This window comes from Sarcophilus harrisii, chromosome X (assembly GCF_902635505.1).
Source record: "Sarcophilus harrisii chromosome X, mSarHar1.11, whole genome shotgun sequence".
Classification (NCBI taxonomy): domain Eukaryota; kingdom Metazoa; phylum Chordata; class Mammalia; order Dasyuromorphia; family Dasyuridae; genus Sarcophilus; species Sarcophilus harrisii.
This window is the reverse complement of record NC_045432.1, coordinates 58,543,428-58,682,166: the sequence shown is the minus strand read 5'-3', so window position 1 is coordinate 58,682,166 and position 138,739 is coordinate 58,543,428. Positions and strand designations below refer to the sequence as shown.

The 138,739-nt window shown below is 43.2% G+C and overlaps 2 protein-coding genes across 2 annotated transcripts; both read right to left on the bottom strand.

Moving 5' to 3' along the window:
• Window positions 1-25,724: 25,724 nt before the first annotated feature.
• On the bottom strand, window positions 25,725-33,582 carry LOC100927462 (protein CXorf21 homolog). The gene is made up of 2 exons (XM_012553329.3): window positions 33,331-33,582; window positions 25,725-28,846 (listed from the first exon to the last, which is right to left on the bottom strand). The coding sequence occupies exon 2, from the start codon at window positions 28,802-28,804 to the stop codon at window positions 27,890-27,892; it is 915 nt and encodes a 304-aa protein (XP_012408783.1). The 5' UTR covers window positions 28,805-28,846; window positions 33,331-33,582; the 3' UTR covers window positions 25,725-27,889.
• A 7,986-nt stretch (window positions 33,583-41,568) lies between these two features.
• SH3BGRL (SH3 domain binding glutamate rich protein like) lies at window positions 41,569-129,033 on the bottom strand. Its single transcript, XM_031944629.1, has 4 exons — window positions 128,702-129,033; window positions 55,620-55,805; window positions 51,723-51,803; window positions 41,569-44,636 (listed from the first exon to the last, which is right to left on the bottom strand). The coding sequence occupies exons 1-4, from the start codon at window positions 128,744-128,746 to the stop codon at window positions 44,604-44,606; spliced, it is 345 nt and encodes a 114-aa protein (XP_031800489.1). The 5' UTR covers window positions 128,747-129,033; the 3' UTR covers window positions 41,569-44,603.
• Between the last annotated feature and the right edge of the window lie 9,706 nt (window positions 129,034-138,739).

Sequence of the window (138,739 nt, the reverse complement as noted above, 5' to 3'; positions counted from 1 at the left end):
CAGATGGGGTGTGCAACTGGAAACCAGGGAGAGAGAGTATAGTCAACCATCAAAAAATGACAAAAAGTCCAGACTCTATTCCCATGCTTTTCTTCCCTGGTTCTGCCTTGTCACACGACCTATCCAGAGGCCACATCTGGGCACCTAGAGACAAAAGAAGTCTAGGGTGAATGTATGGGATTTTTAAAACTGAAATTTTCTCCCCCCCCCCATTTTAAAACACCATTTTCTCCCCTTATTTCAGAGATTTATCTTTTTATCTTCTGAAATGATACATACTAAACTGAATAGTATTTATCAAGGGAAAACATTAATATTACATATAACTTCTAGAAGAGCTTTCATGCAAGGTAGCCCATGAAGACTTGGGGATGTGGGGGGATATGGCTTAGAAAGATTGTGATAGAAACAACTAACTATGAGGCCAAGAAAAGTTATACTGTTTCTTCGTGCAGATACCACAGACAGTAAAAATAAAGGGAAAAAAGTTATCCTGGAAATAACTTGATTCCATTTCTTAATTCCAACTTAACTGCTTTGTCAGGAGAGAGATAGGCCAGGAGGAAGGAAAAAAAGCAGACGGGGAGGAGAGGAGGGAGGGGGGAGACAAGAACAAGGATTTCACATAGCAGGATGTCCCGAACATTAGCAACATGACTGACTAATCACAGAGAACATGGGTAATTAAAACATGGAGGCCCAAGGCTATTAGATAAATCCATAACCCATTTTTCCTTAGCTGTCCAAACACCATCCAACCAACCACTAATGACAAATCAATGACCCATTTTTCAGCAAATTGGGACTAGTTTGGAGATGCAGAATCACCAATGCATGGGCCTTTCATTTGTCAACAACAAGTCTGTCCTAAAAAGAAATTAAATGAAAAAGCAAGGCATTAGCTGAAAAGCACAAGGAAAAGTTTCAAGTTGGATTTTCATATAACCTTTGGACTGTTGCCTTCTCCATCTACTTTTTGGTTTCCCAGTATCTTCTACTGGGCATTTAACTATTTTGCTTTCAGCAAGTGCTAATTGAACTCTATAAACTTCAGTCAGGCCACAGAATTCTGGAAATTAATTTTTAAATATTCAGCATTCATATAAATGATGAAATTATCAAAGGAAGAAATCAATGCACCAATGCAAATATATAAAGTTGTTAAACTGCATTGCTAGAACCATATCCCCAAAATGTCATAAAAGGGAAATACTCGTATTCCCATTCAAAGTTTATATCAATAGCTGCTCAATTTGTAAGAGCAAGAAACTGGAAACAACATATATGTCCAACAATTGGAGAATGACTGAATCAATTGTGGTCTAGTAATGGAATATGTTAATGCTGTTTTTAAAAAAATATATAACTATGACGCATATAAAAAATAGAGAAATCAGCAGAATCAGAGCTGGACTTACACTGTCTACAGTTGTATTCTTTAAAAAAAAAAAGAAAAGAAAAGAAAAGAAAAGAGGGAGGGAGGGAGGGAGGAAGGAAGAAAAGAAGGGGGAGGGAGGGAAAAAGAGAGGGAGGGAAGGAAGGAGACAGAGAAGGAGGGAAGGAGAGGAGAAAGGGAGGGAAGAAAGAAAACCAAGACAGTAGGTAGGATTTCTAACTGGCCTGAAGGACCCAGAACGAAAGCATCCCATTCACTCCTTCACTCTTTGCCATTCTTTTGGTTTCCACGCTAGATTGGGAGTCACAAAGACATGAATTCCAAACCTATCTCCTTAAACCTTTGTTCAATGTTTCTCTGTCAACATGTCGTTGATTGAGATTGTTACTGTTTTTGTTACTATTATCCTGAAGAGACAGGAAAGGGAGATAGATAGAAGACAACATTCCATTCTTCTCTGTCTAGTCTCTGAGTCTTTGCCCTATGTGTCCTGCAGGCACTAATGGCCTTTTTACACTGCCAGGCCTACCCCAGACAACTCCTACTTTACATCACAGCTTGAGTTCTGCCTCCTCCAGAAGTCTTCCTGGCTTAGCACAGCCCAGCCTCCAACCCATCAAACGATTCGGTCGAGTCTTTTTTGCCTCCACAACCTTTACATCCCAATACATCTGGTAGGGTCAGAGGAGATGGACTGTGGTTTCTCTTCAAATATATGCATCATCCCCTTTGGGCTGCAGCACTGAAATAATGAGAGTCTGCCAAAGTTCCAGCAAGCCCTTGATCAGACTTAACACAGAAATGTGAGGCCTAGCAGTCTCTCTCTCTGAAAGGTTGATGGACCGTCATGTTTGGAAGCTCCAGACTTAGAGTCAGGAAGGTCTGATTTCAAATTCTACAGGAGAGACTGACTAGCTGTGAGACCCTGGTCAAGTCATTTCAACTCCCAGAGCTTCAGCTTCCCTGTCTGTAAAATTAGAATGGTAACCATACATACTGTTGTTAGTAAGAGTCAAATAATATAATGTACACCTTGTGCTTTGCAAACCTTGAGTGATAAGAAAACATGAGCTATTATTACAAAAAAGGTGAACTGATGTAAAGTTTTTAAAACACCGAAAGTACTGTAATCATAGCTAAGTTATGGCATGTGGGATCCTGACGATGGGCAGTGAATTAGGCTCCAGGGTAAACAAAAGGGGAGAGGCTTAATCCCATTTGGAAAACTGTCCAAGATGTTCAATAACCTCAAGGCATTGTGGCAAAAGCCCAATCTGTGAACATCATATTCTCCCAGGGATGCCTCTTGGCTGTGAACCACGGAAAACCATGGCCCTGGAAGAATAAGAACCAGGGATGAGACATGGGGAAATATAGAAGAGATGAACAGAGGGAGGCTGCACCACACTGCCATTGATGACTTGTGCATCCAAACGAGGGAAAAGATATCTGAAAAATGGGTACTTAGCACGGGGTGGGGGGGCGGGATTCTGAAGGAATCCTCAGATGAGAGGATTCAGGAGAGTGGAAATGGAACTATCCAATTGTGCTAGAGATCAGAAATAGAAAACCATAGAACTATAAAAAGAGAGAGAAAGAGTGAGTTATAGTTTCACAGGTCAACACAACTCTGAGTGAGCAAGGTTAGCAAGGACAGAGCAGGGAAAGACATTCAAAAACTCAGGTCACCTAAGCCAGTCTTCAAAATGAAAATAAGCTTCAATTCAACTAATAAAAATGGACAGATTTTTTTTCTGTTTGCTGCCCTCTGGTGCTGCAAAAAAGAAATGCTCCATATACTTAAGGGAAAGCAATAACATCACACCTAAAATGGGGAAATTCTAAATAATGATATTTATGGGAGCAAGAAGATCACAGAAGCATAGAATTAGACCTAGAAGTGACCTTAGAGTCATTTGGTCCAACTCTCTCATATGTAGAAGGGGAAAATGAGGCCCAGAAAGGAGTGGTGGTGACTTAGCCAGGGTGACACGGGTAGTAACACTCTTGCCATTACCCTGTATCATGCTGTTTCACTGCAGGTCCAGCAAAGGAATCATGTAGTTTTAGTAATGGCAGGTAACAAAATCCCCAGTATCAGTCCTGGATGGCTCCTTCCCATATGGCTCTGTTGGCTTCATCAGCATACTCAGACACCAAAGGGATTGTATATTTGTGTATGTGTATGTGGGAAGTAGGGTTTTCACGGGGAATTATGGTCTACCTCTCAGTCAAGTGGGGCCCAGACCCCAAACCTCCCTGATTGCTAGGTTACCCTGCAGACAAAAATCACCTCCATTTCCTGTTCCCCCATCCACCAAGAATCACCTATCCTGCCCTCTTAACTTGGTTTTCATTCTTCCACCCATTGCTGCCAAATGTGAAGCAAGCTCCTCAGGTCTTAGAAGAACCGATACATCCATCTGCTGGGAAGCGGAACCTCAAAGACAGACTTTCAACTGGCTAATCTTATGCTTCCTTCAATGGATTTTTTATTGTCTGCTGATATTCTGCCTGGACTCATTGCTCAAAAGTTAATATATTCCTATCCCCTTATACTTGCCACCAGTGATCAAAAGCCTCTGGCGACTGATACACAAACCCTATTCGCCATCTTCAACTGAATGCTGTCTCAGGCTCTACCTCAACCTTATACTGAAATGTGCCACTCTAGATCTACCTTCCTTGTGCCCTCTGGAAGTTTAATTCTATAATTAACAAACTCACTTGCATCTTAAACTGCTTTCTTTCTCTCCCCTTCACTTTTAGGTCTCAATGAGACAAGACTTCTTCCCAATTACATCCTTTCCCTCATACCTCTCAACTCACTATGGTACAGAAATTAGAGAACTCCTTGCTCTTCATTGCCATTTCTTAACTCTTTCCTGACCACTTTCACTAAGCAACCTCTCATCCTCCAAGATTGACTCTATCCATATATCACCCAATCCAAATCCTGGTGGCTGTATCATCAGTAGATTCCCAGTTCATTCTCCTTACCTCCTCAATGAGTTCAGCTCCTGACTCAGTCTTTCTCTCCTCTCCATCTCCTGCTCTCATACTATGAGACTTCAATATACTCCCTCAAATACTGTAACGTCACAATCCTGCAATCTGCTCAATTCCCATGACTTTTTCATTCCACTTCAGCTACACAACCTTTGGCTCTTGCCATCACCCACAAGTGTTCCGCTTCAATGATCCTGAACTCTGAAATTCCCTTATCTGATCCATTCCCTCTAAGGCTCAGTTATTTGCAGGCCATCACCCCACAGGCTATACTCTCTTTTCTTCCCTATCCCTTTTTGGTACAGCAGGTCAACTCCCCACCATCCTCTCAATTTGGGTCACTTTCCCTGTTATGCCATTGTTGACAAGACCTTGTCAAACCCTAGCCCTTACCATTTGCCTCCTTTGTTCTTAGAGCTGGAAGAAATCATGATACTATGTTGACTGGGCATACAAACAGATGTTATCTATTCTTAAGTAGGCCTCACCCTCCCACTCTCCATGGTGGTTGCTCCAAACTTTCTATGTCCTCAAGCCTCCCACAGTACCCTTCCCCTACCTTCTCTTCTCAAGACCTTTGGCCACACTTCCTTTTAAAAATTGAGGCCATTTGCCAAGAAAACTCTGTCTTCTCCTCCTGCTTCTCTCCCACATTCTCAGGCTATTTCTTGCTCTCTCCTTCACTCTGAATTTGGATCCATAGGTGTCCTTTTCCTTGCCTAAGGAACCTCCTCCACATGCACCCCGGCTCTAATTCCCGCTTAACTTCTCCATCAAATTAACACTACTCTCATGCCTATTTTCTGCCTTCTCTTCAATCAGTTAGTCAATAAGCATTTATAAAGTTCTTACTATTAACGAGGTACTGTGCTAAGCACATCTCCATCCACCTTTTGAACAACTCACTTTAAATTAAGGCACTTTGAATGTTAGTGTCCAAAACAGAACTCAACTTTCTCTTCCCCTGACCCTCTCCACTTCTGAACTTCCCTATTAATGACAAGAACACTACCATCCTCCCATTCACCCAGACTCCGAACTTGAGTGCTAACCTTGTTCCAATCCCTAAACCCAATCTATTGCCAAATCTTGTCATTTCTACCTTCGGAACACCTCTCATACATGTCTCCCCTCTACTCACACAACCACAACCCTGGCTCGGGCCCTTATCGCCACTTCTCTGAAATATTCCAACTAAGCTTCCTGGTTGAGTCTCTCTCCATTCCGTGTCCTTCCCTGACTCTGCCACCAAAGTGATTTTCTTAAAGTGCAGGTCTAAGCATGGCACTTCCCCTTCCATCACCACCCCCTCACCTTCAAGAGAAAATATAAACTCCTCTGCTATTTAAAGTTCTTTCACAACTCTGCCAGCATACACCCTAAGTTCCAGTACCATTAGCCCATTTGCACTCCCTCCCACAAAACCCTCCACATCTCATTTCTGTGTCTTTGTGCCAGCTGTCCCCCATGCTTGGAATGCTCTGCCCCTCATCTTGGCCTCTTAGAATTCTTGCCTTCCTTCAAGACTCAGATCACATTCCACTTCTTCCAAGAGACTTCCCCAGCCTTGGCAGTTGCTAATGCCTTCCTCTTTTAGATCACCTTCCTCCATTCTGTACATGTACATGTACAATATGTACATTCTGTACATATACCCTGTATATATGCATAGCTATTTACATGTTGCCTCTTCCATTAGACTCTGAACTCCTGGACAGCAGGCACTGTGATGGGGGGTAAAGGGAGAGGTGACCTCTCTTTACATCCCCAGCACTTAATAAATAGTAGCAGCTTAATAAATGCTTGCTTACTGACTGACAAAAGATAGCAAGGTACTCTGTATATTATCTCATTTGATCTTGACCAGAGCCCCGCAAGGTAGGGAGGCTGTTTTACAAATGAGGAAACAGACTCAACAAGATTGACTCATCCAAGATCCTATAGATGTTTATAGACAGAGTTAGGACTAGAAGGGAAGCCTCTGAGCTCCCACTCCACTATCTTATCCCAAACTAAGGTCCCTTTGGGAAGAACTGAGTTACCACACCAAGGCAGGTCAGAGCCAGGAAACAAACAAAGACGCAGGAAAGAAAGAGGTTTGGGGGAAACAGATTAAGAAAGACAAGAGCTCCTTGACACCGTGGCATCTTGTCTCCTGATCCAGGACAGAATTCCCTCCTGGCATTTCTACTCACAGACTTAAAATTTTGGGAACTGGAAAGGACCTCCAAGCTCATCTGGTCTAACATATACTTTAACAGAAAACCTCTTATGACACTCCCAAAATGTTAATCTCCATTTGATATTCTCTAAAGAGGGGGAGCTTTATTCCTTCTGAAGTAATCATTCCTGCAACTCATTTCTTTCTGATGCCCTCTATTATTTTAGCTCTCCAAAAAACCCCTGGTACTAACTTAATCTAACCTTGGTCTATTAAACTTAGATCTCAATTCAGAAATCCTTCCATTTCCCCTGAAAATGAATTGTCTTAATCACCTATACATGTTGTCCCCACCTCCAGGACATCACCAACTGCTTCCCTGAATAACCAAGAGCACAAGGGAATTTTTTAGTTACCAAGAAAAGACAAATATCCACAACTGTTAAACTTTATATGTTGTCTTCTTCCTTAGAATATAAGCTCCCTGAGGGCAAGAAATGGTTTTCTGCTTGTATTTGTATTCCCCATTGATATGACTTAAATCAGTCACTTTAATTTTAAATAAGATAGTCACCGCTTGAGGGATTCCCAGGGTGCCCTCCCTTCCAAAAAGAAAAATTCATGGCCTTTGTGAAAAAGAAAAATCTTTTTTTAATCTTTTTTAATCTTTTTAAATAACATGGGTGTCTCTCTCTGTCTCTCTCTCTCTCACACACACACACAGCAAAAATAGTGTCAGACTCATAAGGCCATTCCAGGTCATGGTCCCTCGACTTGTAATCACAGTCTGCCAAGAGGGAAGAGCTCAAAAGACATGGTAAAGGATGCAGACTTTGGGACAGACACAGATTCTGTAATGCCGGAGAAACTGAGGCAAGATAGAGATTAGAGAGTTTTTAATATTTTATTTGGATTTCTAAGAGGGAGAGATTGTGCTAGGGGCATGTTGCCTCCAGGGCTGATGTCCAAAGCATCCAGCAACCATGTGAGTTCTTTTTTTTAATTATTTACAGTTATTTTATTTTTTTAAATAATTATAACTTTTTATTGACAGCACATATGCATGGGTAATTTTTTTTTACAACATTATCCCTTGTACTCACTTCTGTTCTGACTTTTCCCTTCCCTCCCTCCACTCCCTCCCCTAGATGGCAAGCAGTCTTATACATGTTAAATATGTTACAGTATATCCTAGATACAATCTCTGTGTGCAGAACCGAACAGTTCTCTTGTTGCACAGGAAGAATTGGATTCAGGAGGTAAAAATAACCTGGAAAGAAAAACAAAAATGCAAACAGTTTACACTCATTTCCCAGTGTTTCTTCTCTGGCTGTAGCTGCTTCTGTCCATCATTGAGCAATTGGAACTGAATTAGATCTTCTCTTTGTGGAAGATACCCACTTCCATCAGAATACATCTTCCTACAGTATTGTTGTTGAAGTGTACAATGATCTCCCGGTTCTGCTCATTTCACTCAGCATCAAATCATGTAAGTCTCGCCAATCTTCTCTGTATTCATCCTGCTAGTCATTTCTTACAGAACAATAATATTCCATAACATTCATATACCACAATTTACCCAACAGTTCTCCACTTGATGGGCATCCATTCATTTTCCAGTTTCTGGCCACTACAAACAGGGCTGCCACAAACATTTTGGCACATACAGGTCCCTTTTCCTTCATAGTTCTAGACTGCTCTCCAGAATGATTGGATTCATTCACAACTCTACCAACAATGCATCAGTGTCCCAGTTTTCCTGCATCCCTTCCAACATTCATCATTTTTTCCCTGTCATCTTTCCAACATACTTTTAAATTTAGTCTGCATTAGTGATATTTTTTCGTCACTTTCTTAAGCCTAATCAGCAAAAAAATAAATCAAGCCCGGAAGTGTAAATGCTTACTCTGAAAATGGAACAATAATTAGCTCTTGCTAGCCGGTTTGAGCTGGCTCCAACCACCCTTGCAACCAATTAAGGGAATGCAAAAAACACAACATAGAAGGAAAGGCTAGACTATTCTAAGAGCCTTCCAAAGGATCTCCCTGCCTCTAGTCCCTCCTTCCTCCAATCCATCCTTCACACAGTTGCCAAAATCACCTTCCTAATGAAGAGGTCTGATCCTGCATAAAAATATTCAGTGGCTTCCTACTGCCAATAGTATTGTTATGCCAAAGTTCCCTTTTAATGGGGTGACCAGTTCCTCCAATTGTCCTATTTCGTAATTCTGCCTTAGGTTATGACCGTCCCCTCTTAATGGTTGAGATAAAGGGTTTATAGACGGTCCTTAATGTCATTAGAATATCAGTAACCTCCTTCTATGAGGTTATCCCCACCTAGGTCCCTCCATTGTTGTTATTCCATAAAAGGCTCCCTGCCCAGAGACTTGGGGCTAGACTCTTTGACATGATAGTCTCCTCTAGCCCTGGGATCAACATGAATCCCAGTATTTCTCTCCACTTAATAAATTATTGGATTGGTCTCTAATCTCTGTCTTGCTCAATTTCTTTGGCATTACAGTATAAGATATAATTGTTTACCCTCTATTTAAGGCCTTTTCTGCCTGGATGCATATCAGACCCCTCTCCTGGTCCTACATTCTCTCCTTGTCAGAATCTTTCTAATCTTTCAAGGATCAACACAGGTACTACCTCCAACATGAATTTTCTCTCCAATCAAATTCCCTCTCCCCTCCCCTATCCCATCCCAGGGTGCAGAGGTCCTCTGAATCCTCAAATTTTCTTAGCTCTCTCCTTGAGTCCCATCATATGCTAATTCATTTTACACTTATTTGGATTCTGGTATTCCCCCAAAGGAATTCTAAGATCCTCTCCAGTTGAGTTCAAAAGACAGGTCAAAATGACGGGCTGTATTTGGATCTGAAGTAAGAGGACATGGCTTCAAATCCTGCCCTGCCACTTACTACCTAGGAGGGTACTTCACGTCCTAATCTACAAGTTGAAGAGTTTGGATTTAATGACCTCTGAAATCTTCCAGCTCTAGATCTAAGGAGCTAACTAAATTCATGACTTATGATCCCCAAGAACAAAAAGAAGAGGAGCTATTTTGTTTCTTGTTCCATTTCGGAACCTTATTTCAATTTGCTTTTTAAATGATCTTGTCCAATCCCCTGTGATAAAGTCTTCTTCCTGGCTCACCTTCCTTTCAACTTCCTTTCTTTCATGAACCACAGTCTGATCCAGCTCCTACTCATCCAACCTGCAAAGATCAGTCAGCCTCTAACGCTTCTTCCTACTGAGGAGAAAAGATCCAGCACAGCCTTTACTTCCTCTTTTCCCAGCAGAATAAAACCACGCCCTAACCCTCAGCAAAGTTGTAAGACCCATTATTCAGACTCCAGTGTTCCAGGACCATGTATCAGCACAGTGCTCCTACAAAGTACAAGGTCTAAGACTTCACACCATATACCAAGGGTGACATCATAAACAAATTAGAGAAAAAAGGAAGGATATTTCTGTCAGATCTATGGCTAAGGGAAGAATTCATGACCAAACAAGAGATAAAGAGGAACAGAAGAGAGAAACTGGACCCTTTTGATCACACAAAATTTTAAAGTTTTTGAACAAACAAATCCAATGTGACTGATTAGAAGGGAAACAGCTGTTTGTGTGATAAAAGTCTTATATCTCAAAAATAAAAGGAACACTTATCAAACTGACAAAGTTGACCCAAAAAAGGCAAAAAGCAACAAATGTTGGAAGTACATTGGTGCAATGCTGGTGGACCGGCAAATTGGACTAGCCATTCTGGAAAGTAATTTGGAACAATGCCCCAAAATTCAAGATATACATACCTTTTGACCCCAATGATACCACCATGAGGATTATACCCAAAGAACTCAAAAAAAAAAGGAAAAAGACCATATGAACAACACTATTTATAGTAGCTCTTGCTGTAGAGGCAAAGAACCAGAAACTACTGTCATTGGAGAATGTATACAATACTATTGTACTATAAGAAATGGCAAAGAGACAGTTTCAGACAAACCTGGAAAACCTTATATGAACTGATAGAGTCAAGCAGTACCAAAAGAAAAATGTACCTCACAACAATAACACTAGGAAAATGAACAATTTTGAAACACTTAAGTACAATCACTGCAACACCCAACCATGATTCCAGAGATCCAATGAGATGACATGTTACCCAGCTCCTGACGAAGAGGTAATAGATTTAAGATGCAGAATGAGACAAAAATCTTTATATGTGGCCAATGTGGGCACTTGTCTTGCTTGATTATGCATATTTGTTATGAGAATTGTTTTTTCTTTTTTTTCCAGAGGAAGGATAGGAAGAGAGAGAAAACAATAAATATCTGATAATTGAAAAAAGTAATTTTTTTTTAAAAACCAAAGGGTATGGCTTCCACTTGTCTGTTGTCTTTAAAAAGAGAATAAAGTTAAAGGAACTGAAATAAATTTAAAGAAGAGAAAGCTAAGAAGTAAAGGCACTGTTGTATTCAAGCATCTGAAGGATAGTTATGAATGGAACAAGAGGAAAGAACTTAAATGAAAACAGGAGACTTTGGTATTTAAAGGTTTTCACACCAACTCCAGCTTTCATTTCTACTCCGATTTCATATTCTTCCCTGTCAGGACCTCGATGCTCACCAAAGTAGCTGACTTACTATTTCTTATGCACTACATGCCATCTCCCATCTCCACCCTCTTGCATAGCTGTCCCCCAGCCCTAGAATGCTCTCCCTCCCCAATCTTCCCCTTGGAATCCCTACTCCCTTCAGGGTTCAGTCGAGTTGCCACTTCCTACATAAGATTTTTTCTGATCCCCCAAGATGTTGGTGCCCTCCAAAAAGTTATAATGCATTAATTTTGTATATATTGTACATGAATTTATCTGTGTAAATTTGTATCCCACCCAGTAGAACTAATATTATATAAACTTCTTGAAAGTAAGGCCTTTTCATTCTGGTGTTTGTACCCCAGCCCTTAGAACAGTTGCTTTTTTGTTGGTGGAGTTGTGAACGAATCCAACCATTCTGGAGAGTAGTTTGGAACTATGCTCAAAAAGTTATCAAACTGTGCATACCCTTTGATCCAGCAGTGTTACTACTGGGCTTATATCCCAAAGAGATTATAAAGAAGGGAAAGGAACCTGTATGTGCACGAATGTTTGTGGCAGCCCTCTTTGTAGTGGCTAGAAACTGGAAACTGAGTGGATGCCCATCAGTTGGAGAATGGCTGAATAAATTGTGGTATATGAATATTATGGAATATTATTGTTCTGTAAGAAATGACCAACAGGAGGATTTCAGAAAGGCCTGGAGAGACTTACACGAACTGATGCTGAGTGAAATGAGCAGGACCAGGAAATCATTATATACTTCAACAACAATACTATATGATGACCAGTTCTGATGGACCTGGCCATCCTCAGCAACGAGATCAACCAAATCATTTCTAATGGAGCAGTAATGAACTGAACTAGCTATACCCAGAAAAAGAACTCTGGGAGATGACTAAAAACCATTACATTGAATTCCCAATCCCTATATTTATGCACACCTGCATTTTTGATTTCCTTCACAAGCTAATTGTACAATATTTCAGAGTCTGATTCTTTTTGTACAGAAATAACGGTTTGGTCATGTATACTTATTGTGTATCTAATTTATATTTTAATATATTTAACATCTACTGGTCATCCTGCCATCGGGGGGAGGGGGGAGGGGGTAAGAGGTGAAAAATTGGAACAAGAGGTTTGGCAATTGTTAATGCTATAAAGTTACCCATGCATATAACCTATAAATAAAAGGCTATTAAATAAATTTTTAAAAAATAAAATAAAAATAAAAAAAACAGTTGCTTTTGTCATTGTTGTTCACCCTTCATTTTTGAAGAGGATCAATGATATCACAATGTGATGTCTTAGCTTGCATATGAATTGGAGGCAGAGCACAAAGCCATCTCCTAAGTGATGGAAGTCCAGTGGCAGACAAAAGTCGAGACCGACCACTGGTGATGGCCCAGCACACGCTGGGTGATCTTTGTGCCTCAATGTCTGACCAAGCTTCAGGCACCCCATAACGTCTGCTTCAGCCACCTCCACAGCCACTGTTTTTATCCAGCCATTCTGCCAGAGGAAGTCTATCCATGATTTGGGTAGATACTTCCCTTCTTAGCACAATACCAGCACATGGTAGGCACTTGATAAATTTTTTGATTAAAGCAAACACTGAAATGAAGGACTACAAGAAGTTGTAGAGTATTTCTCTTATTGGATTTATTTATGAATGCATGAATGAGTGAAAAATTATTTATTAAGTGCCTACTATATCAGTATGCTGAGTACAAAGGATATAAATAGAAAAGAGAGCCAGTCCTTGCTCACGAGGAGTTCACATCCTAATAGGAAACAACACATATTGGAGATTTCAGCTGTCAGTCAGCTGGAGAGGCCCAATGGTCCTTAGGGAGCAATGAGCAGTCAGATGGTAATGGAGTTTCTTTAATGATAAAAAATCCCTTGTGCTAGTGAGTCCTTTGGCAGATCCAAAGATTTTGGTGTCAAACACTTTCTTTTTTTGGGTCTTGAGGAGCTCAGCCTTAACTACTCACACCTTTGAGAGTTTGCTACCCCCTGTCTGCTATGTGTTCAGGGATTTATTTCTTGGAGCTTCCTTACAAAAGGGAAAGGCCAAAGTGCTGTTTGGCTCATGGGGCCTTGTGGAATATGTGCTCTGAGACTGAGTTTTGCTGATCCTGGACTTTAGTTCATCACCAGCAGGATGATTCTGGATGACAGGGCAGCTTGGGCAGGATCAGTGGCAGAGAAAAGTCAGCCTGGGAAAGAGGAAGCAGATGCACAAGCTCATTTTCACTTCCTTCTCGGCTTCAAGGATTTGTGATTATATTATATGGGTAGAGAAGATGGCAATTAGAAGATCATGGACTTAGAGCTGAGAGAAGCCTCAGTCAGATGTTACCTAGGCTAGGGATGTCAAATTCAAATAGAAAGGGATTCTAGTGGGCCACATAATGACTTAGAAAATCACATATTAAGACTATCTATATTGGGTTCTATTTTTATTTATTTCATTAAACATTTTTCAATTATATTTTAATCTGGGACATAAGTTTATTATCTCTTATCTAGGATATTCCACTCGATTTCAAGAGGAAGAGGAGATGGAAGCTTGGAGAAGGGAAGAGCTTCAGCCAAAGTCACGCAGGATTCCATCCCCCATCCTTTGCTTCCTGACTCTCAACTCTAACCTTCCCAACTCTTTCCATGGCTCTACCATGACATGCCTTCCATGCCTTCCATACCTTCTCTGACAGTCTTTGGGAGATGATGTATGTAGCCAGACACTCTATCCCCTGCTGGGTGGCCTTCGGTGTCAACACTGTGCACTTAACTAGGCTAACCCTTCACATACCACCCAATCTGCCTTCAATCTCATATTCATCCATTTTCCAGCTCCACAGGATCTGTCAGAGCCTACGTGCCATGGGCACACCCTTGTGTAACTATGAGGTGGCGTCAGAGGAGGAAAAGAGCAAAGGCCCATATTTAAAGAAAGAACTGAAAAACATCAGCTTTCTTGATAGCTCTGAGGTCACTGAGCTGAGGTCAAACACTGATGGTGACCGTTAACATTGAATTCTGCTGGCACATATTTCTTTTATTCATTAATATTGTATTGAGGAATTCTACTTATTTAAACGAAGAGCTCAGATGTTTGTATTAAATAAACATACCCCTCCGACTTACTATTGTTTGTGTGATGACATGGAGTCACAGAGGACCTGACAAGGTCATTGGCTTCAGTTCCCAGCCCTCAAACCAAAGCCAAGTGCCAGAGGGTGACAAAAGAAGTGGTACCTGTCAGGTAAGTCAAATGATCACCTGAACCGCCACCTCCCTCATACCTGGATGGAAACAGCTTCTGTATCTTCTCAGTCTCTTTTGCCACATCATTCATGCCTACTAATGGCAAGTATCCCCCAAGGCTCTGTCCTTAGCTTCTTCTCCCATCTTAGCTGGAGATCTCCTCAGCTCCCATGGATTTAATTATCATCTCTTTACAGGTGCTTTCCAGATCTCTTTATCTAGCCCTAACCTCTCTCCTGATCTCTGATCTTACATCTTCAACTGCCAATTAAACATCTCCAATTGAACAGCCCATAATGTTATTATTGTTCAGTTGTTTTCAGTCGTGTCCGATTCTTTTTGTGACCCCACTTGGGGTTTTCTTGGCAGAGATATTAACTGGAATGCGTTGTCATTTCCTTTTCCAACTCATTTTACAGATGAGGAAACTGAGGCATAAATGGTTAAGTGAATTGCCCAGGGTAACACACCTAGTATACATCTGAGGTCAAATTTGAACTTACTAGAATGTGTCTTCCTGACTCCAGGCCTGGCACTCTGGCAGCTGCATCACCTAGTTGCCCTACCAGTACCTGCCTAACACATAGTGATCAGTAAAAGTTTTTTTTGATTCTCTAGGCCTATTGCTTCATCTGTGAAAAGAGGAATTCTGACTAGCTGGTCTCTAAAATCCCTTTTAGCCCTAGAAATTGTAGATTATTATAGTAAATATGATAGGAAAAATGTTGTCAGTCACTGGAAGTAGTCAATTTCAGACCCAAACTCTGGGCCTGGTTTGGCCTCTTTATGATGAATTTATTAGGCAAGTTGGCACATTATACTTGTTGGTGTTTGGATCTCATCTCGCAGTAGACTGTAAATTCTATGACAGGAGAGGCCAGGTCCCGTCTAAACTCTGTGTAACTAGGGGTTTAAGGCTGGGGCATTTGCATAAGACTCTCCCCACTGATGGAAAGGGAGAAGAGTTGGTAATTGATTGGTGTAATAGTTTAGGAGGAGAGAGACTTTCTTCTTTTTTTCTTGCTCCAAAAGAAGATACACATTCCAGACCCTCTGGGTGAATCCAAAAAGAAAAAGAACAGACTTTGGAAACAGACAAGTAGGAGAAAGCCAGTTTCCCAGGTGTGTGTTGGTAAATGTTTAGCAATTGGCTCCCGGAAAAGGAGGCCATACTTTTAAGTTGGATCAGCCCTGTGAACATTTTCTCCCTTACTTTAAGTCTAGACAACCAACAAAACAATAAATCAAGCCCTGCTTTCCAGCAATTGCCAAATTCCAAAGTGTAAATGCTCTCCTAGGTAATTTAACAATTGGCTCTCGTGAGCCGATTTAAGCTGGCACCGGCACATCCTTACATCTCCCATAATGTGTCCAATTTCCATAATCTGTTTTCTTCCTTTGTGAATTCTTCCCAGAGAGGATCTGGGACCATGTGTACTCCCCTGAAGCAGGAAGGAAGTCCCTCTCTTCCAGAGGAGGTATGCAACAGTGAGTCCTTACCAGTGAAAAAAGTCACACATACAATCCAGGCTTGAACTCCAGGTTGCATTTGTTTATCCTCCATAACCAATGTAAGGCGGTAACCAGTGTGTGTGTGGGGGGGGGGGGGGGGGGGGGGAGGGGAATAGCAACAAAGTTTGAATGGATGGATGGAAAATGAATGAATGATTCCCTTGCTGTATTGTAACAGACCTTTAAGACATAAGAGAGTTGGCCTTAGGTAGGAGAACAGGGCCTATTTGAGTCCTGGCTCTACAACTAACTTGAAATGTGACCTTGGACAAGACAAGGTCATGCTTTATGTGCCTCAGTGTCTAGAAAGAGGAGGGGAGTGCATTAGGTGGGACCTAGGTCCTCTCTAGGCTCTTCTGTAATGCTCAGTCACTCCACCTTTCTATGGCTTACCACCCATATGGAAAAGTATGTTAATGTTGTCATTGTTCAGAGCTTCTTTCGATCCACCATCTCACAGTCTCAAAACAACCATGAGAGGTAAGTGCTCCAGGTATCACTGTTCCCATTTTACAGAGGAAGAAGCTAAGACAGAGAGAGATTAGATGATGTGACCATAATGCCACAGCTATTATCAGAGGCAGGAGGTGAGGCTGGTCTTAACTCTAAGCCAAACCCCCTGCGCACTCTCTGAAAACAACAGAGAAATCTTAGTACTGAACTGAGTCTTACAGAGTGCACATTCCAGACCTCCCTTATCTTACTTCCCTCCCCCACCCAAATTTCTTCAATAAAAACCAGAGTCTTCAGTAGTAGGTTCTCTTTCCTTCATCTCCAAGAGAGATGCCATTAGTCTGGCCACATCTTAACTGTCACAAAGCTGACTGGACCGGCTCGATGGCCTTCTTGGCTCTAGGAGCCAATGTTTGGCCTCGGCACTTGAAGCGAAGTCACACACACCCACGACTAATTCCTTTGAAATCTAATGGAACAAAATGCATTGAAAGGGTTGGGAAGGTTACAAAGGTTGAAGTGGAGGCCTATGGGTCTAGCATCAAGTGCTTTACAAACCTTACCCTTTGAGGTAAGTATTACATACACCACAGATGAGGTTCAGAGTGAGGATGGGACATACTCACTATCCCAGTATCAGAAATGGAATACAAACTCAGTTTGTCTTCAATGACTTCAGCACAATCTATCCCCCATCTCCCCATTCAAGTATTAGAGGGATGAAGGAATGAACGAATGACCAACACTTACTGAGTGTTAAACACTGTGCTAAATGCTGGAGATACAAGTACTAGTAGCAGACAGTCCTTGTCTTTGAGGTGCTTAGTGGGAATATAACACACAAAGGGGAGTGGTAGCCAGGAAGAGGCAGTTTGATCAGAAAATCACAAAAATGGCCAGTGGGACCACGGGAGCAGATTGACACACAGGATCCAAGAATAATAGTAGAATGGTTTGGTCATGGTTCAGAGTTCAAGAGCTGGGTTTGCGTGAACTGGGAGGGAGGCAAGTTTCTCGAAAACTTGGTAGCTGGCATGGCTAACAGGAGATGGCAGTGAACTGATGTATGGCAAAACAAAGAGGTAGAACATCCTTTAACTTTCTGCGCTATATCAAGAGATGGGAAGGTCATTCCTTCTTTACTACTTCAAGTCATGCCCCTTCTATTTTATATTTATACACATACACACACTACCCAAGCTAGCAACCACCCTCCTTCTTCCATAACTACCACAAGCTCTTCATCTTTTACCCAAGTCAAAAATTATCCATACAAGGTTGCCCAAGATATTACAACATAACAAAGACATCTTTGCAACACATTCAAGAATCTTGCCACATTGATTGAGAAACAGCTGACTAGGAGACTTTCCCTTTGCCAGGATCCCTCTCCAGTGGACCTCAGTCTCATCATCCTGATCCAATTCCACTCTGGAGACTTCATTATCAATCATATGATCTCCCTTCCATCTGATTCTCAGGAGTTGCCCTACTCCATGGGAGAATCTAGTAGAGTACTTTCCCAAAACTCATGAGCTCATCTCAACCTGGAGGGAGGAGAGAGCAGCTGCTTAGTAAGGATCATGCTTAGTCCCAGCCTATGATTAGTGTTTCCTGGGCCAGGTCTCTTGTGTGTGGTAATTTGGGAGATGCCAGACTCTGCTCCTTTTGAAGTTACCTGGGCCCTAAGTCTCCCAGACTGGCTTTTAGACACTTAGAACGTTCTTCCTTACATTTAGTGGAAACCTGCCCTGTGGCTTCCTAGGTTTCCCCTTCCCAGAATAAATCTACTCCTTTCCCCATGAGACTTAGATAGGTTTGTGGACCCAAGAAAACATCCACATAGATGTTCTTTCCACCTGGTACAGATGGCCACTCAGTCATGCCTTCTTATTCTCTACAACCCTATCCTTCTCAAGGTTTGGGAATATCATCTCCAATCATGGATGCCTTCAAAGATGTCTTCTGTCACATGAAAATTCTTCATGTACTGAAAGGCAGCTCATAAGAGAACTAGTCAATTTCAGAAGTCTCCTGAAAAAAATTATACCTTCTGACCTTTTAGCATTCCCAGCAGGGCCAGAACCAATCATTCCAGAGCCTGTAGCAGTCAAGAAGTATGCTGCAGGATAAGTAGCAAAATCCAATTTTTAAGAGGAGGGGGAGGTAAGAGACCCTGTACCTCGAGACATAATGGTTTGGGAGGGTAGGGGTTAGAGTGGGGAACAACAGTACAGTTAATAGTTTCCTATTTAAACTAATTTTGTATGCTAACCAGGGTTTCAAGCTTATTTGTTTCTACCTGCTGAAGGAGTTCAAGAGCTATCAATACTCTCTAAATTTCAGCACCTTGGGCAATACTCCATTATCCCACCTTAGTTATGACTCTGATTCCCAGACTAGCCTGAGTATTCATTTCCATTAATTAGTCACACATGTTTCCCCCAATCATTTAAGGAAGTAAAAAGCAGAACTGTATCAACATTCTATAGAGCTGCATACTTATCTGCCTTAAAAAAAGAAACAGGATAGCATTTCAAAAGTCACCACAGCAATGATTCAGTAGAAACAAAGCTAAGGTGTACATTCTCCTAGCTTGATCGCATCACATCCATCAAGACCAGGATCCTACACACATTCTTCAATAAGATACAAAACCTGTTGTTTAGCTGGCAAAGGGAACGCCTGGATGTGCAAAGTTCCTCCCTTATGACAGGGTAGCACCTTCTAGATAACTTAGAGTCTTAGAAAGTTGCCTAGATCAGGGTTTCTTAAACTTTTCCCACTCTTGACCCCTTTTCACTTGAGAAATCGTACGTGATCATGAATACAGTGGCATATAAAATAGGTATACAAATCAAATAATAACTGATAATGAATCATTAAGAAATTTATTTTAAAACAGTTCTTTAGCATACATATAATTTGACCATTTATTAAAGATGAAAGCAAATTTGCATACTGAGATGGATATGCTTATTTCTTATTTTTACATAGAGAATTAAATCTTGGTAGAGTATTTGATACCTTTTATTGTTGTCAATTTTTTTGCGAACCCTAGATAAAGTCACATGATGTCATGAGGGAATGTGCTTGATTCATAAACCTATTTTATATGGGGGGGGGGGAAGGAAGGGGGAAGGGACGAGCAAAATTTCCAGTGTGGAGAGGGGTCAAGGGTAAAAAAAAGTTTAAGAGGCCCTGGTCTAGTTCATTGAGGTTAAATGACAGTGAGTCAGAGCCAGGCCTGCCCACCTCCACAACCTATCCTCTGTCCATTATGTTGCATGTCACAGGGAAAACGGCTCTGGGCTTTGGAAGACCTGAGTTCAAATCTCCCCTCCAACACTTAATGGATAAGTCATTTCATCTTAGACTCGGTTTCTTCTTCAAAATGGGTATAAGAGCATTTGTGACACTGAAATGAGAAATGATTTGTTGTATACATTTTTCAATATCCCAACTAAAGCAATTCCATTGTATCTGCAGCTGTCTATGCAACCATATCATAACAAAGTCTTTAGAGGGATTTAATAATGACATTTGGAAAAGTTCTCAAAGATCTCAGAATGTACTATACTAAGCAGAGGCCCAGGCCACCTCTAATGATCTCATCTGTTAGCCCATTGGAGAGCAGATGTCCCTACGGGCCTCCCACCTTCTTCATGTATCCTGCTTTGTTCCCAGGATTATCATGAAAAGGCCCAGAGGACGACTTTGAATGCGCACATCAGAGAAATGGGTCTTCTATGAAGGAGGGAGAGGTAGACAGGCTCTGTAATACCAAAGGAAATGGCCACTGTAATGGCATGATAGAGCCACTAATTCATGGGAGTCTTGGTACAATCCAAACCCTATTTAATGATTAAGTGCTTGATTATTATCCATAACAATAACAGCTATATGTGTTCGGTGCTAGGAATACAAAAGCAAAGTGGATCTTCTGTGAGATAGGATACATTACCCAAGGAAGCAAATACAATGTAAATAGAAAGAATTGCAAAGTAATTTTAAGAAGGAAGGAAGGAAACAAACATTTACTAAGCACCTACTATGTATCCCACACTATGCTAACCCCCCTTTTATCTTTCCATTAGGACTGGGAGAATTGAATCAGAAAAGAAGCCTTGAAATACCATTGAGTTTCATAAAACTCCAGGTCCCTTATCTCAATCCTTGCTGGGATAATCTCCCCTCCTTTTGAGTTACTGTCCCTCACCTCGCTGTCTCCTGTCCTCGACCTTCTTGTCTTGACCTTTACCCTCTCAGGACTAAGTTATGATCCTTTCCTGGAAGTAGGGCTTGTCCACTTACACAGTGTCCTCACCCCCACATCTGCCTTTGTTTCTCCTAAAAAATTGTATTCTCGGGTTATTTTGTTTGCAAACCCTAGTTAGCTATAAAAGTTCCCTGTTTTCAGTTCCTCAGTGTCAAACGATTTTTAAACATGAGTTCCATTTGGCCAGCTAGCCTCAAAAAACTCTCCACATTAAAAAGATAAAAAAACTAATCTCTGTCTTGCCTCAGTTTCTCTGGCATTACATTATATATCACCTCTTTCTCTATGAGAAAGTGTTAAGAAGTGAGGTGAATGGGGGGGGGAGAAGGAGTGGGTAGCCAGCTGCCCAGTTTGACTCGGCCCCTGAGAACACACCCAATGAATTGGCTAATTTGACATGTTAGTGACTGTGCACTGCTACATGATCTTACTTTTGATTTTCATTTAAGAAATATATGGATTTGAGTTATGTGGATTGCTTTGAAATTGAATTCTAGCTTTGAGCCATTTACCTTTTTGTTATTCTATTTCCTACTTATATTACCCCTTCCTTCCTAGTAACCCTGAATTTGCCAATAGTTATCTTCTAAAGAGGAAAAAATAGGGACTCTTTCTAGAAAACGATGCATATAAGGGCATCATTTTGCTTTGAAGTCCCATCACAAGGCAAATATCCCAAAAGATCACTGCCCTGGAATTTTCTTGGCCACCAACCAATGTGACTCCAACCCAGATCAGGAGGGGAAGACCAAAGAGCTCTAATCCTCTCCAAATAACTTCAGGAAAGTATTGTTCTTGATATCAAGGACCCCTGGGGGGCAGCTTGTCTATAAGCCCAATACATAAACCAAGCTTTCCACCATAAGCCAAGCTTGCACTTTCCCAGGCCAACCACTTCCCAACACCTGAGCCTTGGGTCTGTCCACCAGATTGTCATTGGGCCAATGCAGATCTAAGGGTCGGATGCCCTATGAGGAGCTAGGATAGGATTCTCAATCAGACTCAGGTTTGAATCTCATCTCTAATGTTTGTGACCCAATTTACTGCACATCTTTGGGCAACTGCTTCTGTTTCTTCATCTATCAAATGAAGCCCAGGCGGTCTCTGAGGTCCCTTCCAGATCTAGATTTTTGGTTGTTATGGTTCTTCTGTGTGTTCAATGCAATATGAGGGTGAGTAGAGGACACCAAAGGATAATGGAGGCTTAGGGGTACAGTAAAAATCGTACAGGCTCTGGACTAAGAGATCTCAGGTTCAAATCCTGCTCTCATGCTTCTACAAGCTCATACAAGCCTTGTCAAGTCACTTAACTTCCAGTTTTTTTTATTGTTTTGTTTTTTTGTGAGGCAATTGGGGTCAAGTGACCTGCCCAGGGACACACAGCTAGGAAGTGTCAAATGTCCGAGACCAGATTTGAACTCAGGTCCTTTTGACTTCAGGGCTGGTGCTCTATCTACTGTACTACCTAGCTGCCCCTAACCTTCAGTTTCTTAAATGTGGGTTATGACGCCATATCAGGTCTCATAACTGAATATGAAGGTCATAAAATTATGATTTATTATCAACATTTGATTGGATATCTATTTCATATATATATATATATATATAGTCACGTAAAAATTTCTTGGGCAAAAAGAGGGCACGAGTGGGAAAAGTTTAAGAAGCCCTGACTTAACTTACCTAGGCCTTAGTTTCCTTGCCTGTAAAATGAAGAGGTTGGGGCAGCTAGGTAGCGCAGTGTATAGAGCACCAACCCTGAAGTCAGGAGCACCTGAGTTCAAATCTGGTCTCGGACATTTGACACTTCCTAGCTGTGTGACCTAGGCAGGTCACTTGAGCCCAATTGCCTCAACAACAAAAAAAATAAAATATATGTGATACTGGGCAAATCACTTCATGTCCCTAGGTCTTTTAGTTCCCTTATCTTGATATGGACTAGTCTTAGTCTGGACTAGTCCAGGTGGAAAACTATAGAGGGCAGAACTTTGGAGAAGTATACTTGAAACAAGGTGTTAACTTAGTAGAATTGATAAGATGATGGTTCTCTAGTTCACATATGTACTTAGCAACCTCTGCAAAAGCACAAGGAGCAGGGACAGTGAGATGGCACAGTAGATACAGCACCAGACTTGGAGTCATGAAGACCTGAGTACAAACCCATTCTCAGATACGTGACACATACCGGCTGTGCAAACTTGGGCAGATCACTTACCTTAACTCCACTTGCCTCGCAAAACAAAAAAAAACAAAAACATATGGATTCCTTACTGATTATGGGTTAAATGATTGTAAGGGAACCACATAGACTGGGCAAGATAGCAACCTAACAAAGAAAACAGAATCATCTATGACAAAACATGTTGTCCCTAATCCAAAACGCAGAGACATATCCATGTAATTCAAGTCCAGAAGTCCTCAGAAGTGACCCATCATGACTGCAAAAGACACCAGGCTCATCATCTTCCCTTTCAGCAGTCCACTGCCTATTCCACTTGCAGCAGAACCAAATGTCTGGCACAGAGTGCTAGTCTCGGAGGTGTGACCTGAGGTAAACTGCTTCTCTTCTCCAAACCTCATCCCTCACAAGGTTGGTTCTAAGACTAAATGCAATTATAGATATAAAAGATTAGGGAAATCTTAGCCTTTCAGGGTTCAACTGAAGGGTGACCTACACTAGGCTTGGCCTGCTCAGTTCTACCCATTCTCACCTTACACTCACAAGCTACTTTGGATTAATTTTATACAGTTAAGATGTTACATGCTGTCCCTCCTCCAACTCCCTCAGAGGTGGCTTTATGAGGACAGGCACCAGCTTTTCAGGGTTTTTTTGTTTGTTTTTCTATGCCCAGAACTTAGCATAGTATCTGGAACAGAAGAAGTTCTTGTTCTTCTTGTGCTTGAGAAATATTTATTTGAGTGAATGGCTTATTTCTAGGATTATTTAGAGAGAACAAAGGAACAATTAATTAGATGGGGTCAGCACTTGAGGGTAACCTAACATACATTTTTAATTAGGGAGTAGGTTAAAAACAGTAGTATCTTGTTCAAATCTTGGCATATTCCAGGTTGCTAAGACCATCACTTGTTTAACTTGTTAAAAGTTAGCCTACTGGAGAGCAGTTTGGAACTATGCTCAAAAAGTTATCAAACTGTGCATACCTTTTGATCCAGCAATGTTACTACTGGGCTTATACCCCAAAGAGATACTAAAGAAGGGAAAGGGACTTGTATGTGCAAAAATGTTTGTGGCAGCCCTGTTTGTAGTGGCCAGAAACTGGAAACTGAGTGGATACCCCTCAATTGGAGAATGGCTGAATACATTGTGGCATATGAATATTATGGAATATTATTGTTCTGTAAGAAATGACCAGCAGGATGATTTCAGAGAGGCCTGGAGAGACTTACATGAACTGATGCTGAGTGAAATGAGCAGGACCAGGAGATCATTATATAGGTCAACAACAATATTATATGATGATCAATTCTGATGGATGTGGCCATCTCCAGCAATGAGATGAACCAAAGCAATTCTAATAGAGCAGTAATGAATTGAACCAGCTACACCCAGCAAAAAAACTCTGGGAAATGAATGTGAACCACTACATAGAATTTCCAATCCGTCTATTTTTGTCCGCCTGCATTTTTGATTTCCTTCACAGGCTAATAGTACACTATTTCAAAGTCCGATTCTTTTTGTACAGCAAAATAACTATTAGGACATGTATACTTATATTGTATTTAATTTATACTTTAACACACTTAACATGTATTGGTCAACCTGCCATCAGGGGGGAGGGGATGGGGGAAGGAGGGGAAAAATTGGAACAAAAGGTTTGGCAATTGTCAGTGCTGTAAAATTACCCATGCATATAACTTGTGAATAAAAATCTATAATAAAAAAAAAAGTTACCCTAAACAATAAGTGTCTGAAAAAAAAATTGTCCACACTAGTGATACTGGCCAATTAATCTTTATTTACATCAACAAAGTTGATATATTTGAAGTATTAACTAATTTTACCATTGTGATGACTTTGCCATTAAAAACAAACTTTAACAGAAACAGAAAAAACAAATATCTGCTTGTCAGTATCTTCAATTCATTCAGTTTTTCCAAAACCTTGACCCTGGGACTCTTCTAGGAGTGTCCAGAATCCAAGTCTGCCAGCAATTGGATGACAAGGCCAATTTTCCCTTATCAAGACACTCCACAATCAGAACTCTTATCACAGAAAATCAAAGTGCTTTTAAAACATCTCATCTTTTTAGTCTTCACGGCCCTTCTTTAAGGTAATTGCTATTATCCTATTTTACAGAAGAGTAGACTGAGGCAGAGACACCAAGTGAATGGCAATGGTTTCACGGTCCATTGAGGAAAGTCTTTTTCTCTTCACTAGCCTGTCCATGTGTGCCAAAAAAGAAAATGGAAAATTGAAGGGATATCCATCAAGTGGGGAATGACTGAACAAGTTGTGGTATACGAATGTAATGGAATACTATTGCAATATAAGAAATGATGAGCAGAAGGAGTTCAGAAAAATCCAGGAAGACATCTTATATGGACTGATACAGAGTAAAGTGAGCAGAACCAGCAGAACACTGTACACAATAACAGAGTATACGATGATCACCTGTGACAGACTGCTCTTCCCAACAATGCAATGATCTAAGACAATTCCAAAAGGCTCATGATGGAAAATCATATCCATGGCAAGAGGAAGAGCTATGGAGTCTGAATGCAGATCCAATAATGCTATTTTCACTTTTCTTTTGTTTCTTTTTTCTTTCTTGGGATTTTTCCCTTTGGTCCTGGGTCTTCCTTTAACACATGATTAATGTGGAATTATGTTTAACATGATTATATGTGTTAAAAAAAAGAAAGAAAGGGGGTAGCTAGGCAGAGCAGTGGATAGAGCGCCGGCCCAAAAGTCAGGAGGATCTGAGTTCAAATCTGGTCTAGGACATTTAACACTTCCTAGCTGTGTAACCCTGGGCAGGACCCTTGACCCCAATTGCCTCAGCAAAAAAAAAAAAAAAAAAAAAAAAAAAAAAAAAAAAGAATTGTGTGCCAAGAACAGAAGATCTGGCACAAACAAGCATGGGGCCCAGCAAGATGGGGGAGGCATCTGCCTCTTTGGGGAATATTTTGCAAGCCACCTGCCCTCTCTGGGTGCAGTTTCCTCTTTTATAAAAGAAGGCAGTTATATGAGCAGATCGCTCAGGTCCCCCATGGCTCTAACAGTCTATGTATCAAGGCCATGAAAAACTACTGCTAATGGCTATCTCCAAACAGTGCAGAATGATCAAGTTTCAACACCAAATCACTGTTCCCTGCAGCTCCCTCTTACTCTCTCCATGCCAATGGAGCCCAATAGAAGCACTGACTTTGGAGTCAGAGGGCCTAGGTTCAAATCAAATCAAATCTCCTATTAAGGATTAGCTGTGTGACTCTGGACAAATCAACTCACAACTCTGGTCCTCACCGTCTTCATCCACGAGTGGGATGTGAAAGGGGAGTGAGAGATATTCTGGAAGGTCAGTTCCAACTTTAGGTCTTAGGATAGAAGGAATTGAGCCACCCAAGTCCTCTTCCAATGCCCCACTAAGGGCACAAAGGTGACCCTCGGCTTTCCAGAGTTATGCTAGCAAAGTCTAAGTGAGGTCAAGTTCTATCTGGCTGGAAAGAACTGAAGGACAAGCTGGCAAAGAACCACTGTGGGTTATCTATGGGCTCCTATTATGGGAGATACCGTTTCACCAATAGCCTTTGGGGCAATCACATGTTAATGTTTCAACCACAGTAGCTCTCTAAGACCCTGTCCTAAATAAGAGATGAACAGAGCCCTGCCTCAATGGACAGGGTCCTGCTGGTAAAAGACCTGTTCTGTGAAGTACTGCTCCTGTGGCCCACTCTCAAGAGTAAATGTCATCTCATCCCTCGGCATCCTTCAGTGCAGGATTGCTAAGGGGGTGTGCTGACCCTGGTTCAGTCTCTGCCTATCTGAACTGTTCAAGCTCCCCTGACTACAGTATAAAACAAAGCTGCCAAAGGGAAGGCAGAGGGCAAGGGGGAAGTCAGGGAATAAATGAAACAGGCATCCCTTTGAATCAAAAAGCAATTGAGCATCTCCAATGTACCTGTCACAAAATACAGGAACTCACCATTTGAGGGAGGTTCAGAACATGTTGTAGTGGATAAAACCATCCAGCCATCTTGTAGTCAGAAAACTTGGCATTGAGTCTCAGCTCTGTTAGATCCTTGAAAAGTTACCCCAGAAGTTACCTAAACTGTCATAGGCCTCAGTCTCCTCATGATACTTTAACCTCAAATTGACCTCAAATGAGGCTAATGGCACTTGCTCTCCATAGCCAGGACCAGAGACTAAGAGCTTGAAGGGACCTTCAAGGCTATCAAATCCAAACTTTGACAGGATAGATTGGGAAACTGAGGGCCAAAGAGGAAAAGCAACTTTACAGAATGACAGACTCTCAGGATCTCTGAGTTGGAAGGCATTTCAGTGACCATTTAATCCAATCTATATCTGAAAAGAGAAACATACAACATACACACAAGAGGCCTTGAGTCTCTGCCATACAAGAATCAATTAAAGGAAACAGAAACATTTAGTTTGTTGAAGAAGAGGGTAGGGGGAATGTGATTGCTATCTTCAAGTAATCAAAGGACTGTCATTAGGAAAAGAGATTGGACTTATTCAGTTTGGCCCGAGAAAGCCAAACTAGAAGTATCGGACACAAATCGCAAAGCAAATTCAAGTCTGATGGAATGAAAGGCTTCCATAAGTTCAATGGGCTGCCTCAGGAATAAGGAGTTGCTGCCTTTCTGGAGGATTTCACGTAGATGCTGAATGTTCCTTTGTTGGGTGTGGTATAGTAAGGATTATTGTTTTGCTTGTGCATTGGACTACATACTTCAAAGATCATTTCCAGCTTAATAATTCTGCAATTTGGTATTCCTGTCACCATGGTAGTAAGCAATGGTAGTGCCACAATTTGACAGTGGGTCCAAAAAAGATGAATTCAGCACCTTCCCAATGCCTGATGGTCAAAGTGAGAAATGCACTTGTCAGCTCTGAGCTCTCCAGAAATGTTTCCCCACATGCAAAGATGCCTCTTCCCCCCACCCCCAAATTGAAAAGGCTACTGGGGCAGTCTTCTGACACAGCAGCAGCAGCCCAAAGGGTATTGCCTACAACTTCGGCAACTTCTCCCACTTTGTCTGACTAGAGATCTGCAGGTTGGGAGTGCTGAGCTCTGAGCTGTTTCCTTTGGAAGCATAGTACAGGCTGCGCAAGGCCATAGACTGCAAGAGGGCCTCTCGAGCTCGGGACACCTCAATGTTTTGTTCTTGTGAGATCTGAAGGCTGATGTGATTCAAGTTGTTCATTAGTAGATTGGAAGCCACGAGACTGGTCACAGAGCGGCATCGGGTCAAGTTCTCTTCAAAAACCTGCTTGTAGAGCTCATCCACCTTCTTTTCCACATAGCTGTTAAGCAAGGAGTCAGAGAGGGGCTGTTTGTGCAAGAGGATGCTTCGTTCTCGAACCTCATCTCCAGGCAGGAATTTGTATGCCATGGGAGGCTGCCTGCTGGGGATGGGAGAACGGCCCAGTAGGATGTCCTCTGAGAGAAGCAGGGGTCCTGTGAAAGTCTCATCATGGGCATGGTCCATGAAACAACCAGAATCATAAGCATGCCCCACACGATTTCCCCCAATATGGAGATCAGGATAATTCTGGCAGATGCTAGCGCAGGACCACGAGCGATACAGATCCAGCTCGCTTTCTTCCGGTGGGGCTCTTTGGGGGATCTGCAACGCTGCTGACGCGTTACCCTGGAGGGCTGTACTCTGTTGGCCCTGCATTGCCACCCCATCTGCCGATCTCTGCTGGCACATATCCTTACTGTACTCTGGGCAGCTTGCAGGTGGCCCACTGTCCAGCCCCTTCGTTTCAGTGGAGGGAAGCTTCATATCTTCACTCTCCAAAAGCTGGTCTGTCCAAGGTTCCTTCTCCTTTTTGGGGTTCTGCTTACATGTGTGTGCTTGGTATGACTTAATGTGCTCTTGGTACAGGATCCCAGGTAAGAAAGCTTCTGCTAGCATTTTGTCAGAACAACCTGCTAACCAGCAGAGTGCAGTATAATCCTAAAAATGAAGAGTTCAGATAAGGAATACTGTGAAAATGGTTGGGGATAGAATTCTATAGACCACTGTTCTGCAGATTTTTTTTTTTGATTGGGTGCTCCTATCAGTAAGAAAAGAAAAATTGAGCACGTACCCCCCCCCCCAGTTAACACCTATTTTCTTATCTAGAAATTACACACACACACACAGACATACACACACTGCCCCCTGTCTATTTCTGGACTATCTTCTCATCAACCTGCCCCTACTTCAGCCATCATCCTCATCTCCACCCCCCCATAACCTTGGAATCTGCCCGCCTGTTGTCCCCCCCCAAGAAGTGAACTTGTCCCCTTCCCTTGCCCAGGCCTTCACCCCACTTGCTCATCTCCCTAGTATATCCTATTCCTTTTCAATTCTCCTTGACATGATGTCTTCCCCCATTAGAATGGAAGCAGGGATTGGCTTGCTTGCCTAGCACAGTGCCCAGCACAAAGTGCTCATCTATCTATCAATCTACGTGCATTATCAAGTTTCCACCAAAACAGCCATCAAAAAAGGATAAGATCAAACATTTAATAATTTACTAAAAAGCTAATCATTTATTAAGTGCCTCCTATGTGTGCCAAAAGCTGTGCCAGGTAAACTTAAGTACTAAGAATCCTTCCTCTCAAGAAGCTTCCATTCTAACAGGGGCAGAAAATAAAGGATATATAAAAATATACCGGAGACAAATGTAAAGCGAATAGCCTGACTGAACAAATAAGAAATAAAAAGAAGTGAAACTCAAGGCAGCTATGAAGGTGGCATAAGCAGTTCTGTGAGAGCAGGATAGACTTTGTGCAGAAGGTGGTGCTTGAGCTCCATCTTAAAGAGAAGGTCTGCAAAGGAAAGGTGAGGAGAGACCACATCCCAGGGATGGGGGGCACAGGGCCCACAAGGAGAAGGGAGCTGAAGAAAGAGAAGGCCAGCTGGGTCCAGGATGGCCGAGTGAATGAGGAATCATAAAGAAAGGCCAGAAAGATAGGCTGAGGCCAGGTTGGGTAGGGATTTACAAGTTAAACAGAGGGAGTCTGGTTTGGTTTTCATAATTCTGAAGAACCTACTAGAATTGGGTCAGTAGGAGAGTTATAGGATTAGCTTTGTACTTCAGGAAGATCAATTTGCATCTGTGTAGAGAATGGACTGGAGTGAGGAGAGGCTGGAGGCAGGGAGACCAAGCGGGAGGCTACTGCAGTCATTTCAGTGAGAGGAGATAAGGTAACTAGGGGAACAGAAAAGGTAGCAACAGCAAGATCTGGCAACTGATCAGACTAGAAGAATGAGGGAGAGGGAGGAACTAGAGGATGTGGACCTGGGTAAAGAGATAAATGGTAATACTTCTGACAGAAATAAGGAAGGAGGGAATGGTTTGAGGGAAAACATGATGGGTTCAGTTTTAGATATATTGAGTCCATTATGGTTGTGGGAGATCTGTTTGAAAATGCTTACTAAGCACCCCACCTAAAAGGAAGTGGGGTGGAAAGGCCTGGAATTAAGGTATAGTGAGAGACCGGGGCAAAATATGGAAATCTGGAAGTCATCCACATAGACATGGAGAGTTAAAGCCATGGGGTTCAGAGGGATCACCGAGACAGTACAGAAGTGGGGGAAAAAAGACACAGCCACATTAGGGGCCAGGATTGTGGATGATAAGTCAACAAGAGAAATGAGAACAAGTAGTGAGCCAGATAGGAGACAAACCAGGAGAGAACAGTATCAAAAAACCAGAGAGATGGGAAAGTATTCAGGAGAAGATGGTCAGCAACATAAGGCTTTGCAAATAGATCAATCTGAGCAGACTGAAAAAAGATCATCAGATTGGATCATTAAGAGATAGATGGTGATTTTGGAGGCTGTGGCTTCAGTCAAGTGATAAGGTTAAAAGTCAGACTACAAAAGGACTGGGGAGTTAGAGAGGAGAGGAGATAGAGGCAGGTGAACACTGTTTAATAGAAACAGTTCATAACAGGAGAAAAAATATAGAGGATTGGTGAGGGTCTAGCAAAGGGGCTTTTTAAAGTCAAGAGATTCACATTTGAAGGCAGCAGGGAAGCAACTCAGATGACAGGAAGAGGTTGACAACTAGAGGTGGACGGGATGACTGAAGGGGCAATATGGGAGGACAAGAGATTGACCAAGAGCAGTACTACCTCTTTGTCAAAAAACTAGGGGAAAGGAGGAGAGGATGAGATGGTAGAGAATGAGAGAAGAAGGAGCACAAATTTTTTTTTCAGTATAATAAGAGTCAAGGTCCTCAGCAGAGAAAGAGTGGGGGGGGGGGGGGAGGGGCTTCAAGAATGAAGAACAGATGTAGAATACCTTCTGCAGGAGTGAGATAGGGAATCAATTAGGAACTAATAAAAGAACTGCCCTGCTTCAGTAAGGGCCCAGCTTCTGTTGGAAAGTCAGCATGCTTGGACATTTCCTCAAGCTTTATTCAGCATCTTTTAAGTAGGAATGAAGGAGACAGATGTTGATGAAATAATATTTGATTCCAGAGTTAATGGAGAGACACTGGAATTTATTGAGTAGGGGGGTGACATGTTCAGACCTGTGCTTTAAAAGAGATCATTTTTGTAGCTATGGGGATGCTAGATTGGAAGGTGGGGTGGGAAGGCCTGAGGCAGGGAGGCCAAAGAGGACGCTACAGAAAGGACATATGAAGAACGGAACTAAGGTGGTGGTCATAAGAGTTGAGAGAAGGGGATGCAGGCAAGAGACATACAAAAGGTAGAAAAGGCAAGAGCTGGCAACTGGTTAGATATGAGAGCCATGAGAGTGAGGACATAGCCGAGTGAGAGGCAAGGAAGCTGGGAGAGTGGAAGAATGATGACACCCTCAAAATAAACAAATTTGAAAGGGAAGTATCATTGAAGGGAAAGTTCAGGGAGTGAGATTGCTGATGAAGATCACAATGCAATGATGCTATCCCATCCTGTGTGATTCACTTTACTCCCTCCCAAAATAAAAAGGGGGAAGGAGGGCCTTTACTCATTCACTGGTGCTCAGGGTGCCTAGTCAAGTCATTTAGGAACAGAAGTGTGGAAACATTCAAGTGTCAAGGTTTAGGTAGATGGGGTCAGGTTAGAAGCCTCGGAAGGGTCAATGCTACCTGTGCAGCCCCAGAGGAGGGATGGGAAGGGCTGGAGGGGAGCATCCTCGTGTGAGAATGAGAGAAGGGATCGATGTCGGAGAACACAGCTACAGACAAGTGCCTTTAGGGAAGCAATATTTTACAGAGAAATGAAAACTGGTTTAAGATTACAAGCATTAGCCCATTCATCTTTTCCTAATCAATAATCTCCTGCCTCTGAGCCTTTGCACAGGCTGCTTTCCCATTCCTGCAATGCAGTCTCTTGGCTCCACTGCCACTCTCTTCAAATATCTCTTCCTTTAAGGCTTAACTCAAGAGCCAGTTCTTCTGCACAAGGTCCCCTTCCTTTTAAAGTCCTTCACACACTGGTCCTAACCAGCTTTTCCAGACTTATTACATATTATTACCTCTCACTTGTGCCTTCACAGACTTTCCCATCTCTCACCTCCTTGCTTTTGGAATACACTTCTCCCTTCTCACCTTCACTTCATAGGGTCCCCGAAGGCTCTGAATATGCAACTCAAGTGCCACCTCCTACAATCACCTAACCACTATCAGCTGCTGGGACCTCTCCCTCCCCACCAATTACTTCCTCTTTAATTTATCTGTATCCCCTGGGTATTTATGTGGGCACAGTATCTGCTCCAATCAAAAAAAAGAGCCCCATAAAGGTGGGGCCCTTTCATGTCTGTCACACAGAAGGCACTTCTTAAAAATAAATGTTTGTTGAATGAATAGCTAAAAAAAAAAATTCCATTGAAACACAAAGCTACAAAATCATGAAAATAAGTCACATGGTTCATAAATGTTTTCACACATATTAATGTCCCCAAGGCAGTACTAGAATTCACTAGAATCTAGTAGAGGAGGTTTCCACTACACTTCAGGGACTGGCTCCAAACTTTTATTGGTAAGAAGGAAATGCTCCATGACAGGTGGATGCTGTGGCCGGGCACCGGCTCACCTCAACTTAGGCTGGAGAGTTGCCTGGTGCATTGAGGGCTTCAGCAACTCGCCCAGGGCCCCTTGGCCAGCACGGGGCCGAGGCAGGCCCGTTTTTCCCAGACAGCCTTCTCTCCTCACTGCCTGGTACCGTACCACCCCACAGAGCCCACCTGGTCACGGTTTACTTTTTTTGAGCCCTGCACTCTAGGCAAGTGGGGGTAGCTCAGAGTGGGGAGTTCGTTGTCCTTAACCCTAAGGGGCCGCTTCGTTCTGGGACCCCACTTGCCAACATGGCCGTTCCCTCTCGAGGTGGGTGGCTTCCGGGGGCTTCCGAAATCGCACGTCCCCGGTGTGGGCCGAGGAGCCCCTTCCCTGGAGCTTCCCCGCACTCAAGGCCTGCTGGGGCATTTCACACAGCACTTACCTGTCCCTCCGCTCTCGGTGCCAGTCCCGGGCTGGGATCTCTAAGCGTTGCTCCAGGGCAAACTCTTCGGGCCGGGGTGGAGGAGCGGAGGCTAAGCTCCCTCCGAGGTCCCCAGCAGTCCCAAGGCCACTCGGGACTGGTCGGTCGCCTTTTCTTGGCCCGTGCCCGAGATAGCCCCGACCACAGACAAGCCCTTCCTCTTTGATGGCCAACCCAGAGGGAGAGTCGCGTGGGCTGGTCACGAGGGTGGGAATGTCAGGGCGTCGAAAGAGGAAGTGGGGAAGCGCAGCCCCTGCCCGGGCCCAGGGTTTTCCCGGGAAGGGGAAATGGTCCCACCGAGGCCTGCCCCTCCCCCTCCGCCTGGGGGACTCACTTCCGGCCTCAGGGGGCAGCCTGGGCCCCACCCCACCCCCCAAGTGTAGCCCGGGTACAGGCCCCGACCCCTCGCTACCTCAGGCAGTCGCCGTCTGGGGCGGGGGGGGGGGGGGGGGGGGGGGGGGGGGGGGGGGGGGGGGAGTGGGGGGAGTGGTGAGGAGGACAGCCCTTTCACCCCCCTCATAATTCTTCACACAATGATGGGGGCGGGAGGTGTGGTAAAGGAAAACGAGCCTTAGAGAAGGCAGGGCTCCAAGTTGGCCCTAGGCTTTCGACAAGACAGGAAACTGAGGCTCAGAGGGCTAACGGACTCGCCCAGGACCCTCTGGCCAGCGAGTGCCACGAAGGGCAACACCCAGCTGGGGGAGGGGAAAGGAAGAGGGAAGGGCGTGGATCGTCCCGCGCTTTAAATTTCCCCACAGCTGATTGGCTCCCGTGACCGACCCGAGCCGCCCGGAACTCTGCGAGGGCGAAGGGGAGGGGAGTTAGAAAATGTGTGTGCGCCTGCGCAGACAGCGGAGCGGGCGGGTGCCGCCCATCCTACGCAGAGCCGGCCGGGTCCGGCCCAACCTGGGCCAAACCGCTACTCAAATAACCAGTTTTGTACGTATGACCCCGCCCTGTCTCCTGCTCTCTACTTCCTTCTTTGTCGTACTCTTTTTTTTTTTTAGCTAGGGAGGGGAGCCGGGTATGGCTTCTGAGGACTGCATTCCAGTCCTGCTCGCCGTCTTGGTGACCTTGGACAAGTCGTTCAAGTCTCTCAGTTTCTCCCTCTGGAAAATGAGAAGGAAGGGGGTGGCCCACATGCGCCCTCAGAACCCTTCCATCTCCACATCTATGAGCCTCTGATGTCTGAGGCGCCGTAAGGATTCTGGGTCCTCCCTGAAGTTAGCACCTTGCTGAGAGGAAGGAGTGGGGGTGGGAGGGATCTAGTAAACAGTTCCGAGAATACGCAGCGACGTCCTGCTAGCAAGCAAGCAAGCAAGCAAGCGGGGCTCCGACTCCCAGGTCCGCAGACGCTCGGGGATCCGAGGCCGGACTCGCCCCCGTATTCCAGCGGCTACGGTGCGCGGGCCCCTTAAAGCCACTAAAGTGCCCGGATTGTTCTTCCCTCCTCCTCCCCTTCCCCCTCGCCTCTGGGCCGCTTGTTGGGTCCGTGGCCGGGACTCCCTGATGGCCGGTGGGAGGGGGAAGAGGAGAAAAGAACAGGAAGCTAGAAATTGGCCGAGAGAGAGAGAGGGGCACGAGGAAGAAGAGGGGAAAGAAAGGGAGGAGCAGGGCGGCCCAGCCCACCGGCTCGGCTTATTAAGTGAGAACGCCTGCCCTCCGGGACCCGTAGATAGTGACAACTGAAAACAGAAGCCCCTTGCCCATTGGTGACCTCGGAAGGGGATCCCGACGATTTCCCATAGCAACTGGACACGGAGCTGAGGGAGGGCCCGGGTCCCAAACAACCCTTCAGCGTCACAGACCTTCTCTAGCTCTTTATTCAAGTGTATCGCCCCCATCAGTCTCAGTCCTTGGAGAAAAGTGGGACAGAAGAAAAAAAGAAAGGAGAGGAGGAAGGAGGGAATTATCCCTCCCTAGGAGTCAGTCACTTCACCTGTAAAATGGGAAAGCACAGTTTCCCCTGTAGCTTAGAAATGTGTTCCTGCAAGGTAAGCATAACCCCCCAGGCCAGGATCCTGGCCACAGTAGCTTTCCCAGAGGGCCCGGTCTCGTTTAGGTCATCCCCGATGGAAATAAGAACAGGACAATGTGAGGAAGGTTTAGCCCCAGAGCTGCCACATAAACTGGGATATTTGGCTACAAGAAAATATCTGTCAGCCCCAAGAACTGAGGCAGAAGGGGGTAGAAGTAATAACTAGCTTCTTCTCCATCTAGCACTCACACACCTTTGTTAGTCTGCTCCAGGCTGGAAGAAATTTTTAAAGTGCACCACCCTTCAAAGCGTCTACAGACAACAAAAAAAAATGACATGCATACGGAAAAAATAAAGGGTCTGGAATAGAAACCCAGGTCTTAAGCCTGGGGATTACCTACATTTGCCAAAGTGGAACAATTCCAAGAACTGGTTTCAAAGGGGCTGGTTTTCTTTTTATTTATTTCACTAGCCTTTTTCCAGTAGGTGTGAGCAGGTTTTTGGTTTATTTTCGAAACAGCTTGTAGAGCAGTATATATTTTTAGTTTGTCAGGGGCAATATGGTATACTGGAAACCATACTAAATTTGGAGACTGAAGGTCTGGGTCTGAATCACAGCTGAAGCACTTCCAATCTGTGTGACCGAGGTCAGGTCACTTCCATGCCTCGATTTTAAGGAAATGTTTTGGATCGGAAGTATCAAACATACAGCCTTTATGGGACTGCTCCGACGCTCCCTAGTGCTCCTGGAACTGTTTGAAACTGTAATTGGGAAATATGAAATAAGTCAAATACAATGGAATGTAAATAATGTTAATATGTGGTTTTCTAAATCAACTTGGGCCTAGGAGTCTGTGTACAGTTTAGTGGCCCTGGTTTTATATGACTTTGACAGCACTGAATGAGATGATCTCCCAGATCCCTTCCAGTTCATCATCTTATAATACTAGGAAAAAGCTCCCAAGGAGGAAGGAGGCCAGTACTCACAGCCAAACTTCTGACTCAGCATGGACTCCCTAAAGTATTCTTTTCTTCCCCACAGCATGGGGCAGCACCCCAGCAGTTCTGAGGACAGAGGTCCTGCTCTATAACCTTTCCGCCCATCTTAGCCCTGTGTCACTGCCCTTCTGTCTGGAGTCCCCAGTTCCTCAAGCTGAAGTTGATGGTTAGATATTCATTGGGAATTGGAATTAATCTGTAAAAGAAAATGCTTTGAGATGAGGAAGTCAAGCCTGGAATGACTGGGTAGGAGGGGAGGGGAGCTGCAATCACCCAAAAGACATCTCTGCTGTGGGTTCCTCTTTGAAGTCAGTACAAATTATTGTGGCGTAACACACTCCAAAGAAGAAAACACCACGGTTGGCAATTTCGGGAAACTCTCAGCTGTCCCACTGAAATGTGTAGGCTTTTCTAAATATGAGTGGTTAAGCGGGATCATAGTCATCCTTCCCATGAGTCAAGGCCAGCCATAAGCAAAAAGCCTGACAACGATCCCTGGGCAAAAACAGCATCAAGTCAGAAAGGATGCCACAGAACAGTGATTCTGGAGGCAGAGCTCCAAGGGGACCTCGATTCGAAGCCCAGATCTTTTCAACTGGACTGATCTAGGGTAATAGCGATAATAATCTCCAGTGTTTATAGATTGCTTTAAGGCTGACAAAATACTGTATGGATGGGATCAAATGAGAATTTGATCCTCACCATGGCCTTTAGGAAGTAGATATGACTATTCTCTCTTTTGACAGAAAAAAGAAACTGAGTCTGAGTGATGTTAAGCAACACATACAGTCCCACAAGCGGGAAGTATCGGAGGCAGATCTGATCCAAGTCTCCCTGGGCCCAGTTCTAGCGCTCCATCCACTGTACCATCTAGGTACCTCGGGTCACAACCTCTGCAAGCTTCACTTTTCACATCTGTAAAAGGTGTGTGCCAACACTGCCAACCCCTGCCTCTGGGAACGATGCTCCTTAAACTTTGAGGCAGGAGGGAAATCAATGATTTCCCTAGAATCCTAGCACCTCCAAGTTGGAAGGGACCTCAGAGGCTCCCAACAATAAAGCTCATTCACCTGCAAGATTAAATGGAGTCTCTGTAAGTTGCTCTGGGCCCAGATCAGGAAACCTGAACCTGGAAATCCCCCAACTTCCTCTAAAAGGAACTGTTCACAGCCTCCTTTCCATAAACTGATTTTACCGAGGTCATTGGGAAGGGGGAAAACATTAAAGCTTTCATTCTGTTCCTCATCTCTTTTATTTTTCCAGGTGAGGCAAAGATGATCTGCTTTTTAGCTAGCAGCCACATGAAATATGAGTTAATAGACATATCAATCAATAATAAATCCTTCAAAAAACGAGGACAAGGACTGGTAATCCTAAGGCTCAGCATCAACCCCCCCCCCCATATTCAACAGAGGTGACTAGTGCAGAATAAGAATAAAACCAGATGCTCTTTGCTTTTCCTTGTGAGATCATAGAAAGCAGGGGGAAATACCACATTTCTAAGGTTTTGAGGACCAAGAGCAGGGCTCCCCATCTTGTGAGAAGGGATAGGTATTGCTCTAGGACAAGGGCAGTCTGTAGAGGGTGACAGCTGCTCCCCAACCATCCTGATGCTTCCTTGTGGTACGGGATGTTCTGCCATGGACACAATCCCAGTTAAGTGGGACCCAGCTGCAGAGGATTTGTCTATATGTATGCACACACGTATGTATGTGTTTGAAGAACTGTCTGCCCAGCAAAAAGCAGCCCAGATAATTCTAGGAAAACTAAACACCAGGAGATGAAAGCTTAGGTCACGGGCAGTCTAGGAGATAAAGGACAATTTGCACACCAATATGTAATAACCGTGATGCCCCTTGGTCTTTTTTAGTTATTAGATTTTTTTAAAATGGAAGCCATTTGGATGGGGGAAAGAAAGGAAACTTGGGAGGAACGTGTAGGAGATTTGCAAAAACTCCAAGCTCTGTCTGTTGCAAAAGCTCTTTCGTCATCTTTTTGTGTTGCTTAGAAATAGGATCCTGTAACATATGTATTCTAGGGAAACTCCGCGATAATAAAGAGAACCATATTTTGTGAACATTTAGGTAGTAAGTTAATTTGGGAGTTTATCAAGACACCTCGCCTCACTGAGTATAACAATTCTATTTTAATTGCTTCCAGGACTTGGAAATGTTTATTGATGCAAATCAGCAAAGAAAGATCTATGAATTCCTACGGCTGTCAGCAGTGAAATACCGAAGAAATGGAAATTTTCAGACAGGGCTGCTTACCCTTCCCTAATTCATTGCTCTGTATCGCAATCCTGTATTTTTCCTGTTGAAATTGTGAGATACACTGTGTTGTGGGGACTCTAACCTATGCCATTCTAGCATTTCCATTTTCTAGGAAAACGAGAGGCAATAAGGCATGGTGCAAAGAGGGTCGGCCTTGGAATCAAGAAGCCCTGAGTTCAAGTCCTGACCCTGACATATACTGGCAGTGGGAAGGAGAGCACATCATTTAACCTCTTGGTGATCCGGGCAACTCTTTGAGACTATAATTAGCAGACAAGATTCTGATCTGAAGGTAAAGGGAATCTCCACCCTGGGAGGCCCTTACACTGATAAACTCACAGACCCTACCCCAATAAAAGGATTCTTCAAACTGTCATTGAGGCAGCACCCTGTTGGCTCTGAAGTCATCACTATCACCAAGTTCTGAAAGGATTTTTTACACAGGGGAGACTAAATTGTGTTTTAATATAGTCTTTGAGGGCTACCTACAGAGAAGCAAGAATATCAGCTTTAGGACATCTGAAGATTTTCCAATCCGATTTTAGTTGATTGTTTTTTAAGTCTGAGTCTGTACCTGTGTCTGTGTCTCTCTGGGCTTCCTACACCTGTCTCTTCTCTTTCTCCATCTTTGTCTTTCTCCACCTCTCTCTGCTTTGTCTCATTCTCTGCTCTGTCCATCTCTCTCTTCTTTCTTATCTGTATATGTGTGCAAAGGTTTTTCCATGTCTGTCTCTGTCCATCTCTCTTCTTTCTCCACCTGTGTCTCTTTTCATCTCTCTCCATCTTCAGTTTCTCTCTGCTCTCGATATAGATAGCTCATTCTCTATTTCTAGGTTCTCTCTGTGTGTTTCTACCTCTGCTCTTCCACCCTCTCTCTGCTTTCTCTACCTTTCTCTTCATCTCTTGCTCCCCTTCCCTCTCATTCTCTGCTCTCAAGCTCTGCTTTCTCCACTTCTGTCTCTATCTCTGTATATGTGATACATATCTTTCCATGTCTGTCTCTTCTCTTTCTCCATCTTTCTCTTTCCCCATCGCCGTTTCTTTCGACTTTCTCCATCTCTCTTTCCATCTCTGTCTGTGTCTCCTAAACTTCATCCACTAAAGTCTTCCTCTGCCTCTGAGTCCCTCTCCTTTGCAGCTTGGAATGCTGAAGGTGGCACACAAAATGGGCCTATCTGCTAGTATTGACAAATGGCTTGCTCAAATGCCTTGTCTGCTGGTAGTGAATAAAGCATTGGCTTTGGGATCCCTAGAGCTCAGTGATGCGCTTGGCATAGAGTAAGTGCTTAATAAATGGAGAGTTGGGTTCAAATCCTAGCCTGGCCGCTTCCAGTGTGCGTCACTGACCTTGGATACCGAGCTTTCTCCCCTGGATTTCCTCCTCCAGAAAATGAAGGGGTTGGACGAGATCTGAGGGATCATCTTCCACCTGGAGCAGTACTTTAGTCTGAATAAATGCCTGTCTCGGAAACTTTCCGCAGGACTTTGAAGGAAAGGACAGCCTGGGGAGAGAGGAAGGCAGCTCCTTGGGGGAGAGAGGAAGGCAGCTCCTTGGGCCCTACTTGGGGAAAGTCCACCAGCCGAGCAGCCAGTGCCCCATTTAGCTGTTTTGCTCCATTCCTAGAAAGGCTAACTGATCCTTTAGTCAGTCATTGGGTTTAACAGACAGGATCTCGCTAATAGGGTTTTGGTTTTCCTAAATTACTCATTTAATTTGTTGCTTCACAGCTCCATCTCAACATGCCTAGAGACTTTAATTCAAGTTAAGAAATGCAGATTTATTCAAGTATTCTCCATCCTGAGTGTATAAAAAAATTTTTTTTTAAAGCCAAGAAATGTACCCCTTGATAGTAAGGCAACTCAGCATATAGGATGGTCTTATTTAGAGAATTTCCACAAGCAATGCATATACTGTGCTTCTTAGATTGGCACAAGGGAATTGTGAATTTCTGCTGCCATGGCAACAGCAGCATTCAGGGCCCCAGGCTCTCATTTACAAATTCAAGTCAACGAGAAGAAAAGGTTTGACATCTTGAATTTTTCCTTACAGCCAACTTTTCAAGAACACATTTTATATATGGAAGGATACTTGGAGCAAGGGGCTGAAAAGGTGGGGGTGGGGGGAGGAGAGAAAAGGAAATAGATTTTTTTTTCCCATCAGCTCTAACCCCACCCCCAGCCACTCACTTGTCTGCCACTGTGGGCTTTAAGCATGGCAGAAAGGAGAGGAAGGGGAAGAGGCAAACAAGGGGGGAAGCTTAGGGGAGGAGTAAACAGATGAAAAATGAAAGAAAAGCAAACATAGGTGGGCTGGGTTCAGAAGGAGGGGGAGGAATTGAAGGGATTGAAAGAGGTTAAAAAAAAAAAAAACCTTGCTACCCTTCCATTCCACCGCCCCATCTCCCACCCCTTTCACAAACCACCGGAGCCATACAGCAAAGTGGCCCAGAAGACAGCGGGCCTTTGAGAAGCTCAGTGCTCTCCCCATTTTGATAAATAAATTTTGGCAGAGGGTGGTCAAGGTGTAAAATCACTGCATTTAAGGAATCAGGCATCCCCCCGAGATTTACATTTTAATAGGAACTCGGTAAAGAGGGGCATAATTGTAAAGGGCACGTTCATTACTTGGCACTTTGGGAGCATATTTCCAAATATCTTGGTTTAGCCACATCAGTCTCCACATACACAAGACCACTGGTTCTAACAGAATTTTTTATATACATATATATGTATACGTGCCTCTCTGTGTGTGTATGTATGCATTTAAATTATTTCTGAAACAAAAAATAAGGACAGTTCTAAGTTACATGGAGTACTATCATCTTAGGAATGCTATTTTCTAATGGAGGAATCCATATTTTCATTTGTGAAAAAGAAGGGGTGGAGGAGTATGTTTCTGTTCACATTTAGGGCCAGAACAAAGAGACCAGACAATCCTAACATCTAAAATGTGAAAGCATCTTAAAGAGTTTTATTGGAATGGTAAATCATTGTTTCAAAGCAAAGCTATTTATTTCTATTTAAGCTAAAGAAAAAATGATGGGGGAAAGAGGGAACAATACCAATCCTTCCCGAATCTTAAGCGTTCATAATTGAATCAGAAGCACAACACAATCAAGCAGTGGCTTTTTCCTTGCCTCTCCTTCCTCTGGATTCCCCCCCCCCCCCCCCCCCCCCCGAGAACCACTGGGGCTCCAGCACTCGATTCCCAGCTTTCAGCTCTTCAGAAGCAAGTCGCTTCTGTTCCCTCTGGCATGAGTGGTTCTTAACCTGGGGACAGTGGATTCCCAAGGGATGCATGGGTCGATTTCAGGGACCCCGTGAATTTGGGTGGGAAAAAGGCATCTTTTCATTACTCTCATTAAAATTGAACATTTCCTCTAATGATGAATTTGTAAAGAATCATTCCAAGAAGGGGTCTATAAGCTTCAGCAGAGTACCTGCAAGGTCCGTGACATCCAAAGGTTAAAAACTCCCTCCCCTAAAGCCTGAGCCGGATCTGGAGAGAAGAAGCTAATATCCCCCCCCCCCCCCCCCCGCTTTTTTCCAACCCGGTAGAATAAATCTGTTTCAGAAAAAAAAATCGGCTCAAACACCTGAAATCCATCTCTTTGGATTGATGGTTCAACCAACAGATCTGATCCCCCAAAAAGTAATATGCTGTCAACTCCCCTAAAATTTTGTCACCAGAGGACAGGTTTTCTAGGGAAATCTGATTTTCTTTTCTCATCAGAACTATTGACATTCTGCTTTTCACTCTCTCATCTACTTTATTGGACCTAGCTATAGGGGACACAGCCAAGGAAATAAAGAACTCCCCTTTAGCATGAAACTCAACTGGGCAGGGCAGACAGTTGTATTTTTTTTCTGTGTGGATGAATGTGTCACTTTATCAGTCGTGAACCACTCGACTGGAGGCTAGCCACTCAATAGAATCCCTGCTCCGGCTAGCTGCTTTCCCCTTGAGAACAGAACCCAGATGGCAGTACCCTCTCCTCTGCGTGAGAGAGAAGGCCCGAGATAGGAGGAGCACACCTTTGATTTCACTGGTATCTGGAAGGTGTTAAAAGTCCTACCAATGCAGGTTGCCGTCTTCTCCATGACTTAAGAGTCTCAGAGAGTTGCCCAGAACCAAGAGTTTAGTTGATTTGTCCAGAGTCACACGGTCAGGATAGGTCAGAAGAGCTTAACTCAGGTCTTCCTGGCTTTGAGGCCAGCTCTCTAGCCACTAAAATCCATTGACCTCTCCTACAAGGAAGCGGAGCAAACTCATTTTCGGCCCAAATGTTTCCCGTGTTAGAATCTGGTCCAGATACCTCGTGTCCCCCAGTATTAACGATGCCGTTATTCACACACAGATCAGCTGAACATTTGTTCTCGAAACGTTTTTGCCGACGGCAACTTCATAACCCAGAACAAGTCTGCCGAGCAAACTCGGGAATATTTAAACAGTTTTCTTTCCACTGTTCCCGTTCTCCTCCCTCCCCTTCAGAAGAAACCACATACTATTCATTTGGCATTACTCCTATTCATTTCAGATCCCCAGCAGTCTGTAATTTCTGTTTCTAAAAATGTTGATCTCACTTTAAAGCACTGTGCCCGTGTTGAACCTCCGTAAACAATGCCATATATTCATTACATGTTGATTTTGGCAAATGACACAGCAATGCATACAGCGCAGGGTAATGGAAAGTCACTTAAAGGAAAATGGGGGTGCCCATGGGGTGTTTTTAGTAACAAAGGCTAAGTAGAATTGCTCCATGGTAAGAAAACTGCTCCCTGCGTAAGTGATGGAGGCCATATTGCTCTTTGCCCTTTTATCAGCCTTCGGGGTTATGATTTTAAATTGGTCCCTTGCTTGGATGGATACTCTGACTGAATGTTTGCTATTATTGAAGTGGAGAAAAGATAAATCCATCTAAACTTAATGTACTCATGAAAAAATAAGCTTCACATGCTAAGAAAATGCATTTGCACAGCTGAGTTTCTGATTCCTATTTGCCAATTTCAGGAGCTTAGTGCTATGGTGATGTGTCATTTGAAAACTGAAGGGAGAAACACAACCACCTAGCAAGGCACAGCCCCAACTATCACCTGGGGAATGTTTGCTCCACAACCCCTCCCATGGAGACTTGGGCTCCTTGCACGAAGACTTTCTGCCCATTTTCAGCCATGTAATTGAAGGGTTCCGCGACACCCATGTTGACTAAAAGCCTAAGGGCCGAGTGCTCCGCCACAGAGCAGTCTTTGCATACCCTGAAAGACAACATTAAACCTGAGCTGGGTAGTAATGCACGGGACCTGTCACCTGAATGCTTTTATGACTTCTCAGAGCAAAGGGGTATCTGCGGATCACCAAAATGAGAAACACAGGGCTATGCCGAGGAGCCCCGAGAGCATGACAGTTTCCATCTACAAAAGATTCGGAGTAAAGGAATGGCCATAAGTCATCATGACAAGTGCCAAATGATAAACGGTGCTTATGGCTTCTTTAAAAATCACAACAGAAACACATCAAAATGGTGCACAAGTACTTGCTTGGAAAAATCTAGGAGGATATCGAGGCAGCAAATGAATTAGACGGATTCTCCTCCCCTCCTGTTTTATTTTGGATTCTCATATGCTTAACAACAGGAGCTCTGGAAATATTTAAGCTGCAGTAATAACAAAAATAATAATATAAGAGAGAGGTTTTTGCATTACGATTACAAAAAAAGGGGGGGGCACGAATGCCCAGAAAGATCACAAGACCACTCCATCACATCTACTTGTAATTTTACAATAATCACCTCCCATAAGCTCTAACCATAAAACATTCACATTTTAATCATGTATTTCATTGGCTATCGTTTGGACATTGAGCACACCAAGCAACAAATTGATGCCGTAGACATGAAGCCGATTGTTTTCTGGAAGCCAGGATAATTTTGCTATTTTAGAAAAGCGATGGCGGTGGCGACTCTCTCGACAGGAAGCAGAAGGGTTCACTCTTGCTGCTTTGCCAGTGCTTGGGCTTCCTAAAAGACAAAGACCGAGTCAATTAAAATGCCCCCAAACAGTTGCCTGGAGTTACAAAACTGGACAAAACTGCACTGGTACCAAAAACTATGAAGTTCCCCTACATTCTCTACAGTACCAGTTGCTCAGAAAATAATTGTAGTTGAACCTCCCGGTAATCATTCGTAACTTCAGAAGGATGCGATGCTTTCTAGTTTAAAAAGTTAACAAACTTTTCAGTTTAGGAGCTTTACAACCCTGTAAGCTAAGAAGAGTGATAACGGTTTCTTAAGTCCACTATCCCATTACTCAAACTAAGGGTCAGAGAAGTAGAGTCATCTGCCCGAGATCATACAGGGAACTAAGTAGCAAAATCAAGCCAAAGCCAGACCTTCTGACCCAAAGTCTGCTGCCCAAATGTATATGAGCAATCAACAGCCTTTTACGTGGCAGCTTCCGATTTGAAGATCCCTTTCCCACAACTCCAGACCTCCTCTGATGCTTTCTGAAGGCCAAAGGTGGCTCTGGAATACTGAAGATTATAGCAGTGGAAACCTCAAAGCCTGAGGAGATGGCGTCTGGGTTGGTCACGGCAGTACCAAGCTGTGGCAAAGAAGGCATGGAGCTGCTTAGAGCGAATGGCTGCAGGGACAGACCTTCTACTCGATGGCCCAGATGTCTGCTTCCACTGGGCTCTCGCCATGTCCCATGCAGATACTCCAGCAAGGAAATATATAACGTTAAAGACGGCCTAGCTCTGCACCAAGCCACCAATGAGCCTGGCCCTGGCGACTCAGGCATCTGGAATGAGCTGTTGGCCTCTTGGGTAATAAAGAACAAAGCCCCTGTGGTTGAAAAGATGGCTGGCACACATGTAAGTGCAAGCGCGTGTGCTGGCAGCGAGCTTTCCATCTACTGATGGCATGCTGCATCTTGGCAGAGCTTCGTGACCTTTCATGAGGCCAAAATGCACAAACTTCCTTCTCTAGGTCCTTTTCTATCTTGAGGGGAAGTGGGGATAGAGTGAGACGGGGCAGGTAAAGCACCCCACGAGCCAGAGGTGAGAACGTTCATTGTCTATCCAGAAGGGACTTGGCAACTTTGAGAGTAACTCACAGCTTTATGTTTGAAGCCTGATTCTGCCTCTTATTACCTGTGAGATCTTGCCCCTTCCCCTCTGGGGCCTCAGTTTCTTCATCTAGAAAATGAGGGGGCTGGACTAGATGGTCTCTGAGGTCCTTTCCAGCCCCACCTCTGTCAGTCCCTCATCACATGAGCAAAAAAGAACCAGATTAAGTCTATCCAAAATCTCTGGTAAAAGGCTACACCCATGTTCCGCGTCCCAGATCAGACAGAAAAGCAGAAACTCAACCCTAATTGAACGGTAACTTAAAGAAGGGAAAAAAAAATAGAAGGATGTGACCAGAATGGGCTAGACACATGTCTTCCTCAGCAGGCTGGCTGCTGAAAAGTAGAAACTTGGATGTGCAAATACTGGGACAGAAGTTCTGTTTGAGGTGGGCAGAGAGTCAGCTCCAAAGGTGAGCTGGTCTGGAGAGGCCGCATGGACCATCTTGGCGATCAAGTTAGAAAGCCAGCAGATTCCAAGGGCCAAGAGAATGGGACCCAAGGGGTCATTCTGACATATCACTGGAGTCCCCCGTTGCCCATTCCAGGAAAGGTGTGATTTTCTGAACCTTGGTGTGTCTCCAGAATGGAGAGCTTGCTCTGAATAAATCAAAGGAAGGTCAAGCCAATGCCAATGGAGGCAGAGAAGCCGATCTGGAATCCTGTAGAGGGTCACAGTCAGTGGGGAAACTCTGGGTGAGGTATAAGACCCTTCAGCCCAGAGGGAACCTGCTGACAGTGTCTGGTTCAGGTCCCCATTTCCCCTAGGGGCTCTCGGCCTTTCTGAGAAGTCAGGGGACAGTGACAGCCTGCACTGGCATTGAGGCAGAGTGATAGCAGGCGGAAGAGTGAAACCAGGTGGCAAACTCGGTACAGTAGCAACTTGTCTCTGTGGTCCCACATGCTGGGTGTTGTTTTGGTCACATTATAAAAAGGGAAATAAACGGAATTCATTTTTCCACCCTCCTCAGGAGTCCTGCCTCATCACTTGTCCACTAGGAAGGTATATCTTAATCACCCCAACTTGGGGGCTCTAGAAAGCAGGACAATGCTTAAGATCTGGTGAGGACATAAGGGTAGCCAGATGGTACAGTACACAGACCAACGACTCTTAAGTCAGGAGGCCCGAGTTCAAATCCAACCTCAGACACTTAATACGTCCTAACTTTATGAACCTGGGCAAATCACTTAAGCCCGATTGCCTCAGCAACAACAACAGCAATAAAAAGCAAGCAAACAAAAAAGATCTAGTGAACACAGAAAAGTCATTTTGTCTTGAGAAGCCTCAGTTTCTCCATCTGTGAAATGAGGCTGTTACAACTTTTTCTACCTTCCTCACAGGGTTGTAAGGAAAGCAATTTCTAAAGCTTCCACTGCCATGAAAATGTGAGTTATTCGCTATCAGGAATTTTGGTCTATGTCCCAATCAGTGAGGGGTGGCATGGAAAATGTCAGTAATCAAGAGTATTCAAAATGAAATAAATTCTAACCCCAAAGAACAGGAAAATGGCCATTACTCAGCAAGGGCAGCTTTCCTTGATATGAGATGCACTTGCTGAATGACGTCCATTTTCCCGCTGCTTTCCACTTAAGAGGGGAGGGGCGCAAGGGAGAGACTGCAATTGTGCCTTAAAGCTATTGCTGGTTATGTCTGTAAAGCTGACTTACCTAAGACTGGATGGCAAAGTCCCATCTGCTTCGGGAGCCCCGGATCACCTTAGTGCCAATTGAAACCTGGTTGCAGGAGCAGCGAGCTTTGTAAAGGTGCCACCTGCCTAAGGCAGCCCAAGGAAGGTCTTGCCTCAGCATCTGGGCCTTGATTAACCAGAATGCTCAGGGAAATGGGGCTTGTGGTTAAATATAAGTTTCTGGGTAGGCAAGTTGGCCTAAAATTTCCGTTTCGATTCTGGTAAACGACGCTTCTAAGCAGCATTAATGAGAAAACCCAAGGGAGGTCAGGGTTGATTTTTGTCTTTGAGGAGCAAAGATTGGCGCACGTGGCCAATCTGTCACCAGGGGCCAGATCTTTTTGAAATGTGAGGATTTACAGCTCAGAGATGAGCAAATGCTCCAGACTGAGGCTGGATTTGTTGTTCTGGTGCCTTTTTACGTAGAAGAGACGGATAAAATGGCAACATTGCACATTAAACTTAAAAATGTATCCTGTGCCCATGTTTTCTTTTCTTTGGTTTTCCTGGTTGTTGACCAGTTAGGAGCCCACTCATCCCTACTGTATCACTTCCTCTCTACTCCCAGATGTGCACGCCCCAATTCCAGGTCCTTCTCACCTCTCACCACATGACTGCACTGGGCTTCGAAGTGGTCTCCATGGCTTAAGTCTCTCTCTTCTGCCAAGGCCATTTTCCTAAAGCTTAGGTCTGACCACGTCATCTTCCTTCATGAACTCTAGTGGCTCCCTATTACTTCTAGGAGCAGATAAAAACTCCCCTGTTTGCTACTGAAAGCTCTTTTATATCACGGGTCTTATATTTCACTCCCCTCTACACATTCTATGATCCGGTTATACTGGTTTGCCTGCAAGTGCCCAAAGGTGACCCTCCGTTCTCTACCTCCATGCTTTTGCACTGGCTGCCTCCATGCCTGCAGTGTTCTGCCCCCTCACCTCAACATCTTAGTTTCCTTGAAATCAAGTGTAAATTCAAACCCCACTTTCTAGAGAAAGTCTTTCCTTCTCCCCTCACCCACCCCCAGTGTCTTTCCTGTTGAGACCACCTTCCATTTGTGCTGCATGTGCCTCATCTGTATCTGGTAGATATGTGGTTACTACCGAGCCATTTCCTGCACTGGAATGGGATTCCTTGAGAACAGAGATGATTTGTCCTTTTTGGTATCCTCAGTCTGACAGCACACACTTAGTGACTTACCGAGCAACCCCAAGTGTACCCCAGAAGCAGCTTTTCTTAAATAAATCCATACAGTCAACACATTTCTGTGTGTTTTTTCCCCCTCCCTTCAGTTCTGACCATTCTGGTCGCAATCACCTCCCAGCTGACCTCTGGTGTCCCTTACCCATCTACTGGAAAACCGAGGCCCAAATAAGCATACCAAGCCCCGGTCTGACCTGTTGCTGCCTGCTCGACAATCTGCAGGGGCTGCAAACTCCTCAACTTGCCACTTAAAGCACTTGATAACGAGCCTCCAATCTCCGTCTCCAAGCTTATTTCAAAATACTCTCTTTCCTCCAAATTACTGTGTACCTACTGTGCACCCCTTTATCTGGGAGCAAGAATGATGACATCATTGACGAGCTGAAGCCCGGATTCCTAAGCATAGATGAAATAGGATCTTCAAGAAAAACAAGACTGGAATCCCTTGTGGGTCATACTTCTTAGCTACTAAGCTGTAACCGAGGCCCAAGAAAGGCCCCTCCAGTGGAGGGCCGGGACACCAAAGGGTCCCCACCTTGTTCCAAACTTACCTGTGATTTTAGAGAGCAGCCTTCCAAAAAGTGTTTCATAAAATACAATGGATTCCATAACCAATTAAGGTTCCTCAAAATCTGAGCACACACGGTTCTTGTATCAGTTAAATAGGAAAACAAAGGGAGAGAGAGAAAAAGGAAGGAAGGGAAGAAGGGAGAGAGAGAAGGAAGGAGGCAGAAAACAAGGAAGGAAGGGAAGAAAAAAAAGGAAAAGGGAAGGGACAATGGAAAGGAAGGAAGGGAGGAAGGGAGGGAGGGAGGGAGGAAGGAAGGAAGGAAGGGAGGGAGGGAGGGAGGGAGGAACCAAACAAGCATTTATTAAGTGCCTACTACATGTTAGGTACTATGATAAGCCCTTTTTAGAACATTACCTCATGTGATTCTCACAACAATTCTGGGGATAAGTGGTATTATTATACCACTTTACAATCGAAGAAAATTAGACAGAGGTTGACTTGACCATGGTTACACAGCTAATAAGTGTCTGAGGCCAAATTTGAACTCACTTTTTGTTCCCTCCAAGCCCAGCCCTTTTACCCCTCTGACTCCTAGCTGGCCATTAAGAGACAGAACATTTGATCTAGAATTACATGAGCTTAGTTGGAGTCCCTTCTCTCCATCCCCAGGACTATCCATCTCCCACCTCCATACCTTTGCATTGGTTATGTCACCATGACTAGAAGGGTTTATGCTTTAGCCTCTGCCTCCCAGCTCCCTTCTCTCTTCCACAACAGGCCTTTCTCCATTTCTCCCTGTGACGGCACCTCTCCCTCTGAGACTACATCTGTGTCATCTGCACACTTGGCCTATGTATGTGTCATCTGCCTGTTGTCATTTTCCCAATTGGAAGGTGAGCTGCTGAGGGCAAGTTCTGTACTTCTGCCTTTATTTGCATAACGTGTTTGACACAGTGTTTGCCATATAGTGCACCCACAATAAATATCTGTTGACTGGCTGATTGCTCTGCTCCTCAGTTTCCTCTTCTGTAAAATGCAGGTGATGACTCGGGTCCTTTCCAATTCTAGAATCTACTATTTTAGTCAGGAGAAATAGCAAATGCACCTGAGGAAAGAGCTTTCTGGAAGCAACACAGATGAGAGAAATCCTCAAATCATAGGCTACTGAAAGGAGGCTGAGGAAGTCCCCTGAATATCTAAAGTCTCATAGATATGGAAGGTTAATTAGTTCAGGAGGAATCAAGTAAGCTGAGTTCAAGTCCCAGGGCAAGTCTCTTAAGCTCTCTCAGAGCCTGGTCACCCAACTATAAAACAGAGACAGTGGTGCCTTCAATGCCCAGACTCACAGGGTCATTCCGAAGCTCAAACAAGACAGTGTTTGTAAAGTACCTTGTTGGGCTTAAAACATTAAGTAAATGTCACCTAGAATTCCTGAACCAATTTGAAATTAGGAAAGTGAGCCAGCAGATCTGAATAACAGAACAGCAGTAGCAATAACAGGAGTGAGAGGAGGAGGAAGAAAGTAGTAGGAGGAGAAAGAGGAGGAGGAAGAATTGCAGCAGCAGCAGCAATAGTAGTAGTAGTAGTAGCAGTAGTAGTGGCAGTGGTGGGAGTGGGAATGCTAGTAGTAGTAGGTGTAGTAGTACTAGTAGAGGCAGCAGAGATAGTAATGATGAGAACTGACATTTTGAAAGTAGTTTAAAGGTTGTCCCACTCGACCCTCATAGCGGCACCATCTAACTCACCAAAAAGCTGTCTACTGATGCCCCTACTTGGCTTGGGTATCACTAATACATTTACACAGAAAAACCTCTGAAGACTTAAAATTAGAGCTTAAAACAGGACATTTTGTCCACGAGAAAAGCCAGTTTGACAGAGAGTCAACTTGGGAAGGTGACTGATCAACACGCTATAGTCTCCAGTGAAAGCAGTAAGCCTATCAACCCAGCCTCTCTACATTGGGGGCAGAGTTCCTGTTATCTGTGCTCCCAACCCAGAAAGAGAGAGAAGTGATCAACGGGCCATTCATTCAGGTCTTTGGCTTTGGCTTTGGTTTTTCGATTCAGGTTCTCCTGGGATAATACAGTTGAAAAGGAATCTGCCTTAGGCAAAGAAAAGGTCCCAGAGTCGGTCAGCAGTTCGCTGTCCAGTTTTTGAACCCCAGGGCTCCTCAGGATCACCAATGGATCCCTCTGTAGCATTTCTCCTCACATTCTGCCAGGAAAATGACCACAGTCTGGGCCACATGTTGTGATTGAGAAAGAGACACGACAGCTCTAATAATGAAGTCTTTAACATTCTCGGTGAGCTGACCAATAGGAAACTGGCCGCCTCAGGGAGCTTGTTGGCATGTCTCGCTGCTCCCTGTCTTAGCCTGGGAATGCCACGGGTCACGTCTGGCTTTCTGATCGGAGTCTATCTGAATCAGGATGGAAGATGATCTCCAGGACTGCCTTGCATTGGGGAGATGGAGGGATTGCCACTTTGGGAGAGCTTACACTGCACCCAGCTTCTCTCATAGGAATGTTATGACATCAGAAATCATTACCTGTCAACTAGAAAGCAGAAGGAGCACCTACCTTTGACCCAGGCGGGGCTGTCAAGCCCAAGAAGGCATACACCGCATTATTTTCTCTGGCTTCAAAGAAGGCATCATAATCCTAAGTGAAAAAGAAGACGGAGAGAATCAGGAGTGCTGAAGAACATGAAGGAAACAAATATGGCAGAGGGGAAGACTGGGCCAATTTGGTGCCCCTGGGCAAGACTGAGATACTCTGTCCTTGCTGTAGAGCCAAGCTTCTTAAATTGTGGGTCACGAACCCATATGGGATCCCTTAACTGAATGTAAGGGTGGCAAAAAATTTGGCAATGGTAAAAGATATCAAACATTCCACCAAAATTTAATTCTTTATGTAAAATAAACAAGCACATCCATCTCATTAGCATGCAAATTTGCTTTCATCTTTAATAACTGGGAAAATTATATGTATGCCAAAGAATTGTTTTTAAAATGAATTTCTTTCTGATTTATTATCACTAAATGTTTGATTTGTATACCCATTTTATACATCTATATTCTCAGGGTCACATAAAAATTTCTCAGGCAAAAAGGGGTCGAGAGTGGAAAAAACTGAAGAAGTTCTCTGTAAAGGAATCTCAATGCTAAAGTGCTAAACTACCAGGAAATACAGCAAAGGGGCAAAGCTCAGGCCCACAGCAGTCCCGGAGGCTTTGGAGGCAAAGCAACTCATAAATGCCTTCCTCCAGCCCATGTTTAATTTCCAGCCAGTTTGGAACCAGCAGCTCAGTTGCATCTTGGGAGTTACAACAATCTCTTAGTGAGCAACAGTTCCCTCTCCCCTAAGCTTACTCTTCCTCCAGGCTGCTTTTTTCCCATTATCCCTCAGCGAAGAAATGTTCACCAGCACCCCAACTACTCTGACCTTCCAAGAAGGCCCTTGGGCAGAGGATGGATCCGGTGGGTGTTGAGTTTGGATCCCAATGGGAGACATCCGGGGACCCGAGCAACAGCAATTAAATGTCTGAGAAGTTAGAAGGCAGGCTAAACGAGGGCCTGGAACACCGAGGATGGCTGAAGATGTGGTTATAATCATCGTTATCCTGCCAGCCCAAAGACCTTCTCCTAAGTGACTGAAATAGTCACCCAAACAAAGCTGTAGGACATAACCCAAATTGAGTCAACCCAGTAAACAAGTGGCATTTTCAGATCTCGCCTGTAATTTTAAAAACTACAGCAAAGCAAGCCTGCCGTTCTGCTTGATTTATTAGAAGCGACAAAGCAGCCCTGATGTGTTTGCTTCTCCAAGATGACCTCTCTCACAGCTTGCCAAGTAGGCCCGCAGCTCCCGCCACACATAATCCAGCCAGTGTTTAGGGCCCCCTGAGGCTAGAGGTGCCTCACCCCAAGAAGAAGCCCAAGTACTCATTACTCTCTTATTCTTGGCTCCTTTCAACAAGGAGGGGCTCGCTTTTGCCACATCCAAAGTTTTCTCAAGAAATCAAGGCATCCATTTATAAGCAATGTATTTCTTCAAAGGCACCCAACCGCCATCAACGCCATCAGTCTTTGTGGGAGGGAGGGAGGGACGCCTCCAGATGTAAAGCTAACTGACTCCTGCCATCAATGGCTCAGAAACAACTCGAGACAAATTGTGGAATTTTATAGGCAGCCGGTCCAACTCATACCCAAAAAGGAATCTGTAAGTAGGCATTCAGTCTCTGCTTGAAGACCTCAAGATAAGGGGTGGGGTTAACCCATTACCTCACCTCCCCAAGCATGATTTGAGATAGCTCAAAAGATGAGGAAAGGCTCCCTTATATCAAGCCTTAGTTTGCCTCTTTGCAACTTGTACCCATTGTCCTTTGAGGTTTAACAGATTAAATCTAATCCCTCTTCTACCTAGAATACCTGACTTGAGAGTAACCTGTACCATTTAAAAAAAAAAAAAAAGGCTTCTCCAGATACTTTGGCCCAGAAGTCAGTTTTTGGTTGACAGTCTCCAAAAGAGCCAACAGACACCACACCTTGGTCTCCAGTAACAACTGTGAAAATAGGCGATTTTCAAGAGAGCTTATTATGTGATCAAACCCTAATCGGGGCTCCTGCTATAGCCTGAGGATCTGGGTAAGAGCCCTTTGTCAGATGCTGGCTACTAAGGGTCACAAATCTAGGGGGACTTGAACCATCCCCCTTCCGATTCTAAGCTTCAGTAGCATTTGAGACATGAGAGAATCAAGGTTTGCTCAAAGAAAAAAAAAAACCTTTTTTGTTTTTCCCACCTGAAAAGGAAGCTGGTGAGCTTTGGATTCCACTAGCACAAGACAGATGGGATCCCCAGGCCTTTCCTAATAACTGACAGACTCTCTTGTGGAAAAAGCCCGGTTATGCCAGCTTGGGCTCGGGCTCTTTCCTGGCACTTCTTCCCCAGTTGCTGCTGCGGGTTGGCAGAGGGGAGAACAAGAACTGCCCTAACCTCACCTCCCCAATAAAGACTGGTGGCAAAGAAGGGTGAGGTTAATGGATGTGAAAACATCCATCTGGGCATACGAACCGGACAGAGCGAGGAAATGAGTCAGCGTGCGAGCTAGTAAGGTGTCCCTTTGTCTCAAGGCCAACGGAGCTTACCTGTGATTTCTCTGCACAGAGGGGCCACTTAACAAATAGCTGTTGAACTAAATGATGTTCTGGCCGCTTCAGAATTATTTTAGGTGTTTAAGTAGTGCCTGTTGACTTGGCTCATGCTCTAGATGGTTCACATATGTCCCTTTTGTGTCTCCGATTAGACTGTAAGCGCCTCACGGGCGGGGCCCATGTTTCAACCTCATCTTATCTCTACCTGCTAGAGTTCAACATGATACCAGGCAGGCACATAGAAGGGTTTAATAATCTCCTAACAATAAAGGGATGTCTGAATGTGAACATGAATAAATGAAATGAGTGAAAGGGGGCAGGGGGAATATCCTAACTTCTAACAGTCCTTTCAATTCTTTATAATGTCACAGGCAAGTAAATATTTGTTGAACTGAACCGAGCAAATTCTTTTAAGCAGCCAATTTAAAAGATCAGTTAAAACAAGAGTGCCATATGGGCCGACTCGGGCCCATGTGCATCACATGCAAAGAACCCAGCAAGACAAAAGAGGAAGATGAACCAACAGAGAGCAAAGGTTTACTGACCAAAATGAACCTGCCTAATCACTAGCTGGGATTAAAACGCAGATCTGTGGAGGCCACAAAACTTTCTCTGGCAATGACAGAGCTGACCTCCATTAAACGATACTGTACCGAGCGGACTCTCTGACCGTGAAGTGGCTCCAGGGGCTCCTGGAGCACTATTTGAAAACTGCCTCCCCCAGATCTTCCAAAAAGGCCTCACTTCAAAGGAGTTTACTACCAGATCACAAACTGTTAGTGAGGCTTCCACAAGAGCAGGTCAGACTCGACTACCCTCATTTTATTTTTGGATGGGGTCACCAGACTGTTGACTGAGAGGAAAAAGGACTTGGTGTCTCACACATCAGCCCATCAAAACCAGTACGTACAAAGAAATGAAAGTCTGATGGCCGACTCAAAGACGAAAAAGATCTCAAAAATCTCTGTAAAAACAACTGTGGATTGTGAGGAAAAATGAGATGGACTTGGAATTGGTTTGGTTTTTTTTGTTTTTTACTTACTTAGAGTAATGAGAAGAGCTGAATCCTTTCCAGGGGCTTCTGCTGTAGACATACCACAAATACAACATCTAGTTGTTCTGACTGGAAGAAATCGGGATGAAGGCTAATAAAGGAAATCTGAGATCAAATCCCTGTCCGATGGCACTCCATTTTCCATGGAGGATTAATGCGTCTGACAGCAGACAGGCCAAAGAAGAATCCGGCCTTCTGAGAGAACAAATAAAGGAGGGGAAAGGAAAAGTACTAGGTAGGAAATGTGCAGAATTCCTGAATTGTCCTTACCCCACGGTATTGGCACTCATTGAAGATCTGAGGGGGAAGTGGGTTCCCTGTGGCTGGACGACTTCCTTCAGGCACGTTTTCACGCATCCATTTCCGATTCTCTTCATTGGCTGCAATATCCTTCTCTTCGAACCCTATCTTGTTCGCTTCCAAGAACCCCAAGACATCTTGCTGTTTCTTCTTGATCTAGAACATAAAGGCCATCCCCCCCCACAAAAAAAATATTACCAATGAACAGACTTGACTTTAGACATGTTGATTTCAAGCCACGTGACAATAGACTAAAAGAATCAGAATGGAGAAGGGAGAGCCAATATAGCCACCCTCCTAGCAGAGAGCCTGCTTCCCTTCTCACATCTACTGACAGAAGGCCTTGAAAACAGGCCCCCAAAGCTTTTTATGAGCCCCAAACTGTTTCACTCTCTTCACACGGCTGACAACCATGAACTGCCTTAAGGAATGGACCTACTACTTGATGAGACAGTCAGACTGCTCAGTTTATTTACAATACAGAATATCTTCAATATAAATGATCCTTGCCCAGCTCTTATACATGCAGCCACATGTTTAGGGTGGTGTGGCCTGCCAAGCGGGCATCATGTGATGCTAATCTTCTCATTCCCTTGTGGGGCTTAAACTGAAGGGACTGCACTGAACAGATGTGACTGAAAACCATACACTCCAGGCACAATTCGGGGTGAAAATTACACAGATTCTTTAACAACTGAAATGTGTATCTCCTACAGGAAAAAAAGACTTTGGGATCACTGCCATCCTCTTTTGGATATGGATGCAATCTGCAAGCGGATGGAAGACTCACCCAGGAATATAAGTCAATCTTTTGGAAGCCCCCCTCCCCCACCGACCCCCGACCCCCAGAACACTAAGCCACTTCTGGCCATGTGTCAGAAGTCTGAGATTTAAGGTACCTTTCCTCCGTGCCCCAGCACAGGGCAGAGCGAGGCAACAATTGCTGCCTGGAGGGAACAGCTGTTTCCCAGCAAGCTACACTAAGCCTCACGTCTGTCGTGCCAAGGGTCAAGTTTCTTTGAAAGAATGGAAACTCACACTGGCTCGAGAATGACTGACAAGGCTTCGGCTTTAGAAAAAAACCAGTGTGAGCGTTCAGAATGCTAAGGGAAGAACAAAACCTTGCCCCCGATGCTGTGGATGACAAATTCAGAGCTACTTTAATGAAAGCGAACGTCAACCAACCACAGAATGGTTCAGGCCCGGGGGGTGACCTCATTTTATAATTGTGCCATTATGTTTTTACAATGAACACCTTAATAAGTCCTGAAAGAGACCGAATGCCGAGAGACAAATGTCTAGAAGCGACTGACAGCAACCACTTTTTGTTACTGTTTGATAGTAGGATATGGTAGAAAGAAAGACTGCAGTATTCATTTAGGGGCATTATTATTGAATGCCTACTATGTGTAAGGTGCTGGCCAAGGTACCAGAAAGCAAAAAGGAAACCTATTACCACAGTCCCTTGCTCTCAAGGAGCTTACAATCTAGATGGACAGACAAGATACTAATATTAGCTAATAAGATAAGGTAATGACGAGGCGCGGCCTGCTGTGGTGACAGATTTAAGTCCTGCCTTTTTCCCAGACAAGCCGGGTGAACGCAGACAAATCACATCCCCTTTAAAGACAGAACATTAAAATATCATTCTCTCAAAAAATATTAATTCCCCCTCTACTGCGCACATTAAAACTCAAAGGAACCTTGTTAATAATCTAAAGCAGGGGTCAAACCCTTAGGTCAGCCTCGACAGAAACTTTCCTTCTCCTCCAAATGGTACTGATTCTTTTCAAATGCCACTTTAGGAAAGTCCACTCCACTTCCAGCAGAGAGGTAGGGTAGAGGAAAAGCATAGCTGTATACTGAGCCGGCTCTTTAAAATTTACCGGGCACAATACGAGCTGGCATTTCATCTCAACAAACACTGGTGGAGGCAAAGTCTAATGTGAAAGCCCTGCCCCCAGCCCCTGGTCTGCTGGCCTGATCCTCAGACTGTTTTAATGAATGTCAGCATGGGACCTTAACTCCCCGGCTTCTTCTTGCTCAACCCAGTCACCATAGCAAGACACAGTTGTTTCCAGCTGTTCATTTTGTGATGTTTTCAAGGGCTAGGTCATAGGCAGCCAGACCCAAACTCTTTCTTCATATCTTCTCCTTATTCTAGCCAAGAGGCCAGAATGAAGATGGCCACAGACCCAGATCCTTTCTTGTCCCCTTGGGATCACTGGACCGCTCCCTCAAAAGGTCCCAAACATCTTCCTGCCACCGAAGAGACCACCTCAAATGCCCCGCTGGCCTTTGTCCCTTATTCTTTTGACAAGGTGTATCTGCAGGGTTTTAGAGTGAGAAAGGATAAAGATCACTTCGTATCGGGATATTATTTGACACAAGAGGAAATGGTGACCCAGAAAGGAGAAATAACTTTCTCAAAGTCATACAGGAAATAAGTTGTTATATACAAACCCCCACATAAGTAGGTGGGATCAAGTGAGGAGGAAAGTTAGTGGGCCCTGATCCTACACACACTGACGCTGGGGAAAGAATGAGAACAGCTGCTTGGAAGAGAATTAGGCTCCAGGAAGCCCGGGCAGCTCCCCAGCCACCCCTAGATTTTGCTTTGGTCTTCAGCTATGCTTCTTCCTAAGTTTGTGTCGTCTGCTCCAGCAACTGGTTTTCCTCTTTTCACAGTGCACTTACATCTCTGCCTAGCTCCCAAGTCGGCCTGCCTTCCCGGTTTTGAGAGGCCTACTTCGTGGTTGAGGCTCCACCCCCTCACCTCCCAGGCAGGGGGAGCCAACCACCATCCACATCCCAACGGGTCCCAAAGGCCGCAGCCATGGTACCCAGCTGAGATACGTGACCCCAAATGCCTCAACTCCCGGTCCTGAAATCTTTCCACCATCACCCACCTGTTTGAGCACACGCTGTTTTCCATTTTCCCATTTAAAAAAATAGAATTCTCTTCAGAACCTAGCAAGGCATAATTAAAGAACATTTGATTCCTAAAATGATACTTAATTAGATTCAGATTGGAAGAAATACATCCCCAAGAACAGTTTGGTATCTCTCACTTTCTTTATAAAGAGCCGCTAAGACCCATGGTGGTTGCAAAATGAAGATCTGCCCATGACATTCCTGGTCCTGATCAGCTCAGTACCGAGGTGACGGTCGCTTTCCCAGAGATCCCTTATGGCTCAAGTGCTCAGGTGGCCAAGACATCCCAAACAGCACGTCGTGAATCAGCCGTGTCCAATCAGTCTCTTGGCCACATGACTGTGCATAGTTGTTTGTGTGCCGTTTCCCCGATTAGATGACTCCTTAAGGGCCGGAACCCCTTTTTTTTGCCTTTCTTTAGATCTCCAATGCCTGGGGCATAGTAGGTCCTCAATAGATTCTTGTTGACTTCACAACCTGACTGTGAGGGAGCTCTCTTGGTACCTTTCCACTATGGTCAGGACCAGCCAGCTTTAGGTGAAGATCCACATAGTACTTGTGGGAGGGACTCCTTCTTGCCTCCAGATCTCTCCTTCACTGATCCTGTAGATTTCTCCTCAAATGATTCATTTCTACAGCTTAATCGCTGCCCTCATCCCCACCTCCCATGGGGACTCACTGAAAATGATCCAGGTAGGAAGAGGGAGAAATCCTGAAGCTTCATAGGTTATGGCCAGAAGGGATCTTGAGAGGGAACCGATCTTGAGAGGCAACCGAGGCCCAGGAAGTCACACTAAAAGTCGCACAGGGAGTGGCAGTAAGAAACAAATCTAAGACTCAAACCCAACTACTTTGACTCCTTCTACCTGACACCTCGGCTGCTGCAGTTTGGCCCGACACGCAACACAGTTGCCAACATGCATTCTGAGGGAAGGAGGCTGGAGAGGACTTCCTGTGTCTGGAGCCCAGGTACTGCCCAAACCTGTGCTTGGTGCCATGAAGTAGGAGGCACAGTCCTAGCCTATGAGAAGGTTCCTATCTCCCTGGGGATATGGGCCACACATCCACCCACAAGAGAGGCAATGACAGGGCCTCTGTCACATGGCCTGACAGCAAAATGAGGGTTCACACAGTCAACTTTCTGGACACAGATCAAACGAGTAGACGGTGTTGATTTCCCTGGGACTCAGACAGCTTGGATTATACTTCTCTCTGATCTAGTCTCCCTTATTTCCTGTTGGTTTTTTCCTTGGTGAGGCAATTGGAATAAAGTGACTTGTCTAGGGTCACACAGCTTAAGTGTCTGAGGCTGGATTTGAATTTAGGTCCTTCTGCCTTCGATGCAGGTGGTGCACTCCACATCCCCCTCCTTTCTGACAGATCTGGTCTGACTCCATGAAAGACTTGGAGCCCTCAATATGCTCGGACTTCAAGCAAGGCTCAAATGAATACAGGAAAGCCCGGAGGGTACAATTTCCTCACAAGTTCGACTGTGAAAATCATCTCTCTCAACTGATGCTGTGGAATTATAATGACGACCAAGTTTGGTATTCAAGGACAGATATGAAAAGGTACCTTCCTCCCTCCTCTGCCGAGGCGGGGGGCTATGCGTAGGAAACACTGCATACGCTATCAGAGTCAGTTGATGGTTCTGCTGCATTCCCCTCAGCCTCCGTTTCTTTTTTTGATCTTTGTTACGAGGGAAACTTACTGAGTAGAGGAGGGGAGAGGAATCTATCTAGAAATGAAGATGATCTAAAAACATAAGAAATCAATAAACATTTTCTTTCAAAAAAGAAAAATGTATCTTTTGTTTTCCCTTGTTGAGAACCCAGGCCGGCCTAGACCAGGGGAAGCCAGGGTTCTGTGCAAGGACTCCAGTCACATTCGCCGTTCTTATTTCAATGTGATAATGACAACAGTAACCCCCATTTAGAAAGCCCTTTGACACTCTAGCGTGCCAGCTGAGCACAATGCCGCTTATTCTTCCAAATAAGCTAGGGAGGGATGGCAACCACCACCTGATGTTGGTCCTAGCCACATAGGAAAGGCACCAGAGTGCTCCCTGATGGGCAAAGATGGCAGCAATGGTCCCATGTGCCATCCACAGAAGTAACCCCTCAAGGGCACAGTACCCAGAAGATGGGCAAGGCTTTGGGCATCAGCTGGGGGCCATGTGATTGCTACAGGTGCAGAGAGGGGGTTGGACTGGTATTCCTGTCAACGTTCTAGAAAAGTAGGGAGTTGGCCAGCAAACATCTACACAGTTTGGATTCAACTGAATGGAGGGGACAAAATGGCTACTAAGTGATTTTCATTGAAGTGTAGAGATATCAGGGGTCCCTAGAACTCCAGAAGTACGTAAGGAAAAGTCCTAACAAAGAATATGGCACCTGCATGCATCTGACGCTACTGTGGATGGGGGAGGATGAATGGCCACTTAAACTATTTTCACATATCTGACAAGTGAATTGGGGGAAAGGGAAATCACCAGATGTTCTCATAACAATTTCAATGATTTGTCCCAAGTAAGGGCTATACAAAATGAACACTTCCCAGTGATTTCTCCTCTTGTAGTCTAGGTTTTCTTATCTGTAAAGTGGGGATAACAGTATCTGTAATGCCCACCTAGATTTATGGACTATCAGGACTACGGTAGGTCTTGTATCATATTACAACACGACACATGATCATGATCCACAACCAAGACGCTCTACCCCAGCAACTCTCCAAGATTCTACATTACAAATTACTGGTATTGGGAGAGGACATTTCCTCAGTGGAGATCTTCAACAGAAATGAAATCACAGGTCTAGGCAAAATCTATACCGGGCTTTGAAGATCACTTCTAATCCAACCTCTTCAGCACCCAGCATCTCACAGAGAACAGCAGTAAGGAGTGGCCACTTGGCCAAGGTCCCACGACTGAGCAATAGCAGACGTGGGGTTGAAATCGAGGTTTCTTTGTGCCCAATCTAGAGCTCTGTCTGTTTTAGTGGGCACCCATCCTCGCCAGGAAGTGGAAGGAAGAGTGGGCCATCATGGTCATTGGAGCCAACATTGGTAACAGGTACCAACGTACACAATCGAACCCTGTGACTAAATCTTGTGGCTTTATGGAGGCCAAGTGGCAAAGTGAAAAGCATGTGACCTACAGGTAAGAATCGTGACTCCACGATTTAGCAGGTATATGGCTCACTGGGAGTTGCTTCCCTCAGTTTCCTCATATGGCAACCTTTCCAGTTCCTTCCTCACTGGGTTGGTAGGGAAAGAAGACAATCAACTCTAAAGCACTACAGCAATATGAGTCAGGCTCCTAAAGTGGCAGGAAGTTATATATGGTAATTCACCCCAGCCTCTGAATCCTCACCTTAGAGCAACATATTTCTGTCTCTGTTAGACTTTGCCCCAAGAAAATTGGAATGTTCTCCAATCTGCCCCCTTCTCCTCCCATCAGCTGAGACAGGGGCCAACCTGAATGGGACAGGACCAAAAAAAGCAGCACTGAAGACAACTGCTGGGCTCCTACTTCTGGTCCCCTTGATTACCCAGAAAGCCTTGCCATATTTAGACAAGGCAAAAAAAAAAAAAAAAAAAAAAAAAAAAACCCACACGAATACTCCAACAGACTGATGTGAAGTCATTGGACAAGCAGATAAGCACCAAATATGGTAGCTAAGCTCTCCTGCTTGCAACAGACACTGAGAAAGAACATTGTAACCCCAACCTCAAGCTAGTACTGCTTAAACCACAAGCTGACTAGTAAGCAATCAATCGAAGGGCATTAGTGTTAACAACCCACATCCAGGGCCCAGCCCATCTGCCCAGCTCTACAGCCACTTGGCTTGTTTCTTTTCCCAGGAGGCGGCTGTGCAGGAGCCAAGACGATGCAATGGAAAGAGCTCTGGGATGAGTGTCAGGACACCTGGTTTCCAGCCCCAACCCCTAGCACAAACTTGGAAGGGATGTCGGGCATTTGGGCATAGCCCAAATGGCAGGGGGCTACGGGGTGGGTCAGGCCAGATGGTTTAAGGATCCTTCTAATGACACACCTCTGAGACTAGAAGCCCTCACTCTCACCCTGGGGAAACTCCGGAGGAGCCCGAGACCTCTTCTGGAAGCAAAGGTATAAAAGGTTCCACAAGGACATTAGGTCATTTCCATCAACATGGACACCCTCCCATAAACGTGGCTTGGGGCTCTGCCCCACCTCCATAGAGAGTAGTCATGAGTTGTGGCAACCAAATGCATCTTACAGAGTAGAAAACTGAAGTTTTTCCTTACATCAAGCCAGAATCTGCTGCTTTGCCACTTGGACCAAATGATGCCCTGTGAAGGCCTGTCCTGAGGAAACCTTGGCTCCCAGTACTTGAAGAGGCCTATCATATTCCCCTTACAACTTCTCTTCTCCAGGAAAAAGCTGCCTAATCCCTTCCTCTGGACTTCACAAGGCCCAGTCTCAACCTTACTGGCTAGGCTCCCTCAGATGTTCTCCAACATATCAACGTCTTCCCCAGAATGTGCTTTTCAAAACTGAACACAATGTATTAGATGCGGTCCAACAGCCAGAACCGCAGACCACCACGATGACTTGCTTATTGCAGCCCAAGATCACAGGAGCATTTTGGGCTCCCTCCCACCATATACTGCTGACTTCCGTTGAGCTTATGGTCCACTGAAACCCCAGATCTTCAGCGACAGAACTACTGTCAGGCACTATCTCCCCCACCTCATACTCATGAGAGTATGGCACTTTACATTTGTCCCCATTAAATATCTCGGTGGCCTCGGCACAGATTGTGACATACATTTTTGGAAAGGCCATTTGCAAGATTCTGATTTTCTTGACTATAAGTGTTTGTTTTTTTCAACCGTGAGGGGAGAGAAGAGAAAATCTACTTTTGTTCATTGAAAAAATAAAATTAAAATTTTGAAAATTTCATTTGAAGAGATTTGGCCCGGGATTCTAGCCTGCTGAGATCGTTTTTGGATCCAGACTCTGTGGCTCCAGATGGTAGCTATCCCCCTCTCCCTGGGTTTCTATCATTTAGGAAGCTGATAAGCGTGCCAGCAATGCCTTTATCCAAGTCACTAATAAAAAGGTTAAATAGCATAGGATGGGGCACAGAACTCTTGGGCACTTCACTAGAGTCAAGCGACCATTAAGAATTTCTTTGCTTCTGGCCATTCAACTAACTGAATTGCCCTAAATCTCCTTTTGCCTAGCTCACACCTTTTCATCTTTAAGAGAGAACATGGGGAACAATAACATCTGTCAAAGGCTTTGCTAGAATCTGTAACATTCTTCTCATCTACTAGTCCAGTAATACGGTTAAAAAGGAAAAAGAGGGGAGGCTTATATGACCCATTTCTGAGGAAGTCCTGACGACTATGATCACTGCTTCCTCCCCTACTCTGCCCTCCCCTCCCCTTCCCTTGCCTCCTTCTTCTCCTCCCCTTGTTCCTCCTTTGCCCTTATCTCCTTATGTCACTTCAAGCAGGAAGTGCAGCAGCCACTCATGGGTCCAATCCCACCGCTGATCAGCATGGAAGCTTTGACCTAGACCATTTTCCCAACCAGAGCCTGTGGGTCCTCCTTAGAAAGTCTGACAGCCCTCTACTTATGCATTCAGTGTCTTGGTGCCAGATTTAGAGCAGAAATGAAATTCATTTTAGTACCACTAACTCTGAACTCCAAACCTCATATAATCCACCAGTCTCAGCCTCAGAAGCAGCAGGGATCGTAAATGGACACCATCGTACCTGGCTCTGCTTCTTTTTCTAGATCCAAACTCAACATCTCTTCAATAAGATCCTAAAACCTTACTAATCATCCTAGTCAAGACTGGAGACCTGATTTGCAAACTCGATTTTCTTCCCCTTGAGGCAAATCAGGACTTTTGGTCTTCTTCAGGGCTCCAGTATTTCTATGATCCTCCATGATCTTCACACCCACTGGTTCTTTCTGTACTTGGGGGCCGTTCAATGACTACACTTGAGCTTGCTGAAATGACATCACGGGGCAGGTGAAAGTTCTCTCATTCTCTCCTCCTTTACTAACCTCAGGAATCAACTCCCTGTTGGCTATCTTGGCTCCCTTCTACCCACTCCAAAGATTATTCTCTTTGGCAGAGAAAACAGAAGCAAAATAATAATGGGACAGCCCAGTTTCCTCTCTGGAATCAATTCTTATTATCCTATAAATGCTAAGCAACACACTTAACCATACTCTGATCCTCATCTTTTCCTCAACACAATTTTGAATACCCACTCTTGGTTGTCTTTGGCTTTCCTTTGCAGTTTCAACTCACTCTGAGCTCTGGAGGTGACACTATTCTTACTGGACCAGGCCACTTTTTTGTATTCATCTTTCATTAACTGCTCCTATTTCCACCTTCTGTTCAAGTCTTTTAAAAATCTAAGCTTCTTAATGAGTACCCTATGTATCCACATTGGTTCCTTTAGACACCACCTCCCTTTTCTTACATAGCAACTGCTTCTCCTTGGGTCTTCAGAATTTCATTCTTGAGTGCTTTCTACCCAGCTGTCTTTACCTATAGAATTTTTGTACAAAGGTTCCCAAACTATCCTATGTCCAAAGCCTTTGAAATGTGCTATTCTACAATCGCAGTGGTTCTCAAATTTTTGTTTTCAGTATCTTTATTCTATTAAAAATGATTGAGGATCTCTCCAAAGCATTTTTGTTTATCTGGGTTATATTTATAGACATTTACCATATTGGAAATAAAAACTATTTTTGAATTTGTAGACCCTCTAAAAGGGTTTCAGGGATCCCCAGGATTCTCTAGACCATACTTTGAGAACCACTGTTCTAGAGTCTAAAGGGAATTTACCACTCCCTTATCTCACGCAATTTCATTTCCCCCAAGGCTCCTATTGTTTCCACCCCAGTTACCAGTTCCTCTGAGAATCAGATCCAGAATATGAGTTCTTCTACCTTTTGAAAGGTGGAATTATCATTCAAGAGAAGCCTTAGATGTTCTACTTTTGACCAAATAGCTGAAGTCTTCCATCACTAAGACGTCATTACCTACGTGCGTGGCTTCTAAGAGGGAGTATGCATAGAAAATTAAGTTCTGGGCATGGAGTCAGATAGTTCTGAGTTCAAATTCTGCTCCAAAAATTGACTATTTTTGCGATCCCTCAAGTCACTAACCTTTGGTTTCCTCACTGCAAAGAAAGGATAATAGAAAATCTCAGAGGGTTTTACTGAGGATCAGATCAGACAACGATAGATACAAAGTAGTCTCTAAACCCGAAAACATTATATGAAAGTGAGTAGTTGTTATTCTTCTCTGTTTCATCAAATTTTCCTCTAAACTTTGCTATCCACCCAGAAGCTGAGCTCTCATGGAACGGGAACTTCCTTTTTCTAGTTGTATTCCCTATCCTTAGCACAGTGCTTGGCACAGTAAACACTTTCTCATTCCTCCATTCGCTCAGTCCCGGTGGCTTGTGGTATATTCCAGTGACGATACCGCTTGTTTCTGTTTGCATCGATCGGTAGCCAAATGCTGTCCACCATGTTTCCCCTATCTTGTTCCTGGATTTCTGTCACATGAGTATACCTTGTTAATATGGAATTCAATTCCAATTCCCACCCTGCCCCATCCCCCAGCCCTTTTCCCTAACTGGTTCCTTCTGACTCAAGGGAAGGTCCTTACTTCCAGCTCTCTTTCTACTGCACTAAGTCCCAGGCCTACCTCACAAACTCTCAGTAATGCTCACTCCTTTTGCATTAGGAGCTGGAGTTCACCTTGCTCTTACCTATACTCCGTCACGTTTGGATGCCTAAGGCAATGACTATTATTGTTGGCATCTTTCTTGAATTTTAGACATTTCTAAGGCTATTCTGCCTAGACCGTAGGTTAGACTACTCTCTGTGGTACCTAGCACATTTTCTAGCAGCCCAAGTAACAGAGCTTAATGTGTTTGTGAAAGTAACAGAGAGTCGATAATGTATTTGTAGAAGCTATTTGCAAATGTATGGGGCCTGTTCATTTTGGCAGAGATAGAGCATTCGGCAGATGCACATGATTTTCTGGTTCTATATCCAGATCAAGGAAGTCCCCTATCACTACTTTATCATGGTTCAGTGTGTGCCAGGCTTGTGATTGAGAGACTTCTACATTTCACCCAGGCTTCTGCATTAGCACAGGAAAATTTCCATTCTGTAAAAATATAAACATGACCTCCCCTAGTCAAAAGCCTTAAAATCCAAGTCGATTCAGTAAGCATGTGCTCAGTGTCTAGTAAATGCTTATAGCGCACAGGGGTAAAAGCGAGTTTGGTTTTTTCTTCTCAGCCCCCAGACATTCAAGCTTTGAAGTGGGCTTTGCAACTCATGCATAAAATGGCTTCCACCTAAACGGAAACACCGAGATTAGTATAACTTCGTTTCACTGTTGTTCTTTCCTGGACCAAATATTCTTTATTAAATTAAGTAGCTACACCGATTAGACAATTCTCCTCAAAACAAAAAAGGGTTTTTTTTAAAACCAAGGCTAGAGAATGGACAACAATTCATACATCTTTTTCAGAACATTCATTTCAACTCACCAGATGTTTATTATGCATCTGCTCTGTGCATGCAGATAATTACCTGCTCCGACACTTCCCACATCAAGCCCATAACAGCTTATTTACAGAGGCAGCTAGGTGGCTTACTGGATAGAGCACTGGAATTGCTAGACTAGAGTCGGGAAGACCTCAGACATTTACTAGCTGTGTGACCCTAGGCAAGTCACTTCACCCCTGTTTGTATCATTTTCCCCAACCTTGCAAAGTTGTCACGAGGAACAAATGAGGTAATCTTTGGAAAGTGCTTAGCGCAGTGCCTGGCACATAGTAGGTGCTAGATAAATGCTTATTCCTCTGATATCACCTTCCTGATCTCCTTACAATAATCCTGTAAAATAAGTATAATCAGCCTCTATTTTTTAACAAGAAGAAACCGGGGCCCAAAATAAGAACCAAAGTGATGCCACAGTTTTATAAATCTTCAGTGGAAAGGATTATCGAAAGCCCAAACTCCTCTTTTTACTGAAGTAGAAGCTGAGGTCCAGGGAGACCGAGGGACTTGGCCAAAGTCATACAGCAAATAAGTGGTTCAATCAGGATCGAAATTCAGTTCTTCCATTTCTAAGTTCAATATTTCTTCCATAACACCATTCAACTGCCTATTTGCCCCCGAAACCAGGGGAAGTCCAAGGAAATCATGAAATCGGCCAGATTAAGGAAGTCATTGAGGAATGTACCAAAAGTCCCTCACATCATTCTAAGAAGGCTCGCTTGTGAACACACATACACCTACACACACACACACACGCACAGGCACACACCGCAGATGAGCTAGTTCCCAAATGACTGAAGTTGAAAACATTTTCTTTCCTATTCTTTGTTCCAAGTGAAAACCACTCTGTGTTCCAGTCAAACTGGCCTCTCTGTTGTTCCTCACTCACAACATTCAATCTACTATCTCTATGCTTTTGCACTTGGCTGTTCCCCGTATCTAGAATCTACTCCTGCCCTCACTGCTCCGTCCTTAGGACCCCCAGCTCCCTTCAAAGCTCAGTTCACAGGCTACTGGAAATTCATCCTGATTTCCACCCCTAGCCCCTATCCGACTGCTAGCACCTCTCTTTGTATTTCTATTTGCTTCATACATATTTCATATTTACTTACATGTTTATATGGTATCCATAGCCCCCCATTACTCACCCCAAAAAAGAAGATTTAACTCCTTAACAACAAGGTTTGTTTCACGCCTAGCACAATGCCTGGTATATAGCAGGTGCTTAATGCTAAAAACATGATGACTTACTGAAGGGAATAGACTTGATTTTTTTTTTTCCATTTTCAAACTCAGTCAGTTAAAAGCCCTTTTATGGGGATGGGGGGCAAAATTGCTGTATTTTTTCAAAATCACCTTTTCAGTTAGACTTTTTAACTAGATATTAATGTTGCTATTCACCCCATTAGCCTTAACAGAAGCAGAAATGGGATTATGGAAAGAGAAGTGGAAGCAGGTATTTTTCAGATTAAAGTAATTCAGCCCAATTTAGGCCTGTTGCTAATGGAGAGCACAAAGCAGGGCCTCCAACCTTATACCACAAAGTGAAGGGGTCTTCACTGACCATAGAGGAAAACAAGTTAGATCTGCAGTCCCAGACCTGAAGGATACATTCATTCTCTAAAATGGTACCAAGTTCCCCAAGCTGCTCAAGGTTTCACTTCAATTTATTCCAAAGTCTGGACATTTGCCTATTAAAACCACTGATGACCGATACCTTGCATCAATGGAAGGATTACACACACCAATGAAATGAACAGATCCTGAAAGAAATGGCTATGCGATAAACACTCAGCCACTGTCCACACCTCTCACCTGAGTGATTCAGAAGCCTGTCGAGTTTGGGGAGACCAAGAACAGTTGGCGTTCCTGTGACCCTTGGAGATTCATGAAATCGCTTTGTATCCATGATCTCATTTAATCCCAAGGGGTGGGTGCTACAGATATTAGTATTCCCCCATCGTACACATGAGGAACCAGGGTCATACAGCTAGTGAGTGTCTATGAGAGGACCACAGGGTCAGAGGCTGAATGACATATGGCAAAGCCAGAAATTCATCATTAAGTGATTGCCAGGGGGTAGCATCTTAAGCCATTGAAAAAGGTTCAAAAAAGTTCTTACTTTGCTCAAATAGATCCAGGACCCTTTAAAACTTTTAGCTGGCCATAAGGGAGTCACGATGAGCCTTTCCAAAAACTTCTTTGTAATTAAATCCTCCTGTAGTTCTACTCTGACATATCTCCCCTGTGTCCAGTATGTGGTTCTAAACATAGCAGGTGCTTAATAACTGTCTGTTACTGCTCCCATTGCCATCATCCGAGGACCAGACTACCCAAGAAGTGGAGAGGCCCATCACCACAAAGATTGCCATAGAGGATATGTTCTTGCGCTATAGTTAGACTAAGGCACAGATGGGTTAATATGAAAGGGTTGCTATCTGCTCCTGTGGAGGGTACAGCTCCTTTAAGCACTAAGCAAGTAACTATCTAGCCGAGATTCTTCCATGTCGATATATCTTTTTAATTGTCTGAGAGATACTAATGAGGCCAAAGTCGTGGGTTTTGTTCCAGATACTTTCACACAAAGAGAAATGCTATTCACAACTCCAGAATACACCCTGAACCCCGAGAGCACCTTGGTCACAGACAACTCTGTAGTACTCCTGAAAAACTGCCACAAAGCCCACCCCATCTGGACAGAGGTTGAAAGGAGACTGTCCTCACCAGTCAAAGGGGTCCCCAAAAATCAATGTGAATTTGCATACCCTAAAAGTAAAAATGGGAAAAGTGATGCTCTTATGAAACCACCCCATCCCTACCTCCAGCAGTCTTGTTCAGCTGCAGTTGAGATGGTGATATTTCATTACAAAAGAAACAAAAGGGTTTTTTCCCCTTTTGGGGGGAGCACCAGGGACCCAATGCAAATCTCTAGGCCCTAAGAAAGGGTCAGCTGCCCAAGGGTTTTAAGTGGGCACATTGCAGACCGACACTCCAGATGGACTCCCTGGCTCCAGCCAGGAAGGCATGTGCCAAAACATCCCACTGGAGACAACCAATACTTCCTGCATATCAGGCCAGGTAGCTAACAATCCATGCAATTTACCTAAGCCAGTCAAACCAGCTCAGTGAAAAGAGGGGAACCCCCAGTTCACATTTGAGAGAGGGTGGCCTTGTCGGTAACTCTAAGGTTTGCCTGCAACCATAATGGGGGGCCACAACTGCCGACGGCATTGAAAGCCCCCCCGTGGCTGCTTTCCACAACCTCTGCCAGCATTCCCAGGGCAAAACGCTAGTCTTGTATCTGAAACTCATCTGATCATAAAGGCAGGGTTGGGTGATGAAAGCCTGCCATTTCATCACAAACCTGTTGGAGTCAGGTAATATGCTAATGCAATTAAAGAAAATGTGCCCAGAATCCTGAAGGATGCATCTCCCCCTTCTCTCCCACTTGCTTTCGGGAATCCCCTCTCTACACAGAATCATTTCCGCAAATAATCTCCGTTTTGCATTTCTAGCTTCTACCACTGTAAAATTCCAGGTGTGCATTTGCACCAAAGGCCTGTGATGAAAAAGAATGATGTCACTGGAAGATCCTGGACCAGCTGGAAGGAAACAATTTCCTTCTATAAACATGACGGTGTGTTGTAAGCATTTCTGAAAGTTGGTCTTGATTTAGAAAACGACTTATTTGGAGCCACACAAATTAGGGCTCCCCTGAAAAATACCTCTTTCTAGACCGGGGCAGTTCCTCTCCAGAGGGCCTTATTTCTAGGAAGCTCCATCTCATTTGTAATGATTTGGGGATCTTTTACTCAGGTATTATACAGTGAAACTTCTAATATCTGGTGTCCCTATTCAAAAGGCAGAGCAAGTAAAAGTGCTTTGATTTTCTCAATTATAAGGATTAATTTAACAATTACTAAAAGAAAATGGAACCAATGAGATGAGAGAGGAGTAAGAAATCACAAATGCCAACCCTAACCCTAAATGGCAGTAGAATCTCAGCAGTAGAAAGGTTGAGCAGCTGCTAAGAAAGCCTATACCTGAACAAGGGGCCCCTCTACAATATACCAGACAAGTAGCTGCCCAATCTTCACATGAATAACTTTGGGAATGGGAGAATCATAACCTCCTCTTATATTTCTGAATGGTTCTCGTTATAATCTTCCTTAGATTGAGTCAACATTTGTCTCTGATTCATCTTAGCTCTGCCTTCTGGAGCCAAGAAGACCAAATCTGATACCTCTTCCGCATAATGACGTTTCCATGTGACATCGCACTTGGACGTGACTATCATGTCCTCCGACCCCAGTTTCTTCAATCAAGTCTCCTGTCCAATCCACGGGAGTACAAAGAAAGCAAAAACACAGTCTCTGCCATTAAGGAGCTCATATTCAAATAGAGGAGTCAACATGAAAACAACTATACATTCTGAAAGTGTCTGATCAGATCTGTGCTCCGGGAAGATCATTTTGGCAGCTGAATGGAGGATGGACAATTGGTGTATGAGGAAACCTGAGGAAGGGATACCAAACAGAAGGCTATTTAAATAGTCCAGATGAGAGGTAATGGGTAGCAGCTGTGTGAAAGGAAAGGGAGGCACAAGAGAGATGTTGCGAAAGACTAAATGATGAGATTTGGCCACAGATTAGATATGTGGATTGAGTGCAAGTGGGGAAGAGAGGATACCACCTAGATTGTGGACCTGTGAGAATGGTGGTGCCCTAGACAGTAACGGGGATGCTGAGAACAACAGAGGGTGGGGGAGAGATGAGTTACTTTTGCAACATGTTTAGTTCTCACTGTCTATGGGAGATCCCATTTGAGGTATGCAAGAGAGAGGTAGAGATGCATAAATGTAGTTTAAAAGACAGAAACTAGGGATGACTATGGAGAGTTGAAAAACATCTTAATGGAGATACTGACTGAACACACGGTGGCTGATGAACTCACTGGTGCCTTTAGAGAAAGAAATTTAAGTTGGATAATGGGTAAGAAGAAAGATTAACAGAGGTTTAGAGAGGTATCAAACTTACCTCTTACCCTTACCCACAAAACTTCCTAGTGCAGCTTGAACCAGATCAAAATGTTAAGTGGAAAAAGTTTTTAAAAATTAATACAAGTACAAAGCAATAGAGATAATGTAAATTTGTGGTTTTCTAAGTCAATATGAAGCCAGGAAGGATCCATTTCTATGTAAGTTTGAAATTTTTGGTTTAAAAGACCATGAGAGAAAAGAAAGTGGTGTAGCCATTAAAGAGAGGAAAGATAGAGGATCATCACAAACTGGGATGGGAGGATGAAGTGAGAGTTTTAAAGGCAAGAGAATGGTTTACACTGGTAAGGAAAAAAGACCACCTTTTCTTGGAACACAGAAGTGAAGGAACATATCTGAGTGATATGAAATGAGAAGGAAAAAAGGGCTCTCATCAAATAGTCCATTTTTTCCCACTAAAATGAAGCAAGGTCCTCAAGTGAGAGGGACCGGGATCTCTGTCCAATGAGATTTGAGGAATGATGAAGCCATTTGGGAAAAATCACTATCGCAAGGAGGACATGTATCACCTAGGTGAAAATGGATCAATTGTTTTGCTGCAGTTAAGATTATGTACCTTAGATTTGTCAAGGATCTAGTCAGAACAGCTTCATGATTTTTTTTTTTCTGTCTCCATTCAGTAGCATGTGAATAGAAGCAAAGGAGCCCCTTGGTGGGAAGTATTTCAAGACTGAGATTTGGCAGTGTTGATAGGATAAGTGGGTAAGGGGTTAGACTGTAGAGTATGGTGTTGAATTGAACTGGGTGCACAGAAGAAAGGAAAACATAGGGAGCATTGAGGTGTTAGCCTGGGAAAGAGCTGAGGACTTCAGGGATGGGAATTCACAGAGGTCCTAAGGAGGAAAGGAGGAGAAGAGAGGGAGGGAGGAAGGGAGAGAAAAAGGAAGACAGACAGAGCTGATAAAAAAAAAAGATTATTAGAAAAGGAACTTCAGAATTTGTGAGCATGGAAGTGAAACACTTGTGGGCGACTGGCAAGATCCCCTTGGATGACCATCTCTATGTGTAGCTGAGGTCATGGGAACTGAGCAGAATGAGGAAGTGAAAAATCTGGGTGTTGAGAGAATATCAATATATACGGTGAATTCCTTTAGTATGAGGATAGGACTTGGGATGGAGAAAGCCTATAAGCTAAGCAATGAACTCTCACTGAGAAAAGGAGAATGTCCTGGCAGTCAGACGATAATAGCTATTAGAATCTTGATTGGGTGATAAATTTGGATTGAATCAACGTGAAAGGAGGAGGGATCGTTGAGTGACGGTGGGGAAAGTCTGGAAGTAGGAGTGGAAAAAGAAAATAAGGTCAGTCTGCTATGGCCTGTTCTTGATGAAATTATGCTGGCTCTTTGTGATCATGACTTTCTTATCCAGACATTTATAAACCTTCCCTTATACCATCTAGAATTCTACAAGGAATTCAATTCAAACTCATTGACCCATAGTTTCCAGACTCCATTCTGTTCCTTTTTTTTTTAAAGCGACATTGGCCCTTCTCTATTTCTGTAATACTTCCTATGATTTTTCAAAGATCATTAACAAGAGCTCAACAATCACAGTTGACAATTCTTTCAGTGCCATTCACTTGCTGGGGTACTTGAGTTCCTCAAGGGCAGGGAGGTCCACACTTAAGTCCCTGCTTATCTTGGATTAAAAACTGCATATGCTTGTCCCTGTATATATTGGTTTCCCCCAAAAGAGCATAAGCTCCTGGAAAGTTGTCTTCCTCTCCCCAGTGCCTGACACAGAGCAGGTGCTTAAGAAATATTCATCAGCTTAACGCCCTATTGACCATTTTCCTTCTATCCTTTTTAGCCCAAAGATCACTCTTCTTGGCAGAGAAAAAAGAAACAAAATGAAAAATGAGTAGTGCCATCATTTAACTTCTTCAACTTTCCAAAGTGCTAAACCGGATGCTGGTACATCTGTTGTGGGAGCCAACATTTCAACCTGGAGGCCAATTTCTGTCCTGAAAGACAGGAGCTAGCTCGATTCTAGGCTAGGTCCCATGATAAACTAGTGGGTGTTAACACGCATAGTGTGACTCAAGAGTGAAAAGAAATTTTCCACCTAAGGTATGACCCAATGACCTGAAAGTTGACTAATTTGTTGAAAAATGCCTAGGTGCCCTAAGCAATTTTATTTACATGACACAGGTAAAGATTTTATTCCAGAAGACAATATTCTACCCCCCTGACTTAGCAAAGAATCAAAGGCAACCCAGCGGGGCCAAAGATGACCTTTCTGAAGCGTGGGCATGCTTGTTAGCAGTATCCTATAGGCAGTCTACCCAAGAAGTCAAATGATGCCTCTGTTGGCTTCCTGGGAGACAAAGAGTTTCCTGGCAGATTTTTGCAATTTTTAAACAACTCCGTGCCAAACAGCATTTAAAGTTTCTTTATTACAGAACTCCAAAACATTTTACCTACAACTCAGTGACCTGACCTGTGAGGGAAGATAGAAATAGAGAGGCCTCCTTATTCCTCTAAAAAAATAAATGTGCCTTTATTGAAATCTGGGACAAGGACAGCAATATAAAATAATTAAAAAGTGAGCTCCCGTTCATTATTGAAAATAAGAAATGGCGAAAAGAGGACAAAATATCTACCTCCCCCAAAGGTTAATGCTACATGTGTCAGCAATCTACCCACTTCATGAAGTGCTCGGCACTGTTGGGAACAGAAAAACGGAACATGCTGCCCAACCCTTCGGGAGCTTCCAACTTACCTGGTCCCTCCAAGTTCACTGTGTCAGACTCACTTGCCAGCTCCAAGGAACCATGATTTCACTGATCTTGGTACTCTTTCCCACTACAACCTAGCTAACAGTCTTCATGAGTTTAGATGACCCATGATGTCACCACCAACCCCTTCGATGTGCTGATGAGCCATTCTGGACGTAGTAGGGCCTGTCTTCAAATGATAGATGTCTAAGTTCAACGTCAAGTCCATAGGCTAGACCTTCTTAACTTGGTATGACTTCAACAATCACCTCCACACCATGATGAGTAGAACATATTCTTCTCTCACACACCACTGGGCATATGTACATACTTGTGAGCTGCAAGTGAACTTTTTGGATATCTACATGTCGCTAGAGGGAGGGATTCGGAGCTCTGACTTCCTAGATACAGTCAGCTCCCAGGGTGGCAAACTTCCTTCACCAGTGCAGATCAACAGGTCTTGACCTACAAATTATATGCTCAAAGTGTTGCTTAGTTCATTGAGAGATTAAGAAATGTGCCCACAGTCGTAAAATGAGGAGGCAGCAGAGGTAAGAAGATCAGCCACTAGATCATGCTGCCTGCCATAGTTACCAATAAAACTTTAGGACAGATTATTTCCTTCTCATTCATCCTAGAAACATGTATTCAGTACCTATTGTGTGGGGAGCACAGTTGTTTAGTGCTAGGGGATATACTAAGGTTTACATGGAGTTTATGATGTGCTAGAGGAAGAAGACAAAATAAGACACATTCAAATAGCTGTCGTGCACAATATTAAATTGGGTTTTTTTTTTCAATTTTTAGCTCATTGCGTGATTGAGTCACTTTTCAAGAGGCATATGCACCAGAAGTTACAATTCTGAGTTATATTTCAAAAGGTTTGTGCAGCAGGATCTATGGCCTTTATCTGCGAAAAGCAAAAACTCTAAAGTACTGTGGTGAAAATCCCTTTCATCTAAGCTCCAAGAACACAGTTTGAGTGGTTCTTTTCATTTGAAATATATATTTGTTCCCAATGCTCAAGCCTTTTTTTTTTATCCTTCAGCAAAAATTGACTGAAAGAAGCATTCATGTCTCTTACGTTTCCATTCCAGGATGGAATTCAGCTTTATAAAAGAAAATGGATTTTTAAAAAGACTAGAATCAAGTTCATTGAAAAGTAACTAAAGTGTTTTTACCAAATTGTTTAGCAGGCTCGGATATTTTTGTTTGCTTTTATCACTGATTTGATATGGAGAGAATAAAAAGGAATTTTTTAAAAGAAGAATGCAACTAAGAGACCTAATCATTGTACGGCTTCTCAATGCCCCCCACGTATTAGTTTCAGTTGAGTAAGTAAGTGGTATACTTCAAAACCTATATATCTCTGTCAATGGCAATGATGTGGGCTAAGTGATGGTAACCCTCTCTAGATGTTGAGGTGTGGGCTGGACAATAGAACGGATCCTCTCCTTAGAAAGATGCGAGTTCCATCAAGCAGATTGAGAACTGACTGAGTAATTACATCCAAAGAATATTCAGTAATAAGGCCCTCTCAATCAGAAGGGCAGCCTCAAGCACTAGGCCTCAGGCGTGGTTGTTTGGTATTGTATTTTTTAAACATTTTTATCAGTGTCTTGAATAAACATCCTCCATATCAAAGAGGTAATGATACAAAGCATAGCTTACCACTGGGAGATGGAAAGGAAATGCCCAAATATCTCTACCAGTTGCAACATTGTGCTGAACCTACTAAGATAAAAGCTCACAAGAAGTGGATTTTGGAAAGGCTTACACTCGGGTTCAAAAAAATCCACTCCCCAATATCATACACAAAACACATACACGAGGCTAGGCTGGATGGCCTAATGGGAAAAGAGCTGGGCTTGGTGTCACCAAGATCCAGATTCAAATCCTAGGTCAGATACTTCCTAGCTGTGGAATCCCAAGCAATCTCTTCCTCATTTGTAACAACAACAATAGTAATTAATAACAGCTGGCATGTGTGTGTGTGTGTGTGTGTGTGTGTGTATCTGTAAAAACAGGATAATAACAGCACTTATCTCAAAGGATAGTCATTGGGAAGATCAAGTGAACTAATGTGTGTAAAGTACTTAGTAATCCTTAAAGAACTGTTCAGATGTGAGTTATGATTATTATGATGCAGCAGCTCATCTGATCAGAGAGGGGTTTAGCAGGCCACAATGTGAGTCAACCGTATAACATGTCCAATGGAACAAATATGACCTGAATGAAGCAGCATTCAGCAAGTTAGCATGTCCAATCCTAGAGAGGCAATAATCAGTCCCTTTACCTCATGTCTTATACTAAACCATCTATTCAGGTCTGGGCAATACCTTTTAGGAAGAGTAGTGGGGTGGGGACAGGGCCTTGAGATAGTACTGTAAGAGACTTGGTTGAGGGAAGTAAGTTCTTTTTAGCCTGGGAGAAAAATGTGATTATCATAGACTTAGAACTGTAAGAGATATGGGGCACGAGAAGCTGTCTTTCAGTAGCTGGAAGAGGGATGCCTTTGTTCTGCTTGGCCTCAGAGGGCAAAACTAGAAAGAATGAGCAGACTTGCAAAGAGACAATCCGGCTAACTGTAAAGAAAAACTTTTTAACCATCAAAACTGTCCTGAAGTGAGAGAGATGGACTCACTTTGTAGGAAGGTAGTGAGTTCTCCTTTTTCTGAGGTCAGAAAGCAGAAGCTTGAGGACCACTTGTCGGACATGTTATAGAGGAAGGTCTTGTTCACAGACAGGTTATTTAGACCAGATGGCCTCCGAGGTGCACTGGGGAGAGTTCTATTGAGTCTTTAAAAAGACGATGCTTTAAACTAGAAATGGGGGACTTTTTTCTGCTGAGAGCCATTTGGATATTTATAACATCATTCACAGACTGTACAAAATTATCAACTTATAGAACTCAAGCAGTGGGAGGTGGTTGTTGCCTAAAGTTGCCTTGGCAGGACCAGACCGAATGATTTCACGGGTCTTATACAGCCCACAAGCTGGACGTTCCCCTTCTCTGCTTTAAGTGCTGCTTTAGATGATGCTTTAAATTTTGCAAAGTACTTGCCTCAGATCATCTCATATGTATTTACTAGGATACCCCAAAAGATTTTTGATTGGACTGCCATGGAAACTGTTTTCCCCAAACCAGTCTACAATCCCTCTATACCTTAGTATGAGATTGCAAGGTCAGTAATGGCCTTGTTCTCCATTTGGTTGCTGTTTGAAGAGAAAGCCCCATCTGTCACTGGGTTAGCACTGGAAACTTTTCCATCCTAACTGGGCCTGCCTGAGCCTGCCCTCCACTGTCACAAGCTATAAGACTCTCAAGACCACCTTCACACACTCATAAGACAGCAGATGAACACATTGCTTGGAATAAACCATTTTTTCTTTCTTTCTTTCTTTTTAGCAACAGGAACACCGAACTGGGGCTTAGGCATAATTGGAGCTCTACTTTCTTATCTTCTGAATCAACTCATATCTCACAGTACTGAATACACCTCATTTTCCATTTCTCACTGAGGTTGTGCTAAGACACATACAGCAGAAAGGTGCTTCAAAGAATCAGTCTGAGCATCACTTAAGGTCCAAAGCATCGGCCTAATTAGATCACACTGAGCTGGACAGAAGCCAGAATTCCCGATCCCTTTGATTCCCCCACTGTACAAATGATTGGACCGAGAGTTATGACTGGGACCATTCTCAGAACCACCATGTCAATGAGTATGCAACAACAGGCAAAGTTTATCTTTTCTACATAACACTTTTTATTTTATAGGACAACTCCATCTTTAACTGGCTCTTACCAGATCCCGATTTGTGGGGGCCACTTTCCTATGCTATTTAAGATTTTTCTAGCTCTTTCTTTCGGACAAAGAGGTCATCTCTTTGGAATGATCAACAGGCTGAAGAAAAACAGTCCAGAGTACACTTCCACAGCAAGACATCTCCCTACTTAGAGAAATTCTGTCCTATATGTAGGGCCTTCCATGTAGAGGGAGCAGCCCGAGCCAGCTCTCTAGACTGACCACATATTGGACTATCCAAATCACTCTGATCTTAATCAATTTAAAGACTTAGCCACAGTAACAAAAAACCTTCTTGCTGGTAAATTACATTTACTTAGGAAAAAAGACTTCTAAATCCTTGAGTTCTCCAAGCCTCCACTATTGTTGAATTTAGGTGTTTCTGGATGATCTTATGTCATTTGCCCATTAGTTACATCACTAAAGTGAGAGATTTTTAAAGATTAATAGGCAAATATAATTAAATGGGGTATAAAAGTGGGAGATATTGAATGAAAATTAAGGAAAACTAATAAAATAAGAAAGAGAGGGGGGGGAGGGGCAGGCTAAAGACTAACTTCTGTAGCTACAGATCTCCTGAAAATGAAAAACTTGTCCTTCAGTTCATGGGAGCAGAATGTGGTCCTAGAATTCTTCTTTTCAAAGGAGAAGGACAGGGATAGGGGGAAGAGGTAGAGTAACTGATTTTTAAAAAATGTACAACTTACATTACCATATATAAACCAATAGTACACTTCCACATCAGTTCCACTCAAGAATTTGTGAAAAGCAGAACCGGGATTATACGTAAGTCTGAGATGGGAAAGGGAACTAATTATTCGTCATTACAGCTGGGACATTTCCCACAGAGAAAGAACCTGAACCTGTAATTCTCCATTATAGGAACCAGATGAACTGACAAGAAAAAAGAAATACAACGGTTAAGACCTTCATTAGCTTTTATGAGTAAGCTTTGTGTTCACCCAAAGCATACATCTCTGTTGAAATGAGTTAAGTGGCAACCTACTCTGTCCCCTCTAAAAGTCAATGCTTCAATGTACAATGAGAACTAGAAAGGAATTCATCCCCTTTGACCTGGTGATCTCACTGCTGAGACCATATTCTAAGAATGTTACTGAAATAATAAGACTCAGCTAAACAAAAATAGTATTAGATTTGGAGCTAGAAGTAGTCTTCAAGGCCAACTAATACAACCCTGCTATTTTACAAAGAAGGCAACCAAGGACCAGTGAAGGAAAGTGACTTGTCCAAGTTCACAAAAGAAATAAATAGCTGAGTCTAGGATCCACTAACCACAAATCCAGTGGTCTTATCTCCTGTATCCTGCTGGTTCACTCTGATCACAGCAGCTTTATAATAATTAGTAATAACTAGACAATGAGAACAATGTATATTTCCAGCAACTTGGGAATGGCTGACTCAACTACTATGGATGAATGCCATGGAACATTATTTCATCAAAAGAAGTGACAAATAGGGAGAACAAAAGAATATGGAAAGCCTCTTATGGGGTGAGACAGTATGAAGAAAGCCAACTCAAACACACTGATTCCAACCATGGGATTCTTCTGACCAAGGTGAGTGACTTTTTTTAGCTGAGGCAATTGGGGTTAAATGACTTGCCCGAGGTCACACAGCTAAGCGTCCAAGGCCAATCTGAACTCGTCCTCCTGAGTCAAGGGCTAGTACTCTATACGCTACACCAACCATGGAAACATCAGTGGAAACTCGATGGAAACATCAGCCACGGTTGGTGGATGTGGAAGGAGGGGAGATGAAGTTCAGAAAAGGCCGCAGAAATAAATAGGAAATTTTTGTTCACAGGTACTTTTTGAAAAGTCCAAATAAAAGCACAGTTTCATGTATGATTAGTCTTTCCTTTGTGTTTGTGTAGCTGAATATGTGTTGGTTGCTTCTAAGTTTAGAATAAATACATCAAAACCTGAAAGCTTTCTTTCTCCTTCATCCCATATAGATAATATGTGTGTGTGTGTGTGTGTGTGTGTGTGTGTGTGTGTGTGTATACACTAAGAGAACAAGCATTGATGAGTGCACAGTACCAGGTTTACAAAAGGCAGTATTGGTTCAATGGAAAGAGAAATGGATTTAGAGTCAGAGGACAAGGATTCAAATTCATCACCTATGGGACCTTAGATGAGTCACTTTACACATCTAGGTGGCATAGTGGTTAGAGTGCTGGACTTGGAACTGGAAAAACTTGAGTTCACATCCTGACTCAGACATTAGCTAGGACCTTAAGTTCACCTCTCTCAGCCTCAGCTTCCTTATCTGTAAAATAGGCATAATTATAATAACACCTCTCTTCCAGTGTTGTTGTGAGGATCAAACTGAGATGAAGCTCTAGAGAAAAGAACTAAAAAAGAAAATAATTAGTTAAGAAGTGAACATGGTAAGCTCTGCCCTAGAAAGAAAAAAATCCGAAAACTAGACAGATCAAACAATGATTCTGGAAGACATTAAGAAATATTAGGACAAAATCAAGATTGAAAACACAGGAGAGAGATGTAAGATGTCACACATCAAAGACAGATCTGGAAAATAGTTCAGGCAAGAGAATTTAAATCACTGGATTTCCTAAAAACCCTAACCCAACCCACCCCCCCAAAAAAGTCTAGACACAATATTTCAAGAAATCATAACAGAAAACTGCCCAATCTATTAGAACCAGAGGGCAAAGAGATGATAGAAATAATCTCCCCCTTACTTCCTGAAAGGGATTTCAAAAGAAAAACCCAGGAGTGCCATAGCCAGAATCCAGAGCTCTGACATCAAAATAAAAATGCTGCAAGCAGCCACAAAGATTCAAGGGTCAAGTTCTTGGTTCACATACCAAGGAACCAAAGTCAGGGTATCTCACAAGACTTGGTGGCTTCACCTATAAATGACGGGAAATCTTGGTGTGAAATATTCCAAAAGGCAAAAGCTATAAGTTTATGTTCAAGAATAAATTACCCTGCACAACTGAATATAATCAAACTGGGGAAGGGGCGAGAATGGAACCTCTCCAGAACCTTTCAAGCATCTCCAATGAAACAAGCTGAATGAAGTAGGAACTTTGAAATGCAAACACAAAAGTTCAGAGAAATCTACAAGGGTAAATTTACTGGATGAAGTGGAGGGGGGCTATATGACAATGGACATTTTATTAGGGGAGAGAAGAAACAAGTGTCTCTTTGGAACTTTTATTTCTTCAAAGGGGATCAAGGAGTGAATATGAAAACCAGGGAAGATGGGAGTGCTTTGGTTCTATTTGGCGGGCATTAAGAGAGAAAAGAGGAAAGGGGACCACAAAAGACTATTTCTTATCATTAAGATACGTGGGGATTGGAGAGGAAGGGAGCAGGCATTAAACAAATCTCACTCATATCCAAACTGGACAATGACAGGCTGAACACATAAACACGTGGAGAGACAAGAGACAGAGAAATATCGAGAAACAGAATCAGAGACAGAAAATTTGGTGAGAAATGGGCAGAAACACAGAGAGGGGTTAAGAAAAAGGATGATAGCGGGGGGAGGGTCGGCGGCGGCGGGGTTTAGCCAAGCGCAAATCCAACTTCCTGATCTTACAAGGATTAGTAAGAGGAACAAAAAGAAATATGAAAAACTAGCATCCAAGAGTGATGTCTCATTTGGAGACGAGCAGAACAAAGTGTGGCCTATGACTGTAATGGAATGTTATTGTTCTGTTTTTTTTTTTAAATGATGAAATAGATAATTTCTGAGAATACTGGATACTGGGAACAGGAGTGAGTGGAAGAAGACTTTATACAAGGTCAACAACATCATAAAGAAAAACAACTTATGAATTCTGACCGATGCAGTGACCAACTCCGTTTCCAGAAGGACCAAAAGGAAGCGTGGTACTCATGTCCTTCCAGGGGATGGACAAAATGTGCAGAAAGGCACACGGCCACTATGTGGACTCATTTTCCTGCTTTTTTGTTACAAGTGCTTTTTTTCTCACTCCATTTTTAGTTTGGAAGTAGGGTGGTGGGAAACTTAGCAACTTAGCAACAATGATGTCCAAAAAGGAGATCACTGAAACTTTTTAAATGCCCAGCAAAAATTAGAAAAAGCAAAGCAAGAAGGACATTTTTTGAAAGTAACATTGCATGAAATAGATTCAATCTCATGTATGATCATCTTTTTGTGTTCTGCTGTATATGCGGAAATGCTTTTTTGGGGTCTTTTGAATTCCAAATAGAAAAATTTTTTAAAGAAAGCAAGATATACACATAGGCAGGCATATACATAGGATATGAAGGAATGTAAGGTAATAGGCAATGAATAATAGCTTCTACATACTATTGGAATTCTTAAAAGGGAATGACTATCGTGAGATCGATTGCTAAGGGATAAGGCCATGGCCAAACCCTGTAAGCCACAGGGAACAGAGAGCATCTCTCTCTTCCCATTACTTCAGCATTTTTTGCCCTCTTGGATCTCCTCCTTCTTCCTAGCATCTAGATCTCTAGTCTTTTGTAGAGTACTGAGGCAGAACTTGACCCGAGAAGCCTGGCCTCTTACTACTGACTGTTTCTCCACTTAATAACAAATCAAAGAGTATTTTTTTTACTGTCAATTTAAAACTCTGAACATGAGCCACTTATAGACCTGTTCAGAACCAGTTGAACAGCCAAGATGATTACATGCACACCCCCAATTTATCTTCCCTACTCTCATCTTGTCTGAGCCCTAAAAAAAATAAAAGGATGGGAAAAGCCAACTCGAGGCAAAGAACATGATGATGCTTGTGCAAGTAGACATAACCAGAGAGTGCTCCTCAAAAGAAGGCAGCTGAAGTTTTCCAAAAAAATACAAATCGGTAGCTGATATTTTGACTCAGACACCGATGTCCAGCTGAGTGGCGACACTCCGGCTGCTTCCTAAAGCACTGCCTTGTTCTACATCTGAAATGTCTTCTTCTTTCAATAAGACCACATATGCCCCAATTCACATGTTAAAGACATTCCAGTCTTCACACACATCACAACAAAAGCAAACCTTATTCTTCTCCTACCATGAAATCCTCCAAACATGAACACCATGACAAAAGACGCTTTCCAAGTTTCACGTCCATTTTTTCTTGCTTTCTCCTAAATGGTAGGCCTCAGACTGAGCCCTTAGCTTGGCACTGTCTCAAGTTCTAGAGAGAGGCCAGAATTCAGACCACCTTATTGCAGTTTATTTAATGTTTGATTTCAATGCTCATAGGTGAGAGGTGAACGGCCTTCCCAGGAGCTCTGCTACTTTCCTGAATAATATGGGCCTCATCTGACCGCATCCTCAGGATTCTCTTGAGGAGTATTTTGCTCTCATTTTTCCCAGTGCTTCTGGATCATTTAAAAAAATGTCTGAAGAAAGTTCTGAAATTAGGCTCTTTTTGAACGTCCTTCCAGGAGACCAATAATTACATCATCTCAAGAAGTTCTATATGTTCGTCCCATTGTGCTCAAAACATCTTTTGTCTTATTTGTTGCATTTCTGAATTTCTGTGTCTTGTTTTTGCCATGCTATCATCATATACCTCTTTTGTCCTTTGTAACTAAATTCTAGCTTTTGGGGACACCCCTCTCTCCTGGTTCTCCTCCTAGCTCTCTGACCTCTCCTTCTGCCTCATTTGCTGGATCCTCTTCCAGATCACAGCCTCTAACTGTAGACATCCCTCAAGTTTCTGTTCTGGGCTCTCTTGTCTTCTGCCTCTCTGCTACTTTACTTGGTGATCTCATGGGCTCCCTTGAACTTAATTACCGTCTCTATGCCAATGACTCTCCAATGTAGCTATCCTGCCTCAAACTCTCTTCTGACCTCCAAATTCACAAGAAACTTCAAATTCACAAGATGTCCAGTAGACATCTTAAACTCAACCCGTCTAAAACAGAACTCTCGCCCAAGCCCTCCCTGCCTCCTACCTTCCCTATAGAAGGCAACACCATTCTCCCAGTCCCTCAGGCTCCCAAGCCAGGGGTTATTTTGAATTCCTCACTCTTTCTCACTACCGCCTCCACATCCAATTTGTTGTCAAGGCCTGTCAATTTCACCTTCACATCTCTCAAATACATGACCTGCTCTCTTCTGCCACTGCCAATAGTCTGGTGTGGGCTCTCATCACCTCATGCCTGCTCTATTATAATAATCCTCAAGTCTCTCCCCACTCCAATCTATCCATTCTCCATTCAGTCACAACAATGATTTTCCTAAAGTCTGGGTCTAATACTTTATCTGTTAGACACACACACACACACACACACACACACACACACCCCTACCTCAATAAACTGCCTGTTACCTCAAGAATCAAATATAAAATCCTCTGCTTGGCACTGAAAGTCCTTCCCAACCCACTCTTTTTTTTTCCTAACCCACCTTTCCAGTCTTCTTCCACTTTATTCCCCAAAACATATTCTTCAATCTAATAACACTGGCTCCTAGCTCTTTCATGAACAAGACTTTCCATCTCTGGCCATTCTCTCTGGCTGGTCCTCATGCCTGAAGCACTCTCTCTCTCCTAATCTGTCTATTGACCTCCCTGGATTTCTTTAAGTTCCAACTAAAATCCTTTCTTTTATTGGAAGCTTTACTCATTCCCTCAATTCTAGTTATGATTACTTTCTATTTCTTATTCTCTCTTAGAACTACTTTCTATTTATCGCGTATACAGGCATACCTTATTTTATTGCACTTCATTTTATTGTATTGTACTTTGAAGGTATTGCATTTTTTGTTTACAAATTCAAAGTTTGTGGCAACCTCGTGTCGAGCAAGTATATCCGTATCATTCTCCCAACAGCACATGCTCACATCACGTCTCTGTCACAATTTGCAAATTCTCACAATATTTCAAAAATTTTAACTATTTTTACACCTGTTATGGTAATCTGTGATCTGAGATGTTACTACTGTAATTGTTTTGGGGCACCACAAACCCACCCATGAAGACAGAAAACTTGATGGATAAATGTTGTGTGTGTTCTGATTACTCCACCAATAGCTTTCCCCCATCTCTCTTCCTCACCTTGGGCCTCCCTATTCTCTGAGACACAATAAGGAGATTAGGCCAATTAATAACCCTACAAAGGCTTCTAAGTATTCAAGTGAAAGGAAGAGTCAGTGGGGCAAACTTCATGGTTATCTTATTTTAAGAAATTGCCACAGTCACAGACATTTATTAAGTGTTAACTATGTGCCAGCTACCATGCCAAGCAGTACAGCAAAGGAGGTTTCCCACACCCAGCACCACCACCAAAGAGTTCACATTCTAATGGGAAAAACAACATGCAAATCACTCTATACAGAACAGAAAATAAACGATATAAAAAGGGTAATGTCAGACAGAAAGTAGTAGTCATATGGGGAACTGGGAAAGGTTGCCTGCAGGGGTGGGATTTGAGCTGAATCTTCAGGGAAGCCAGGAGGTAGAGAGAAAGCAGGCTAGACATGGGGGACATCCAGTACAGAGACATGGAGATGGGAAAGAAAGTGGTATGTCTGAGGAAGAGCAAAGTCTCAAAATGCACAAAGGGAGCGAGATGAACTACTGGAAAGGTAGGAACCGGTTGGTTTGGGAAGGACTTTAGATGCCAAATGGATTCTTTTTATTTGATCCTGGAGACAGTAAGGAGCCACTGAGGTTTACTGAATAGGAAGGTAACATGGCTAGATCCTCACTTGTGGAAAAGCACTTAAGATAGGTGAGTGGAAAATGGACTAAGGAAGGCCAGACTGGAGTGAGGGACACCAGCCAGAAGGCTCACAATGGTCTGAGAGTGAGACAATGAGAGTTATATATCATGATGATGTCTGTGTGAATGGTAAGAAGAGGACTTTTATAAGACATGCTGTGAAGCTGAAACAGAAACACACAACATCCCTAACTTTAAGCGGCCTGCATTCTAATGAGGGACGGCAACACATAAAAGGGAGTTGCAAAGAGGGAGGAACAACACGAAGGTACCCAGTTCAGGCATTGTGGGTTAAGTCCTATGGTCGGGAGCAGAACCTGGAGAGGAATGAAGACATGGTTGACCAGGATCGCCTCCTTAAAATGAAGATGCTAAAAGCAACCAACCAATTAGAGGGAGAAGACACAGGAAACAGAAGGAAAGGCCACATCAAGGATGTCAAAGACCATATTGAAGTTGCAGGCCTAGATGAGAGCACAATGGTGCCCTTAATGGTAATAAGAAAGGTAGGAAGAAGGGAGGATCTAGGAGGAAGAAAGGATGCATTCTGTTTTGGACACGTTTAGTTTGAGATGCCTTTGAGATACCAAATTTGAGATATCCAAAAAGCAGTTGATGATGCAAGACTGCAGGTCAGAAAAAACATTAGGGGTGGATATAGAGACCTGGGAATCATCTACATGGAGATTACTGAACCTATGGGAGCCTATGAAATCTCCAAGTAAGACAGTAAAGAGGGAGAAGAGAAGGAGGCCCGGACCAAAGTTTTGATGAGTAGGGCACCCAGTTAGCGAGAGTGACTTGGAGGAAAATCTACCAAAGGAGACTGAGAAAAAGAGTCAGTCAAGTAGGAAGAGAACCAGTAAAGAGTAGTGTCACAAAAAAAAGAGAAGAGGGCATCCTAAAGAAAAGCATAACCGACGACGTTAAAGGCTGCATAGAGGTAAGAAAAGCTCAGAATTGAGAAAAGGCCATTTGATCTGACAATTAAGGAATCACTGATAACTTTGGAAAGAGAAATTTCTCTTGGATGATGAGGTCAGAAGCAAAACAGAAGAAAGTTTAGAAAAGAATGACAGGAGAGAAAGGAGAGGCACAGATTATAGATGACTTTTTCATGGAGCTTAGCCGGGTTGGGCATGAGAAATACAGGGCAACTGCTAGCAGGGACAGTAGGAAGGAGGGAGGACGTGGGCAGCAGAGACAGAGCCAGCATTTTGGGAAAGAATGAAGATATGAGAGTGAGGGCAATCTGCTGGAGAAGAAGGGATAGGATCAAAGATGCACGTGAAGAGTTTTTGCATTGCCAGAATCCCTCTTCCCGGGAGATGGGAGCAAAGGAAGAGAGGGGGAGAAATACTTTGAGTGATTTGAGATGAGAAGGGGGAAAGGGAGTTCTTGGCAAGAAAGCCTCAAGTTTTGCAGAGAGGTACAAAGCCAGCATCTCAGCTGAAAGGGCATGTGGAGAAGGCATCATGGGAGGTTGGAGGAGGGAGGAAAAGGTTTAGAAGAGCTGCTGTGATGAGTGGGAGAGTGAATTATTAGGGAGGTGTAAGAGGATTGCCAGACTGCAGTGAAGGCAGAGTTGAGATTGAATAACACAAATTTGTAGCAAACCCAGCCAGCAGTTTCCCAAATTTTCTCCATCTCTTCATCAGCCCATGAATAAGAGCAAAGGAGGCTAATGGTAGGTGTGATCCAAGGTAAAGCTTTGGCAAAGCACGATCAGAGATGAGACAAGAGACTGGAACGTAGAGGATGACACAGAGCTAAACTAATTCCCCAAGAGATTAAGAGGGTTAAGAAAGAGAGTTTAGCCCAGACGGGGGCGATAGCCTGTGAAATAACTGAGCAATAGGGAGATTGGAGATCATACAGAAGACCAAGGGCTGTGTTCACTTGTGGCTATAAGGCATTTGAGAACACAGGAGAAGAAACGGGGAGAGCTGGAATAAGACCCTGAAGGGGAGGGTCCAGGGGTTTGAGAGAAAGGCCAATTGGCAGTGGGCAATAGACTTCGGTGGTTGGGGGGACAAAAACACAAGGATGGGATGAATATGAGGGGGATACGAGTATGTTAAGCATTAAGAAATTTATCCAGACAGATTATCAGTGGTTGGAGGTCTAAAAGTTGGAGGGATATAGCTAATTACACCATCCAAGATCCTGCCCTGAGAATCAATCTTGTGGCAGATGGTGATTTTATGTCCTATAATATACTCAAGAGGGCCTCCCAGTGGGCAGGAACAGGCAAAGGTGTGGCTGAGGGGAGTTAGGTCAGGAAGCAAGAAGAGGCAGCAGTAGGTAAGTCGGCTTGGGAAATATCCACTGAAGGCCTGGGGATGATTTGGGGGCACAGACAAAGGCCAGGGGTGGGTTGCCAGAATCCAGTGCTATCAGATATCTTCCTGGGAAGAACCAGGCCAAAAAAAAGAGGCTGGAGGCAGGTCATTAGGACCGGAGCCTTAGCCTCAGCCTCTCTCCTGAGGTCTAGTTCTTCAGTATCAAATGCCTAAAGGATGATCTGAACAGTAGATCTTGTAGAGTTACCACATTCCAAAGTGAAGCCATTGTCTCTCCCCCAAAGCTCTTTCTTCTTTCAAACTTCTCTATTTCTGTTGAGGAGATCACCACCCTTTCAATCCCTCAGGGTCACGTCACTATCTTGGCAGCATCTCTGAGATGAAGCCTTTCCTGATTCTCATCCCTCAGCTGCCCAGCTCATCTCCCAAATCGCTCTGTAGCTACATCTAGTTTGGATATACCTATATATGTATGTGTTTCCTCCACTGGCTAGACTGCAAGAAGCTCCTTGAGATTAGGTCGAGGTTCACTTGTCTTCAAATCCTCCACATAGGACAGTATCTAGCACATAGTGAGGGCTTCATAAATTTGTCTAGCTATATAACCTTACACAAGTCACTTAAGCCACCTGGACCTCAGTTTCTTTGTCTGAAAAAGAAGTGAAGAGCAAGACTTTTTTCATAGTCTTTGGGGGGGGGGAACGACCTGTGATTTCATGGAGCTAGGTCCCCATTGTGAACTACACAATGTGAAGTTCCCACTTCCCATCGTGAAACTTCCTTTGTGAAAACTCTCTACCAGTACAGAATAGTAACTCTTGTCTGACACTTACTGAGTGATTTGCTAAAGATATAAGGGCAGTGTGGATCAGAGAAAGAATTTGAACCCAACTGCAAACCTGGCTCTCCATCTTAGACCCCTAATAAATAGGTTAAAAGCAAATTTGAATTCAAGGTGGGGAATTGGTGATGTTAGATTATCTTAAAGATTTCTTTCAAGCTTATGACCCCTATAATCAGTGCGAGAGGACCAGACAGCTGTACCGTGGAACTGGGGAGATCCATGGGGAAATATCAGGGAATGCAGGGTACAGGCCCCATCCAGAATCCTTGGCACAGGAGCCTTTAGCCTGGAGACACTGACTCTAGGGAGTTACCTAGATCACTGGAGCTGATGGGTTATTCATTTCAGCCTTCCCCTTCTTTTTTGTTTTCCTCCTTCTAACAGCACCAGATTCTAGAGCATCATGAATTGCTTTGCTCCCAAGTAGGGAGCTGGTCTCAGAATCCAGAGCCCCTGTGGTAAGCATCCCAGTGTTTTCTGACTGGGTACCACAAGCCAGGATAATATAGGGCAACAATCCAAGAGTGGCCCTGGCTCTCTGTACTATCCCAGCATCATGGAAAGAGAACTAGCCATAGTCTGATGAACCTTTGTCTCAGGTAAATTAAAAGGAGTTGTAGAAAACCAACTTGATCGATGCTCTCCAAAAACCAGAAGTGGGCATGTTGGTGGAAATTAGAAACATTGAAAGTATTTCAATTACTGACTAACTTTTCTACATGAGGCGCATACCCAAGGCCACCTGAAGAATTTAGGAGGAGCTGAGCTCCGAGCTATCTCTGCTCCATTTTTGGTTACCTACCAGAATTCTGCCTGAACAAAGAAAGTAATTTGGCACGTGTAGGAGAAGTGTGGGAGGTTGAGTTAATCATTAATGTCAAACTGAATCAAAGATGAAATCATCTTTTGAACGATAGCCTAGAAACAGCACAAAGTTTCTCAACAGGATATGCAACAACAACAAGAACCGAAAAAACACCCCAGAAGCAATTAAGATTGGCCCACCGAATGAGGAAGCAGAAAAACAAACAGCTGCCATCTCTGACTATGCCAAGTTTATCAGAGGCCACATTCATTTTTCAAACCAGAGAACAGTAGCATTCTCCTGCACGAACTGTTACCAGAATAAAGATAACCAGAGAACTTTTGGGGCTGGGAAAAAGTAACATCCACCAGATTTTTCCTGGGATTCCCTCGTTGCTCCAGCCCTGCTAGAGTTCTCCAAATCAGACCCATTTCTTCAAGGCCCAGTTCAGGTAACTTGTGTCTGAGAAATATGTTTCCCTTCCTCCCAACTCCACTCTAGGAAACCTCACACAAAGAAGCATTTTACAATGGGAAAAGCACGGCATGGGGAGGTAGAAAATCTGGTTTCAAATTCTAGGTCTGCTGCTACGTGTTGCGTGATCTTGGGGAATTATGTTAACTTCTGTTCTATTGTCATATTTGACCCTTTGTGACCCCATTTGGGGTCTTCTTGTCAGAGATACTGGAGTGCTTTGCCATTTCCTTCTCCAGCTCATCTTACAGATGAGGAAACTGAGGCAAACAGGGTTAAGTGACTTGCTCAGGGTCACACAGCCGGGAAGTGGCTGAAACCAGACTGGCACTCAGGAAAGTCTTCCTAACTCCAGACCCAGTGCTCCATCCACTGCAGCGCCCTCTAGCTGCCCTCTCTTAACCTCACTAAGTCTCAGTTTCCTGAAGATCTCTGAGGTCCCATACAAGTCTTAATTGAAAAAGTACACTCACACAAAGATGTCTCCTTTATCAGAATTCCTCCATCACTTCTAGTTCTGTGCATCCAATTAGATGCATTCCTCTCCGATTGCTTTATGAGTAGGTAAACTCTTGTGCCAACTACAATATAAGCTCCTTGAGGTCAAAGACTGAGTCTAGAGTGAGAACAATGTACATTAAAATGGTCTGCCCATTATCTAGCACAGGGAGGGGCCCAAGAATGTGTTGGTTGACTGATGCACATCTGGACAATTTGGATTCTGCTTTCTTCCCTATTGTTTTTTTTTTCCTGAACCCGGACTGGAATCCCAGGCTCCGCCATAAAAGAGCTACAATCTGTTTGACCCTGAATGAATCATCCATCTTTCCTGGAACTCAGTTTCTTTATCAATAAAATGAAGAAGAAGATTGGAAAAGATTCATGAAGTTCTTTCCCACTCCAACATTTTGAAAGGGTAGGGTTCCCAATCCCTCTATTTTTGTCCGCCTGCATTTCTGATTTCCTTCAGAGGCTAATTGTACGCTATTTCAGAGTCCAACTCTTTTTCTACAGCAAAATAACTGTATGGACATGTAGACATATATTGTTTAACTTCTACTTAAACATATTTAACATGTATGGGTCAACCTGCCATCTGGGGGAGGGGGTGGGGGAAGGAGGGGAAAAATTGGAACAAAAGGTTCTGCAATTGTCAATGCTGAAAAATTACCCATGCAGATAACTTGTAAATAAAAAGCTATAATAAAAAAATTCCAAAAAAATAAGTCTGCTGAGATTGGTTGGGGATTCCAGTCACCCCCTCTGAACCTTTTAAAGACCCAGGAAGCTCGTTTGGAATCAGGGATTCAAGAATCTAGCAGCTTAGTAAGTGGAAGCTTCCAGTCAAACCCCGGAACAGTTATCATGTGAGGCAGAAGGAATGAGAATGCCTCACCCTCTGTATCTTCCTCTCCTTCCACCGATTCCCCTGAACCCTCTTCTCATGAACTTCAGGGGCCCAGAGGATTTGGGCTTTTCATTGATGTTCTAGATGTATCCCCAGGACGGTAGATATTGACAGCAGAGCCTACATCGGGAGCCAAAAACAGGCTGGATATGATGAGAAAAACAGATTCAAGGCTCTACAGAAAGTTACAATATGCTTAAGGGAAAGTTCATAAATATCCCCACAAAGAGGAAAAAAGGACTTCCAGCAACCAAAAGCTGGTTAGCCCTCTAAGCTTTAGTCCACTTTTCCTGGGACTCTATGTACTTTGGGAGAGTTTGTCATAGACTTGAGGGGGAGGGGAAGTAGTGGAGACATATAACTGGTAAATACATAATTTCTAAAATTAATTAAGTCTGCCCAACTAATTGGTATCAACTTATAGCTTTGGGGGTGAAGCGCACCGGTGGGGGTTCATGAGCTATAGCATCAAAGAGACGTTCTCAACCCCTCTTAGATAGCCCTGTACTCTGAAGGGAGAACTAGCAGCCATATTCTGGAAACCTGGAATGATAGGGAAAGGACTGGGAGAGTAAATCCAGAGCATTTTCTCCATTTTAAGTTTCTGTCTCTCATGGGGTAGAAAGTATGGCAAAAAAGGTTTGAGGTATAGTAGAACATACACTGAATTTGGCCTCAGAGGACCTGTATTCAAATATTGGATCTACTTATAAGATATCTGACCCTGACAATTTAAGTAATTTGTGGGAGCCTCAATTTCCTCCTCTGTAAAACAATGGGATTGGAATACATGTGCTCTAAGGTCCCTTTGGGCTCATATTCTACGGTCCTGTGCTCTGCTTTCGGATCTTGGGCTACAAAACATTCCAATATACTATACTGATCAAACAGAAAGGGAGCTTCGGTCTAAACCTAACATTAAATGTGTATAGACACTTAGGCCAATGAAGAATGAAAGAGCTACCTTGGTGGAACAGTCCCCAGTCTCCCCGCTTTTGAAATGCCATTCACCATGGTTTGCTTCACAAGGAATATGACACAATTCTTTTGAGTAGATGATTTTCTTAGTTCTGGCAGAGGGCCAGCCTCTCATGGGGCTCGCACACATGGATGTGCATCCTCCCACTCACAAGTGAAACGCATCTTATGCCGACATGATTCTCTTTCCATCATTATTCCACAATAAGGCATTCACTAACAGAATGATGGTCCAGGAGGAGTTTAAATCCAAGGTTAAGCATTTTGACTTCTTGGTCACTTTTCTTCAATCTGTCACCTTCATTTCTTTTCTCTTCCATTTAACTGTCTGTATGTGTCAAAGAAGGCCAAATACAAGGACATAGGATACTAGTTTATGGATTTTGAGCTAAATGGAAATTGAGCAATCTGGTCCAATCCAGTCATCTCACAGTAGAGGAAACCAGAGTCCAGACGAGGGAAAGGACTGGCCCAAATCAGAGAAAGTGGTGAGAGTGGGATTTGAATCCAGATCCTTTTGAATCTCAGTGCAAAGCTTTTTCTATTATTTCTATTTCTCTTCTAGATATTCTAGAATATTTATCTATATCTAGATAGATAGATAGATAGATAGCTAGATGAGATGAATGTAGGAGGGTTAGTGTCATTCATAAGACTGCCTCCAACTGGAAAAGAAGAGAGTATGAGCAGAGTAACTGAGAAAGGAAGACAAAAAACAAAAGAAGATGCCCCTTCACTCTGAAAAAACCCAACTGATGTCTGAGCAGCACAGAGCTAGGTGAGCCACAGCCAACTGACGGATGGATTCCCTTAGAGGAGAGGTAGCAAATGGCAGGTGGGACAGGCCTGTGTAGCTACAACATAATTCTACTGAGCAAAATAAACAAACAATAAAGCGTGGCTAATATTACATTTTCAAACTAAGCCACTGTGCAACCTCAGGGAGCCTTGTCTTCTGTGCAGATTAGTGCCCTCCTTGTGTTTTTAAGTTTGACACCACTGCCTCAGAAGAAGAAAGTCAGAAAAAGGTTTACCCAGAAGCCTCGCTATCTTCAGTTCCAGCTCACAAATGAATCCAACAAAACAGCTCAGATGGGTAGAGGATGGGTCAGGGAGCAACCATTCGGCTATTCCAGCAGAAATCCCCTGAAGATAGAGAGCTCTATGGGGGTCAGGCTTTGTCTCCATTAGTCCCACCTTCAAACTCAAGCCCACTAATGGAAGGAAGGAGTTGAGAAAAGGGGTGATAGTACTAGATAACAGACTCACAAAAAAAGATTCCATGAGGAAATAGGACACCATGTATGACTAAAGAAGGAAAAAAAAGGAATCAGCTGACAACCCAATAGTAGCATTACTTTAAAACCACAGCTGGGTCTTCAAAGACCAGATAGTCCCGTGGCTTGTGTCTTTCCCAAAAGGAGAGCATCTTTAGTGTCCATACGGCAATGGGGTCTCACAAGAGGGGGCAACAGAGGCAAGATCACATTTACTCTGAACACATTTATGAAGATTCTGTTGTGTGGAAGGTCCTAGGCAAAACACTCAAGTCTGACTCAGCTCCTGGCTTCACGGAGCAATGTGAAGAATTGGTGTGACTATAAACATGTTTAATATGAGGTAGGCTGTGATTAGGGAGAAGGAGAGCCAGACCATGTGCTCTAGGACAATTTGAGGCCAGAAGGCAGCTCACATTCACCTGGGGTTGGGGATCAGGTTAGGGGAGTCATTTGAAGAGTCTGTCATTAAAGGACCTTCAGAAAAATGGACAAAAAAGTGGCCCAATTAGAGTACAATACAATCTATTCATTAATAGGGAAGGGAGAGGTTAGTTCCATAAAAAGCCCTACAATCACTTCTTTTTAGGCTGCCCGGTTTGGTTTCCTAGAGGGATGGAGCATGTGTTGATGTGACGGGCAGGCTGGAACTTGCCCATCTTAAGAGCTTGGAGCAGCTTGGCACACAGTTTTTAAACTTGAGCTCTGATACGGGAACCCTCCAATGCATTTCTATCGAACTCTCCTGGATATTCCACCTCCAAAATCCCTGGGAGCCAGGCCATGGCTGGGAACATACAATTAAATAACATTCTTGAAATTTGATCCTATTAGGATGGAACCCAAGGGATGGTCTAATCCTATTCCTATCCCTATCTTTCAAGTCATTTGAAGAACAATTTGCATTGTACTCCCTCATTTAGGTGGACAGGTTGGATAAAGTGCTTTAAAGATAGCGATACCCAAGTTTTCTCATAGAGACAAAGTGTCTCAGGATGACACATACTTTCTTTGCTTGCCTCAAGGCAAATGTGTACAGGTAACTGCGTACCCAGGGTATACATGACACACTCTCCATTCAACAAAAAGTGGTTCAGCAAGTATGAGCCAAACTTCAACCCTTCGATGGATCTATGATCTCACTGATGTGGGGCCGCACTTCACCACAATAGATAACAAATGCTTCCCATCTTCTCCCTGGCGATTCTTGTCTACATCTCATGAGAAATACTCCCTGAAAACCTGCCCAATGCACTGGACACTGGGGTTGGGGTCTTCCATCATTTCCCAGATGTCAAAGTATCATTAGGGCTGTTCAACTGTTCATCCCTCACTCTTGCTACCTCACCAGCCTGGCTACTTTTCAAGTAATAATTTTGTCCCTGATGGTGCCTTCTATACTACTTCTCGGGCAGTCCTCACTGGTAATGTGCCACAGACTACTTCCACCCATCATGAGTCTTTCCCTTACCCTTGGGGTCATGTGGAATCTTGCTAGATGTTTTTTTGATGAGATAATGATGACATTCCATCATGCACAACCATAATACAATACTGGAAGAATATGGGCATCAAAAGCGGTGCTTTGGCAGAAGGGAGTAGATTGGGATCACTGGAAACACTATACAGTTTCTGAAATGTATGGCACAGCCCGTTCTCCTCCTCCTATTCAACTGTGGGCCCAGATCATCTGGGTCTTTCTACAGTCCCCAATGACTTAGTTATTAATGCTTGAAACAGATACACATACACCCCTATCCACATGGTGTAGCCTGGAGATAGAAAGATAGATCTCTAGAAATATATACATATGTTTGTACATGTATATGTATGCTTACATGTATATATGTGTACCTATGTCCATCTATCTACACGGTATAATCTGAGCACAGACTAAAGACAAGATATGTGTGTATGTTGTATAGAAGAGAAAAGAGATACACACAGATATTTGTCTTTTAGCTATAGTCTTACCTATGGACTATATCATGTGGATAGATGGGCAGCCTATTACTAACACACTAATACACCCACACACACACACACACACACACACACACACACACTTCGGTATCTCTTCCATGCATTAGCAGAATAAATCAAGAGCCTACACATTGCCCATCAACCCATATGGTACAGTTTGGACCACACTTTGTTTCTTTAGTGTTGTCTATCTCTTAAGTGACTCCAGGATCTCAATGAGGAGACCTTGAAACTAATTTCCAATTCCATTAAAAGAAGCACTGATTAAATGACTTATTAGCACGGTGCCAGGAACATTGTAGGTATTTAATAAATGCTCACTTAATTGAATTGAATTCTGTAAGGTGCTAAAGCTACAAAGACAAAACCAAAATAATCCTTGCCCTCGAGCAGCTTAAGATCTACACCTTCTAGGGTTTATTGATAAACTCATTGTGATGGCCCCTGAAACTACAGCTAAACTCACATCTAATCTCTTGGGGACACTGTGCCACAGAAACAAGCCAACCACTTAATAGCAAAAGGGAGAGGAAAACACACCCACATTCAATTCTCCATAGAAGCATCTTGGACTCAAACCTGCCTGATTAAGAAAAGAAATCATTCAAAACAAAAGAAGAGCAAAACCGTTCCATTCTATCACACGCATCGTCTGATGACCTCTCGAAAGTCAAGGTTCCTAAGCAAAACAGAATCCAACTTGTCATATATAAATAATAAAAAATTACCCACATTCTGCCCGACAGCTGTCTTAAGTGATCAAGTGAGTTAGAAGTGATGAATGGTCATGTGATTTCCAATTTATACAAACAGAATCTCAGCTGCAAATATTTCTTTCTGGAAATGTGACTGGTGAAGTATATCCTTCCTGTTGGCACCAAGTCATTTTCCTAAAAGCTTAAACGTGCACAAAACTTGCTGTCACACGTGACTCTCCAGAGGCTGATTAAGCTTATTTCTAAGTGGAAAAATTTCTGAGGAATGGAGCTGCTCTGTCTCGTTTGCTTGGCAGTCCACAAACCACAAAATAATGACCGTGTGTATCTGACAAACACATACAGAGAACACTGGCCTGGGACTCAGGAAATCGGGCTCTCAATCCTCCTCTGCCACTGACTGGCTGTGTGACATTGAAGAAGTGAAGTCACTTCCCTTCTTTGCAACTGCTTCCTCAGCTGTGAAACTGAAAGTTTTTGGCTTATAGTCACCTCCTTGGAGTTCTGGCAGTCAGCACTGAAAGGCTCCTTAGGATCACAGTGAACCAGGTACCACCCGGCATGTATCACCTGAGGCCAAACTACCCCTCCCCTCCATTAACCATCAGGAAAATTCTATGGCTCTCTCAGACGACGGCAACCTCAGAAGCGCTCTGGATCGGGGTCATACCTAGGCAACGATGCCCCCCCACGCCATATCTAACTGATCACAGGAAGACTTCCAGGGAACAGAAGCTACCATCTACTCTGGCAGCCCACTGCACTATGCAGGTTTTTCCTGATATCACCTCTAAACGGGCCCCTTTTGCAACCCCCATCCATTGCTTCCACTTTTGACCTCTGGAGTCAAAGAGCAGAAGTCCAGTCCCTGAAATACCTGTAGATAGCTATAATACCTCTGACTCTGCTCCAGACTAAATACACCCCAGTTCCTTCCATCAATCCTCACGTGCCATGATCTGGAGGCCTTTTCATCACCTCAGTCACCCAGCTCAAGACGCTCTCCACTTTGCCAATGTTCTTCCTGAAATGTGACTTCAGGAAGTGACCGTGACATTCCAGGCATGGCATAATTAGGCTAGAGTTGTGCATGACCTAAGATAGCAACGGTCCCGTTGATTAACACAGTTCAGTGGCTCACAGTGAGCTCGCAGGCCCACCCCCAGATCGTTTGGGGACAACAGCCCTTCTCCATCTTGGGAAGCTGAATTTTTTCACACCCAAGTGTACTTATACCTATTCAATTGAATTTCATCTAACTTGGTCCAGTGTCCCAAGCAGACAAGCTCTTTCTGGATCCTAATCCTGCCATCCACCACATTAGTTTTCTCTCCTAGTTTTGGGCCACCTGAAAAACTACAAGTACATTAACTACAACACCTTCATCCACATTATTGATGAAAATGGTAAATAACCCAGGACACAAGGAGGCGCAGTGGATAGAGCACTAGGCATGGCATCAGGAAGCCTTCTCTTCCTGACTTACAACCCGGCCTCAGACACCTCCTAGCCGTGTGACTCCGGACAAGTCACTTCACCCTGTCTGTCGGAGTTTCCTCAGCTGTAAAACAAACTGGAGAAAATCCCAAATGGGATCGTGAAGAGTCGGGCACAAATGAAAAAACTCAATGGCAGCAAAAAGCCCGGGACCAAGCACAACTAACTGGACTACTCCACTGGAGACCCCTTGCCAAGATTCCATAAACCCATAAATGAATATGCTTTAGGTCCAATCATGTATCTCCTTCTGGACCATGCAACTGTGATATTATCTGATCCATTGTTCCCTATCTTGTACAAAAGAAAACCATGGCAGGCTTTGTCAAATGTTTGGCACTACAATCCATCTTAGCTTTGTCTTCAGCATTCACTCGATCTATCAGTCAGTCTAACAATCCTGTTCAAATATAAGGGGTTTGCCATGACTTGTTGTTAGTGAAATCACAGCTATCTCTTCTAGATATCTACTAATTATCCTTCTCAATGAAGGACTAGAATTTTTCTAGTCTCCAAAGTCGAGCTGACTGACCAAGCAACTGACCAACAATATTTAGCCATTAGGCTATGATCCCTACCTTCTGGAAAAGAAATCTGGGGAAGAGACAGAGAGATTATCTACCTACTTAGCAAAACCTCTTAAACTGGAGGTCACAGCCCTATATGGGGTCACGTAACTGAATGTGGGAGCTGTGAAATTAAGATTTATTCTCCATAAATGTTGGATTTGTATACCTATTTTTTCTATCTAGATATCTGGGGTTATGTAAAAAATTTCTCAGGCGAAAAGGAGTCGTGAGTGGAAGAAAGTGAAGAAGCCCTGCCCTACAGTTTGCAGACTCCGTCTCCTTTCCTTTTTTGAAAATGAGAACATTTTCCCTTCCCCAATTCTGTGGCATCTCTCCTATTTTCCATGACTTTACAAAGACCACTGACTGAGAGTCAGCCTTCCCCACTTCCCCTTTAAGTCTGCTAGGATCTTGACAGTCACACCCAGTCCCCTCCTCCAGTTATAGAATCATGAACATCAGAGGGGATAGAGCCCTAAGATCATCACATAGTCCATTTTACAGATGAGAAAACTGACACAGAGAGGTCAAACAGTTGCCCAAGGTTACACAGCCGGTCATTAGTTATCCCTCCCCTTTTTCTTTGACTTTCCTTCAAATCTCTCTGTGTGTGGCTTCTTCCCTCTCCTGTACCCAAGCAAAAGCAGGAATAGTGCCTTACAGCTTTAGCTACGTGAACTGAGAGATGTGGAGACACCAGAAAGCAAGGATATAGGGAATCCACGCCTACCTGCTTGGAAAAGCAATGTTATTTTCTTATCAGCACATGCTCCCTACCTTTGTAAAAAGAAATGGGAAGGAAGGAGGGAGAGAGAAACAGAGACAGAGAGGCAGAGACAGAGAAAGAAAAAGATAGAGAGAGTAGAGAAAGAAAATGGGGAGAGGAGAGGCAGAGAGAGAAATCATGGAGAAAGAAAGACAGAGACAGAGACAGAGAAACAGATACCCAGAGAAACAAAGAGGGAGAGACAGAAGACAGAGAGAGACCAAGACATATGGACAGAGAAATTGTGGAGGAGAGACAGGAGAGAGAAAGAGAAAGGAGGAAAGAGAGAGACCGTCTATCTACTTCAGTCATCTTGTTACCTAAATAATATATGCATTGTTCCACAAATGCCCATCTTTCATCCACTCTACTGCAATCCTGCAAATGATAGGCTGTGTTCCAATCAGACACATAAGTTCCAACAAGTGCTTCCAAGACCTAACAAACATATTCATCTGACAGAACCAAGCTCATGTGTCCTTGCTGTTGAGATTCTCTGAGACATGTTTCCCTTTTCTGAAAAAATCACTAGCCAGGAACTTGGCTTGTGAACAAAATGACTCCCATCAGAGGTTGGCAACCCTACCTCCATGGGGTTGTGGTCCCACCTACGTGGGTGCTCACTCCTCCGTCCTCTGCCCCTCACGTGACTCCCCACACTGGTGCCTCTCCCACCTGAAGTATCCATTCTGCCACGTATCTGAGGAATTCCTCTAATTCTCTTAATATTCATATGCATAATATTAATACAATAGGGCCCTAGCATGTTTGGGAGATCTCCTGTGGCAAGCTCATGAAGGTTCTAAGCTAGAGTTATTTAGGACGGGCTGATATCTGTACCAGGAGAAAGAATATTTCTATGAAGGAGAACACAGAGCCACTAGAGTTGCAGTACACCATCCTCCTCCTCCCACTAGCTCCTCATCTGTAAGCCCTTTGTCTTGCTATATAAGCAACCTGCTGCCTTTCCTGATCATCCTCATCCTTGATGGGCTCTTTTACGAGACCTCCCACACATGTCACCATTGGCACACTATGGTGTCACCGTGCATCTTTCCACTGCCTTTTTGGACACCTCCAATTTCTATTTTCATAAAGTATTATGATTTGGAAAGGAGGAAATTGATTGTGATACTTGATGATACCAGTGAATTCTAGCTCCCACCTTAGATAACAGTTCCCAAGTATTAAGTAATGCTATATAAGGTCAGTCTATATAGCACAAACAAATGGGTGAGGGTTAGCAGTTAATTATCCAGTGAATTCAAACAGTACAATAAACCGATCTGAATATCACCAGGTACTCCCCATCCCTAAAAAAAGTCTTTCCTCAGTGATTCTTCTAATTCTGGGAAGTTTATCTGGATCATATAATTGACTGCTAAGTATTTCTTTATATAAACCACGTCAGTGATATCACACGATGCACACACACACACACAGGAGTTACTGAGACTTATCCCGGAACAACCTAAAAAAGAGGACACCTGGTAGTCTACTTTCAAGCAGTTGCTTTTGTGTTTGTTTGAAGGTGCAATTGGAATGAAGTGACTTGCCCAGGATCAAACAGGTAGGAAGTGCCAATTGTCTTAAGGCTGGATTTGAACTCTGGTCCCCCTAACTCCAGGTTCATGCTCTATTCTGTGTGCCACCTAGCGGCCCTGCTTCCGAGTATCTGAAGGGCTGTCATGTACTTGAAGGCAAAACTAGGCCCCACAGGTTGACATTACAAAGAGGCAGATTTCCATTCATCATGAAGAAAATCTTTCTATCCCCCAAAGTTGTATAATAATACCCAACAGATGATAGGGTTTTTGCTATGTGCCAGGCACCGTGCTGAGGCTTTACAGCTATTATCTCATTTGGATCTCACACCAACCCTGGAAGACAGAAGCTGCTATTATCATGCTATATTTATATACTTCATTATATATGGAGTAACTAAGGCAAGCACATTTGGAGTAACTAGCCCAGCATCGCACTGCTAGGAAGTGTTCAGGGCTGGATTTGAATTCAGCTTTCCTGATTCCAGACTTCAGACTCCATTGACTGTGCCCTAAAAATTTGCAGGGCTGCTTTCTTCACGTGACTGTAATATTGGAGCAGATGCCAACCAGATGTTAGGGATGCTGTGGAAGAAAGGCTTGCCCCGGGGAGCGGGGGGTGGGAGGGGGGGAGTAGATGAGATAATCCCTCTGGCATTTCCTAGTTCTCCTCACAAAATCTACAAAATGTTTCTAGAGCAATTTTACTGCCTCTACGAATATATTTCCCTTTTATTGCCATGATCCTGATATGGGACAGACATTTAATGAAATGCCTCCTACTTGCAAAGGCCTGGGGCACAAATAAAGTCAAAGCCCCAAGTCCTTGTTCTCAAGAAGCCCATGACTGTCCAGTTGCGGGAAGACCAAACATATACTAAACTACCTGCATCACAGTGTTTGTGAGGAAAGTACTTTGTAAGCTTCAAAGTCTTGGAGAAATGAAAAAGGGGAGTGATCATGAAAAGACAATTTAAAAAGCAGCAGGAGACGTGCAAAGAGACGTGCTGACAGATGCTGGGAAAATGAGATGTTGAGAAGAAAAACTGAAAAAAGGCCATTAGAGTTAGCAATTCACATTACTGGTGATCTTAAAGTAAATTCGATGATAATAATAGTAATAACTGACCTTTCCATGTCGTTTAAGGTTTACAAACCACTTTACATAAATCACCTTAAAGCAAATCTGAGAACTGACCTTTCAAGCTGTACAATTATCTGCTCGGACTACCTTGAGATCACAACAACCTTGGGAGGTAGGTACTTATGGGTGTTATTATGTTCACTTTAAAGATGAGGAAATGGGTCTTAGAGAAACAGAGTGACCTGCCCATGCATGGTCAGCCAGTTAGGGTCAGAAACAGAGTGACACTTCACTTCTCCCCGGATTCTAAAAGCAGAATGCTATTACTCTGCCTCTTGAATTGGGGATGGGGAGAGAAACCAGATTGCAAAGAGGCTGAGGAGCAGATGTCTCCTTTCTTCACTAGTAGAGACTACTTGTTTGCAAAGTTAATTAATGAGAGAGATGCCAGAAAATAGCAGCTAGAAGGGCTGGCAGGGTCAAAGGCTTGGTTTTCATGTTGCTGAGATCCATGAGATCTGTACACGTTTCCAGATAAAGAGGTGAGAGAGAGCCAGGGAAGTGGGAGAGAAGCAAGGGACCAAAGAAGAAGGGAAGACCCCAGGGAAATGGACAGTTAACCTAAAAAGGCAGGAAAGTGGAATGGGACCCTTTCTTCTGAAACCCAAACTAAGAAGAAGAAAGGAGAGAGAGGAAGAAGAGACAGAGACAGAGAGAGACAAACAGACAGACACCGAGATGGAGAGAAGGAGACACACAGAGACAGACAGGAGAGAGGAGGAGAAGCAGATACAAACAGACATACAGAGACAGAGACTGACAGACAGGGACAGAAGGACAGATACAGAGAAGACAAAAAGATACAGAGAGAGAGACAAAGATGGGAGAGAAGAGGAGAAACAGACAGAGACAGAGATTCAGACAGACAGATACAGAGACAAAGAGTAAGACCCCAGAGAGACCAGAGACAAGAGAGAGGAAGAGGAGGGAGAGAAAGAGAGAAAGACAAAGAGAAAAAGACACACAGAGAGAGACAGAGACAGGGAAAGAGATAGAGAAGAGAAAGAGATACAGAGAGAGAGAGAGAGAGAGACAGAAACAGACAAGAGAGAAACATGAGAGACACAAAGATTAGGGTGCTATACCTAGGTGCCCCAATTTAGTATTGAAGAGAAAACCCAAATTTGAGGAAGAGCAGTTTGGAAGAAAGATGCAGCAAATTAACAAAAAATAAACTTGTTAGAGAAAAAAAAATTGGAACCCAGATGGGGGGAGGTCTACCCCAGAGGTCAAAGGAAAAGTAGAGTAAAGTGGCTGACTGCCCATCCCAGGCCCATACCGACACACAGTTCCATGTCCCCTTCTCCAACACAGAAAGCCTATTCCAGGTTTGATCTTTGCCCCACCCTCATGATCCCAGCAGAATTGCTACTGAATCATTTTTCAGTCCCGTCCCACTCTCACTGACCTCACTGACTTAGTTTTCTTGGCAGAGATAACTGGAGTGCTTTGCCATTTCCTTTTCTAGCTCACCTGACAGATGAGGAAACTGAGGCAAACAGGGTGAAGTGACTTACCTAGTAACACATAGCTAAGAAATATCTGAGGCCAAATTTGAACTCAGGAAGAGGAATCTTCCCGACTTCAGCTCCAGCCCTCTATCCACTATTGCACCTAGCTTTCCCTACAGTAGAATCAATAGGGTACAATCGTAAATTCCAGTCAGATGCCAGTCCACTGTCTCTGAAAAAAAGCCCTGATTGGTGGTTTAGGATTTTAGAACCAAAGATTGCTGATCAGTCATTTTCAATTTCAGAAAATACCCCATCATCTTGTTTTAAACCAAAACATATGTTGAATACCGAGTACACGTCCAGCTCGTACCATCTGTATGCTTCCTAACAAAAGGTTTTGCTGTGAGAAAATTAAGTATTACCAATAGAAGTCACGGTCTCCAAAAGGGTAATTTGTACAAGGCAATTATTTCATTAGCACACAATTAGGCCTGCTAAAAGTTCTGTTCCAGCCTGCAAACTTATGAGAGCTCATTTTTTACCTACTTCAAAGTATCTGATTTATCCATGGAGATGAAAGGAGAGGAACTCTTCTAGACTGAATACTTTAAAGCTTCCTGACCATGAACACAAAGTCCATGTGCAAAACAAGGCACGGGAGCAGCTCGCTGGCCCCTCATCAAGTTATCTGACATTCTCTATCACCACATCTATTACTTTTGAAATAATAGCTTTTTTATTTTCTTTTTTTATTGTATTTATTTTTATTATTAGTAGTACATTCTATATACATAATATAAATATTGTAATATTTATATTATTATAAAGGATACCTGTTGAATGATCCAATAATTGGGAGAAAAGTACTTTTAACGATAAGAATCAGTGAAGCAATTCTTTACTACATATGCTAAGCTTGAACCCATTTTCCTCTAGACTTGATTTGTATTTGTGATAGTGTTCCATATAAGAATGTGATAGCAGAAACTGGAAACTGAATGGATGCCCATCAGTTGGAGAATGGCTGAATAAATTGTGGTATATGAATATTATGGAATATTACTATTCTGCAAGAAATGACCAACAGGATGATTTCAGAAAGGCCTGGAGAGACTTACACGAACTGATGCTGAGTAAAATGAACAGGACCAGGAGATCATTATATACTTCAACAATACTATATGATGACCAGTTCTGATGGACCTGGCCATCCTCAGCAACGAGATCAACCAAATCATTTCCAGTGGAGCAATAATGAACTGAACCAGCTACGCCCAGAGAAAGAACTCTGGGAGATGACTAAAAACCATGACATTGAATTCCCAATCCCTATATTTATGCCCACCTGCATTTTTGATTTCCTTCACAAGCTAATTGTACAATATTTCAGAGTCTGATTCTTTTTGTACAGCAAAATAACGTTTTGGTCATGTATACTTATTGTGTATCTAAGTTATATTTTAATATATTTAACATCTACTGGTCATCCTGCCATCTGGGGGAGGGGGTGAGGGGTAAGAGGTGAAAAATTGGAACAAGAGGTTTGGCAATTGTTAATGCTGTAAAGTTACCCATGCATATAACCTGTAAATAAAAGGCTATTAAAAAAAAAAAAGAATGTGATAGCATTCCTATACAAGTTAAATATGTCACAGTATAACCTAGGTACAATCTGTGTGTGCAGAACCAAACAGTTCTCTTGTTGCACAGGGAGAATTGGATTCAGAAGGTAAAAATAACCCCGGGAAGAAAAACAAAAATGCAAACAGTTCACACTCATTTCCCAGTGTTCTTTCTTTGGGTGTAGCTGCTTCTGTCCATTATTGATCAATTGAACCTGAGTTAGATCTTCTCTTTGTCAAAGAAATCCACTTTCATCAGAATACATCCTCATACAGTATCGTTGTTGAGGTATATAATGATCTCCTGGTTCTACTCATTTCACTCAGCATCAGTTCATGTAATTCTCTCCAAGCCTCTCTGTATTCATCCTGCTGGTCATTTTTTACAGAACAATAATATTCCATAACATTCATATACCACAATTTACCCAACCATTCTCCAATTGATGAGCATCCATTTGGTTTCCAGTTTCTGGCCACTACAAACAGGGCTGCCACAAACATTTTGGCACATACAGGGCCCTTTCCCTTCTTTAGTATCTCTTTGGGGTATGAGCCCAGTAGTAGCACTGCTGGGTCAAAGGGTATGCACAGTTTGATAACTTTTTGAGCATAGTTCCAAATTGCTCTCCAGAATGGCTGGATGTGTTCACAATTCCACCAACAGTGTATCAGTGTCCCTGTTTTCCCACATCCCCTCCAACACTCCGTATTATCTTTCCCTGTCATTCCTAATAAAAAGCACTTGAGAGGATAGGAATAAATGGACTTTTCCTTAAAATAGTCAGGAGCATATATTTAAAACCATTAGTAAGCATCATATGCAAGGGGGAAAAACTTGAACTTTTCCCAGTAAGATCTGGAGTGAAGCAAGGTTGCCCACTATCACCATTATTACTCAATATTGTATTAGAAACACTAGCCTCGGCAATAAGAATCGAGAATGAGATGAAAGGAATTGGAGTAGGCAATGAGGAAATCAAACTATCACTCTTTGCAGATGATATGATGGTATACTTAGAGAACCCCAGAGATTCTACTAAAAAGCTATCAGAAATAATTCACAACTTTAGCAAAGCTGCAGGATACAAAATAAATCCCCATAAATCCTCAGCATTTTTATACATCACCAACAAAATCCAACAGCAAGAGATAAAAAGAGAATCTCTATTCAAAATAACTGTCGACAGCATAAAATATTTGGGAATCTATCTGCCAAGGGAAAGGCAGGAAACTATATGTGCAAAAGTACAGAACACTTTCCACACAAATAAAGTCAGATTTAATCAACTGGGAAAATATTAAGTGCTCTTGGATAGGTCGAGTGAATATAATAAAGATGACAATACTCCCTAAATTAATCTCTTTATTTAGTGCTATACTAATCAGACTTCCAAGAAAATATTTTAATGATCTAGAAAAAATAACAACAGAATTCATATGGAAGAACAAAAGATCGAGAATCTCAAGGGAATTAATGAAAAAAAAAATCAAATGAAGGTGGCTTAGCTGTACCTGATCTAAAACTATATTATAAAGCAGCGGTCACCAAAACCATTTGGTATTGGCTAAGAAATAGATTAATTGATCAGTGGAACAGGTTAGGTTCACAAGACAGAATAGTCAACTATAGCAATCTAGTGTTAAACCCAATCTAGTGACAAACCCAAAGATCCTAACTTTTGGGATAAGAATTCATTATTTTTTTTTTTTTTTACAAAAACTGCTGGGATAATTGGAAATTAGTATGACGCAAAATGCAAATTAAGACAACTCTGAGATACCACCATACCCCTGTCAGATTAGTTAAGATAACAGGAAAAAATAATGATGAATGTTGGAGGGGAGGCGGGAAAACTGGGACACTGATGCATTCTCGGTGGGGTTATGAACGAATCCAACCATTCTGGAGAGCAATCTGGAATTATGCCCAAAAAGCTTTTTTATTTTCAAAATATCAACGTTCACCCTGGCAAAACTTTGGCAGCACGTCTACATAGATGGGACTGGGGTGTCCTTGACTTAGGAATAGCTGCCCAGAAAGGCAGCTTCTTTTCACCTATTTCAGTCCATCTGATCAACTAAATTCTTCAAACCTCATCATCTAGCTGCCTGGTCTAATCTCTCTGTGCCTCAGAAATCACGGCAGATTCCTGTTCCACTCCTGCTTTCGTGGATGCCCAGTCCAAGTGAATTGGTTTGCATTCTAATCTCTAAACCACAGGCAGCCCATGGAAAGAAGCCTCATCCTCCAGATCAGGCAAAGGTTCTGGGGAACAGCACATATTCTTTGAGGAGCAAAGAGGGACTGGACTAAGTGACAACGCCTGCTCTCTGAGATCTGGGGCCAGATTTGAGGAAATGGTAGCTAACGTTAAAAAGAAACAGCCACTCCAATTCTCAAGTTGCACTTCCTTAAAAAGATCTTTGAATTTGCACGGATCTTATGTGGAAGACTCCTGCATCCTAAGAGAAACAGCCTGATTTTTCTTTCAGGGAAGGAAAAAAAAATCCCATTCAATCCTGCAGGACTTCAACAAAGTACGAAGCAGGAAAAGCCTTACTAATTGAATGTACATTTCTGAAGCCGAGCCCTATTCCCCTAGCCTAACAGTATTGACAGAGACTCTATGTAGGAAAAAAGGACTATCACAGGAACAAAAATGAAAGAATTAAAAAAAAACGCTTTTGTTTTCACAAGGAATTCTCAGAAGTGCCATGGGCTGAATCTCGTTGCTGACCCAAGTTACAGAGCCCTAATTCAAGGCAGGGCAGGGGGAATCAGTCAGAGAAAAGCACAAATTCATGTGAATACAGCCAGCCATTCTGGAGAGCAATTTGGAACTATGCTCAAAAAGTTATCAAACTGTGCATACCCTTTAATCCAGCAGTGTTTCTACTGGGCTTATATCCCAAAGAGATCATAAAGAAGGGAAAGGGACCTGTATGTGCACGAATGTTTGTGGCAGTCCTCTTTGTAGTGCTCAGAAACTGGAAACTGAGTGGATGCCCATCAGTTGGAGAATGGCTGAATAAATTGTGGTCTATGAATATTAGGGATTATTATTGTTTTGTAAGAAATGACCAACAAGATGATTTCAGGGAGGCCTGGAGAGACTTACACAAACTGATGCTGAGTGAAACGAGCAGAACCAGGAGATCATTATATACTTCACAACAACAATACTATATGATGATCAGTTCTGATGGACCTAGCCATCCTCAGCAATGAGATCAACCAAATCATTTCCAATGGAGCAGTAATGAACTGAACCAGCTACGCCCAGAGAAAGAACTCTGGGAGATGACTAGAAACCATTACATTGAACTCCCAATCCCTATATTTTTGCCCACCTGCATTTTTGATTTCCTTCACAGGCTAATTGTACAATATGGACATGAATACTTATTTTGTATTTAATTTATACTTTAATATATTTAACACGTATTGGTCATCCTGCCATCTGGGGGAGGGGGTGGGGGGATGGAGGGGAAAAACTGGAACAAGAGGTTTGGCAATTGTCAATGCTGTAAAGTTACCCATACATATAACCTGTAAATAAAAGGCTATTAAAATAAATAAATAAATAAAAAGAAAAGCACAAATTCAGTCCTATTTCTGACCCAGGTCAAAACTTTGCATTGTTGTTCTTGCGTGTTGGTCTACAGAGGAGTGTCATTTAGGTATAATCCTCCCAGAGGCACTTTGGTATAGAGGAGAGAGCTCTGGGTTGTCCACCAGTCCACACAGCCTCCAATCTTACTTCCTCCCACTTATTTGCTACGCGTACCTTGTTGGCAAACGATTTTTTTTTCCCTTTTTGAACCTCAGTTTTCTCATCTGAAATGTCAGAATAAATGTCCTAGTTGCATTGTGGGATGCTTTGGCTTAAACCCTTCAAGGCTAAAGAAAGGAGAACTTTCTCCTATTCAGATTTTTACAAACCTTCTTCAAAAAAGTTGGGGGGGGGGGGAAGACCCACTGGTGGGTGATACTTTTTTTTATCAGGCCTGAAAGGCTTTGGGTGAGAAAAGTCTAGGCCCAATTGAGTTCTTCCCCACTATCTAGAAATACAGCATTTTTATGAGGGAGACGATTTAACGAGAGCTTTACATTATCATCTCACAGACCATTATCTGATCTTTGCTCTTCTGAAAAGAGGCCTGAGGTTGAGCCAACCTTAAAGCAGCTGTCTCCAGCAATGAAGGAACAACAAGGCCCCTTTCATCAGCCTTTGGGTAACGGTCTTCAGGGGTTTCATCTGGGTTCCTTTGGCACAGAGCCAAAGAGAGGGCCAAGAACAGAGGAAAGGCTAAGCTTACAGGGACGGTGGGGCTCGGAACAAGACCTGCTGGCCCACCAACACTGGGACACTGGGACCAAAGGTGTGGTCGAAGAGAAGAGCAGAAAGACCAAGTGGAGTTCAGGCTGCAGAATCCTCCAAAGAGAAAATACATACACACACACACACACACACACACACACACACACAGCCAAGGTTCCCATTTTCATGCAGCCTGAAAAGGAACAGTTTCCCAGTCTTGGTGCTCATGTGTTCTTAGAAAAATCACAATTTATGGCTCTACAATAGCTATTCTTTACGTCATCAACTCGGCCCGCCACCTAAAGTTTGGGGAAGAGTCCGTGGGTAGTGCTGGAATTTGTCTGAAGGAGCCAAGTGTTTTGACCAGCAGATGAAGAAATCCAAATAAAGAGATCATAGTAGGATAGACTTGGAGCTAGAAGAGCTTGAGAGGCCATCTGACTCAGCCCCCTCATTGGGTAAAGAACAAAAGTGGGGCCCAGACAAGGCAAGTCACTTGCCTAGGATCACACTGATGGCCTAGGACTCAAACCCATGTTCTCGGACCTCAAATCCAGCACTGTTCCTACTATAACACATTGGTTCTCAACACACACACACACACACACACACACACACAATGAGGCAATCAGCACGTACTATGTGGTCCAAGCCATTGGTACCCCTCAGACCAATACTTCCCCAAATCTTGGTGGACATGGTCTTTTCTTGATGTTCATCATTCTTGGCAGAGCTCACCCTCTTCTCTGCCCCTTTTCATGGCCCCACTCTCCTGACTCTCTTCCTACTTGCCTGTCTGCTCCTCAGTCTCACTTACTAGATCTTCATCCACATCATACCCAAGAAAAATTTCTCAGGTGAAAAAATGAGTGGAAAAAGTTCTACTGTAGCCATCTTAAACTCAACATGACCAAAACTGAAACCATGACCTTTCTCCTCAGTCCCTCCCCTCTTCTAACTTCCCTATTACTGTCCAGGGTCCTCTCAGTCATCCAGGCTCACACCTGAGGTATCATCCTGGCTTCCTCCCTCTCTCTCAGCCCCTCTGGCTGTCTACTGTAGATCTGACCTTCCCAATACTTCTTGCATAAGCCCCCTTCTCTTCTCAGATACCGCTACCCCCCGCTAACCCCCTGGTACAGGCCATCATGACCAATTGGACTTCCTAGCACAGTGGCTCTATGAACTCTACCTAGTCTACCCTCTACGGGGTTATAAAAGCTACCTTCCAAAAGAATAAGGCTGATTGTATCAGCTCCTTCTCACTTCCTATTCAGTAAACTCTAGTGGCTCTCTATCACCTCCAGGACCAATTATAAAATGTTCTGTTCAGCACTTAAAGCCCCTCCTACTTTTCCAGTCTTATACTATATATATTATATTATATTATATATATTATACTTATATATACCTTACAGTCCAATGATATTGGGCTCCTGATTGTTCCCTCCACAAGATATCTTCAGACTCTGCGCGTCTTCACCTGCTGACCCTCATTCTCTCCCTCCTCATCGACTTCTCTCAAGTTCCAGCCAAAAATCTCACCTTTTTCAGGCCAACCCCATAGGGAGTGAGTTCCCTCTATTCATTATTTCTTATTTTTCTTCACAATATCTTAATTGTACCTAGTTGTTGTCATGTTGTCCTCCCACTAGACTGCAATCTCTTTGAGAGCAGGGCTTAGCTGGTTTGGTTTAATTATTGTTGTTTAACTTTTGCACCCCAGCACTCAGCATGGTGCTGGTACCTGCTAAGTACTTAATCAGTGTTTGTTGACTTGAAACAGCCCCAAATCCCCAAACCCTGAGAAATGTACTACTCTCTAAACCACCAGGCCAGTTTCCAGCCTGACCCCCCCACAGATACCATGGATAAGAAAAACCTTTTCAAGGAAGGAGCCCGCCAACTCTTCTACCACTGAGAGGCAGGTAAGCCCAGGGAGAGCAGCATCCCTCAGACCTCCAGCTCTGCTACCAGCTTAATCCCTACCACTGCCATTGAGGGGAGCAGTGCTTGTGGAGGGGCCTCTAGAGGTGCCACTGCTATGAAGACCAGAAAAGCAAGTTCTTACCAACAAAGTTCTCAGCCCCATCAGATCGTTCGATATTGGCAACCAACGGGGACTGAGGAGGAGGGTGATTTCAGAAAAAAACTGGAAAGACTCACATGAAATGAGGAAGACTAAAATAAGCGGAAGAGATGGTGTAAGAACGATGTAAAAATGAACAATTTTAAAAGACTGGTCAATGTAAAGACCAGCCACAGTGCCAAAGGCCCGATGCTAAAGAATGCTGCCCATCTTCCGACAGAGAGGTGCAGAATGGGACGCATAAGGTAGACATGGCCAGTGTGGAAACTGGCTTTGACCTATGATGTATATTTGTTAGAAGGATTTTGTTTTTGTTTTTCCATAATGGAAGAGAAGTGAAGGTGAGAAGGAGGAGTGAGTAATTGAAAAAAAGAATTAACTTAAAAAATAAGGGTTATATTTCAAATGTTTACCATCTCAAAGAGGAGAGAGGGGAGAGAGGGAAAGAAAATTTGTAACTCAAAACCTTTTTTTAAACTAATCAAAAATTTATCTTTATATGTAATTGGGGGAAAAATAATTTTTTTTTAAAATAAGGTTTAGGCAGGAAAATAAGAAACCAATGTGATTTTATTCATGGAAATGATATTTAAGTAGATTGGTTATCATCTGCCTTCCCACTGTACCCTAAGAACCAAGAGTGGAGCCTTTCCAGGTGAAATCTCCTCCATGTGATATCTGCCACCATAGCTTTTCTATTTGTAGTCCCAGCCTTTAGTATATGATACAGTAAGTGCTTAATCAATGATTTTTCATTCATCTCACTTTCCAGATGCACACATACAAAATACCAGGTGAGCCCAGGTATCCAAGCTTCTAGATCACCGTGCCTCATTCACACAATTTACTTACTGGAAAACTGAGGTCCCAAAAGAAGCTACCAGTTGCCCATAGTCTCGTAGTTCAGTAGTGGCAGAACAAGGCCTCAAACCCGTGTTTCCAGACCTCCCATTGGGAGCTCTTTCCACTATACTAAACTGCTTCCTATTGAGGAAAACACTAATCAGACCTCCCCAAAGGAGCCTCTCCAGATAAAAATCAGAATTTAGGAAAAGAAAATGTCACAGGCAGTTTATTTGTAGTAGCTAGAAGTCCAAAGTAGCTTTCCTTCAGTTCCCATTTCCTTTCCAAAACTTCAGATTTAAAACTGAAATGCTTTGGGGCATGAACTGTGTTCTTAAATGCCACGATCAGCCAACTGTAAATTACTGAGCATACTTCCAACAGTACAAAAAATAGAGAACAGGCAGCCCACTCACCATTTCCCCTTAGGATAATAGCTCCTTTTGAATAGAAAAGGAATAATGGGTGGGCCTCCCTCGGCTGCCACTGGTAGCCCTTCCAAACAAAACAAGGAGCTAAGGGTTTGACGAAAACTGTACTTTGTACCGTCAAGATTAGATCCGTACCTAAAAAGGTTTGAAAGAAAGACGATGAGCTGCCCTACTTTCAGCCAACAGTTTTACCAGAAAAAGAGCAGCCATGTGGCACACTAGAAGGCATGAGACTTAGAGAAAACCCGTGTTCAAATCGTGGTTCCTTGACACACTACCTAGATGACATCGAGTGAATCGTTTGGTCTCTCTGGGCCTCAGTTTCCTGATTTGTAAAATATAGCTACTCAATCAGATCATCTCTAGGGTCTCTCTTCAGAACTAGGTGGCTTAGTTTTGGGCTTAGAGCCGGAAAGACCCAAATTCAAAATATGACTTTGGACATTAACTGGTTGCGTGACTCTAGGTGAGTCGCTCAAACTCTGCCTGCCTCAGTTTTCTCATCTGTAAAATGGAAATCATAACACCACCTCCCTCCCAGGGGTGTTGTGAGATCATACTGGCTAATATTTGTAAAGCAATCATCACAGTGCCTGGCACACAGCCTATGACTTTGGGAGTCCCTCTTTTTTATGTCACTTACAGATAAAAATGAAAAGTCAAATATAAAAATCTCTTTACTCCACCCAGAAGAACTGTGCTCTGGCCCAAGCTTACCTACCTAGGGTATTATGCCCTCGGGCTTGGACCAAAATATAAAGTACGCAGCACAATAGTTGGCACTTAGTAGGCACCTTCATAAATGCTCATTCCATCCCCCTATTCCACTTCGACCTTTAAAAGGGTCACAGGAAGTCAAAGATCTGGCTGCAAAAGTCAGAGGCCCCCCAGGAAAGCCCGAAGAGAAGTCTGAAGCCCCAGGGATGGCGGTGAGGGGACCACAAGGAGTTCCTGCACCAAGTTTGAGGGAATGAGATTAAACAGCAGGAGTTACTAAACCAACCAAGGCCACAGTTCAAGTCAAGGACCACCAGACTTGGGGCCGAGATAATAAAGAAGCACAGAGACACAGGGAGGAGCAAACCTGTGCCTCAATCTTCCCGAGGACCTGCGTGGAAAGAGACTCACCAATGACAAATTCTTTCCCTGCTTTGGAACAGAGAGCAAGACTCAAATTCTGGCCAGTACTCTGAAAGCTTGGAAAGGTCCTGGGAGGCCAGAATCTCCAGGAAGGCCCAGAGCTTTTCTCCTACTGGGGTGGAGGGTTGCAAGGGGCACCTATCCAGAGAAGTACCGTAAGTCTGAATGGAAAGGCCTACTGATAGGGAAGGCCCCTCGGAAAGCTGCACAACTCAACATCAAACCCCACCCCTGACATTTACTACTTCTGTTGCCTTAGAAAAATAATTTCAACCCCCCCAGGCCTTGTTTCCTCATACACAAAATGAGGGACTTGGATAGAATGGTCTGAGATTCTTACAGCTCTCGAGCAATAATCCTGGGATCTTTGGGGGGAGAGGATTCTGGGAAGTCCCATCCACAGGGGTTCCCCCCACCCACCCAGAGCAATATGAGAAGTCTGGAGAATGTTCCAAGTCCCAGAGGAAAGTAGAGGCCCAATGGAAGGGGAAATAGAGTTGGTCTGTTTCTGAGGTCAGCTATGAATCCGTGATGTTTTCCATCAGGCACAATAAAATCCTATATTCTGTACTTTGTCAGCTCAAGCCAGAGGCTCTTTTCCTTTTGTTGTGGAAACTAGATTCCAAAGGTTCCAGGGGGAGCCCTGAATGGGGGCCCAAGCCACAGACTTATTCACAGATTGAACCCCATCCAGATAAAGCCCAAATGCTGCTCTCAGGCAGTTCTAGGCCACAGGTAACACTCATATGATTAGATTCCTCATTCTCAAAAATACCTTTCTTCTAAAGAACTCCAAGTACTTGCTTCTAATCACTCATTTCTTTAATTTCCAACATTCTTGGGAGGTAGGGATAAAGTGATTATCCTCAGTTTAGAGAGAAAGAAAAGAAGGCTGGGTGGTAAACTGATTACTCCCCAGTAAGGAACTCTATACTGAGGGCAAAGAAGGATTAGAAATGAATTACAGTTAGGCAGCATTAAGCTGCCCTGCCTTTATGAATTCTAAAACAGCAGGCTTCATAATTGTGTATGAGAGAGAAAAACGGTTTGGCCCTAGAGACTACCCAGTTTTTCTCAACACAGTACAAATCTCAAACCCAAGCTTCTTCTGGAAACAAAGATCCTTGATTTTAATGAGGACACTCGATAGTCACCCGGTATTGCTGGACGATCGAGACACTAGAACACAACAGTCTTGAAAGAAAACGGTCAATAAATATCCCATGTTGGGGGAGGGGGACAGAGGGGGACGGAGTACATATAAGCAGACTGCCATGCAGAATTTAGCAGGAACCTGGGAAGAGCCACTGTATTAAAAAAAAAAAAAAAAAAAAAAGTTATTAGGAGTGACTGCCAAGAAAGGAGAATGGGCTGGTCAGAGAGCAAAGGCAAGAATGGCAGACGGGGCAGCGAGAGCGCTCCACCGGATTCCTTGGCATGTGAGGAAAAAGTGAGGATGGCTTCCAGTTACAGCAAGTGAACCATCTATGGTTAATTAGGGGACGCCAGGACAAGAAAGACACAAGAGGGGCAGAGAAGAGTTGTGAACGACAATCAATCGACAAGATTTTACTAAGTCAGGCACGTGCTAGGCACTGGGGTTACAAAGAAAGAGGTGAGATAGTCCCCGTTCTCTAGGAGTTTATCGAAGTAGTGTGTACATACACAGTTATAGGTACAATAGAAACAACGTCATATATGTTAGCAGACTTTCTAGTGTCTGCAAGGGTCAGGAGAGATGCCTCAGTGAAGGGGATGCATAGGCTGGGCCTTGGAGGAAACAAAAGAGTTCACCAATAGACCGGGAGAAGGGGATGGGGGACACCCAACCCAGATGAAGTGTTATACATGAAGAACGGCAAATAAAGGCCAATTTGGTCAGTGTGGCACGTGAGAAGGGGAGGCCCAGCCTGGCTGTAAAGGATTTGAAATATCAAACATAGCACTTGCTATCCGACCTCAGGAATCACAAAGAACCCCTCAAATTTCTCAGGTAGCGGTGACATGGTCAGACCTGAAGATTAGCTAAGTCATTCTGACAGCTGTGTGATGGCTGGAAACAGAATAGCCTTGAGGCGGGGAGACTGCTGCCACTGTCCAGGCAGGCACCTGGGAGGTGGTCATAGGGATGGAGAGAAGGGGCCGGTGATGTTAGAAACGCAAAAACATCAAGATTTACCAATTGCCTGGCTGTGTGAGAAGAACTTGGGAACCAGGATGGCTGCAAGGATGGTGGGAGGGAAATAGGGACATCTCAGAGAGTTCTGAGTCTGGAGGGAGGAGATGAGGAAAATGAGTTCCACCCAGTTTGAGCCGCCAACCAGACATAGGCAGCTCTGCAGTGTGTGACATGAGGTGGGCACTCTAGAAATACCAGGCCCAGGTCTAGATCTGGATGTCACCTGCATAAAGATGATCATTAAACCCCTAGGAGAAGAGAGAAGAGACACAGGCCAGGGACAAAGGCTAGGAGGCCACCCACAGCAGGGGGCGGTGCTGGAGGGAGATCCAAACTGGGGAGATCACAGATCTCTTGGAATGGAAAGGATCCTACTTCTGGGGTCAGAAAATCCAGGTTGTAATGGCAGCACACTGGAAGGCCCACTGAGCAACTTGCTAGTCTAGGTCTGTTTGCTCACCTAGAAACGATCTCTCAGGTTCCTTTTAGCTCTGACTTGTGGAGGTATAGTATAAAGAACACTCAAGCTGGGTTCAATCCTTAACAACCTGTGTATCCTTAAGTAATACTCCCTACCAGCCCTCTCTGTAGTGCCCAGAAACTGGAAACTGAGTGGATGCCCATCAGTTGGAGAATGGCTGAATAAATTGTGGTATATGAATAGTACGGAATATTATTGTTCGGTAAGAAATGACCAACAGGATGATTTCAGAAAGGCCTGGAGAAACTTACACAAACTGATGCTGAGTGAAATGAGCAGGGCCAGGAGATCATTATAGACTTCAACAACAAGACTATATATCGTGATCAATTCTGATGGACCTGGCCATCCTTAGCAACGAGATCAACCAAATCAGTTCCAATGGAGCAGTAATGAACTGAACCAGCTACATACACCCAGGGAAAGAATTCTGGGAGATGACTAAAAACCATGACATTGAATTCCCAATCCCTATATTTTTGTCCACCTGCATTTTGGATTTCCTTCACAGGCAAATTGTACAATATTTCAGAGTCCGATTCTTTTTGTACAGCAAAATAATGGTTTGATCATGTATATTTATTGTGTATCTAATTTATACTTTAATATATTTGACATCTACTGGTCATCCTGCCATCTAGGGGAGGGGGTGGGGGGAAGGAGGGGAAAAATTGGAACAAAAGGTTCAGCAATTGTCAATGCTGTAAAATTACCCATGTATATAACTTGTAAATAAAAAGCTATGAAAAAAAAAAAGTAATACTGCCTTCTCTGCTCTGGTCCTTAATTTCTAGTACAGATTCGGAGTCCAAAAAATTGAGTTCAAATAATGCTCACCATCTGTATAATTTCAAACAAGCCACTTGACCTCTCTGGGCCTCAGTTTCCTTATCTGTAAAAAAGAGAGAACTATATCAGATGACCTCTTATTGTAAGACTCCATGATGTCCTTGATGACTTCTAAGGTTCCTTCTGGCTCAAAATCTATGAGTCTGTGATCTTATAACAGCCACCTCCCTCATTTGATTAATCACAACATCAAGGTTTTTGCTCTTGCAGGTACTCCATCTGCACACCTACATCACAGCTCCTCCACAGTCATTGTGAATTATTACATCAAAAAATAAAGAATGAAAGAAAAGGTAGGAAGGAAGGAAAGAAAGATAAAGAAAAGAGAAAAAAAGAAGGAAGTAGGGAGGGAAGGAAGGAAGAAAAGAAAGAGAAAAGAAATAGAGACAAAAAGAAAAAAGAAGGGAAAAGAAAGGAAGAAAGAAGGAGAAAGAAGAAAGGAAGAAAGGGAAAGAAAAACAAAAGGAAGAGAAAGGAAGGAAGAAAAAAGGAATAAAGTAAGAAAGAGAAAGGAAGAAAAAGAAAGAATAAAAAGAGAAAAAGGAAGGAAGCAATAAAAAAGAAAAAAGAAGGAACAAAGAAAGATGAGATAAAGAGAAGGAGGGAAGGAAGAAAGGAGAAAGGAAAGAAGGAAGGAAGGGAAGGAGAGAAAGAGGGAAGGAAGGAAGAGGGAGGGAGGGAGAAAAGAAACAAAGAAAACTTTGATTTTGAAACGGATTTGAAAATCAGTGACTAAAAACTGCAAAGCAATACATAGGAATTTTGTGAACAGACCCAAGACTAGATCGTCTTCACTTCTCAGAATATAATTTTATAGCTTTTCCATAGCCATGGCCAATAACAAGAAATACTTATAAACTGCTGGAAAGCAAATGTGTACTTTCTTCCCAAGAATTCTTTTTGAGGCAAATGCCAGAAGTACAAGTATCTCCATTTTGCAGATGAGCAAACAGAGACTCAGAAACCTGACTACTTTCCCAGCATCACACAGGCAATAGATAGATGCCGGAGGCAGAATCTGCACACGATTCCTTCCTGACTCCAAAGCCAGTGCTTGCTCTCCGCTTCCCCACCGACCAATAATGCTTCCTAAATGGACAAAGAGAAGAAATGTTTTCTCCAGGAAGGCAAGCCCCTCTAGGAAGGGCCTCAGCCAACCTTACCTCCACAGAATTCTCTCCAGGGTCTAGCACAGATGGATGCTTCCAAGTAAGATCAGAGAATTCCAGACTCAAGAGTTGGAAGGGACTCTGGAGGCCACCCAGGCCAACCTCCTCATTTGGCTAAGGAGCAAACTAAGATTCAGAAGTAAAATGACTTGCTCAAGATCACACTGGCAAGATGCAACCTGGCAGGGACTCATTTGAACTCACATCCTCTGACTACAATCAGCGTAGCTTCAGCCACACCATGCTACCTCCTGGATGCTTAATAATTCACAGTGAGCACAGCAGGTCAAAGGTGGAAGGATCTCTTCCTTACTCTCTAAGGAGAAAGCTATACAACTTTAGGCAAATTCACCCTCTCCCGGACCCTCAATTTCCTCAGCTGTAAAATGTAGTGCTTGGCCTCCATCCCCAAGATCCCTTCCAGCTCTCGAATTCTGATCCTATCTCCCAGCATTGCACAACACAGCATTTCCTTGGCTTTCAGAGTTCCAAGAATTTGATCTCTTTCCCCACCAAACAAAAGGAGGTAAAAATATCCACCACTGATCAGCCAGATGGTCACAAAATTAGTCTCAGAGTGCAGGCCAACATGGAACACAAAGTAACACTGGGCCATATTGCCAAGGGAGCCCGGGCATTTCCTCCTCTGGGGATTCCATTAGCAGGGACTAAATTACCATTTTTCCAGGACAGCCTAACAACCAATCCTCTGTGGAAGATAGCAATCATACACATTTCTCTAGCTTTTCTTGCAAAATTTTCAAAGTGCTTTCTTTAAAACAACCCTCGAGGCCTCGGAAATACTGCAAGTATGACCGGCTCCATTTTGCAAATGAGAAAACACTGAAGATCCAGGGGGTGAAATGACTTGTCTGGGGTCATGCAGATAAAAAGTATAGGGGCCAGAATTTGGATATGGCTCTTTCTAGACTCCAAGATTAGCACTCTGCCACATGGAGTGCTTCTCAGAGCACAGAACTGGACTGGATAGATTCTATGGTTCTGGGCAATTTTAAGAGTCTATGAGCTAGTGGTCTAAAGAGAGAAAGCAGCTTCTCAGTCAAGGAGTGAATAACCCATCCATGAAAAATGTTCTATCGGACAGAATTATTCTAGTTTGTCCTGTCTGACCCAGACAGGATCATGGGATTTTAGACCTAAAAGAGACCACAGAAATCACACAGAATCTGAGACACAGATGGACAGACTCTGAGAAGTCTATTTTAAACCCCTCTCCAGAAAAATGTTATCTTCTTGTTCTCCTCCCAAAAAACCCTTTTATAGCAAACCTCACCCTATTTTCTGTACATTCTGGAAAACTACTCAACCCAATCAGAATGCTATTTAATTGCAGTACTTGGTTTTTCATTGAGTCACAGTCTTTAGTATACTCTTCCTATACTCTTCCTCCTCTTCTGACATTGAAATCGTGAAATTTCAAGTCAAAGCAAGGTCTTCTCTTTCTCAATCATGACTTCCTCCCACCCCATCCTGTCATACCCCATAATGCAACGATTATCTACCATTCTATACCTCTTGATGCAATGAGCACCCATTATTGTTATCTGTGTTACAACCTCCTCCCACTATTAAATGATATGTTCTCTTGTGGCAGGGCCTATGTCTTACTTCTGTCAATCTTGCATCTCCCTCCAGCACAGGCTGTGCAGCTAGTAGCCAGCCTAGAAGTAGGGTGTAGAAGGCAAGGTGTTAGGTGCTGAGCTCCAGATGGCATAATTTCTCACCACCACACACGTCTGAATATTTCCATATAAGTGCCTAGACTCTCACTGAGAAGCCCATCCTTGCACCTGGAAGTAGACACTCTGAGCACCATACCCCCCCCCCCACCCAATCCCTATCACCCAAAGAATTCTTATCTATTTCCCTGATCACTAGGCAGGCATTCAGATTATAAATATATTTGTGAAGGTAAAATTAAAAAAAAAGGCTTGAGGGAACTACCACTTTTTTCCCCTTCCCCATTTCCTAACCCCATTATTGAAAAAACTGGGATTAACATTCCAGGGGTTTTCAATTATTTCCAATTGATTAAAATTAGGTTAAAAGAAGCCAAAAGCAATTATGCTTTCACACACATAAAATGATTTATGTTCTAGCAAGAAGTCTTGGGGGGTGGGGAGAAAACATATATAATCCATCCAACAGGTCTCGGCTTGACTTCTGTCGGATACGTGTAGAAGAGACAAAGCATCTGTTCTACACCAGACTTGTCTGTGAGATGCTCTATTATCTTCCTGGGTTTTTGGTTTGGGCCAGCTTAATTAGAGTCTGGCTTAACTACCTGGTCAGCAAGCAGACACTCTACAGCAAAGATTCTTAGCCTGAAATCTGAGAACTTGGTTTTTTGTTTTTTTTTATTTTGATCAATATCCTTAGTTTCTTCCAAATTTTCTAAATCAGCAGCCTTTGTAAACAATTCAAGGAGCCTCTTTCAATGCTGGGCCCTAGAGAAGTGGAACTCTCAGCAGCCTTTAACACTCTCGCCAATTTAAGGGCAGCACGTGCAAAGACTGCTAGATTTGGAATCGAAGAAGCTCGGTTCAAAAAACGTTGGGCATTTTAGGAGTAGGGAAACCGAGGCTGAGAAACGTTAAGTGACTTTTTCAAGGTCACACTTTTCAGAATTCCCTCTTCCCTTGGCTTCTACGCACTGCACTAGTACCCGTTTTCTTCTCCAATTTTTCTGACCCAGCCTCTTCCAATGTCTTTTCCTCCTCCTGAAATGTTAGCACCAGGAAGGATTTATCTTTTAACTCCCTTCACTTCTCACTATGGAGTCTTGCTAAACATGCTCACTTCCTCTTATGGCTTCAACCCCTACTTCTGGCCATCCCAGACAGCTCTGATATCCTCCATTTCGCCATTTTGAAAGACCTGCCTGATGTTTCTACACTGACATCTTCCTGGCACCTCTGAAGTAACGTGTCAAAAACCAAGTTTTGTCTTGGTTTCTCCTTGTCTTTCTCCTCTTTCCTCCCAACTTTCCTATCTATTTTCATGCCAACTGTTTCTGAAGTCTCTGACAGCTCTCCCACTCACTACGTGGGTAACCTTAGGCAAATGCCTTCCTATCCCTGGGTCTCAGTTTCTTCCTATGTGAAATGAGAGGAGGTGGAAGTAAACTACAAGGCCCTGAAGGTCCTCGGGTCCCCTCCGGTTCTATTAGTCCATGACCTTATGCCATCCCTTAACCTACAGCTACCTTTTTTTCCGGAATCCCTTGGTGTCCTGCTTCCACTGCCCAGGGTCATCAGATAATTGTAAGTTCCTCTTTGATTCGAGGCCACTGGGACAACTTAACCTCAGGAATTCCTGCCAATCTCAATGTTGTGACTCAAGGCAACTTTTGGCCAGATCATCTCTCAAACTATTTTTAAAAATATGAAGAACTGTTAAAAAAAAGAAACAGGCTCATGACATACCATTTGCCATTTTTGTCTTCTCCTTTTTGCAATTAATTAACAGGTAATGGGTGTCAAAATTATTCAACACTAAATGGAGAGCTTTAGATGGAGCACAAAAATAGACAGGTATTTTAGCCAAAGTCACCTTTAAAAGGGGTGAGAGGAGGGGAGACTCTGCCTTTAAGTAAACCTGCTTAAGTAAGGAAACTCAGAGGCCTCATTACCAAAGGCAATTTTGGGGAGGCCACAGCAATTCCAGAAGTTCACCCACTGAGGCATGTGTGGGGGGCATAATTTATAATCCCAATAATTCCAATGAAGGAAGTTTTCACAACAATCACATTAGAGCTCCCTGAGACTCAATGTTATACCTTTTGATTCCTTAATTTCTCTTCTTTTCTTAAGCTGAAATGACACTTCTTAAAGCATGTTTCTTCCCCTGAAACTCTTGTGTTTTACACAATGTTCTAATGCTCATTTTTGCCATATGAAGCTGACCAGTGACCAATATCAATCTCACTTTGAAGATCAAGAAATTAAGGCATGGAAAAGTTAAAACTGACCCAAATCACACAGCCAACAACAGATCTTTCAGATTCTGGGCTCAGTGTCCTGGCCAAAAGCTTGCAATGTATTGCAATTTCACTTCATTCCAAATGCTTCTGGTTTTAATAGCTTATATAAAATATTTTCTTTTAATGGTCACATAAAACCCCATATACTGCCTTGTGAGTTAGTAACAGAGCGAATCATTAGGACTTTGGGTCTCTCTCCTGCCAAGTTTGTTGGTTCCCTGCATTGCCACAAGCTGAAGTCCTCAAGAGAGCACCTTCTCCCAATGCTCTGTTTCCTAGGTCCATAGGCAGTCTATGGCTCAGAAGCACCGAATTTGGGCTTAAGCCATCCTTTCAGTCTCAAGTGGAAATGGATCTCCATCTCAGACTGGCAGGAGAGTCAAAGGTTTTTCCTTTTCTTCCACTAATGCGTTAAAACAAACAAAACTTCACCTTTCTGCCATCAGGTGGCCTCTCTGTCAGTTATTCCCCATACCAGCTGCAGGAAGTGGATTTCCTGGGATATCTGACTAGCAACACTGGGCTTTCACAACCAAAACATAACTTGGGCAGCATGTGAGATCGGAGCTGACCCTAGAAAAGGGCCTCCTCGGAAGACACTTCAAAACCGACTTGAGAAAATAAGCATAGAAATACCTCAAGTATTATAAAACTTAATTTCACTTTATATTACAACACATCAACGACAATGACTATTTATGGAGCATTCCTTAAGCGCAAGACATTATATGCCATTAAGAAACTTTAAAGGTCGTGAAATTATATACAGATGCCCGTTAACAATGGTATCCTTGGGAAATTATTCCATTCAAAATCAAAGTTCCTTTTTGAATGTGAACATATAGCTATCATCAGCAGGCCACAAATTACTATTGGATTTATTTCTTGTTGTTCTCTATGTGCTGGTAATAGATGAGTAAAATTAATTAGGTAAGTTAACTCTTGACTTGCCACAACACCCAAGGAGAAATAATTGTCACTCAATTCCACAAACATAACATTTTTTTAAAAGCACTTTCTGTAAAAGCTATACAATATATATAAATACACAATAGGCACAAATATATTTTCACTTGTGTGTGAATGGCTGCCACATGGTTTGCCTATCTACAATATTTCAAAGCTGTAATAGGATTCCTTGCTGTTCTCAAGCTCTGAGGTCCCGTCCTTCCTATTTCCCAGCTTCATTCCTGCAAACAATCCACAGCAGCCCTAAAGAGCAAGAGCTGCTCTTTCTCTCATAATGGATATTTTGTTTGTATCTTTCCTGGATTAGAAGAAGCAATTCAATCTTTCCTCTATAACCCTGACAGCCTAAAACAGACTCGAGCATTAAAATCAGGAGACTTCTTGGCTCCTAAGTCTGTTTGGGGTTGGCCAGCCTTTTGTAACAGTGACATTAGTTAATGCCAGAAAGTGCTATGCACTTTGGGGCAGAGAACCTGGTTTGGGCCTAGGCTCTGGCACACACCAGCTGGGGGATTCTGGATAAATCCCGTCTCTTGTTCTACCTTAAAGAGAAAATAAGCTTCTTGAGGGCAGGATCTGGGAAGAAGTTTGGGATTTTTTCTTTTTGGCCTTTCGTTGTATTCCCAGTGCCTGGCACACAGGCCTTGTTGATTTGACTACCTCAGTACCCTATGGACCTGTTTCTACCTTCTGCTCTCCTGTATTAGCTGCCATGTCATCTTGGTCTCTTCCCCAAGGAAATCATGGCCAAGTTTACAAAAGCTCCAATGTTTGTCCAAGTCACAGAGCTGGGTATTCTGCCCTGAAACAAAGTTGTTTTTTCCCTAGGATATCGCACTGCCTCTTTAAAGAACATCGAGGATAAATCTGAGAGCTTTTCTGATCTTTTTTTTTAATGACAATACTATGGGTGCATGGGACAGGAAGGCTATGGGAAGAAAGGCAAAATAAGATTTATCTTGCCAATTGTTGTACTCCTCAAGGAAATTGGTTAAAATGGTCATTTCTGTGACCCGAAAAGCCAGAAAACGACCGGAAAGTAGAGACAAAGTGGTCAGAAAATCTGGGTTCTATTTCTAGCCGTGCCATTTACAACTTGTGGGACGTTGGGTAAATCTTTCTGCAAGTTGGCTCTCTGTTGGTTTCCTCCACTAAAGAATTTGGATGCTAGACTAGATGCCCCTAAGCCCTCTTCAGCTCTAGATCTAAAAGCTTCTAAAGCAATTTGAAATTTGCAGGCTACTAGGTAGTCCTGAAGAAGTCTCTCCTCCTAAGTCTCAGTTTCTTCATCTGTGAAATGGAGCAATCATTCTTTCACTACCTACCCCACAGGGTTATAGTGAGGTAATCTCAAAGTACTAGAGCAATATTGTTTGTGAAACAAACTTCAAATAGTTCCAGCTTTGGGCCCCTACAGTTAGAACTCACTTCGTGCAACAGGCATGCTCTGAGCCCAAGTGAAGTTGTTAGAAATCAAATCCTAGTTTGAATACAACAGGAGGGCTGTGTATTTAAAGGCCCCCTGGGACGAATCCTATTGTAAACCTCCATCCAGTGGCTACCAATGGTTCCAGAAGCAAACTCAAAATTCTGTTTGGCATTCAAAGCCCTTTATAACCAAGGTCTGGTATTTTTTCTTCTCTGGATATCCCCATTCCTCGAATGCTCTCTCCTCTGCTCTGACTATAGCCCTCCCTGATTAGAATCCCCAATTCTACAGGAAGCTTTCTTCTATCCCCTCAATTCCAATGCTTTTCTCTCCATTAATTGTTTTCTGTTAATTCTGTATATAGTTTGTTTCGGATATATTTGTTCACATGGCGTCTCTCGTGTTGCACTGTAAGCTCCTGGAGGAGTGGGGGTTTTTTGCCTCTCTTTTTGACCCAGCACTTAGCAGGGAGCCTGGCAGATAACAGGTGCTTAATAAATGTGTACTGAATTGAATTAAAATGAACCACATGATGTTTAGGGAATTCTGAGTCTCACATAGCAGATTCTTTTAAAGCAAGGTTCACCTGTACAGTATTTACATTCATTCAACATGGCAACTCAATATTCAAAAAAAAAAAAAAAAGTCACAGTTCTCATTATAAAACCTTTCATTTCTTTAGCCCTGGAAGATCTATTCCAAATTGCGTGGTCTCTCCAACCGTGCAGGACTCCAGAAAACTGCAATGACTGTGGCAGAAACTGCCCATTGATTACCGAAGGGTAGAAAAAAGAGCTTATTGGAACAAAATGGAAATTGGATCGGGAGCTCTAGTTCAGAGAATAGAAACTCCTGATGGCAAAAAGAAATGTGAAGAGAGGTCTTTGTTTAAATTTCACGAGTTAATAACCAAGGGAGGAGGGAGGGTGTTTTGTTTTGGTTTTCATACCGTCCAACAACAGAAAACAAGGCAAGGGGTAGCAATCTGTGAGTTTGGAAAGATTATTTTAAAACTTGAGGGGATTGGGGTCCAGTCATTTTTACTCAAATAAGGCCAATTCCTCACGTAGAGTTTACTTGCTTATGTGTGTGCCTCGGGGTGGGGAGTGGGAGGAAGTATGGCAGAGGTCAAAGTAATCGCTTCCTCTCACAAAGCTAAAAGCAGTCTTGCGCCAGTCGGTCTCACTGGGGGCTGACCACAGTCTTGGCTTAAAGCTGTTTAACAAAGTATTTACAGCAAGGAGCTAAATGGCTTTTGGAAGCTGTATTATATCAGACTCACTCATCTGTGACCCCACTGGGGATTTTCTTGGGAGAGTCACTACAGCGGTTTGCAATTTCTTTCTCCCATTCATTTGAAAGATGAGGAAACTGAGGCACACAGGGTGAAGTGACTTGCCCAGGGTCACACAGCTAGTTAGTGTCTGAGGCTGGATTTGGACTCTTGTTTTCCTGACTCCCGGCTTGTCACTCTAGCTACTTGTACCACGTATGAGTCTAACTCTATCAGATTCCACCTTCTCCCCCAGCCCCTCCACCCCCACGCTACGAAAACATAAAACATTCCGGATGCTGGCAAAGCTATTGTGGCCTAGACCTTTCTTTGGTGTCGTCATTCGGTAGAAGTTCTATGTAGAAACACTGAATTTCGAGGCAGTCACTCAACTGAATGACTTTGAGCTAGTCATCTCACCTCTTCCTGCCTTCTTCTCGTTATCAGTAAACTAAAGGGGCTGGATTGCATGACCTCTGAGACCTCCTCCCACTCTCAATCTAAGATTCTCTTCTTCTAAGGCAGAAAGCAGACCCGGTGTAATGTCCAGTTTCTGGGCACTACAAAGAGGGCTGGTAGGGAGTATTACTTAAGGATACACAGGTTGTTAAGGATTGAATGTTTCTGCCGTGTGGCAAGCATGGCGTTGGGGGCCGGGAACCCCAAGCCCAAAAGAGTCCCTGGGAACGTGATGGTCAGGCGGGGCGCCAGGGTTGCCCAGCCTGCCGTAAACGAGCCCCCGGGCTTCCAGCGGGGTTAGGAGATCTCAAGGATGGAATGGGAATCCTTCCACCTCCCTAACATCTGGGCCCACCCCCCCCCACCTCCGCCCTTCAGCTGCGGCTCCAAAAGCCTGAGAAAAGGAGACCCTATTCCCAAGGGCCCTCCCCACTTTCCCTAAGTCCCAGACATCTGCTCTCCCTCCCGTCGGCCTTTCTCCAGGGATACAGGGAAGAGGGAGGGAGGCACTTCCATTTATCACAAACACACACTCAGACTCCGCCCCGGGTTATCGAATCTCGAACATCTCTCCGGAGCCGTCCCCCCTCCCCCCCCCAGCTACTTAAAAGTGGTTTTGAGAAATTAAACCGAAAGAGCAGTAAAGGCAGCCTGTGCTTCATGCCCCTAGAGAAAGATTGTAGCACTTAGTGCTTTCTTGGGCGGTCCGTGCTTGGGCGGGAGAGGAATCGGACCCTACGAAAAGAAAAGAGCGGGGAAGCGACAAAGGCGCGGCGAACGCCAGCGGGGCAGAGCCGAGGCCCCGGGCCGCTTCAACTCGTCCAACTTGGCAGCGTCTGCCCCAGGCCCGGCCCCCTCTCCCGTTCTGCCTGGTGCTGTCGGGCCTCCCCACGGGAAGCCTCCCGGTCCTCCACGTTCATCCCTCCATGCGAGCCTCCCGGGAATCTCGGGAGGCCTCGATTGAAGCCCTCCCTCCAAATCTCCATGTGCCTCAGTTTCCCTCTCTGGAACGTTCCCTCGACCCAAAGCCCACGTGCCCACTGAGCGGCGAACTTTGGCGCCGCTTTCCCTCCCCAGATGAGCCTGGTACCCGGACAAGCCCCGGGAGATGCGAGTGAGAGGAGCGAAGGGGCGGGAAGCACGGAGGGGGGTGTCGGGCAACTTGGGTCAGCGGAGCGGGCCGACGAGCAAGCCCTCGGCCGGGCCCCCGCTTACCGCGGTGGAACCGGAGGAGGACGCGATGTACACGCGAATCACCATCCTGAGGGCGGCGGCGGCGGAGGCGGCGGCGGAGGAAGCGGCGGTGGCGACGGCTTCTGGAGAGGCTCCGCTGAGTCCTGGGGCGGCGGCGACGGTGGCGAGGAGGAGAAGGAGAAGGAGGAGGAGGAGGAGGAGGAGGAGGAGGAGGAGGGGGAGGGAGGAGGAGGAGGAGGGAGGAGGAGGAGGAGGAGGAGGAGGAGGAGGAGGTGGAGCCGCGCGACCCGGCTGCAGGAACTGCTGGGACGGAGTAGAGGGCCCCGTGAGGCGCGCGCCCAGCCCCGAAGGGAGGTCGGGGGCGGGGCCAACGCGCAAGCCCCGCCCCCTCAGCCTCCCCTCCGGCCTGTCCCGGCAGCGCTGCGGTCCGGAGCCAGGAAGGCGCAGGCACGTTTGCATGTTTTCTAAATTGCTTGGGGGAAAAAAAAATAAATAAATAAATAAAGCCGCCACCACCACCCCCCCCCAGCCCCCACCCCGAGCCACCTGTGGATCTCGGAGAACAGCGCGAGAGCTGAGGAAATGGCCCGGGTTCTGCTCTAGGGACAGAAGTAATCCCAAGAATGGGTACTGAGCGATCAAGTACTGCCCCCCCCTCCCCAAAACACCCCCCAAAGGGCTAGCTACAAGTTCGGCCTTCGGAAAATTTCCAAGCCTGCTTAAAGAACCAGCTCCTGCTGGGTTTGAATCCCATCATCCGGGCCAAGCCTTGGACGGCGCAGTCCCCCCACTGACGGAGAAAGCAAACCAAAACTCTTATTTAAAAAAAACCAAGAAGACAAATTCTCATGCGGGCCTTGGCCCAAAACGGTAGTGATTCTTTTGCATATTGAGTCCCTCACATCTCTGTCTTCTGCTCAGTGACCTGCTTCCTCAGCAACCTCCTCATCCACATCCTCTGGAATCATTTTGGACCCTGCCTCAATCAAAGTTCTTAAGTCTCTTGACTTTCTTGCTTTCTTTGTCATGACGCCCCTTTCATAACAAGAACTGTTGTCTTGGTTCTGCTCGTTTCACTCTGCATCAATTCAGACTAATCTTCTCGGTTTCTCAGAAACTGTTCCCTTGGAATGTTGCCTGCAAAGAAGCCAGAGTCACTGGCTTGCAGAGTACTTGGAAGAGGATAGAACAAGAACACTAGAAACATAGGATGGGTCCAGCTTGTGAGGGGCTGGAAAAGCCAAATAAGATTTTTCTGTTTGAATGTAGAGGTAATAGGGAAGCACTGGACTTTATGGAGGAAGTGGTCAGATTCATACTGAATGGAAGATGGACTGAGGATGGAAGATAAATGAGTGGAGTGGGGGAGATTTAAGGCAAGGACATCAACCAGCAGGCTATCGTGCTAGTCCGAGCGTGAGGTGATGGGGGCTTTCACCATGGTGGTGACAGTATTAGAGAAGAAAAAGTGATATGTACAAGAGATATTACTTTTAAAGGTAGAATAAACAGGACATAGAAACACATCAGTTGGGAGTTAGGGCTGGTGAGAGTGATTGTTACTGGGAAGACTATTGCTCTTTATAGTAATAAAAACTAGGAAAGAAGAGGATTGAGAGAAGGGAGGATAATGAGTTTGGTTTTTGATATGTTCAGTTTAAGCTGTCTTCCAGACATCCAATTAGGGATGTCCAATAGGCAGCCGGAGATGAGACTGAAGGGCAAGAGAGAGAGCCAAGGGCTAGACAAATAGATCTGAGAATCATCTGTGTCAAGATGATAATTGAATCCATGGAAGTTGATGAGATCATCAAGTGTGATTAAATAGAGGGAGCAGAAAGTTGGGCCCAGGACAGAGCTTTGGGGGGGGGGGAAGGGAACCTGTACTTAGTGGGCATGACTTGGATGAAAATCCAGCAAAGGAGACAGATAGGAGGGGAAGTTAGAGAGAGGAGTGTCACAAAGAAGAGTATCACGGGAAAGAAAATTATCAACAGAAGGATGAGACTTGAGAAAAGGCCATTAGATGGGCAGCTAAGAGATCATTGATAAGGTTGGTGACAGTACTTTCAGTTGAATGATAAAGTTGGAAACCAGACTGCAGAGAGTTTAAAGGAGAGTAAAGGAAGAAAAGTGGACTTTTGTCCTAGTTGTAAACAGCCTTCTTGTGGAATTTATCCACAAAAGGAAAGAGACATATAGAATAATAGGTAGCAGATCAAGTGAAGGTGTTTTACAGATGGAGGAGAGATGGATGATTGTGTAGGCAACAAAAAAAGATCCAATAGGCAGGGGGAGATTGAAGATAATGGGGACTGTAGAGATGGTAGAAAGGGCAATCTACCAAAGAAATGCAATTCCTGAAAGATCTGGCTAGAAAAGTTTCAGGTACACACATGGTGACGAACTAGTTGTTGTTCAAACACTAGCATAGGGAAGTTCAGAGAGGCTTTTTCACAGGTTGACTGTGGGGTGATGAGTTTTTTAGCTATAGCAATTTATCGCCATGGCTGTCAGCTCATAAAGGGGTCCAACTGCCTCAGAATAGGCATGGAAATGGATACAATCACAGAACAAATCCTCAAAGGATAGTGTTTGAAATAGCCAATCAGTCACTGTCATTGATTCTCCCATGTGAAACTTCCTTCAGATGTTCTTATTGCTTTGGGTTCCCATTCTTATTATCCTTGTCTAGACTATTCACCTCAATTCTGTATTATTACGACCAATTAAATGACTTCACATACAGTAGCTATGGTGCTTTACTGTCTAGGAACCACTTTCAGGTACATGAGCTCATTTGATTCCCACAACAACCTTGTGGTACAAAAACCATTCTTTTACCATCCTCAAGATGAGAACACAGAAGCTCACTGATAACAAATGACCAGCCCAATGTCACACAGAGCTGAGACCAGCAACCAAAGAGCCTCCCCAGTTCCACAGGTGCTCTGAAGTGTTTCAGGATCTTCCCAACTCTCTCACAATTCCAATCTTATGTCCTACATACATTATGTAACTATGAAAAAACAAGAACTTACAATGTTCTTTACTGACGGCAAGTCTCAACTCTTCTACAAAGTTTTCAAGGCCTTCCATGATCTCACCTAACCTTACCTATCCACCTTACTCTCCCATTACTCTCCAACAATATGAGAGAGAACCCCAAGTACTATAAATGGGAAAAAGTGGATATTTTCTCCACTCGCCTTAAAACAATGGACTAAATAGCCAAAGGTAAAGGCAAGAGAAAAGGAGAAAGGAGATATGAAGAATATTACTGTCCATCTAAAAAATCAGATTCGTTCTCACCTCCACAGTTTTCTTCACATTCTCCCTGTTTTCATGCCCTTTCTTTCCCCCTCCTCTCAGTCTGTAAAAACCCTGCCTATCTTTTAATGGCTCAGCTCCAGTTCCAACTTCTCCTGGCTACTCTAAGCCACAGGGAACTCTAGCTTCTCCGCCCTCCCTCCCCACACATAGTATAATTGTATCACTCCTCTTTTCCAGATTGTATGCTTAGTTAATTCCTTATGTATACATGCCTCATCTTCCCAGCAGACTTTGAGTTCTTTCCTTTATAATCCTCTACAGCCAGTACTTAGTGCCCAGAATGTGCCCCATCTTCCTTTCTCTAATTGGTTCAGGGATATACCTCTTCTCTCTCTAATTAAGTTAAAGTTCCTTGAGGGTTAGAACTATATTGTTCTTGCCTCCCCCTAAACATTTCTCAGGGCTGGAGTATTAAGCTGAGACCTAACAGTGCTGAAATGAGCTAGAGAGGCAGATTTTCAAGGAGACAAGAGAATGGGGTATGAGGTGATGTAGTATCTAGGATGGGAGAAAGCTGCTGCAAATATTCATGTGAAAATAAGAAGAATCCTAGAAAGGAAGGTGAAAACTCAACTCACGGATAAGAATAGGATCTTCAACAGGAGCTGAAGCCAGATATATAGTTGGAAAGGAAAACAGAAAAGCATAAAGGGAAAAAGGAGGGCTATATTATCAGGCTACATTGAAGATATGAAGATATAAAAGATAAAGGACTGAGCTGATTGGCCTATTGGACCTATCTTATCACTGAGCAAAATACTGAAGAAATTAGAAACACACTTTTTACTTAAAGCAGCAAAAGCATGTGTCTGTATCTCTCAAAAAGAAAATTCCCAATGGAATAACATATTGAAGAAATGATATCATGTAACATGACAATTTCTGACTTATACAAACTATGAAGCATCAACCCAAACAACTAACTAGCCAAGAAATCAATTTTCCTTGGAAAAGTAATAGCTCCCAAGGCCCCTCGAAAAACAGCTTCTGTAATGTAAGCTGAATATAGGGCAAGCAACTAATCACAGAGCGTTTGTGAATACAGCTCGGCCTCTCTGTCTGACGTTCGCTCCCTCTGTTCGAGAGACGTGCCATTTCAATTGGTAGCAGACTCTCTCCACTGTCAATGAGATCTAACAGTAATGGAAGATGGCTGACTTCACTTACCTAGACATCGATCAGAGCAGTGGCATAAAACTTCAATAGAAATGGATCTGCCATTTCTATTGTATGTATGTATTGACATACATATCAATGTATGTCAATGATATACATTGACTTAGAAAATCACATATTAACATCATCTGTGTTCTGTTGGGTTTTTACTTCTTTTGCTAAATATTTCCCAAGGATATTTGAGTCTGGTTTACCCATACTCCACAGTGACCTGTGACCTGGGTACTTGACACCTCTGTGTTAAAATTCCCCTTTGGGGAGGCAGAGCAACTAATAACTTCATGGCTTGCTTTAATGATCATTTCATGTGCCAAAAGGTAAAAGGACTCAAAATGGATAATTCTATTGTGGATCTGAATCTCATCAGTAAGGAGAAGCCGGGAATGATGGGTGGGAATGATGAAAAGCTTGGGGAAAGTTACCACTCTGTCTTAATATCTGTAATAAAGAAAGCAAGAAAACCAAGAAGAATCTGACACACACATGCTAAATTTTGGAAGAGCAGATTTTCAAGAGTTCAGAGAAAAAATAAATAGGATTCTTTATGGACTAATATTCTACTGGAGAAATTAACCCAGGAGGGATGGGCAGATCTCAAGAATGAACTTCCAAAGACATAAAGAAAAATATTCAATAGATGGAAGAAAAGAAGAAGGTATCTAAAGAGGTTGAGGTGGATACAGAGAGAACTCATGAACCAGCTTAGATTTTTAAAAGACATCAATACCCACACCTATAAAGATGAACATAAAAGATGGAAGTATAATGAAGAATGAATACATAGACGCGGCATGGTCATATAATAATGGCATCGGGAAAGATGAAACAAAATGAACTAAGAATGCTAAGGATTTTTTTAAGTTTCTTTTTTTAAAAGTTCTGTTACAAAAAAGAGGAAACTCGAAGAAAGAAAACTTTTCCTCAGGGCCATTGGGACAATGATAACAGATGACAAAAATGAAGGAAAACAGAGGTGCTTAACTCTTATTTTATGTCTACATTTTCTGCCAAAGAGAATTCTCTTTGAACTGGAAAGAACAGAACCAAAATGACTTAACAGGGAGTTGAAGACCAGGATAAGAAAGGATATAAGAAAGTAAGAAAGATAGTAAGAGAGAGTCAAACTCCCCTTAACTAAGTCCAAGTTATGTAGCCTGGAGAAACTGTGACGCAAGATACTGAAAGATGTAATTGCTAAACCATTATCACTGACTTACTAATTTCTTTTTATTCTGGCTTGGATGAATACCATTCCCTTCAAAAAGATAGACATTTCCTTGGGTAAAAAAACTAGAACAGAAAAAGAAGACTATATGTGAAAGTGTGAATCTCTGTTTTCCACAGCTTGCTTTATATATCTCTCCTAGTTAGCACAGTACATAGTATTGGGCCTGGCGCCAGACCTGACCTCAAATCTGACCTCAGGCACCTAAGGGCCTGTATCTCCCCGGGCAAATCACTTAACCCCTGTTTGCCTTAATCCACTGGAGAAGGAAATGGCAAACCATTCCAGTATCTTTGCCAAGAAAACCCTATGGACACTATTGGTATGCTTCGGTTCATGGGGTCACAAGGAATCGGACATGAACGAACAACAATATAGTACATATAGATACGCATGTGTTTCTACACAACATTCAATGTGCTTATTTCAAAGTTATCCTGGCTGACTATATTTCCTTCTGAACTTCCAGTGTCACTGGTTTTTAAAAGAGCTTAGATTTAATTTAATTTAAAGAGATTTAATACAGAACTAGAAAAAAGCAAATAAAGGTCAGATTTTCAAAACAAAAAGAGGGAAGAAAACAGAGTCTACAAAGAGGTCAATTAATTCCTGACAAAATTCTAAAATGTCTTATTAAAGAGATGGTTAGCAACCCTCAAGAAAGGGCAACTGTAATTGCAAAGAGTCTTCAGAGTTCCATCAAGAACAGGTCAAGCCCATAAAACCCACTACTGGGGTTGGAGGTCCCATGGAGGTGAAAGACAGCAAGAAAATATCAGTAGCAAGCTTTTTTGTGGTAGCAGAAAACAGGAAATGAAGTAGATATTAAGTGGGGAATAGCTAAACAAACTATTCTATATGAAAGAAATGAACTATCATTGCAATATAATAAACAACAAATGAGAGTATTTATCGGAAGAGTACAGAAAACAATGAAGAGCAAAGAAAGCAGAAATAGAAAAATATACACAATGAATCATTCATATCAATGAAAACAACTCTAAAAGGCAAACTAATACATTGCAATCAATCAACAAACATTTATGAACTGCCTCCTAGGTGACAGGCACTATGTTAAGTCTTGGGGATATACAGAAGGGCAAAAGACAGTTCCTCATCTCAAGGAACTCAAGGTCAAATGGAAGAGGCAATATGGAAAGAACTATATAATTCAAGTTAAATACCAGATAAATTGGATTTGAGCATCAAAGGGAAGACACTAGAATTAAGAGGGCTTGGGAAAGGCTTCATGTAGAAGGTAGTACTTCAGCTGGAATTTGAGGGAAGCCAGAAAGGGAAGATAAGGCGGCAGAGAATTCCATAAATGGGAGACAACCAGTGAAAACGCAGGCGTCAACAAATGGAGTTTAATGTGGGAGAAAGAACAACAGGGGGCATTATCACTGAACTGCAGAGAATGTGATGGCGTGTAAGGTATAAGAAAACTAGAAAGCTAAGAAGGAACCAGGTTTTAAAGGGCTTGAAATGCCAGACAAATGATTTCATAGTTGATCCCAGAGGTAATAATGGAGTTGGGGAGTTTGATGATCACAAGAAGATCACTTTGGTAGCTGAACGGAAGAAGGATTGGAAGTCCGAGGCAGGGAAATCAATTATGAGGTTGCTGAAATAATGTGGATGGTGGTTGTTTGTCCTTCGTTCTTGAAGAGAACCATGACATCAGGGAGGGGAAGCCATGATGTGCAAATGAGTTGGATCGAAGTAGGCAAGGTCACTTTCCCCTCCAGAGCCAGCTGGATCCAGAGGCAAGATATAGATCAGGACAATAGGAGATGGCCCTGGATGCAGCGCTTGTTTTTTGCTTGATTATATTTACTTGTTACAATGTGGGGTGGCCCAGGGAATAAAATGCTGGAGCTGGAGTTAGGAAAATTCATCTTCCTGAGTTCAAAACTGACTGCAGACGTTTACTCGCTATGCGACCATGGGCAAACCTCAGTTTCCTCATGTGTAGAATGAGCTGGAGAAGGAAAGAGCAAACCACTGCAGCATCTTTACCAAAAACAAAAACAAATAACGTCACAAAGAGTCACACGAAACTACAAATGACTCAGCAACAATAATAGGACCACCCTCCCCAAATGTAAGGTGTAGAGGGGATAAAAATGGTTATATCAATAAAACATATGAAAATGCATATAAGAAGAGAAAAAGAACTTTGGAATTGGATGTAAGTAACAGGATGATTTTGTCACTCCTTTGATAAATATAGCATATGTTTAAAATAACCAACTGTACAGAACACAAGTTCACTGTTAGACAAAGGTTAGTTGTTTATTCTTTGTATACTGAAACATTTGTGTTTGTTAACAAGTCTTGTAATGCGAAAGGAATTTTTAAAAACATCATAAAGCATGATTCTTTCTCTTTTGTAGAAGTGGGCGTGATATTGCTGACATCGTCAAATGGAGTCACATCGCCAATCCATTTTGTTTGACTGGTTTGCTTTGTCCCAAGGAATAGTCCAAGATCAGGAGTCAGGGAGTAATATTTCAGGGAGTAATATAAACAAAAGACATCATTGAATTCCTTAAAAAAAAAAAAAAGAATGGCATTCAGTACTTTTCCACCCCCTCCCAGACTATTCTGACAGTTTCATAAATCTGGTAGTGTGTGTGTGTGCGTGTGTGTGTGTGTGTGTGTGTGTGTGTGTGTGTGGGTATGTGTGTGTGTTACCTAAATTTTAGTGAAGTATTTGGCAAATCTACCCATACTGTTTTTGTGTAAAAAATGGAGAAAAGGGAGCGAGAGAATAGAACAATTCTGTGGGTTCCTAATGGCTAGAATGGCTGGACTCAGATAGAAGTCTTTAAGGGTTCCATAATGAATTGGGAGGAGGTCTCCAGTGGAGTGTCCTAGGCATTCATGCTTGGTATAGTGGTGTTTAACATTTTTATCCATGATTTTGGATAAAGTTATACAGGGCATGCTAATCAAATCTACAAATGACACAAAGCTCAAAGGGATCAATAACAAACTGCTGGGCTAAAACATTGGTCCAAATTAAATAAGATGAAATTTAATACAGATGAATGTAAAGTCTTAAATTCAAGTTTAAAAAAATCATCTTCACAAGCATATGATGCAGAGAACAGCATATCCATTCAATTAGATTTAATTTAATGACCATTTATGAAGTACCTACTATGGCCAAGGCAATCTGCAAGGAACTGAAGAGAAAAAGACAAAAATAAACTAATCTCTGCCCTCTAAGAGCCAACATATTGTGGAGAGGAGGGAAAGAGTGGGGAGTATAACCTGTAAACCAATAAGTAAATAGAAGGTAATCTGAGGAGGGGGAGAGCACTAAAAACTCAGGGAGGGAATTAGGAATCAGGAAAGGTATTGTGAAGGAAGTGGTAAATAAACTTGATGTATAACTTGGAGCCTTGATGATAACTTGGGATTTTAAGACATGGAATTTGTGGTTGGTGCACAGAGAGTTCAACCATAGTGAAAAGCCTGAGCAAAGGCACAGAGATGGGAGATGGCAGGAGCTATATAAGGTCATGTGCTAGAGAACATACAAAGATCATTAAAGCACATTAAAACATGAAAGCCATATGAACTAGTATGACAGTGGACAGAAATGGGAGCTAACGTTAGATATTCCTAGTTTGGGAGAATTTTAATGACAATTTAATATTGACTCCAAAGGGTCGCTATCATCTACATGATCAGTTAAAAGGGTATTCCTTTCCAGAATGGCTGGACTAATTCACAGCACATTCTGAAAGCAATTTGGAACTATGTCCCACAAGCTACTGAACTGCGCATATACCTTGAACAGATTATACCATTCCTAGGCCCACACCCCAAATAAATCAGAGAAAGAGGAAATGAATCAATGTGTACAAAAATATTTATAAAGTTCTTTGCATAGTAGCCAAAATTAGAAAGGGCTTGCTCTCCTATTGAGAAAAGGCTAAGCAAATTATGCTATGTGAATATACTAGAGTATTGTTGTGTCACAAGAATATGACAAAGAAATGACAAAATGGACAGTTTCAGAAGGAACTGGGAAGACCTCTGTTAACCGATTTAGGTAGAAATAAGGAGAACCAGAACAGTTTTACAAAGAGAACACTGTAGACAAAAACAACTTTGGAGCTTTACCAACTGGTGGATGCAGTAATGAACCATTCAATTCAGAAGACTAAGATGAAATAAGATGCGAAGTAATGAATTTTAAATGCAGAAAAAGACATGTATTTGGGAGTGTGGCCAACGTGGGAATTTGTCTTACCGAACTGTGCACATTTATGATGAGTTTTTTTTTCCATTTTGTTGTCATTATTGTTCAG

Excerpts from the sequence above, each read along its gene's own strand:
- SH3BGRL (XM_031944629.1), bottom strand. The coding sequence starts at position 128,746 with ATGGTGATTCGCGTGTACATCGCGTCCTCCTCCGGTTCCACCGCG. Across the intron at positions 51,804-55,619 it reads ATGAGTGCCAATACCGTGGG|GATTATGATGCCTTCTTTGA; the intron begins GTAAGGACAATT and ends TTTTTCACTTAG. Across the intron at positions 44,637-51,722 it reads CAGCCCCGCCTGGGTCAAAG|GAAGCCCAAGCACTGGCAAA; the intron begins GTAGGTGCTCCT and ends TTTGTCTTTTAG.
- LOC100927462 (XM_012553329.3), bottom strand. The coding sequence starts at position 28,804 with ATGCTAGCAGAAGCTTTCTTACCTGGGATCCTGTACCAAGAGCACATT.